Below are 144,179 nucleotides of genomic sequence, written 5' to 3' on the forward strand. Positions count from 1 at the left end.
AGAGAGCAACAACACACAGGAGTGGATGAACGCACCCAGTAACAGAGAGGGGAGAAGCCGCCTCCACCTCTTGGCAAAGTATAGCAGGAAGGTGAGTACTTATCCAAAGAATGAGGTTTTCAGTAGTCACCAGTCCTGAAAAAGGTTTTAACAGTCTTAGCTGATGATGCAATGTATAACTGCAGAGAATACTACCTTGGTCTTAGGCGATATCTCGGCACTGAGGTGGAGACGCCGTCCTCCTGATATACCTCGGTGCTGAGTAGAACAGCTGTGTCTGGTGATGGGTGACAGCTGTCACCCAGGCTACTCCCATGATGCGGCAGCGCCCTCTGGTGCCTGGAGCCCGCACTCCAGGCAGGGCGCCCTCTGGTGGTGGTGGGCCAGCAGTACCTCTTCAGCGGCCCACACAACAGTGTCAACCAAACCACCACCCTCACCAACAACAACGAAAAAAAAATCCTTCTTGCGTGTAAGAAAATAACAGCATGTTTTATTATGTTGGCCATTGATTCTGTAAAGAAGAACATTGACTCTGATTTATAAAAGCAAACAAAGTTTCTCTGAGTGCATTGCAAACATGATTGAACACTTGGTGAAACTGCTAAAATATACACAATCTGGTTAGAGGGCATTTCTGGTCACCAATTAGTCAAATATGCCCCGCGTGTCTTCGAAGAAGAAGCCTCGTTGAGTTTCTGAATTTGATTTATGCTGGAACAGCTGCAGAGGTAGCGTGCGTGTTGGGCAGGCCCAGCACAAATGAGAAGACCACATAAAAGTGGGTGTGTTTTCCGCGAGTGTAACCCAATCTGTTCTCTGGTTAACCGCCCCAGATATTATGATCTATGAAGGTGATTAAGTTCACATCAAAGGGACAGCATGCAGGGATTTGTATCCTATTGGAAGTGACTGAAGCTGATGTAGGTCATGAGCACGTTTGTTGGGTAGCATCACACTGGAATGATCACAGCAGTTAGAACAATGGTCACTGAAATGTGGAGATATGGAAAATCAAACAAGTTATGATACTATTAGAGTAGTCTTCCATTGCCGATTTTTGACACTTGATTGTCTATGTTTTTGCCCCCCCAAAAAATTTGGATACTCAATCAGCCTTAAATCATGTGCAATCTGTGGTCAAAATAGAGTTGTAGAACACTGTGAGCAATCCTGAACATTTGATTTATTTACTTATTTTTTGTGATGTCAGGATACATTGTGACCAAAAAAAGTGAGTACCATATTTTCCAGAGTTTGCAACTGTGAATAAAAGGGAAAAACACATTTAAGTTGCACTGGACTACAAGTCACACCTTTTTCTGTTTCATGATCTCTTTAATTTGGGATTTTTATGCATTGTTGTAGTGTACTTTTCTTTATTTGTCTTTATTCTTTTATATTTGGAGTTTATTTTGTTTACCGCTTTGATTCCTGGGCAAGTCCGATATGAATAGTTATTATAATTACTATTATAAATAACAAACTTGTAATTTTTCTACATATAACTCACACGGGAGTATAAGTTGCAGGGCCTCCAAAACTAGTACAAAAAAAGCACAACTTATACTTCAGAAAATATAGTAATGCATTTAATTGGTGCAGATCACATGTAAACTTGTGTAAAAATAGGTGAAAATGAACTATCAGGTACAGTATGCAGTAATCAGGACCTCCTTTTCTCTGAGCAGAAGCCTTTTTCTGATCCTTCTCTGCAGCATAACGCCCATGAGAAACATGTTACACTCTTCAACAGAAGACAGTTTTGAGATTTTAAGAGAGACATTTTAGCTTGTTGTAAAAGTGCGGGAGAAAACAAAAAAGTAGCATTTTGCGCATTCACTGTTTCATATGCAAAAACAATCATAGTGGGAATCATAGATACTCTGGTGTATTCGGCAAATTGCATGTAAATTATTATAATTTAGTAGGTAATAGAAATTTTACCTACTATTTTCAAAAATTATGGACCTGATTTCCTCAATTTTGAAATCAGGATGGAAACTGAGACTAAAAATCCACAATAAATCCACCTTGACACTTGCACGAATTTGATCCACGCATTGCCACACAATCTTGCATGCTAATGAGTAAACCCGTCGTAAACTATGCATAAACTGTGTGTAACTGTGTGAGGCTTCATGCCAGTCTGCAAAGAAAATTTTGAGATGTTCATAAATTTCATGCCAGTTGCGTGAACTAGTCACAAACATTGTGCAACCTAATGCATGTCATTGCGAGCAGGGGCCTCGCACAGCTTACAATGAGTTTACTCATTAGGGATCATATTTGTGCAAGTGTCAAGGTGGGTCTAGAAAACAACACAGAAACAAATGGGAACATATTTTCAGTTGTTATTTTATTAGGTAGAAACAAAATAAACAGTGTCAAATTTTAACAGGCAACACAGGTGACCACATGATTAACTCTTTGATACCTGTGATTGTTGTGCCATTTTCTCCTCAGTGACATACACAAATTGAAAGCTCGCCAGCATTGCACCATGTCATTTAGGTCCTTCAGACTTTATTTTGAGTAAATGCTTCAGGGGAGCATTAGCATGGCAAAAACCTTTCAGCTTCTGCCCCCCCCACCCCCACCCCCAGACCCCCTACCTTTTTAAGCATTTTCCTTATTTTGCCATGAACATTTTCAAGTCACTGAATATGTCTTAGACTTTATTTACATCAATTATGAAGAAATACAAATGTTTCTTTCACCAAAACATCAAATCTAGGCTTTCATCTCAAATGTACTTTCTGTCAAATTGTAGCTGAACTTTCAGGTCTTCTTTTTAAGAAAATCCTCCTCTACACCAATTTATATCAAGTTGTAGAGATTTGCTTTCAGTTTGAGTTAAGGAAGATAATTTTACAAACAAAATGTATTTGAAATGGAATAAACAAATTAAAATGTGTGAAATACCAAGTGTTCCAATACTTTTGAGGGCAATTGAGAAACACTGAGGAGCAGCATCTTACATCTCATATATAATGCAGCAGATAAGAGAATATTTAGAGTGGAATCCTGGAAACGGTGATACAAGCATCAAATTTGGCACAAATAATCCATAGACATTAACTCTTTTAAAAAACTGATTGGCCACTTGAACTTTCAATAGACAGCCATGAAGGGGTCAACTGAAGAATTACACAGGGGTCAAAATTAAAAGATGCTCCAATCATATAGCAAACTACACCCCATTATTTGTCTGATCATAAAGATTCCAAAAAGGTATAGTTTGGACAATCTGTGACTGAATGTTATGGAGTTATGAGGTAAAAGCAGCATGAATGATGACAAAGGTCAGTTTCAGTTTGCACAGGGGTCAAAAGTTAAAGTTGCTCCATTAATTTTGTTCCAGCTGTATTTGTGCTGAATTTGATGTTTGATTCACCATTTGAAGGATTGTTTCAGTTATCCACTGCACGAATACGCCAACAGAGCATGAACCAGCTGCTATCTGTTAGCTTAAACATGTGTATATAAGGCAACCCGAATTAAAGGAGAAATGCTGCTTTTAACAACCTGGACCTCATTTCTGGCATAAAATACGGTCGTTTAGTCACCAATATAAGTTTGGTGTGATTAGAAGTCCATAGTTCAAATGACATGTTCAGTTCAAATCTGAAGCAAACATTTCTCTTCTACTACTAAGGTGATTTGAATTTTTGTGGTACACAGCACCAACTACTGGACAGGAGGAACCTAGCAGTCAATGTGATTCACTGATTTCAAAATGCAGGTCTTTCAACCAGATGTGTGGTGCCATGACACCAATGATGTGATGCCAATTGAAAGGGTAGTTGTAAAACAGCTAACTGATCATCTGCAGAGGAATGGTCTATTTGAAGAGTTTCAGTCAGGTTTTAGAATTCATCATAGTACAGAAACAGCATTAGTGAAGGTTACAAATGATGTTCTTATGGCCTCAGACAATGGACTCATCTCTGTGCTTGTTCTGTTAGACCTCAGTGCTGCTTTTGATACTGTTGACCATACAATTTTATTACAGAGATTAGAGCATGCCATAGGTATTAAAGGCACTGCGCTGCGGTGGTTTGAATCATATTTATCTAATAGATTACAATTTGTTCATGTAAATGGGGAATCTTCTTCACAGACTAGCATTCTAAGATATGGCATAACCACTTGGTTTGGGAACCTTCCTGTGTCCCTAAGATCAAAATTAAACTACCTTGTTCTCACAGCAATGAAAATCATTGGTTTGAAACAGTATAACAATCCTCAGTCAATTTTTGATCAGTGCGTGATGAAGCAAGCGGACAGAATTCTTTCTGACTCCTCCCATGTTCTGCACACGCAATACGAGTTGCTACCATCGGGCCGGCGTTTCAGAGTCCCCCATTGCAGACTGAATAGATATAGGAACTCTTTTGTTCCTATATCAATCATAGCCCTTAACAAATATCATAATAAACACCGCTAACAATCAGGCACATTAGGAGGTTTTAGTACTTGTATGTTTTTTTATTTATTTTTATTCTTTATTTATGTATTTATTTATTTATTGTTATGAACTGTTTATGTCTTGTTCTGTATCTTTGTATGGGTCATGATTTTTGAGAAGTCCAAGACAAATTTCCCCATGGGGACATTAAAAGTATCTATCTATCTATCTATCTATCTATCTATCTATCTATCTATCTATCTATCTATCTATCTATCTATCTATCTATCTATCTATCTATCTATCTATCTATCTATCTATCTATCTATCTATCTATCTATCTAAGGTTAATTATGGAGTTCCACAAGGTTCTGTGCTAAGACCAATTTTATTCACTTTATACATGCTTCCCTTAGGCAGTATTATTAGACGGCATTGCTTAAATTTTCTTTGTTACGCAGATGATACCCAGCTTTATCTATCCATGAAGCCAGAGGACACACCAATTAGCTAAACTGCAGGATTGTCTTACAGACAGAAAGACATGGATGACCTCTAATTTCCTGCTTTTAAACTCAGATAAAACTGAAGTTATTGTACTTGGCCCCACAAATCTTAGAAACATGGTGTCTAACCAGATCCTTACTCTGGATGGCATTACCCTGACCTCTAGTAATACTGTGAGAAATCTAGGAGTCATTTTTGATCAGGATATGTCATTCAAAGCGCATATTAAACAAATATGTAGGACTGCTTTTTTGCATTTACGCAATATCTCTAAAATTAGAAAGGTCTTGTCTCAGAGTGATGCTGAAAAACCAATTCATGCATTTATTTCCTCTAGGCTGGACTATTGTAATTCATTATTATCAGGTTGTCCTAAACGTTCCCTGAAAAGCCTTCAGTTAATTCAAAATGCTGCAGCTAGAGTACTAACGGGGACTAGAAGGAGAGAGCATATCTCACCCATATTGGCCTCTCTTCATTGGCTTCCTGTTAATTCTAGAATAGAATTTAAAATTCTTCTTCTTACTTATAAGGTTTTGAATAATCAGGTCCCATCTTATCTTAGGGACCTCATAGTACCATATCACCCCAATAGAGCGCTTCGCTCTCAGACTGCAGGCTTACTTGTAGTTCATAGGGTTTGTAAGAGTAGAATGGGAGGCAGAGCCTTCAGCTTTCAGGCTCCTCTCCTGTGGAACCAGCTCCCAATTCAGATCAGGGAGACAGACACCCTCTCTACTTTTAAGATTAGGCTTAAAACTTTCCTTTTTGCTAAAGCTTATAGTTAGGGCTGGATCAGGTGACCCTGAACCATCCCTTAGTTATGCTGCTATAGACTTAGACTGCTGGGGGGTTCCCATGATGCACTGAGTGTTTCTTTCTCTTTTTGCTCTGTATGCACCACTCTGCATTTAATCATTAGTGATTGATCTCTGCTCCCCTCCACAGCATGTCTTTTTCCTGGTTCTCTCCCTCAGCCCCAACCAGTCCCAGCGGAGGACTGCCCCTCCCTGGGCCTGGTTCTGCTGGAGGTTTCTTCCTGTTAAGGGGGAGTTTTTCCTTCCCACTGTCGCCAAGTGCTTGCTCACAGGGGGTCGTTTTGACCGTTGGGGTTTTTATGTAATTATTGTATGGCCTTGCCTTATAATATAAGGCGCCTTGGGGCAACTGTTTGTTGTGATTTGGCGCTATATAAATAAAATTGATTGAAATAAATTGATTGATGACATGTCAATCATCTGTGTCCAATCAGATTCCAGGGAAGTGAAACCCCGGCCTCCGCTCTGGCTCCACCCATGCCAGGAAGTGTTCAACATTTGACATTTCCTGTTTCACTGTGACTGATAATTTGGCACTTCCTGATTGAGTGTGAGCTTGCCACTGAGCTCCCGTGAGATTCCATGGGTGTTATGAAAGTGTAGGAAATTTATAACGTAAGCCACCCGGCTAGATGAGCGAGCACTGCATCAAGAAGTCCGCGCACGTCTCGACACAGCCTCCGTATGGCTCCGGAGGGCTTATGTATGCTTCAGGGGAAGGTGGGGGATTCGTTGAACGACCAGTAGAATGTCTGTTTCTGGCATTCGGTCAGCAGGAGGAGGTGCTGCAGCAGCGCCCTGAGCATGCGCTTCCACCTGGGCGGTGAAAGCCTCCATCATTCGATTGGGAATAATGCTCTGCTCGGTAACTAAGTCCAACCTAGCAGTAAAAGCGGTTAAGATGTGCTGCAGCTCACCTAACACGCCTCCTGCTGGCGCCTGTGCACCTCGCTCTTCCATTGGCTGTTCAAGCGATGGTTGACGCCCCTCGGGATCCATGACGCTGGGCGAGAAATCCTGTTGTGAAAGTGTAGGAACACGGACCCACAACAGGGGGCGTAAATGAACGGGCATTGGATAAGCCAAAACAGTAACAATTTAATGTTATGACGTGCACAACGGAATACAGACAAAACAGGTTTGGAAAAACAGTCAATTATACGTTGTGTGATGTGTGGGCAGGCTAGAGGATAGGAGACGTCCGTCCAGAAACGAGCCGGATCCCACACGGCTTCCACCACCAACGGATCTGAAGAACACCGGAGCCGCCAAGTCCTGGGTCCCCAGGTGGCCACCGTCTCCAGCTGTCAGACCTGGTACTGCTGGCAGACAGAACAGAAAAAAATGCAGGTGAGTGTGAGTTCGCACACTCAGTAATTCTTCAGTCTGTGTCCTGTAAGGAGGGAGAACCTCCACCTCCAATAACACACTCGTACAGCTCCTGAATAACCACTTATCTGGTTGGGGTGTGAGGCGAAGCCGTCGCAGTCCACACCAAACACCAATGCAGCAGATAAGGACACGTCGCAGGAAAATGGCTGTAAATGAGATCAGACTCTTGTTTGTTAAGGATGCAGCAGAGAAGTTACCTTTAGGGTAGCTGATTTCTCGGCGAGGAGGTGGAGTTGCAGTCCGGCCTTTATGGTGATGGTGTTGAGTAGTGGATGAGTGACAGCTGGTACAGATGATGAGTGACAGCTGTCACTCCCGGTCGCTCCGACGCCCTCTCATGCTTGAAGCCCGCACTTCAAGCAGGGCGCCATCTTGTGGTGGTGGGCCAGCAGTACCTCCTCTTCAGCGGCCCACACAACAATGGGATCTTGTCTGTCAATCCAGGAAGTGTTTGACATTTGAACATTTCCTGTTTTACTGTGGGTTTGAAATTTGGCACTTCCTGTTTAGGACGCCCTCTACCATGAGCGAGCTTTACGACGCTTCACTCGTATTATTCTTGAACATCTGACTGAATTGGTGTGAAGGCTTCTTCTCGATGTTCCAGACTTTTCATAGCTGTTCTGTTTCTCTTAATTCCCATTTCTGTTTCACAAATCCCAGGTTAAAATAGCAATCCGCATTTATTTTTCATGCACACAGGTCTTGCGAAGTACTGTTAAGGTAGTAAAAAAGTGCAGAAAAAAGATTAGTACTAAATTAAAGTTCAGAATCTGAGGATTAAAACAATGAAAAAATAAAAAAAATTTTGATGAGGGATTCTCAAGAAATTGCATTTTGAAAATTATGCTTATTTTCATCCAAATAATGTGGTTTTGAGGTTTTCGCAAAGGTACAGTATTGTAAATGTTGGACCAGAATAGCATTTAAGACATGAAAGTGGATGTTTCAAGGACAACTTAGTGTAAATATTCTCGTTTTTGACTGGATTTAGTTCAGAGGAGTTACACACCTCCTTTGCCTATCTACCACATCAAGGTACCAATCACAGACAGGTTTTTTTTTTCATATATGGTATTAATTCTGAAATATGAAAAGAAACAAGAACAAACATCTAACAGCTAATGAAAAATCAGTCATGAGCTTACGGACCCCTGAGTCTTTAAACTTTTCAGAGCAAGCTCCTGCTGCATAGGACCACTTGGTCTTTTGGCTAGCTGGGCTGGACAACTCATCGTCTTGTCTCTCAAGGTTGAGACAAAGCTTGAGGAATGACCCTCCGCCATCAATGCCAACCTTGACAAAATATTTGGTCAGGGGATGGTAACCCCCCTTTGGCGGAGATGGGCAATAAGACCAATAAGGTTGTTACAATAGACAACAGTTCTATTGACCTTTCTGCCTCCAGCCCTCTCTTCCTTTAATGAGGAATCCATTTCACATGTCCCCAAAGTGAAATACTGCTCTAGGGACTTGTCTGCTGCTCTGAGCATGTCCATAGCTCCAGGTTCAAAGAAATCTCACCCTTTCCAAGATCGAATCATCTTCGCAGTTTGCTCAGTTTGCTTCTGTCACATGTTGTTCAAAGTCATCAAACGCTGGAGCTCTGAAGCTGGAACACTTTCATCCTGAAAAAGGGATTTTCTGGCTCAGGACAGACCAGGTATGGGGATATTTGTTGGCAAGGCGCTTGTGGCAAGCTTAATGGAGGAAGAGTCTTTAGGCGCAGCATCTGTTTTTTGCCTAATGAGAGCAGAAGCAGCCATTTCTGCACCTCTCGGATCTTGAAGCATGACATCTTGCAGATTCTCCCTCCTATCAGAAATACCACAAGGTTGTAGATGTTGGATTCCTTTGCCAATCACCTGCCTACAGCGTTTGCAGATTTTGACTGGCTTAGGTGTGGCTAACCTTTTAGGACCTGGCAAAGGTGGCCTTCCAACAGGAAAAGGCCCTTGCTTGATTTTGCCACCAAATTTATGGCCTTCTTGACCAGGATTTGCTCTAGCAATCATGCAAATACTGCATGGACAACCCTGCAAATCTTTCATTTCAGTGACTCCTTCAATCGTTCTTGTCAGGACTGGAAAGTTCAAAGTTGAAAAATCAACTGGATCATCCAGAACAGCAGGTTTTCCCTTGTCTATATCCAAGAGGATGTTTCTGCAGTGGTTACAGATGCTTTTGGCAACTTTTGATCACTTGGATCAAAATCTTCCATGAAATATTTTTGTACTCTGTCAAGAACAATGCCAATGATAGCAGTCATGGATGAGCCTTTCTTAAAGCAGACAAGGCAAACAAAAGATCTATTGACATCATGAGTTTTTGCTGGAGGCATGTTGAGTTCAGCTAAAGTCACTATTTATTTCACCTTCACAAAAAAGAACCAATTGCTTTGGAAAGAGCTGATAACAATTTCTTTTTGGATATACCAAATGCTTTTGAAACAGTTGATCACAGCCCTAAAATCCTAATTTTCTTGCTTTAAATGCTCTTTGATTACAAAATTTGCAATACTGCGCTTTTGCAAAGACCTCAAAATCATGTTATTTAGGTGAAAATAAGCATAATTTTCAAAATGCAATTTCTTGAGAATTCCTCATCAAAAAAATTATTGTTTTACATTTTTTTCATCCTCAGACAATGAACTTTAATTTGGCACATATCTTTTCTTCTGCACTTTTTTACTACCTTAACAGTACTTCGCAAGACCTGTGTGCAGTGACATAAACATTAAACCTGAATTTGTTTTCAAATACGTTCACACGTACAAACTTGAAAAGTTAAAATGAAGACAAGTCATTGAACATTTCTTATTTCAGATTGGAGACAATAACATTTGCATGCTTCCCACCAGCACGTCTTTGTGTAAGTGTGCACGCAGTTTTACAGATTGCAGTAATCCCTCAAAGATGACAAATATGATACTGGTGTTAATGTCACTGTACTGGTTCATGCCTGCAGGACAATGAATCATATGTGCAGTCATTTCCACTGCAGAAATTGGTGAGAATGCAGACGATTATGTTACACACACTACCCCACCCCGTTTAAAAAGGAAAAAAAAGACTGAATATTGTGAAGCCCAGAAGAAGAATGAAAATATCCTGAAGCCAGCTTAGTGTGGGTCAGACTGTGATGTTGGCTGAATGAGAAAAGACAGGAGGGCTACGTGTTCATCTGTTTCCCAGCACAGCGCTGAGAGATTGATCAGCTGAAGAAAACGAATGTGTACCTACTGCTGCTGATGAAACGCTGGTTCCACAGAGCTGACCGTGCAGATGAGATCTTTTATACATGGGGTAAAAAGCTTGTGTTGTAAGCACCTTTCAGCACCCTCTGATTCAGCACATATTTTCAGGAACTCGCTGCAAAGGTATTGTTCTGTATGATGGCTTAAACACATACACACACACATTTTTCTGTTGGCTGTAACATGAGCATGTTCCCACTGCTATCATCCATATTTCCCATGAAAATCATGAGAAATACTGCAGGGGGATTTTTTGTTTTTTTGTGGGGGGGGGGGGGGGGGGGGGTAAATTTTAGGAATAGGCTATCCCAGCTTCAGCCCACAAAGTGCAGGAGTTCCAACCGCGGGACAGAGCAGGCATCAAGTTCTACACTGTAGACCAGAGGTCACCAGCCCTGCTTCTGCAGATCACCTCGCCTACATACTTTCCAATTCTCCCTGCCCCACCCACTGCTAATTAACGAAGCCAGCGGGAAACACAAGCAGACTTGACTAATCAGATGTGGGTGCAGCAGGTAGAAAATGGAAAACATGCAGGAAGGGGGATGTCCAGGAACAGGGCAGGTGACCTTTGCTGTAGATGTACAGTGCTGTGCAAAAGCCTTGTAATGCATTCCGGTATTTTGATTTAAAAAAAAGTAATTCATGGTTGTTTTCTGGTTGGTTGTTTTCTCCATCACTGGTGCATCAACAGATTTCCACATTGAAAATGCCTAAAGATTCCTATACTAAAATAAAATGTGAGATTTTATTATTTATTTATTTACTTATTTGCAGCCGATCTGCTCTGTGTAAGCCTGATCCCGTCAGATCTCAAAAGCTAAACAGTGCGGGATCTGTTTAGTACTTGGATGGGAGACCTCTTTGGAACACCAGCGGCTGTGTGTGTTTCTCCAGGTAAAACTGGAGTTGCGTCAGAAAGGGCATCTGGCGTAAAACTTGTGCCGAATACCTGTGCTGATCTGGCTGTATCTGCTGTGGCGACTCCGAACACCAAACGGGAGCAGCCAAATGGACAACAGCATTTATTTACTTATTTATTACATTAATAAATTACTTGTCAAGTTACCAACATTTTGTTTTCTTAAAATAAAATTAAATAATTCTTTGAAGGTGTAAAATCTTTTTTATCTGTAACTTTATTTGTTTTTGTTTAACAGGTTTAATATAATTTAAATATACATAAAATATCAACAAAATAACAAATTAATGAATAAATTGTATTTACATGTCCATTGTAAAATAATATGGTAAATTCACTGCAGTGATCGTTATTTTCTAGTATTTTAAAGGGTTTTTATGGCACCCCAGCTGCCTGAATATTATTTATTTTCAGTGTACTTCCTGTGACATGACATCACAAAGTCAGTTGCAGAGCCTCACTCGGTAAAGAAGTGATTACAAAAACCTGTATATATATTATGTGATTTTCTTTTAAATTGTGAAATTGTGTTTTCTAAAGGAAAGTGGTCACATATTTTAATTACTCATATTCATATAAAAAAAGTAAATGTCCAAATATTAGAAAAAAAAAACATTTTAAATAGTTTTAGACTGAGAAAATGTAAATGCTTTCAAATCAGCAATAAAATAATAGCAAATAAAATAATAAAATAGCATTAAGATGTTAAACAATATGATCAGTGGCTTTGTAATTTTCAAAATGATAAAGCCAGGGTGGAAAATCAAATGTTGGTTTAAGAACTGCAAATATCTAAACTGTCAGACTTCAGATTCAAATGCATAATGGAGCAGCAACAGTTGATTGCAATGATGGTTATTTCCGCTACGTGACAGGCAATAATAAACTAAGGCTTGGAAATCAGCTAAAATTATGTTTCATCCATATGGTGCCTATGTTAAAGTCATTAAATGGACTTCGATATTCCCACATGTTATCATTATTGCTGCAATCTGTTTGGCAACCAAAATGTTAACAGTGTAACTGCCAGACATTTCTACATAATGTTTAAGGTGCCAAATTATCATATTCCTCTGACCAAACAGGGGTTTTACACTACCAGAACATGTTAGTTTGACTCCTATTTTTAATCATTTCTGATTCTGTATTCCTCAACTCTTTGGTCCCTCAACCTTATATTACATTAAATATTAAAAGGAACATTAATAATATACATCGATAAAAATCTAAATATCTAAGTAGTTGAACCACTTCCAGAGAGAAATACTTCTTTTTCTGGGCAGGACTTTAGTATGAGGCAAACGTTAATATTTTACAATATTTACTCTTCACTCAAAAAAAAAATGCTCAGTGAACATAATAAAAATATGTAAGGTATTACCCAAGTAAAATGTGTTAACTTAGCCAGAAACAATTTTGCTGAGTGAGCTAAGTGTAAATTTGTTGGGTCAACATGATGAATTTGTGTTACTGTTACCTAATTACCATGGTTCAGGCCAACTTGATTTGTAAAGGTAAATGTAAAACTAAATGTAAATTTGTTGGGTCAACATGATGATTTTGTGTTACTGTTACTCAATTACCATGATTCAGGCCAACTCGATTTGTAAGGGTAAATGTAAAATTAAAAAATAGGTCTCTTTAGCTGCTCCCTTGTTTGTGCTCAGAGTCACCACCACAAATCTGAGGTGGATCTGCATGTTGATTTTGCACAGGTTTTACACCAGATGCCCTTCCTTATGTAACTCCACATTATTTACAGAAACGTGGCAGGGGTGGGGATGAACCGGGAACATTCTGTACTGAAACCAACTGCACTATTTCCTTGAGCCATTTCAACTTGTTTGATATGATTATGAGTTACATAATTTATTAGGGTAGTTACAACTGCTTTTAAAATGGTACAGTTACATTTCAACTTAACTTTGCTGTGTTGGATCAGCACAATTTATGCAGATCCACCTTGGATTAGCTGTGGTGACTCCGAATGTAACGCCAAAGGGACTTTTTTTTTACATTTACCCTTACAAATCTGGCCTGAACCATGGTAGTTAAGTAAGAGTAACGCAACTTCATCACATTGACCCAACAAATTAATATTTAGGTCACTCAGCAAAATTGTTTCTGGCTATGTTAACACATTTTAATTGGGTGGAAATGCTTTCCATAATTTTATGTTTACTGGGCAAGTTAGATTTTAAGTTGTTGCATGTTATGTTAAAACTACATGATTTGAATGTGTTTACCCATAAAACTTAATTTTATATCGCAGAAGCTACATGTTAAGCTTAGGTTCATGTAACACAAAAACCAACAACACCCATGTTGCTTTTTTGTGTTAATATTTGGCCAGAAAGCATTTATTTCTGTTATTTCCTAAGATAATCAGTGCACATCTGCTGCCACGGGACTAAAATAAAACTGAAGTTAACTGCATTTAATTTGTGGTGCACAAAGCATTAAGATAAAAATATGTCTGAATAAAGAAAAATATCTGCCACAAACCTGTTTGCAAACAGTGTCAATACAATTCACTAGGTTTTTATATTAAACTATCATACCAGCATGAATATGCATTGGCAGTGGAATCATAAAATAAATAAAAGAAACCTGTAAATCCTACATTGTGAGCGAGGACTGAAAAGGAAATGACTGACTTAGATAATTGCTTTTTATTGCTTTTTTTGACAGGAGGATTAGGCTGCTGCTGCCTTCAGGCTAATGTATAATGCTTCCTCATTATGCATGTTTGAAAGGATCATCCCCACCCCCAACACAATTAGCATAAATACCAGTGTTCCTAAAAGGATATTCTGACTGGTTGAAGGGTCAGTATGAAGAATTGCAGAATATTCACACAGCATCTCTGTGCAGTGCATTGACCTAGAAATGTTTCCCATTTGTTGACGTAGAATTCACTTTGAATTGAGCAATCACGTCCAAATGCCACTTAAGTCTTCTCAGTTGTTCCACTGTGAATCCAATACTGATTGCAGGTTGAGTTAGTGGTGATTCTGCAGGTACACATCTTAACTGTAACTGAGTGGTATATCTCTTTGTAGTGGGATTCAAACAGACTGAAAAAAGGAAACCTGAGATCAAAATGCACCCAAATAAGATAATTTTATTATGTATCTCAATAAGGAATATAAGAATTCTGATCATGTGTAACGATGAACATCCAGACTTCATTTTTTTTTCTTTTTTCAGTGTTCCTCGCACGATGCTCAACCAAGTCAGCCACTAGGCACAATGTGTACAACAAAATATGTTTGCCACCACTGCACCATTTAGACCCTGGGGCCAGATAAGGTCCTTTTTTAAATAACTTTATTACCCCTGCTACTACTACTACTAAAACAGTCAATGGCATCATCAGAGGGTGCTGAGTTACTGGTGCAGCATTTTGAAACACAGTATCTCCTGGAAACAGTACTACCGAGCACAATACTGTAGAAACATCACAACATTGTAGGAACATCAACCCGATCTCACGTCAATATGTGATGGCATCATGAAAAGTGATTTGATCTATTTGTTTGTGATACATCACAAAATGCATCACATTTTTGTGACGGTATCATGAAATTAATTCGCAATGGCGTCACAAAATTTTGGGGTGACACGGGGGGGCATGGGGGTTACGGCTAGGGTTAGGGGTAGGATTAAAAATAGTGAGCTATACGAGGTCTGTTAGAAAAGTATCGTACCTTTTTATTTTTTTCAAAAACTATATGGATTTGATTCATATGTTTTTACGTCAGCCAAGCTTGAACCTTCGTGCGCATGCGTGAGTTTTTCCATGCCTGTAGGTTGCGTCATTCACCTGTGGGCAGGCTTTGAGTGAGCACTGCTCCACCCCTCTCGTCATTGTTTCATTGTGAGGAAATGGCGTAATGATTTGGGCTTTTTTTCCATCAGAATTTTTTCAGAAACTGTTAGAGACAGGCAGCTGGAAACCATTCAAAAAATTGATCTGGCTTTCGGTGAAAATTTTACGGGCTTCACAGAGAATAAGGAGTGTTACTACAGCTTTAAGGATGGCCTACAATGGCGCACGGCGCGCCGCACTCCGAGCCGCCATCGAGAGGCAGAAACCACCACATCATTTCTAAACGGATGGCTGTGTGGAGCCGGGACCGTCATGTGCAATTTCTCTGGTTATCACAAAAGCTGGATATCAGCCATTTTCCGGCAGATTTCACTTTTAACAAGAGATTTTGTCATGGAAAGCCGCGCGGAGGCTTCGCGCGTCACGACGGATTCGCTGATGGAGCGAGACAAAGAACACCTCCGTTTTGGAGTGTTAAAGGACAAGTTGGGACATGCCTATCTCGGCTTTCAGTGCTTACCAGTCGAGTGAGTATAAGAGAAATTGTGGAGAGCTGGACACAACAAGAACTCTGCTATGACACTGTGACATAATGTTGCTCTAATGTTATTATAAGCCCATTTGAATGCACAAAAAAAAAAGAAATTAAAAAATAAAGTCAGTGAATGTGACAAAATTAAAGAAGTAATAAGTAAAAAAATTAAGGAACTGTGATGATCAAAGACTGTAGTCACACGCTAAAGTTCCTGTGCATAATGGTATAGTCATGTGGAACTGGACTATTGCTGTTTTTGCTCCCATCATATTTGTTTTATTATTATTTATGTTATATTTTTGCATATGTTCCATCAATATGCACACAACATTGCAAGCAAATGTTACAACTCTAACCAATTTAATTATAAACACCGAATCACAACATGTCCAGTGAAAACTGCATTGGAAAGGTGCCAGAACTTGAACACAGTGTTGTTGGTTTTGGTGCATCTGAACTGTCTCCTCTCAGCAACTTTGGAAATATTTTGTTTTGGCTGGAAACCATGAATTTCAACTCACTGCGTACAAAGACAAGTATGAGAAGTGGCACCTGTTGTTTTTTTTTTTGTGTTTTTTTTTGGTGCCCTGTCACAAAAAGCGTGACACGGTTTTGTTTATTTTGCTATTTATAACCTTCCCATTCTCCTATAACTATAACTATAGCATGAGTGTGTACCTTCCACAAATATTAACCATGACCAGTATTCTGTCACCCGACATTTTGTTCTCCCCGTCACGAAATGAATCCGTGCCCCATTACAAAAAATGTCCTATTTTCGTACCCCGTCACGAACCCATAGATTAATGTACTTTTCGTAACCCAGTCCCACGAACTGAGACTGCCATGAGACTGGATTGGAAATGGTCAACCTTAAACATTCTAACATTCGCAATTAGTACACACACAGATTCTGATTCTGGTCTTTGTTCAGGATCAAGCATCTTTAATCCCGACCTTCATACCTGCTCACTGGATTAATAACAGGTGCCAATTATTAATCAAAGGAAGACGCAGAGTGAAAAGAAGCTCACCAAGGAAGTTATGTTTTCATTAGCATTTGTGTAACATTCTCTTGAAATCAGGATCCACCCCTTAATCCTGATTGCTGATCTAATTAGCCAACCAGGATATAGAACCAAAGGAGTCAGGATAAAAGATCAAAGGCAAGATCCACCCCTGGATCCATCTGCACTAAGGTTTAATTAACGTGTCGCTGACCCAAGGCCTAGCTAAACAACCATGCCAACTGGATTAAGGAGGTGCTTGATTTTATTAAATGGGAAAAAATGCGGTTGACACTGTGTGGTACTGCCAATACATTCACAAAGGTGTGGTTACTCATAAATTTGTTGGTAGTTTTTAATTCTGTTTTTGTGTGCCTGGAGGGGTCTGTGCAGGGGGTGGGTGGGGGTTGTTTGCTTGTTTGTTGGTCTTAATAACAATAATTACTGACTGCACCATAGTAACTGCTTTTATATGTAAAAATCAATAAACAATGTTAAAAAAAAATCATTTTGTGTATCGAAGATATCTTGTTCAATAACAAACAAACCAGTTGACAAATGGCAGCAAAAACGTAACCTCCTTGGGGGAGGTAATAATTGAGTGTTCAAAGCAAAAGCCAAGCGTCAGAATGACTGATATAAAAAGGTGTTGAAGCATAATGTTTACCCTGATGGCTAAAAGGAATCAGCAGCATAATTAGATTAATCTTTTTAAGTGACAAAACTCTGATAGGCCTCATAAATCTTCGGCAGATTCCACGGGGAGTAACTTATTTTTCAGTGTATTCAAGACAATGCGGTGGAGAATAGTGTTGATAAAATGATATGCATAATTAAGCAAAAATCAATTGTTCATTCACTGACACAACTAATGATATGAGCTTGAAGCAAAATGGGGCAACAGTACAATCACAAAAGAGTGCAAGTCCTCTCTGAGCCGACAGGGCCAGTTCTTATCCCCACAGACTTTAGGGTGAAGTGGTGAGAGTCTACGACTCCCTCTGGATGGGACGCCAGTCCATCGCAGGTTACTTCACCCAACCAAGGCTAGTGATCATTTAGTGTCTTGTCCAAAAACACAGGCAGGCAGTGTGACCAGGAATACTGGAACTCAGTCAGAGTTGGGGAGTGCTGAGACGCACTCAAGGTGCAACACTCATTTCTGAATTCATTTGAATAACCAACAACATTTTACACCAGTTTTATAATACTGAATATTTCACAACACAATGGGCAGCAAACTTTGTGTGTGAAGAAACACCATCTATATATTGAAAGCAAAGTGGCCTCCGTGTACGTGTGTGTACCTTCGATCACAGAGAAAATGGGGAGAGCTGACATTTGTCATTTGGTATGCTTTATGTATTTTGGGTCAAGGATGAACAGTGTGAAAAAGGAAAGTTGATAGGACTAATATTTTTGGAGAAATTAGAGATTTTACGCAACAACAGGGAACAGTGGATGTTGGTAGCTCCATTAATCAGTCCCCGGTGACCAGACAAGCCCTGAACACAGCAAATATCTCAACCTTGCCAGTTATAAAACATCATCAGCAACATCAACTAAATGTGCCAAATAATAAATACAATTATTCACTCATTTTAATTTCCTACACTTTCAGTTAAAATCATTATAGAAACTTTGCATAATTTATTACCACCCTTGAAAAATGTCAGCTACCTATTTTATAAACACTACCCAAATTAGTGCATGAGGATCCCCATGGACAATGCGCTAGTAGTACCATATCCCACCATGGAGTGTTAACATATGGAATACAGGTTTATTCCTACAGTCAGTAAAATACACAACCTGATCTCACATGCCAAGTTTGTGATATCATCACAAAAAGTGATTTAATCCGTAGGTTTGTGATACTGTCACACAATGGAGTAGATTTTTGTGATGGTGTCAAGAAAAAAAATTTGTGATGGTATCACAAAATTTGGGGTGACATGGTGTGGGGGGGATGGGGGTACTATTAGGGTCAAAACTTGTGACTAAGGGTGAGCACATCATGAAAACAATACATTTTGTGATGTATCCTGAAAAATGGTAAATACGAGGTCTATTAGAAAAGAAACTGACCGTTTTATTTTTTAAAAAACTATATGGATTTGATTCATATGTTTTTACGTCAGCCAAGCTTGAACCTTCGTGCGCATGCGTGAGTTTTTACATGCCTGTCGGTGACGTCATTCGCCTGTGAGCACGCCTTGTGGGAGGAGTGGTCCAGCCCCATCGTCGGATTTTCATTGTCTGAAAAGTTGCAAAGAGACTAGCGCTGTGCTTCATCAAAATTTTTTCAAAACTGTGAGGCACATCCGAGTGGATACCATTCGAGAAATTAAGCTGGTTTTCGGTGAAAATTTTAACGGCTGATGAGAGATTTTGGATTGTTTCTATCGCTGTAAGGACTTCCCACGGAGCGGGACATCGCGCAGCGCTCCAAGGCGACGTCGTCATCCTGTTTCAAGCTGAAAACCTACAAATTTAAGCCTCTGTTGACCCAGGACATCGTGAGAGAACAGAGAACTTTCAGAAGAAGTCGGAATCAGCAGTTTATCCGAACATTCCACTGTTAAAGGAGATTTTTTTAATGAAAGACGTGCGGACGGATTGGCGCGTCGGCTCGCAGCCGGCGCCGCGTGCCCGCCACAGGAAAAACACCTCCGTGTTGATAACCATTTGTAAAATCCAGGCGGCTTTTGGTGGTTTTCAGTTGAGTGAGTATCTGAGAAATTGTTTAACAGCAGGGCATGTTCCAACTTGTCCTTAAGGCTTCCAACAGAGGTGTTTTTCCTGTGGCGGGCGCACCGCGCTGGCTGCGAGCCGACGCGCCAATCCGTCCGCACGTCTTTCATTAAAAAAATCTCCTTTAACAGTGGAATGTCCGGATAAACTGCTGATTCCGACCTCTTCTGAAAGTTCTCTGTTCTCTCACGATGTCCTGGGTCAACAGAGGCTTAAATTTGGAGGTTTTCAGCTTGAAACAGGATGACGACGTCGCCTCGGAGCGCTGCACGACATCCTGCTCCGTGGGAAGTCCTTACAGCGATAGAAACAATCCAAAATCTCTCATCAGCCGTTAAAATTTTCACTGAAAACCAGCTTAATTTCTCGAATGGTATCCACTCGGATGTGCCTCACAGTTTTTGAAAAAATTTTGATGAAGCACAGCGCCAGTCTCTCAGCAACTTTTCAGACAAAGGAATTCCGACGAGGGGGCTGGACCACTCCTCCCACAAGGCGTGCTCACAGGCGAATGACGTCACCGACAGGCGTGAAAAAACTCACGCATGCCCACGAGGGTTCAAGCTTGGCTGATGTAATCCCACGTGATTCAAATCCATATGGTTTTTAAAAAAATAATAAGGTCGGATACTTTTCTAATAGACCTCGTAAACTGGATTTATATGGCGCTTTTCCATCTGCATGCTCAAAATGCTTTACAATGATGCCTCACATTCACCCATTCACACAGACACACTCACACACTGATGTCAGGGTGCTGCCATGCAAGGAGCTCACTACATACCAGGAGCAACTAGGGGATTAAGAACCTTGCCCAAGGGTCCTTTGTGATTTCTCAGTCTGGCTGGGTTTTGAACTGAGAACCCTCAGGTCTGAAGCCCAACGTTTAACCACTACACCATCATCTCCCCAAAAAGAGAAAAGAAAATATGAGACTGGGCTGAAAACACACCAAAAAGAAAGCAAATATTATGGCCTACTGCTTTGTTACATTAAAAATAAAAAAATAAAAACTTTTTTGAGAAAAAGTAATAAAGTAATTTGTTTCATAAACTTTTTTTTTTTTTTTTTGCTTTTCTGGTACACACCAATGTTTGCAGCCCCCTCAGCACCCATACATTCAGTGTCCATCCACATAGTAGCATAAGCATGCCTGGAACTGCACCCCATCCGTAGGGGGGGGTTCTCTCCTATACCATAGAGCCACCTGCTCTGAATCAGAAAACTGAAAAAGAACAAACATCAGAATTGTTCAAACCTACTACTTTCTGTCAAAAATTTAGGAAGGCCACCAGTCATTCCTCCATGACAGAACCACAACAGCTTTCCCAAATGTTTTGTGTGGCTATAATGTTCACAGTGATAGGTTCTGCTATAAGCAGTGGTCAAAAATCTTAAATATAAGCTGCACTCTGGAGTATTTCCAGTGCCTGGTGATTGTAAGAACTTTTTTAAGATGATGCTACAGATTTGAAATCAATAACAGCTGTCACTTTTCTACAAAGACATGAAAGCATATGGATGAAAGCACATGGTGAAACAGCTCAGACGTGCATTAGTTTTCTATTAGCTTGTGACCAAATAGTCCTTTTGCTTGCATGGGGTGACCACGACCACATGCTCTGTCTTAAGAGTCGTTTTACACGGAGTAAGTCCTTCATCATTTGTCATGATGACAAAGGAAAGATTTGAGATGACCACACAGTCATCCTAATATATTATACGGTATTTTATAAAATAATCCATATTGTCTGTGGCAGACAGGTTTGAGAAATCTGATGATTCAGAGGCTTTTTTTAACTGAAAGCATAGCTACATTCAAGCTAGAACGTTATGTGTTTGAGTCAATACAGATTTTTAAAATGTCAAAACTAATTTTTCCCACAGGCTTTGGAAAAGCAAATTATTAGTTGGGTGAATACGGTTTTAAAAAGGAATAGTTTGCATCATGTATCATGCTTAGTTATCATGTTACAGGGTAGCATATGTCACATGTCATAGAATCCAATGGATGCTGATATTGTTTAACCTTTACTTTGCAAACCAAGCACGCAACACAGTCAAAACTATTCCATTTATTAATCCTATTAGCTCAACCAGTAATTTGCACCACTTTTTACCAAAATTGGAGCAACTTTAACTTTTGACCCCTGTACAAACTGAAATTGACCTTTCTCAGTGTTCTTGCTGTTTTTACCCCATAACTCCAGACCATTCATTCACAGATAGTCCAAACTATACCTTTTTGGAATCTTTATGATCAGACAAATAATATGGAATACCTTTCAATATGATTGGAGCATTTTTAAATTTTGACCCCTGTGTAATACTTCAATTGACCCCTTCTTGGTCGCCTATTGAAAGTTCACGTTGGTACCCGGCATTTTTAAAAGAGTAATGTCTAAGGAGTATGTGTGCCAAATTTGGTGCTTGCATCACCATTTGAAGCATTTTTTTTCAGTTATCAGCTGCACTATGAGAAAAACCATCAGTTTCTTTTTCCTTCCTGGCAAAAATTAATTCAAAAAATCCTTTTCTTTTTTGCATGGTTAGATTCTAAAACTCAAATAACACAGTCACAATTTCACACCACATGAAGAAAACAATTTAACATGAAATTAGTTGTGAAAGAAAAGGAAAGCAAGGGAGGTGGTCGAGGGAGGTACAGTGTTAATGGGGTCTGTGAAAGAGAGAGACACACACAGACAGACAGACAGACACCATTTCCACACAGAAATGGACTAAATTGGAGGTAAAAAAAAAACAAAACTGTTTTCCAGTTGTTTAACAGCATTTACATTTCAAAATTTGAATACAGCCTACGTGTATTGTGTGCACCAGATTCCGTCAAATGTCAAGCAGTCTGTCCTGATTCGAACTTGGTTGGGAGACCGTTTTCGAACACCCGAGGATACATGTGTTTCTCGGTGTACAAGTGGAGTTGTATCAGGTAGAGCATCCAGCATAAAACTTGTGCCAGATCTCAATGCAGTTCTGTACTTTATCCACCGTGGTGACTGTGGACAATGGGGCTGTCAAAAGGCAGGTTATAAATCAAAACAACCCCAACAAAAGGATTTAGTTTGAATTTAGCTGGAAAACCCTCCATCTCGTCTCTCTGTTTCTCTCAAAATACATGCGGTTTAAGTTCCATACTGCCTGAAAAAAGCTTGTCAGTTTGTTTCATTTCCAAAGCAGAGGTCTGGTAGCCACCAAGGCCACCGCTGCTTGTTGACATCTCATCCAAACCACCACTGAAAGCATTCCAGTTATCACTCTCCTCCCTCTTCCTCACCTGTGTGGACTGACAGCACATCGTGACATCTGAGGACCTTGTTATTCTTCAGTCTGGTCTCCAGACAGGAGCTCCTCCCGCCTGCTGCTCAGAGCTGCCCAGCCGTGATAATTGGCCTCCAAGTCCACCTCTCCTGCCATTCAAGCTCTCCTTACACACAAATGAGATGACAGTGTGGTGACTTTCTACGCTCCGCTTGTCTGCTCATCCCCTCAACATCCTCAACTACTAGCTACACATTCATTTTCATTCAAAGCAACGTCCATCCCAGCTAATGACGACGTCTCTCCCGGTGGGCAGGGCGGTGTCTTTCGGGTCATGGAACTGAATGGAGAAAAATGGAATGAAAACTAGAACACATGAAATAGCCTGAGGTCCCACGTGTGCATCAGTCAAAATGCTGGTCCTGTTTAGAAAGTGCAGGGCACCTTAATCTTAATGTTAGCACAGACGGTTCATGATCTAATGACATATTTCACAGAAAACTGCAATGATGTCTTTTATGCATTACCACTAAGAGCATGCTCACAGAAATGTATGAAACTGAAGCATGTGTTGATCTTTTTGAATCAATATATGCACATTTACTACACATCAAACTCGGTGCTATGTGGTCAACTGGAAATGCATCTATTTTGATAGGACTTGCTACAGACACGTACAGTCACGTCAGCTTCAGATCCCAAGTCACCACAGTTGGTTAGCATAAGAGATGCTGGACCTGCTTGGTCAATTGACTTCATTTATACAGCACCAAATCACAGAATAAACCACACCAAGGCGACAGTGGGAAGGAAAAACGCCTGTATTGCTTTTTGATTCTAGGATAAAACCTCAAGCAGACCAGATTCATCGGGGTGACCATCTGCTTTGGTTGAATTAAAAAATAAAACCACTAGAGCTGTTAATCAATTAAAAAAAAATTGCATGTTTATCTATGTGACTCTGGCACTAGTTTACCAGTTTTCTTTCCTTGGACCACTTTTTTGTAGGTACTGACTACTACACCCCACAAGAGCTGCAGTTTTGGTGATGCTCTGTCTCAGTTGTCTAGCCATCTCAATTTGGTCCTTGTCAAAAGTCACTCAAATCTTCATGCGTCCCCATTTTTCCTGTTTCCAAAGCATCAAATTTCGGCACAAAATGTTAACTTTCTGTCTAATACAGGGTGACCCCCCCCCCCCCCCCCCCCCCCCCCAAAAAAAAACCCAGAAAAATAAATCCTACACTTTAAATTTTGCAGAGTAAAATTTACTCTACTGGGATAACATTTGGTCCCAGTCCAAATAGAGTTAAATGTACTCTATCACAGTGCTAAATCAACTCTTATTGGAGTAGAAACACTTGATTTGACAAGACGGTAGAGCTGATTTCACTCCATAATAGAGTGTATTTTACTCTGTTTAGACTGGGACCAAATGTTATCCTGGCAGAGTATATTTTACTCTGCAAACGTTCCTTTGTACAAAGGTGCTGGACCTTTGTAGGATTTATTACAAGTTTATTACAAGTACTTAAACTTCAGTCTGTGTAAGATCATTCCCCAAAGTTTCAGTTACCTTGGTTGCTTTGCATAAAAGTCATGTTTTTTTTCAAAATTATGCCCCAAATGGTATGATTTGTTGGTGAAATAGGCCTTCAGAGAAAATGTCCTTTCCTTGGTTGACCAAGACATGTTGGGGAAGTTGATTGGAACAGTTACCCTGACAGGTGTCACTGTAGCACCATAATCAGTGTTAGCTGATCAGTGTATATAGTCCAGCGTTCACGACAGATGGCTAAAAGGACAACCAGGAGGTGAAGATACAGTCTCTACCAAACAGATTAGCAAATCAGTGCTTTCATTGATGACAGATCAGTCATTGTATTCAGACATCCCCCAATTATCACCTCAACCGTGATCCATCTCCAGTTCCCACAAAATGTTCCATATTCCACAAGAAATCTCTGGATTTCAAAAGCTCTAATATAAAATGAGTTTCTCCTACATCACTTCAGTCACAAGCACTGAAGCTAGAACTCCATCAGTGCACAGAGGTGTATCACTACTGGCAAACGTTTGCTTGTTGGGCTGCGGAATCCATACAGTCGGCCTGCACAAACTACAAACTTACTCCACACAATAAAGCAAAACTGGTTTCACCGCATGTTGTGACGACTGACAACCAAATAACACGAATCAAAGATTTGAATCTAGCTTAAATGTAATGTTGTATGCAAAAGTTTGGGCACCCCTGATAATTTTTAAGATTTTCCTTCGTAAATCATTGGTTGTCTGGATCAGAAATTTCAGTTAAATATATTATATAGCAGACCAACACACTGATATTCATGAGAAGTGAAATGAAGTTTCTAGTATTTACAGAAAGTGTGCAATAATTATTTAAACAAAATTAGGCAGGTGCATAAATTTGGACACCATTGCCATTTTATTGATTTGAATACATTTAGCACTAATTACTGGAACACAAAATTGGTTTGGTAAGCTCATTGACCCTTGACCTCCTTACATGGGTGAATCCAATCATTAGAAAAAGTATTTAAGGTGGCCATTTGCAAATGTTTCCTCTCTTAGCATCTCTTCTAATGAGTGGCAACATGGGAGCCTCTAAACAACACTCAAATTACCTGAAAACAAAGATTGTTCAACATCATGGTTTAGGGGAAGGATACAAAAAGCTTTCTCAGAGAGTTCAGCTGTCAGTTTCCACTGTGAGGAACATAGTGAGGAGATGGAAGACCTCAGGCACAGTACTAGTTAAAGGCCCGAAGTGGCAGGACAAGAAAAATCTCATAAGCTGAAGCGAAGGATGGTGAGAACAGTCATAGTCAACCCATAGACCTGCTCCAAAGACCTACAACATGAGCTTGCTGCAGATAGTGTCTCTGTGCATCGTTCAACTATACAGCAAACTTTGCACAAAGAGATGCTATATGATGCTGTAATGCAGAGGAAGTCTGTTCGGTGTAAATGCCACAAACAGAGTCACTTGAGGTATGTTAAAGCACATTTGGACAAGCCAGCTTCATTTTGGAATAAGGTGCTGTGGACTGATGAAACTAAATTGAGTTATTTGGACATAACAAGGGGTGGTATGCATGGCTGAAAAAGAACACAGCATTCTTGAGAACAATGTTCATGAATCATTGACAAAGTTGAAGCATGGATCTTTCAACAAGACAACGGCCCTAAACACTGCTCAAAATCTACTAAGGCATTCATGCATAAGAACAAGTACAATGTTCTGGAATAGCCATCTCAGTCCCCAGACCTGAATATTATTGAAAATCTGTGGTGTGATTTTAAGCGGGCTGTCCATGCTCGGAAACCAACAAACCTGAGATGTTTTGTACAGAAAATACCTTCAACCAGAATCCAGAATCTCATTGGTAGCTATAGGAAGCATTTAGAGGCTGTTATTTCTGCAAAAGGTGGATCTACTAAATACTGAAGTATTTTTTCTGTCGGGGTGCCCAAATTTATGCACCTGCCTAATTTTGTTTAAAAAATTATTGCACACTTTCTGTAAATCCTATAAACTTCATTTCACTTCTCAAATATCAGTGTGTTTGTCTGCTATATGATACATTTAACTGAAATTTCTGATCCAGACAACCAATGATTTATAAAGGAAAATCATGGAAATCATCAGGGGGGGCCCAAACTTTTACATACAACTGTAACTATAAAACTTTTACCCAGACCTGGAAGTCCATATATTAATTTCTTAAACCCCCCCCCCCCCCCCTCCCCCGCCACACACACACACGCACAACACACAATCCAAAAACGAGTGAGTGAAATCCGGTCCAAAATGGCTCAAGGATAAATGCACCCTCTTTAAAATGCAGTGGACCACAGGAGAACCAGATGTGGATGCTCTCATTAAAAATCAGCAGAGCAGCAACAGGCCCAACATCGAGTCCAAATCCAAATGGAATCATCAATTTTGGAAGAAGAAGCAGAGGACAGATCAGGATGGAGACAGATTATCTGCTGTGGTGACCCCTAATGGGAGCAATCACAAAAAGTTGAAGAAAAAGCGAAGGATCAAATCGAGCCAGGTCCATAAATATTTGGATAGTGACAATTTGTGTCATTTTGCCTCTGGACACCACAACAATGGACCTGAAAAAAAACATCAACATATGCTGCTTGTATAGAGTTTCAGCTTCAATTCAGGGGGTGTAACAAAAACATTGCACCAACCATTTAGGCATTACATGAATATTTCAAAAATTTTGAATATGTGTTTGTGCCAACCAGCACCATACTCAAAGCATTCCAATGACAGCGTCACAAAACTATTGAATATCACAAAACAATATCCTAAACTTTTCTGTAACAACGTAATATAAAGTGTATCAACGAAATACAACACCAACCACCGTTAAAAAACAGACAATCCGATGGTGGGAGCCCAGGAATTAAATAAATGCAAAATAGTTATTGTAAAGCTATACAGTGTTTCAGATTTCATAAAACAAAATTTAGGTTTCTACTGAAATCCAAGCATGAGAATGTTGGTTTATTTTTTAAATGTGTCTTGACCTAAAATACATAAGCATACCAAACGTCAAATGTCAGCTCTCCCCAGCTGATCGAAGCCATATACGTACTTGCATACACTGGCCACTTGGCTATTATAATATTGAATATAGTTTGCACCATGTGTCATATTTAGTTATCACGTTCCGGGGTAACATATGACACGTCATAGAATTCAGTGGACGGTGAGTCGGCAACATTGTTTGACCTTAACTTTGCAGACCAAACATGCTGCAGTCTCACACACCTCTGCAGAGCCATAAACGATATTACGGCTCTTGTTCACATTTCACAAACCTGGTTTAAAAACTATGCTTTTGAAGCTGCTTTTGTGGATCATTAGTGGCGTCAAACTCGTGAAGGAATGAACAACTTTTGTGTTATCCATCCATACGGAACATGCAGATTAAATTATTGTTCTTACTGCAATCTGGCAGCTATCCAGGTACTCTTACTGTGTTCCACGTACATTTGTACTGCATTTGGAGGCTCATGCGTGCAACATATGTAGGAATCAGTTGGTGGTGGGTCAGAGTGCAGTCCGGGTGTTCAGACGACTGTTCTCCCCAATTCTTATTCCCGACCCGATGTGGCACAAATTGTTTTTTTTGTTGTTGTTTTTTTACTTTCTGCCTGATTTGGCTTGGGCTGTGCTCATTTGTGCTCTAGTGTGACGGGGCCCTTAGAGTTGTCATTGGTGTCTTGGTGGCTTCCCTCACTCATCTCATTCTTGCACAGTTACTGGATATTTGAGAGCTTCCTACTCCACACAGATTTTCCGACCAGTATACTGTTTGCATTTCTCATTGACAGATGTAAATGAAGTTCAACACATACTCAGTGACTTGAAAATTTGGTAACACTTTACTTGAAGGTACCGTCATAATCATGACATGACACTGTCATAACTGTTACATGACACACGTCATGAATGTATCAAAAACATTGTCAATGTCATAAGCATTTATGACTGCTGTGATGAAGTGTCATACATTCAACAGTCAAAACTATTCCATCTATTAATCCTATTAGCTTAAACAATAATTTGCTTCACTTTTTTACCAAAATTGGAGCAAGTTTAACTTTTGACCCCTGTACAAACTGAAATTGACCTTTATCACCATTCTTTCTCTTTTTACCCCATAACATTCAGTCTTAAATAGTCCAAACTATACCTTTTTGGAATATTTATGATTGGACAAATAATGTGGTGTAGTATTCAATATAATTGGAGTATCTTTATTTTGACCCCTGTGTAATTCTTCCACTGACCCCTACCTGACTGCCTGTTGAAAATTCAAGTGGCCAATTTTTTGATTTGTTTTTTTATTTCTTTCTCAAGAGTAATGTCTAAGGAGTATTTGTACCGAATTTGGTGCTTGTTTCACCATTTGAAAATTCCTCTATAAACCTCCTCTGTTGCACCAGGTTACGGTTTCCTGCATGTTCAATGTGTAAATCTGCTGGAACTGCACAGTGCACCCTCTACAAAAACACTGACAGGGAACCCCACATGAATCTGCCATTTACAAGTTTGCCATTGGTGGTCACCACCTCTTTTTAAGCAAAATAATCAGGTGTGCAAACTTACCCATTTTTACAAAGTTTTATACCAGTGTAGTGCTCAGAACAATAGTAGTGCTATGTGACTAAAAAGATTAATCCAGGTTTTGAGTATATTTCTTATTGTTACATGGGAAACAAGGTACCAGTAGATTCAGTAGATTCTCACAAATCCAACAAGACCAAGCATTCATGATATACACACTCTTAAGGCTATGAAATTGGGCTATTAGTAAAAAAAAAAGTAGAAAAGGGGGTGTTCACAATAATAGTAGCATCTGCTGTTGACGCTACAAACTCAAAACTATTATGTTCAAACTGCTTTTTTATCAATCCTGTGAATCACCAAACTAGTATTTAGTTGTATAACCACAGTTTCCCATGATTTCTTCACATCTGCGAGGCATTAATTTTGTTGGTTTGGAAAGATTTTGCTGGTTTACTAGTGTGCTTGGGGTCATTGTCTTGTTGAAACACCCATTTCAAGGGCATGTCCTCTTCAGCATAAGGCAACATGACCTCTTCAAGTATTTTGACATATCCAAACTGATCAATGATACCAGGTATGTGATATATAGGCCCAAGACCATAGTAGGAGAAACATGCCCATATCATGATGCTTGCACCACCATGCTTCACTGTCTTCACTGTGAACTGTGGCTTGAATTCAGTTTGGGGGTCGTCTCACAAACTGTCTGCGGCCCTTGGACCCAAAAAGAACAATTTTACTCTCATCAGTCCACAAAATATTCCTCCATTTCTCTTTAGGCCAGTTGATGTGTTCTTTGGCAAATTGTAACCTCTTCTGCACGTCTTTTATTTAACAGAGGGACTTTGTGGGAGATTCTTGCAAATAAATTTGCTTCACACAGGCGTCTTCTAACTGTCACAGCACTTACAGGTAACTCCAGACTGTATTTGATCATCCTGGAGCTGATCAATGGGTGAGCCTTTGCTATTCTGGTTATTCTTCTATCCATTTTGATGGTTGTTTTCTGTTTTCTTCCACGCGTCTCTGGTTTTTTTTTGTCCATTTTAAAGCATTGGAGATCATTGTAGATGAACAGCCTATAATTTTTTGCACCTGCGTATAGGTTTTCCCCTCTCCAATCAACTTTTTAATCAAACTACGCTGTTCTTCTGAACAATGTCTTGAACGTCCCATTTTCCTCAGGCTTTCAAAGAGAAAAGCATGTTCAACAGGTGCTGGCTTCATCCTTAAATAGGGGACACCTGATTCACACCTGTTTGTTCCACAAAATTGACAAACTCACTGACTGAATGCCACACTATTATTATTGTGAACACCTCCTTTTGTACTTTTAACTAATAGCCCAATTTCATAGCCTTAAGAGTGTGCATATCATGAATGCTTGGTCTTGTTGGATTTGTGAGAATCTACTGGTACCTTGTTTCCTATGTAACAGTAAGAAATATACTCAAAACCTGGATTAATCCTTTTAGTCACATAGCACTATTATTATTCTAAACACTACTGTATCTATATATACACACATGGGCATATTTAAGAGCTGCATATAAATGTAAGATTTATATTCACATTTAAGAATTAGGTTTAAGATACACATTTAGATTTAACATTTACATTCACACTTACAATTTATTTAATATAAATATCTAAATCTAAGAAAACTTTGGTAACAATAAAGCAAACAATTTACTGGTATATGAGATTTTACAAACAGCCCCCCATACTGTACCAGTTGGAAGATAGGGCCCTACATCCCACATGTCCAAAGGGTGGGGCATAAAGTGTGCTATTCGACTCTCACTTTGCGTATTAGACATTTAGAAGAATTAAATCAATTTTATCATCCCAGAAAATAAGAAGCTGGCTTCTTGCTCGCAGCAGGTGTTCCTGCTGTTGTACATCGTGCTTGTAACTCCTCAGGCTGCCTTGTGTTCCTGTTACTGCTCTCAGAGGAGCTAGAATGTCAGCACACCAAGTCCATGAAATCCTCAACATCCACTGAACCAATGCCATAAGCAGCATAAATGCAGCTTCCTTTGCAGCACCAAAGGTCAGAGTGCAGCGCTCGCGTTGATGCCCTGTATTGCACAAGTGGGAATATTAAAGCTGCACATATTGCACTGCAGAGTAGATCTCTGCAAGTCCAGGTTGTTCTGGAAATCATGAGACATGATCCAAACTGCAGAAAAATGGTTGTCACAACACACAATCAGTATTTGTCCATCTGATATTAAATGGTTTCAGATATTCAACAAAGTCTAAAGCCGCAAGTTTTTTGACAAAAAGTTGCCAGACTTATTTCAGTCACCTTCATCAGACTGACCAAACACCACTGCTTAAATCTCAGATAGTATTGAATGTTTGCCTCAATAATCAGAGTGAGACTCTCAGTTTACCAGTTGATTTGTTCTCCTATCTTCACTTACTGAACTGTGGGTAACGACTGAGAACAAGGCTGCAGATACAAAAGGCAGATTTCTTCATCAAATATCTGGGCTTACACTCAGGGATGGGTTGAGAAAGGTGAAAATCCCCGGAGAGACTCGTCACTGCTTCTTCACATCGAAAGGACCAAGCTGAGGTGGTTCGGACATTTGGTGAGGATGTTCCCTGGTTGTCTCCCTAGGGAGGTCTACTAGGCACGTCCAACTAGGAGGTCCTGGTAAAGATCCAGGACTGGCAAGGATTATACTTACCAGCTGGTTTGGGGACACCTCAAGATAGTCCAGGAAGAATTGGAGGAGTTGACCGAAAACGGGTAGGCGTAGGCTTGGTCGACTGCCGTGACCCGGACAAGTGGCAGAAAATGAATGAATGAATAGAAACCCTTTGTGTTTGATTCCATTTTGATTGTCCTCTGCCCAGACTGTCTGCACACTTCTGAGAGATAACCTGAGCTATAAATCTAGCCAGGCTCAAATTCAGAAACTGAGCAAATGGTATCTGTGGGAACAATTATATAGGTCTTCCTACAAGAACAGGATAGATCTTGTCTACACCAGTAATGGGAGCACCATGACCAGCAGTGCTGCTCTGAATGCTCAAACTGAAGTCCAACAAGTTATAGCCCCCTTTTGTGGAAAATTGAGTACTGGGCCATTTTCATCATGGATTCAAGCTTCATCTGGAGCAGGAGGTCACAATCAGCTGTCTGTGCCTGTGGCCACATAAAAGTCACCCATTACCAGCGTCATCTCTGGAGCAGCTGTCAAGAGTAACTACAACCCCTGGCCATAATTATGGAATCACCGGCCTCAGAGGATGTTCATTCAGTTGTTTAATTTTGTAGAAAAAAAAAAGCAAATCACAGACATGACACAAAACTAAAGTCATTTCAAATGGCAACTTTCTGGCTTTAAGAAACACTATAAGAAATCAGGAAAAAAAATTGTGGCAGTCAGTAACGGTTACTTTTTTAGACCAAGCAGAGGGGAAAAAAGTATGGACTCACTCAATTCTGAGGAATAAATTATGGAATGACCCTGTAAATTTTCATCCCCAAAACTAACACCTGCATCAAATCAGATCTGCTCGTTAGTCTGCATCTAAAAAGGAGTGATCACACCTTGGAGAGCTGTTGCACCAAGTGGACTGACATGAATCATGGCTCCAACACGAGAGATGTCAATTGAAACAAAGGAGAGGATTATCAAACTCTTAAAAGAGGGTAAATCATCACCAATGTTGCAAAAGATGTTGGTTGTTCACAGTCAGCTGTGTCTAAACTCTGGACCAAATACAAACAACATGGGAAGGTTGTTAAAGGCAAACATACTGGTAGACAAAGGAAGACATCAAAGCATCAAGACAGAAAACAAAGCAATATGTCTCAAAAATCGAAAATGCACAACAAATGAGGAACGAATGGGAGGAAACTGGAGTCAACGTCTGTGACTGAACTGTAAGAAACCGCCTAAAGGAAATGGGATTTATATACAGAAAAGCTAAACGAAAGCCATCATTAACACCTAAACAAAAAAAACAAGGTTACAAATGGGCTAAGAAAAAGCAAATCGAGGACTGTGATTGACTGGATGAAAGTCATCTTCAGTGATGAATCTCGAATTTGCATTGAGCAAGGTGATGATGCTGGAACTTTTGTTTGGTGCAGTTCCAATGAGATTTATAAAGATGACTGCCTGAAGAAAACATGTAAGTTTCCACAGTCATTGATATGGGGCTGCATGTCAGGTAAAGGCACTGGGGAGATGGCTGTCATTACATCATCAATAAATGCACAAGTTTACGTTGATATTTTGGACACTTTTCTTATCCCATCAATTGAAAGGATGTTTGGGGATGATGAAATCATTTTTCAAGATGATAATACATCTTGCCATAGAGCAAAAACTGTGAAAACATTCCTTGCAGACACATTGGGTCAATGTCATGGCCTGCAAATAGTCCGGATCTTAATCCAATTGAAAATCTTTGGTGGAAGTTGAAGAAAATGGTCCATGACAAGGCTCCAACCTGCAAAGCTGATCTGGCAACAGCAATCAGAGAAAGTTGGAGCCAGATTGATGAAGAGTACTGTTTGTCACTCATTAAGTCCATGCCTCAGAGACTGCAAGCTGTAATAAAAGCCAGAGGTGGTGCAACAAAATACTAGTGATGTGTTGGAGCGTTCTTTTGTTTTTCATGATTCCATAATTTTTTCCTTAGAATTGAGTGATTCCATATTTTTTTTCCCCTCTGCTTGGTCTAAAAAAGTAACCGTTACTGACTGCCACAATTTTTTTCCTGATGTCTTATAGTGTTTCTTAAAGCCAGAAAGTTGCCATTTGAAATGACTTTAGTTTTGTGTCATGTCTGTGATCTGCGTTTTTTATACAAAATTAAACAACTGAATGAACATCCTCCGAGGCCAGTGATTCCATAATTTTTGCCAGGGGTTGTACTGGTAGTCTCCCACCTGAGATATTATTTACCACAGTTAGACCAAACCAAAAATGGGTGTGTCCACCAAGCAAGATGGTCACTAGCAGCAGGTCTGTGGACCTCAGTGTCACAGTCATGACCTAGGTGTCATCCTTCCTGAGATAATGTTCCAGGTGCCAAAGGTCTGGTTCTGAACACCACAGTGCAGTGCATGAGCCCTCAGGACTCCAGCAGCTCCCACCCTCTAGACAGGACCCTGGATGCTCAGTTTTCACACACACACACACACACACACACACACCCCCAACTTAAGAGAATCCAAACTGCTTTTCTCAGTCCCCTTTGTACCACATGCCATCCTTCACCAGAAAGCAGAAACAAGAGATCCTCTCCCACATCAAGCATTGCCTGGTGAGCCAATTCTGCCACCAAATATACAGTAAACATTTTAGGTGCATTAACGGACCACAAAGCTTAAATTATGCCCAATATAACATATTCACAAATAAGTGCAATTTACCTTTAAAAATACATATTAAATTATAAAACTGCATATGGATCATTCTCAGATTTTTTCAACATTTCATCTTTGGGTGATCTGCAACTGTGTGTTGTCATATTGGGCAGTACAGCCAAGTCATTTGTGCTTAAATTCAAAAGGAGGTTTGTACGCTGATAATGATAAACTTCTAATTAAAAATGGAAAATATTTGAGGAGTTGTCAGAATATATATATTTACATTTCAGCGTTTTTTTTTTTTGTTTTCACCTACTGAAGGTCACCGCTGAACTTGAAGCACATCAAGTCCTTTTTTAAGCGCGCGCGCGGGGGGGGGGGGGGGGGGGGTTCACACCATGTCAGATGTGGAGAAAGGAGTAACTCAAATAAAAATAGTTGCTGCCCTCTGGTGGACATAATATATATATATATATATATATATATATATATATATATATATATATATATATATATATATATATATCTCAGTTTGGCAATGCTTTAAAAATAAAAATAAGGTACAGGAGGCGTGACTGTTTGTTTCTTTAAATTAAAAAAAATGTATACAGGTAACAATTCAAATCAGTTAAATGCAAACATCTGTTTCAAAACAAATCTGCCTTTAACAACAGATCATTCCAACAAAAACAACAAAAAACTTTCTGGACAGGCTTCACAATTCTACATTCAAGTCATGTAAATGTAAGATGGACAAAAATCCTCAAAGAAAAAAAACATTATACAGCATCCACCATTTACACAGTTGCTAAACACTGTTGAGTCACATTTCTTTCAGTCCTGTGTACAAAATAATGTGACTGTCAATTACACAGTAGAGAAGCAGGGAAAACCGTCTTGACAGAAAAGGGTTTCATGACGACGTATTAACCTGGAAAAATGAAAACTTTGAAAGAAGTGTTCAGATAAGATCACTCAAGCTCCTTGAACCGTGCAAACATGGCCTTGCGCACTGCCTGTTTGTAGGTGCTGTGGTCCCACACGACATGCTCCTTCTTCTGCGGCGGCGGCTGCTGCTGCTGCTGGAAGAGCAAACAGTGAGTAAAAATTTCTTGAACACCACGTGGTATTTATTTTTAAAGCGTCACACTTACCGTGACAGGCTCAGTCCTGAAATCAGGCCGACTGCAGGCCTTATTCGACTCCCTAAACATGGAAACCAACTGTTATTTGAAATCCTGAGTATTGGTAAAGTGGTTAATAAGACAACTCCACGCTGATGCCTACCCAGAGCTTCCGGCCCATGTCTTTTGGTGCTGTGGATGAGGTTTTCTTCTCTTGTGTTCTGGTGACCTGGATGATTCTTTTGCATTCAGCTGCAAAAGAAGCATTTCAGTTTTAGCTATTAAGCCAAAAACACAATCTTGCAATTGTTCCTAAAGCTGGGCAGACGCTGTATGATATTTTTAGTCGTACTCTGTTCCAGCTCAAACTGTACAACAAAACCACAGGGTGTAAAAGTTTAGAGCGCACGATTTATGTTCTCACACTATACGGCCCGATGCTCTGATGCGATCTGACTACTCACATTGTATGACACGGACTCGTGTTTCCAAAAGCAAAACGTAAACAAGCATTTTTTTTTGTTTGTTTTTTCAAACTTTATTGACATTTCTTATTTCTACAAAAACTCTCGATGGGAGGCATCAAATTTTTAACTAAATAAATACAAGAGTTTACATGAGTTGAAGAATAAGGTGGAAAAAAAGAAACAGAAGCTGCTCTCCCAAAGAGATGATCACTGTTTATGCTCTCTCCAATTCCGCATCGGTGTTTACACATGCACAGTGCGAGGTTGGGGTAAATCGGCTCATAGACGCTTGTAGCGCTGCTTCAAATCAAAATCAAATTTATTAATTTATATAGCGCCAATTCATGATGAAATCGTCTCAAGGCGCTTCACACAACATAATAAAAACAGAAAAAAATGAATTAAAAATTTAAAAACAATAAAAAGACCAAACCATAAAAGAATACAAGAATAAAAACACATCATAACACTAATGATAAAACAAGGAAAACAAATGAGTCTTTAAACGTGATTTAAAATTCTCCACAGTATCCAACTGCCGTATGTGTGCCAGGAGATCGTTCCACAGAGCTGGGGCACAGTAGGAGAAAGCTCTGTGACTTCAACAGCGCGATACTCTCACGACGGACGACCAGAATATCAAACTGGTTTAATTTTCATTGGACCATATGATTGACGATGGGAGGTGGTTGTGAGAGCTTAAACGCAGCTCATTCCTCCATGTATACTACACGATGCAGGACGCACGATTAAGCTGAAACTCGGCGCGATCCAAAACATTCTCGCACGAGTGAAAAATCAGCTCAAAAAGGACCAAAACTTGCACAGTGTAAACCCAGCTTAAGCCATTTATTTGTACTTACTGCTTTTTCCTGGTTCTCCAAAGCTTCTAGCTCCTTCTTTGACCTCTTGATTTTGAGGTGGATCTCCATATTTTGCTGTTACAAAGCAGCAGAAAAAATATGTGATATCTGTGGTTTAAGGACAACCTGTTATTACATATTATTATTGGCAGAAGTTAAGAGGTAGTACTTTGTGGAGATCTGAAAGCTGCTGGTGCCGGATCAGTGCATCCTTGGTGGGAAATTGTCGCCTACACAGCAGGCAGGCCATCTTTTTCCAGTCTGTCAGTCTGTCATTTTTTTCTTCTGACTTGATGACATGACTGCTCTTCGTAACCTCCTCCCTTTCTTCCTCTACTTCTTCATCACTTCCAGCCCCATAGTCTGATGCCAGCAGATCCAGAGAGCCCATTGGACGCTGGACAAACAAAAACAAAACCTTCTCTGAAGCTCAACAGTCCAAAAACAATTTATTAAACCATGTGAGCCAAAAAAATGACAATTATACAGTAACACTCAAATATACGATCGAGGATTTTTACCTTTGCATTTTCATCTTTCTTAGGGGGAGCAAGGGGTTTCTTAAAAACATCATCTCCAGAGATCTGAGGACATGTCCAAAAGGCATCAAATTATCAGAAGTGAAAGTATTTATTTTCACATGTAAAGCATTAAGCAGATGTGTAGTTGGTAAAGGAAAGTACCGAACCTTCCTCTCAAAGACGGCAAACCCTGCATCTGCTGACTTCGACTGCCTCTTGTCTTGCTCCATTCCAGTCTTCAGCACCGGTGACGGGGCGCGGACACTGTCTTTTTGACGGTTCTGGATTTTTGCCCAGCGTTCCATATCTTTCATGATCTGGCAATTAGATAATTAGCTTTACTACTTTCTGTTTACATATGAAGTACTGTGGCAAGGTTTTAGACACCACAGAACTTTGAAAGCTTGGGGGGGGGGCTCAATCAGTGGGTTAAATGAAAACAATCCTTGACTTTACCTCAGAAACAACAAAAATAACTGCATAAACCTGGTATTTAACCTCTTAAACCCTAGAGTCCCCAAATTTGGGGACTTGCCGTGTTTTGGAACATTTGAACACTCATAACTAACCAATGCTGACACCAACATACACTTATTATACATCAAAATGTCAAGCGAAGTCTCCTCTACAAAAGTATCCACTTCAATCACATATCAACTAACCACAGCTGAAACGCCAAGCAAATAAAGACATAAATCGGAACTCATTTTTTTGGGGAAAAAAAAAAACAAACTTCATTTACTCCTACCAAGTATTATTTACTTTCACTTTTTTTGCATCCACAACATCTCCTAGGACCTGTCTTTTAGCTGATCCAAGCTTTTGCATTTTTGACCTTGTACAAGCTGAGGAATAAATCATAATGTATGGGTATGTGATTTTGGTGAAATAGGCTCTAGGGCTTAAGGGGTTAAATATAAAAAATAAACAAAACAAACAAAAAAAACTGCTTTGTTTCATTTATTTGTTACACACTTATGACAAACATGAGAGGTACCTTGACAGCAGCCAGACTTCTTGGTTTCTCATCTTTGTTATCCTTGTCTTTGTCCTTTTTAGGAGACTCTTCGTCCTCTTTCCTTTCAGAGGCTGTTGTAGAAAACTGTCCCAAAGCTGTTGGGTTGTGCAGAGAGTCTGATGGCTTTTTCATTTCCAGAGGCGCATCGGCAGCCGGATTGGACAGAATGGCTCGGTCCTCAGGGGTCATCATCACAGACTGGGTAGCATTCCCTCCTGGGGCTGGGATATAGGTCTTAGTCACAGCATCCCAGTACAGGTACTCCTGAGTTTGAGCATTGTAGAAATACTGCAATGCAGAAAAACAAATGAAAAACCTAGAAATAGAGAAATAACTTTTTATACTGCCAAAGACACTTGAGACACCAAGGACTATTTCTAAACATTTGTGTTGTAACTACAAAGTGTCTGACTCTAGACGTGCTACAGCCACCCTTTCCCCAAAGACCCAACCAAAATGTCACATAACCAAACTTACACCTACTGTCCACATGTCCCCATCAACTTCCAGATATAAATCAGAAAGCAAACAGCATCAGAGGCCACAAAAAAAGGCAGAGATGAAGGTGGCAGGTACCTTGCCACTGGTGACACTTATTCACAGGATGGAATATTTTGCCACCTGTTTGCCACACTGCCTCTGTGAACTTTAGGATACAGGATCGGGTACAGATCTGCATTAGTGTTTGGTACAAATCTAGTAGTGTCAGCTTGCAGCAGGGTTCCCGGGATGCTGCATGAGCTTGCCGGTGACCTGGTCGGGTTCCCGAAGATTTCTATTGATGTCGACATTTTGAACAGTCCAAAATTTTGTTGCTGATCATGCCATTGATCGCGACACTCCAGATGGTGGGCAGTGCGCTGCAGGATGACCATGCTTGCTTGCACATGGATTGTGGTTGAGTTGGTAATTATCCTGTGAGTTGCAATTTTTTTTTTTTTTTTCCTATCGGGAAGCCAACTGCAACCTAACGGACTCGTGAACCGACATTTAGCGGTTAAGCGACAATGTTTCAATAGATAATGTCTAACTTTGTTGTGGATACGTTTGGCATCCTGGCATGGTTTGGCTGCTTGAGTGGGCTAAACAAAAGGCCCTCTCCACAAAATTGTCAAAATGAGTGAGAAGATCATTGGACAGTTCCAGATCACCCTTACAAACATCTTTAAGAAACAAGTCATCATGATAAGTAGACTCATAACGTCAACAAAGATCTGTTATGCTCAGGGAGGAGACTTCAGCCCGTCCCCCAAAATGAAACTGATAAAGAATTAGCCCCCCACAACATACACACTACTGCTACAATTTTTAGCATCTACTTTTATTTTTTACTATTATTGCAACAATTTCTACATTTTTAGTGCACCGAACAACTGACCGACATAATCATCTGACTTGACCAGGGGGTGTGTGTGTTTCTCCAGGTAAAACTGTTGATACGTCAGGAAAGGCATCTGGCATAAAACTTGTGCCAAACACCAATGCAGATCTGACTGAATCTGCTGTGGGGACTCTGTACAAACAGGTGCAACCAAAAGGACAACAACAGCATTCTTGTGTATGGCTTGCAAGTTATAATTGAATGAATGTGTTTCTGCCTAAACAGAAATGAAGCTCCCTCATGGGGAAAACAATAGTTTGTTTGATTTAACGTCATCCACTGGCTGCAATGCTACATATTTTCACATATTAGTTCAATCGTGAACAAGACAATCACTGAAGGCAGATTCTTACCTTGGAGCCTGGGTCATAGTATAGAGCCGTCTCAGGATCGTAATAGAAACCTGACGTGGCATCATACAAGTATTTGGATAGGTCCGGACTGTCAGAACCTGAAAAATGTACAACAAATAAAAAAAAGTGAAAAATAAGAAATGGTTATTCAAATTTGGAAAGGAATATTAGGCTGTGTGTGTGTGTGTGTCTACTTTTTTCTTCCGGGGGGAGGGGGGGTTATGGTATTTCTCTCTGAAAAACTCAGTAAAATTGGTTGTTCCAGATATTGTTCGAGATATTGTTCGGAAGAACAGTGTACGTTGATTAAAAAGTTGACTGAACAGGTGGAAACATAAAGAAGTGCAGAAAATTAAGCTAAAAGGATCTCCAATGCTTTAAAATAGCAACCAAAACCAGAAATATGTGGAAGAAAATGGAAAACCACCATTCAAATGGATTGAAGAAAAGCCAGAAAGACTCAGCCAGTGATCAGCTCCAGGGTGATCAAAGGTCTAAAGTTATATCTGTGAGTACTGCACCAATTAGAGGATGCCTCTGTGGAGCCAAGCTATGGGCAAGAAGCCCCCACAAAGCCCCATTGTTGTAAAAAAAATGACATGCTGAAAAGGTTACAATCTGCCAAAGAGCACACCAACTGGCCTAAAGAGAAATGGTGAAATATTTTGTGGACTGATGAAACCAAGATTGTTCTTTTTGGGTCTAAGGGCCGCAGACAGTTTGTCAGATGAGACCCCCAAAAACTGAATTCAAGCTACAGTATACTGTGAAGAGGGAGCAAGCATGAAGCAAGCATCATGATACGGGGAAGTTTCTTATACTGTGGTGATGGGCCTATTTATCACATACCAGGGATCACGGATAAGTTTGAATACATCTAAATATTTGAAGAGATCATGTTACCTTACACTGAAGAGGAACTGCCCTTGAAATGGGTGTTTCAACAAGACAATGACCCTAAACACACATCAAATGAGCAGCATCTTTGCTCCAGACCAACAAGGATAATGTTATGGAGTGGCCAGCCCAATCCCGAAACCTTAATCCAATGGACAACTTGTGAGGTAACATCAAAAATACTGTTTCTGAGGCAAAACTAAGAAATGCAGAGCAACTGTGAAATGTTGTCCAGTCGCCCTGAGCTCTTCACAGGTGCCAGCCTGGTTAACTCCATGCAACACAGATGTGAAGTTCTCAGAGACAGCAGTTATACAATTACAACCCCTGGCAAAAGTTATGGAATCACCAGCCTCGGAGGATGTTCATTCAGTTGTTTAATTTTGTAGAAAAAAGTAGATCACAGACATGACACAAAACTAAAGTCATTTCAAATGGCAACTTTCTGGCTTTAAGAAACACTATAAGAAATCAGGAAAAATAATTGTGGCAGTCAGTAACGGTTACTTTTTAGACCAAGCAGAGGGAAAAAAATATGGACTCACTCAATTCTGAGGAAAAAATTATGGAATCATGAACAACATAAGAACGCTCCAACACATCACTAGTATTTTGTTACACCACCTCTGGCTTTTATTACAGCTTGCAGTCTCTGAGGCATGGACTTAATGAGTGACAAACAGTACTCTTCATCAATTTGGCTCCAACTTTCTCTGATTGCTGTTGCCAGATCAGCTTTGCAGGTTGGAGCCTTGTCATGGACCATTTTCTTCAACTTCCACCAAAGATTTTCAATTGGATTAAGATCCAGACTATTTGCAGGCCATGACATTGACCCTATGTGTCTTTTTGCAAGGAATGTTTTCACAGTTTTTGCTCTATGGCAAGATGCACTATCATCTTGAAAAATGATTTCATCATCCCCAAACATCCTTTCAATTGATGGGATAAGAAAAGTGTCCAAAATATCAACGTAAACTTGTGCATTTATTGATGATGTAATGACAGCCATCTCCCCAGTGCCTTTACCTGACATGCAGCCCCTTATCATCAATGACTGTGGAAATTTACATGTTCTCTTCAGGCAGTCATCTTTATAAATCTCATTGGAACGGCACCAAACAAACGTTTCAGCATCATCACCTTGACCAATGCAGATTCAAGATTCATCACTGAATATGACTTTCATCCAGTCATCCACAGTCCACGATTGCTTTTCCTTAGCCCACTGTAACCTTGTTTTTTTCTGTTTAGGTGTTAATGATGGCTTTCGTTTAGCTTTTCTGTATATAAATCACATTTCCTTTAGGCGGTTTCTTACAGTTCGGTCACAGACGTTGACTCCAGTTTCCTCCCATTCGTACCTCATTTGTTTTGTTGTAAATTTTCGATTTTTGAGACATATTGCTTTAAGTTTTCCGTCTTGACGCTTTGATGTCTTCCTTGGTCTACCATTATGTTTGGCTTTAACAACCTTCCCATGTTGTTTGTATTTGGTCCAGAGTTTAGACACAGCTGACTGTGAACAACCAACATCTTTTGCAACATTGCATGATGATTTACCCTCTTTTAAGAGTTTGATAATCCTCTCCTTTGTTTCAGTTGACATCTCTCGTGTTGGAGCCATGATTCATGTCAGTCCACTTGGTGCAACAGCTCTCCAAGGTGTGATCACTCCTTTTTAGATGCAGACTAACGAGCAGATCTGATTTGATGCAGGGGTTAGTTTTGGGGATGAAAATTTACAGGGTGATTCCATAATTTATTCCTCAGAATTGAGTGAGTCCATATTTTTTTCCCTCTGCTTGGTCTAAAAAAGTAACTGTTACCGACTGCCACAATTTTTTTTCTTGATTTCTTATAGTGTTTCTTAAAGCCAGAAAGTTGCCATTTGAAATGACTTCAGTTTTGTGTTATGTCTGATCTGCTTTTTTTCTACAAAATTAAACAACTGAATGAACATCCTCCGAGGCCAGTGATTCCATAATTTTTGCCAGGGGTTGTAAATATTAGCTCAGTGATTCACAGGAAAGCTAAATCTTCAAGCATTTTAGAATTCCTTTATTGTGATAGACCAATCTCCAACCTTCCTTTTCTCTCAAAAATTCTTGAAAGGGTAGTTGTAAAACAGCTAACTGATCATCTGCAGAGGAATGGTCTATTTGAAGAGTTTCAGTCAGGTTTTAGAATTCATCATAGTACAGAAACAGCATTAGTGAAGGTTACAAATGATCTTCTTATGGCCTCAGACAGTGGACTCATCTCTGTGCTTGTTCTGTTAGACCTCAGTGCTGCTTTTGATACTGTTGACCATACAATTTTATTACAGAGATTAGAGCATGCCATAGGTATTAAAGGCACTGCGCTGTGGTGGTTTGAATCATATTTATCTAATAGATTACAATTTGTTCATGTAAATGGGGAATCTTCTCCACAGACTAAGGTTAATTATGGAGTTCCACAAGGTTCTGTGCTAGGACCAATTTTATTCACTTTATACATGCTTCCCTTAGGCAGTATTATTAGACGGCATTGCTTAAATTTTCATTGTTACGCAGATGATACCCAGCTTTATCTATCCATGAAGCCAGAGGACACACACCAATTAGCTAAACTGCAGGATTGTCTTACAGACATAAAGACATGGATGACCTCTAATTTCCTGCTTTTAAACTCAGATAAAACTGAAGTTATTGTACTTGGCCCCACAAATCTTAGAAACATGGTGTCTAACCAGATCCTTACTCTGGATGGCATTACCCTGACCTCTAGTAATACTGTGAGAAATCTTGGAATCATTTTTGATCAGGATATGTCATTCAAAGCGCATATTAAACAAATATGTAGGACTGCTTTTTTGCATTTACGTAATATCTCTAAAATTAGAAAGGTCTTGTCTCAGAGTGATGCTGAAAAACTAATTCATGCATTTATTTCCTCTAGGCTGGACTATTGTAATTCATTATTATCAGGTTATCCTAAAAGTTCCCTGAAAAGCCTTCAGTTAATTCAAAATGCTGCAGCTAGAGTACTAACGGGGACTAGACGGAGAGAGCATATCTCACCCATATTGGCCTCTCTTCATTGGCTTCCTGTTAATTCTAGAATAGAATTTAAAATTCTTCTTCTTACTTATAAGGTTTTGAATAATCAGGTCCCATCTTATCCTCATAGTACCATATCACCCCAATAGAGCGCTTCGCTCTCAGACTGCAGGCTTACTTGTAGTTCCTAGGGTTTGTAAGAGTAGAATGGGAGGCAGAGCCTTCAGCTTTCAGGCTCCTCTCCTGTGGAACCAGCTCCCAATTCAGATCAGGGAGACAGACACCCTCTCTACTTTTAAGATTAGGCTTAAAACTTTCCTTTTTGCTAAAGCTTATAGTTAGGGCTGGATCAGGTGACTCTGAACCATCCCTTAGTTATGCTGCTATAGACTTAGACTGCTGGGGGGTTCCCATGATGCACTGAGTGTTTCTTTCTCTTTTTGCTCTGTATGCACCACTCTGCATTTAATCATTAGTGATTGATCTCTGCTCCCCTCCACAGCATGTCTTTTTCCTGGCTCTCTCCCTCAGCCCCAACCAGTCCCAGCAGAAGACTGCCCCTCCCTGAGCCTGGTTCTGCTGGAGGTTTCTTCCTGTTAAAAGGGAGTTTTTCCTTCCCACTGTCGCCAAGTACTTGCTCACAGGGGGTCGTTTTGACCGTTGGGGTTTTTATGTAATTATTGTATGGCCTTGCCTTACAATATAAGGCGCCTTGGGGCAACTGTTTGTTGTGATTTGGCGCTATATAAATAAAATTGATTGAATTGATTGATTGCACAGTGGAGCACAATGAAATTTGGATGCAGCTCTCCTGATAAGTTAAAAAATAAAGAAAGATAACAGTATGTACAAAAGTAATACAGATAAATATAAAAATATTATACAAATATATAAAGGTAATATACAAATACTGTATATGTAGTGCAAATTGGTAGGTTGTGTAAGTATAGCAGATATTGGCAGTAAATTCACATTGCGTGAGTGATTTCACATTGTAGAGTGCAGTTTAAGGTGTGTCTTGCACTTAGGATAAAACTGTCGTTGAGATTTGTGGTTTGAGCACGGAACACTCTGTAGATTTTACAGAGTAGCAGTTCAAATCCACTATGGAATGGGTGTGTGTTGTCATTGCAGATGGTCTGCGCCTTCCAGAGGCAGCGAGTGTCGCAGATATCCTCCAGTTTTGGGAGGTGCGCCCTGGTGGTTCTCTCAGTTCTCACACCACCTGGTGTAGTACAGCTGCAAAACCACATGCAGATGCAGTGTGTTAGGATGATCTCTGTGGTGCAGCAGTAATAGGAGAGCAGGACACGCTGAGAAAGGCCAGATTTCCTCAGCATTCTCAGGAAAAAGAGATGCTATTGGTCCTTCAGCAGCAGAGAGGTGGTGTTGGATGTCTGCGAGAGGTTGTCTGAGATGTGGGTTCCCAGGAACTTGAAGGATGAGACTTGTTCCAAACAGTCTCCATTGATGAAGATTTCACTTTATAGAGTAAATGTTTGAGTTTATAAAGAAAAATGCAGACACTGCTGGTTCTTTTTTAAACAGCCTCATATTCCTTTTTCTCCACTTTCTGTAAAGAAATAACTGATTTTTTCTTCATGTTTTGATTTGGAACACAATGTGCAGTGGTCCCAATGCATTTGCATGTATGGAAGTAAAAGCTATTATAAGGGTTTTGAGCTTTACTGACTTTTTAAAAGACATACTGCTATTATTTTGAACACAACTGTATTTTAAACAGTAAAGTATCAGACAGCTAAAGAGTACACATAATGCCACAGCCAGGCACCGTCATACGCTCAAAACACAAGGGCTCTGCCTTTCCTTTGTGTGAAAGTGGCGTCAATGTTTAACTTGAGAGAAAGAACACAATACGAGTGACGTACAAGAACGGCAATCAGGTAAACCTTCCTGTCCACATTTGCTGTGAGAAAATAACACAGACACAAAGCTGATTTGCTCTCTCAGTCTGTCTTTGCAGTCGGTATTTGCTTGCCAGCCACTTTTAGGGCTGTGTTCTACTACTTTGTGCCTGACAAAAAGTCAACATAAAATACAACAACTCATGATATTTGACAAACACCAACAAGCAAATGTGTTTACAAACTATAGCTTGGAAAAGACAACTGCATCATGAGTTCATGAAACTCGAGCTTTCCAGCATCAACCAATCGGTAACTAAACCTCAGTTTAGTTACAGCTGGACAAGACTGAAAGAAATGGATGAATTTATTTACAACAATGCACTTGCACATACTGAGTAATGTGGATGCACATCTGAGTAGATTACAAATATCATACCTTTGGCTTGGAAAAGTGCCTCATTCACCATTTTCTCATGACACCACTGCAATGCAGTTACGGTGCTGCAGCAGTGTTGCAAGACACCGCCTTGGCCTCATTTACACCTGACATCACAAATAGACGACGATGCCACTATGACATGAAGTCCAGTGATGCTGACAAGTCATCACTCTGCAGCATGGAGGAAAGTGCGCCAACATCTTTACAAACAGGACACCTTTGTGCACTTTCATCATTCTGAAACATGGACAAAGGTTATGAATGATGGATACAGCTGCAGGATGCAGCTGATGAGGAAGACTCTATGCTGTCACTTGATCCTGACATCTTGGTGGTTTCTGTGCGGTATCCCAGGAGCTTCGTGTTGTGTTCAAGACTGTTTGTGGCCAGGCCATGGCCACTCCCCCCGTCACGTATTGCCACGAATGATTTATCATGATTTATCAGAAACACATTAATACTGGATGGAGACAACATTTGCTGCAGTCTTTAAAACTTGCTAATCCCATGTGTTTGACCATGAATCGCCATGTGAAAGCACAACTTATGAGGAGTTTATAGGTAGCTGGCAACTAATGTGCACATTACTGCTACCAATTCTTTGGGGGGAGGAGCTCAGTTTAGTGGAACAGCTGAATGGCATGCCTGCAAATATGTCACATATATTCTGAAATTTTCTTGTGCAACAAATACGCATTACAAAAAAAAAAAAAAAAAAAAAAAAAAAAAAAAAAAAAAAAAAAACAGGATCCCAGAGGGTTAAAGGAGGGAGTTTTGCAGTGGAAACACTGGGGTTAAACGTCTTGTATGGCTGTTTGATACTTAAAATAATAAATACTGAAAATATTAGGGCATGGGTTTCTCACCTTGTATGAAATCCTGTGCTTCCTCTGTGATCGTTGTCCTTCCCTCTGATTCCATGGTATCATGAGCTCCAAGAACCTTGTATGACAGCTCCCTGGTTGGGATCTCACCATATCCAGCTCCCTGTGAGTATTAAATGGAGTTATAAAATAATGTAGCCAACAACTGTAATATCTTTCTGTGTTTTAATTAAAAACATACCTGGACAACACTGGGGTCTGATGAGGAAGGAGGAAGATCAGTTCTTCTGGTCATTAGATCTCCTGCTGACAGAAAAGTGAGACAAACAGTCTGTGTTTAATTTGAGCAATGTGCAGTGCATGTGGATCAAAATACCAGAATAATTGTTTTTTTTTTAACCTCACTGAAAGAAGGGGAATAAAATAAACAAAGAGAAGCTCTTGCATTTAGGGTTCATTTTAGAGTTCAACAGTTTGTAACTAAATCTGGCTTGTACATCTTACAACTGCCCCCCTGAAAACTTTGTTTTCTGAAAAGACCTCCTCTCACAGCTGTAATTGTAATTTCAACTGTAATTTCTAATATGTGTTCCTTGTCCAGGAATCAGTGCTGAATTGGAGGTGGCTGCTCTCATAAAACTCAGTACAATCTGACTTATAGGTTAAATTAAAAACGTGTCTGTGAAGCACGCTGCATCTGTCCATTCTAATGCTTAAATCATTATACACCAAGATAAGTAATACAAGACAAATGTTGGTTCAGCAGGTCATCTGGCAGGTGACGTTCGAGGATTTATCCTCATTCATGAAGAGCTGAGACAGGAGATGCATTTTCAAAGTGTAAGTCTGCAATATGTCATGTTCATTAACTCTCAACTCAAATCAAGCAGAACCATCAGATGTAAAGTCTTTTCAGCACATCTCATACCATATTTCAATGTTACATTTGTATAATGTCCTTTCTTAGTTTTCTTTATTTCAGGATGCATGTACTGAAGGTTTTTTTTTTAAATATGGCTCATCAGTTCCACTTGCTTTTACTGTCTTAATTTTAAAAAGATAAATCTGTTTTTACCAAAGCATCTGAGAGCAATGTCATTTGATGAAGCTCAGCAGGCACACAGATTCAACACCAGGTGGCACTGTTTTCTACAACAGGAGTTCTACTACAGCAATCTAACATGTTTGGAACAAATGATTCGCATGGATCAAACTGGATAGCTGTAAATCTAGTCTTCAAATCTGTGTGCACTCATGCGCATGTGTGTCTATATGCATGTGCATGTATGAACAGTTTAATTTTTAAACGTTTGTGCAATAAACTTCCAAGTTCCTAATTAGACAAATTAGCTTATAAGTTCATTAAAGGTGTATGGCCACTGTTTTGTTTTTGTTTTGTGTTTTAAGATTTGTCATAGAAAATTATTTTCTTTGGAACCACTACAATTTTATTTCATTGGCCTTCAAATAATGTGACATTGCCAATATCATCAAAATGCACTCTTGTGCAGGGAAAAAAAAAAAAAAAAAAAAAAAAAAAAAAAAAAAAAAGAATTATGTCCCCTGAAGGGAAAAATTTCAAACCAACAGATGGCCATGAACTACTTCTGGTTGGATCCATACAGTTCATCATAGAAACCATAGTGAGGTCAGAGATTAAGTGGGAGGCTTCCCCCGACTTGCACAAGGGATGCTGCAAAGGACATGGCAACACTACATGCTATAAATCTACTGTTTCTCATATATTTTGTAGACACTGGCAAGAAACAAACACTTCCAAATCTAAAAATACCATTTTTGAAATCAGACAAGTCCTGTGAAGTGATTTCCAAGATGTCTTACAGATGTCTTACATGCCCTGTGTGTGCACATCATGCAAGGTCAAAAGGTAATTTCTGGTAATCTCAAAACCCCGTGCATGCGTACACACAATTCCTCCTGTAGACTGTGTTTAAAGGAAAATAAAATATTTGTTATGGAATTCCAGGTCAACATGTTATCATCATAAAAAAAAAACCTGCTATAATTTTGCAGCACTGTCTGCGAGATGACCTAAAACAAAAAAAAAAAGAAAAAAAAAAGAAAGGTAAACCTATTATAGAATTTAGGGCTGCAGCATCACTACAATGTACGCATGTACAATGGTCACACCATGGGACTTATGTCAAGCAAGGAAAATTAAAGATGCCACCAAGTAAAATATTTTGCTTTTTTTTTTTTAAGCCTGTTCCCATCTTCTGTGCCTGACAACACACCATTATTTGGTCAAACTCGAGAGTTGCTGCATAGAGGTTTTTTTTGTGTGTTTCTGCTAATAAGATGCAAATCCAATCATTGGATTCAATGATTTGGATTGGATGATCCGATCATCCAATCCAAATCATTATTACACTGTACTGAAAGAGGTACTTGAAAATGTGACATTGTTTTAAATTGTGCCATCTCAGCAAAATGCTCTGAGATGATGTACAGGTCAGCAAACATTTTACGGTGAACTGTCAGAACAGAAAAAACATATTTTCCTTTGCTGTTGTATTAGACTGTGATAGGAGCTCCTTTCCATGGTGGACAGGGAGAGTTTAGCATAGCTTCATTATCTTTGGGCGGAACTGTGATGAAAATGAGTGAAGAGAGAAATTCAGAAATGGCTGCTAAAATAAAAACATTGGTTTTGTGGAATAATTTATGGTACTGCACAGATAACCGGTAACTTGCTCAAAGTTGTGTCGTATTTCAACTTTATACTAGTTTTATTTTTGCGCAGATGCGTGTCACTTTTACTGTGCAGCCTTAATGGAATAGCAAAGAAAAGTACAACTTTTCTCATCAATAAGGTGAACATACCATTACCTTGCATTTCTGCTGCAGTCTTTGTCTGTGGCTCCAGTGCTTGCATGTACTGTGGTGTGTGTGAGAAGTACTGCTGCTGCTGAATTCCAGAAACACACATCACCATATAAAAACTAATACTACAACCATCACTTCATTGTCAGAATTTTTTTACTGAATAAAAACCTACATCCATCATGCTGGCCTCAGGTGGGTAGCCAAGTACAGAACTGCTTGGCTTAGAGTCTTTTCTGTAAGTGAGAAAGAAAAACAACAGTGAACATAAGATTTGTCTAGTAAACATGACTAAACCATTGTGATGAGGACTAACTTTTGATTCTTCAGTGGTTTTGCCACCTCGGCATAAACTCTTACTCCATCAATATAAAGGGGATGGGGTTTAGTGAGGAGATGAACCAGACGTGTAACTTCCTATTAAAAAACAAAAAAGTCAGTGTTGGACAACAACAGATAGACAATGAAAATTATCCCCAAATCTGCTACAATACAAAACTTTATTTTTAAACATCTTTCATCAAAACATCCTTGCAGCTTGCATCTCAGATGTACAGTAGTGTTCAGAATAATAGTAGTGCTATGTGACTAAAAAGATTAATCCAGGTTTTGAGTATATTTCTTATTGTTACATGGGAAACAAGGTACCAGTAGATTCTCACAAATCCAACAAGACCGAGCATTCATTATATGCACACTCTTAAGGCTATGAAATTGGGCTATTACAACCCCTGGCAAAAATTATGGAATCACCGGCCTCGGAGGATGTTCATTCAGTTGTTTAATGTTGTAGAAAAAAAGCAGATCACAGACATGACACAAAGTCATTTCAAATGGCAACTTTCTGGCTTTAAGAAACAGTATAACACTCCCTATTCTCGTTGTACTATGCAGACTGTGTTTGCTGTGTATAATGACAATAAAGGCTTTCTATTCTATTCTATAAGAAATCAGGAAAAGAAATTGTGGCAGTCAGTAACGGTTACTTTTTTAGACCAAGCAGAGGGGAAAAAAAATATGGAATCACTCAATTCTGAGGAAAAAATTATGGAATCATGAAAAACAAAAGAACGCTCCAACACATCACTAGTATTTTGTTGCACTACCTCTGGCTTTTATAACAGCTTGCAGTCTCTGAGGCATGGACTTAATGAGTGACAAACAGTACTCTTCATCAATCTGGCTCCAACTTTCTCTGATTGCTGTTGCCAGATCAGCTTTGCAGGTTGGAGCCTTGTCATGGACCATTTTCTTCAACTTCCACCAAAGATTTTCAATTGGATTAAGATCCAGACTATTTGCAGGCCATGACATTGACCCTATGTGTCTTTTTCAAGGAATGTTTTCACAGTTTTTGCTCTATGGCAAGATGCATTATCATCTTGAAAAATGATATCATCCCCAAACATCCTTTCAATTGATGGGATAAAAAAAGTATCCAAAATATCAACATAAACTTGGGCATTTATTGATGATGTAATGACAGCCATCTCCCCAGTGCCTTTACCTGACATGCAGCCCCTTATCATCAATGACTGCGGAAATTTACATGTTCTCTTGAGTCAATCATCTTTATAAATCTCATTGGAACGGCACCAAACAAAAGTTCCAGCATCATCACCTTGACAAATGCAGATTCGAGATTCATCACTGAATATGACTTTCATCCAGTCATCCACAGTTCACGATTGCTTTTCCTTAGCCCATTGTAACCTTGTTTTTTTCTGTTTAGGTGTTAATGATGGCTTTCGCTTAGCTTTTCTGTATGTAAATCCCATTTCCTTTAGGCGGTTTCTTACAGTTCGGTCACAGACGTTGACTCCAGTTTCCTCCCATTCGTTCCTCATTTGTTTTGTTGTGCATTTTCGATTTTTGAGACATATTGCTTTAAGTTTTCTGTCTTGATGCTTTGATGTCTTCCTTGGAACCAAGATTTTGCTCTTTTACTAGTGTGCTTGGGGTCATCGTCTTGTCGAAACACCCATTTCAAGGGCATGTCCTCTTCAGCATAAGGCAACATGACCTCTTCAAGTATTTTGACATACGTATCCAAACTGATCCATGATACCTGGTATGCGATATATAGGCCCAACACCATAGTAGGAGAAACATGCCCATATCATGAAGCTTGCACCACCATGCTTCACTGTGAACTGTGGCTTGAATTCAGTTTGAGGGTTGTCTCACAAACTGTCTGCGGCCCTTGGACCCAAAAAGAACAATTTTACTCTTATCAGTCCACAAAATATTCCTCCATTTCTCTTTAGGCCAGTTGATGTGTTCTTTGGCAAATTGTAACCTCTTCTGCACGTCCTTTATTTAACAGAGGGACTTTGCGAGGGATTCTTGCAAATAAATTAGCTTCACACAGGCGTCTTCTAACTGTCACAGCACTTACAGGTAACTCCAGACTGTCTTTGATCATCCTGGAGCTGATCAATGGGTGAGCCTTTGCCATTCTGGTTATTCTTCTATCCATTTTGACGGTTGTTTTCCATTTTCTTCTACACGTGTTTTTTTTTTTTCCCCTATTTTAAAATCACCTGACTTGTCTGAAGAAAACTGGCAATAAAACTGATTTACTGTACAGATATTATACTTATGCAACAAATCAAGTTGTAGAGATTTGCTTTGAGTTTAAATTTAAGGAAGTTAATTTGGGAAATTTTTATATTAAGAAGCCTGATTTATTTTTTGTATTTGAAATGGCATAAGCAAATTAAAATGTGTGAAAAATCAAGCGGCCCGATACTTTTGAAGGGCACTGTACCTCATGGGAGTTCATGTCAACAAAGCAGAAGCCCCTAGCACCAGGAGTCTTGCCCTTCACTAGGCGGACATTCCTCTCATCCAGATATGCAAAAGGATCTAAGGCTTTCAAGACAGCCTCTATTGTGATGTTGGGTTTCACATTCTTTAGGATCATGGCTGTAAAATGAGAGACAAAGGGTGTCAAGTCAGGCAATAGCACAAAAGTGAATCACGTACATGAATTTCCAGTAGTTATTGGTTAAGTTAATCCAACACACTTTTGCTATCCTTAAAGACAGGGTCAATTTGCTGCAAATTTTGAGGGACATCATGAGAAAGGTTGCGGCTGCTCCAGGGTCCTGCTTTCTGTTCCGTTTCTTGCTTTTCAAGTTGGTTTTCCAACTTCTGCTTCCAGCCCTCTGGAGTCAGGTCAGAACTATGCTGCAACTGGCTGCGGGAAAAAGGTTCTGTAGGACCTTTGGATTTGGACACATTTAGGTCGACATTCAAATCCTCCAAAGGTTCATCTCGTGTGGGCAAATGAGGTTCCTGGAGTTGAGGTGCTTTACGATCCAATTCCTAATTCAGAGATGAGAAGCATACAGCGGTCAAACAAGAAGATATCAAATGCAGACTGTCATCAATCATTGTACAGATGACAGGCTTGAAAATTTCAAAGTACACTTTGAAAAGGAAAAACAAGTGCAAACCAACTGAGTGCTGAATCACAGCAACTTTTTAAAAAAACAACCCTTCTGTTGCTGCAGGCAGGAACTAAGCTGTGTTGGTAGAATTACATGTCTGCATTTACAGAACAAAGGCCTGTCAGGGTGGACCTGCGACAGACCCCAACTACGAAGGTCCCCGAATGATGGCGAAGCAACCCTCAGACAGGCGCAAAGCTAGCAACTCATTTTGCAGAAATGTGCTTCATAATAAAACAGGGATGGATGACACACTTATACCTCTGACACAATATGCATTACAATATTTGAGTATTAATTTAATGCATACACTAATTAAGAAATGCAGCCTTACAAATATGCAATTCAATGTGTTTGCTTTTTGTAACACCAGACCAAGGGAAAAAAGTTGAATAATACACTTTTAGAGACTATATAGATTAAATATATTATGAATGTTAAAATAACGCATTAATTTAGATTAATTAATTAGAGCACTGATAACACATTCTTTTTTTTCTTTTTTAATCGCACTTTGATCTGTTTAGTTTTGATGTTAGTGATTTGGTGTGTACACTGCTTCAACAACAGCTACACACAAGAAGTTTTTTCTTTTTATATCGGTACTTCCACTTTTAGCTTGGTGTTTTTCTGACGTGAGAAATAAAAGAACCTCATTTGTTTCCTGCTGCTCAGCGACACTTGTAGGTGAAATATCCATTTTCAAACCAAAGTAACTTGCTTAAATAACTGTCACTGTTATGTGGGGGTTTTGTGTGTAAACCAATGGTCAGACTTTAACAATCGTTAACTGAAATATAGAAACAGAGCACCAACAGGTTTAAAACAGTTTAAAAATGGCTGATTCATGATGTTTGTCATCCAGATTTTAATGTTCAATGGGCAGATTTGAAAATGGAACTGTCTTTGATACAATAATTAATTATTAAAGGGGTTATATTGTGCCAAATCAGTTTTATATGTCTTTTACATTTTCAAATGTTTTATATTTAATGTTCAACATCTCTAAAGTCCCACAATTCTGATATTCTCCTGATTTAAGCAGAATTCATGACCGACACAGCTTCAATCAATCAATCAATCAACATTTATTGATATAGCCCTTTACAGCATCCTGACAGTGTCCAAAGTGCTTTATAGTAAACTCAATGATCAAGAATTCACAAAAATAAAAAACAAACATACAATAGAGTTACAATGGCATATAAAATCAAAACATATCACATGTCTGGAAGTGTTTGATAAAAGACGAGCCGCAGCATTTTCTACAAGTTGGAAGCATGCAAGAGACGAGAATCAAGTGCATTACAGTAATCAGGTCTGGAGCTGATGAAAGCATGAATGGCCGTCTCAAGATCACATCTACTGAGATAAGGCTTTACTTTAGCCAGATGATGCAGCTGGGAAAAAAAAAAGACTTGCTTTGAGTTTATCTAGGGGTTGTAAGGGTAGACCTTACTTGTGTAAAGTGCCTTGAGGCAACTTTGTTGTGATTTGAAGCTATATAAATGAAAATATATTAAAAACGATCTGTTGACAGAACCTCAAACAGCTATGAAATATCACTCCCAAATTCTAGACAGCTGGTTTTGAATAATTAGCCAGAACGCCAAAGTTTAACAGTACAGCATTCAGCATGCCAGAACGTGCAAACACAATGGTTCTGTTTTACCATCATTCAGGTATAGGAAATTTTGGGACAGCCACTGCTTTACATTAAAAATACAATTAAATAATGACAGCAAAGCAACACTTCCATTAGCTCTCATAAGCAGATAGATTTACAGATCATCTACATAACAATGAAAGGACAGGTTGCACTCAGCTATAACTAAGCCCAAGAGCAACATGTACAATGAAAACAGAATGGGGCCAAGAATAAAACCTTGTGGAACTCCACAACAAAAGAAGAACAACTGATAATGAGAGGCCATTAATCCTAATGGAAAACTCCTCCCAGCCAAATATGATTTAAACGGCTTAAGTGCAGTACCATGAATGCCAATAAGATGTTCTACCCGGGAAACAAGTACTGTGTGATCCACAGTGTCAAAGTTGCTGTGAGATCTACCAGAACCAGCACAGCAGGATTCCCTGCATTCACAGACAGAATGAGGTCATTATGTACTTTTAAGTGCTGACCCATTGCTGTGTTGTGATCGAACTCCAGATTGGAATTTTTCAAGGATATATTCTAAAAATGACTAACGGTATAAAAGCAACCTTATCTAAAACCTTAGAGAAAAACGGCAGATGTGACAGGTGTAAAATTGGATAAAACTGACAAGTCAAACACCTCTGTGACATATGTAACAAGAATTATTAAAAGTTCCACACCCCCCACACCCCAAACCCAGGGTGTATTGCAAAATCACCAAACAAACACCTGATATAAAAGTGAAAATTGTTACAAACCGAAGCCTAATTGAAGTGATAAAAAAAATGTAAACATATTTTATACTGCATCAATAAATCATGCTCAGTATGTTCATGATGGCACATTTTTGCAAAGTTCATAGATTGCAGTTTATTTTCATACATTAACATATTCATATTCAGAGTGATTTTTTTTTTTTTGCCTTTCTGCCCTGGGATTGACTAGCATCCTGTCCAGAGTGTACCCTGCCTCACGCCCTGTTTGCTGGGATAGGCTCCAGCCCCACTCATAATCCTTGAGTGTGTATATATAGAGAAATAGATAGAGATATAGATAGATAGATAGATAGAGATATAGATAGAGAGAGAGAGACGCGCGCACAGTTGCTTTGGTGTTAATGAAATTAACAGGTGCAGTAGAGGGGCAACAATGAACACGCAAAACAGGAATGGTTTTACAGGTGGAGGCCAGGGAAATTTTCCCCTCATCTTTTATAGCTGCTTTTTCACTAGTTCTGCATTTGAATAGGGTCAGTGTCACTACTGGTAACATGGTGCCATACCTGGACCCTACAGAGGTTGCACAGGTGGTCCAACTCCTTCAGAATTGCACATCAATACGTGCCATTACAAGAAGGTTTGCTGTGTCTCCTAGTACAGTTTCAAGACCATGGAGGAGAGTCCAGGAGCCAGGCAATTACTCTAGGAGAGCTGGACAGGGCTGTAGAAGGGCTTTGCACAAAGGAGCAGATACCGGCCCTACTGATGGGTTAAGGACCTTCTACGGCCACTGGCACCGTGCTTTTTACAGATGAGAGCAGGTTCAACCGGAACACGACTGACATGAAAGGGTCTGGAGATGCTGTGGAGAACATTATGCTGCTTGTAACATCATTCAGCATGGCCGGTTTGGTAGTGGGTCAGGATGTATGATCTGGGGAGGCATATCCCTGCAAGGATGCACAGACCACTACAGGTAAGACAGTGGTACCCTGACTGCTATTAGGTATCAGGATGAAATCCTGGAACACACTGTCAGACCCTATGCTGGTGCAGTGGGTCCTGGGTTCCTCCTGGTGCATGACAATGCCTGGCCTCAAGTGGAGAGAGTATGCAGGCAGTTCCTGGAGGATGAAGTAATTGATACCACTGACTGGGCCCCACGCTTGCCTGACCTAAATCCAACAGAACATCTCTGGGACATTATGTTTCAGTCCATCCGATGCCACCAGGTTGCACCTCAAACTGACCAGGAGCTAAATGATGCTCTGGTCCAGATCTGTGAGGAGATCTCCCAGGACATCATCCATCCACTGTCTCATTAGGAGTTTGCCCCGACATTGTCAGACATGCATACAAGCATGTGGGGGCCATACAAACTACAGCGTAACATTCTGAGTTGCTGCAATGAAATTTTGGAAAAATGGACAAGGCCACCCTATCATTTTTTTCGCTTTGATTTGCAGGGTGTGTTTGAATTCAGCCCTCTGTACATTGACAACTTTCCTTTCCATCAAATGATGTGGCATCCTGTCATTCATAACACGTTACCCAGTCTATATCAGGAAAGACATCAGCATAGTTTTTTTTTTTCCATTGAGATCTGCTATGTTTACAAAGTGTTCCTTTAATTTGCATCTCCACATTACATGGAGAAATGGCAGGGGTGAGCTTTGAACCGGGAACCTTCTGCATCGAAACCAAGAGCACCACTTAGCTACCACCCCTTCTTAGGGAAGCCATTTAGTTAGAAATTCAATATCATATCTCTCCTTCAAGACATTGGACTGGAATTAATTTTGTTTATACATATTTTTTTGTAGTGGAGTAACACTGTGTGAAGTTTCATGTTTCAAGTGTCATGGACAGACAGACAAATGGACAGGGGGATTCCTATATGCCCCACCAAACACTAATTCCATAGGGTATTACAAATATACCAGCCAAAAATGCTTTTGAATGTCAAGTAGCTATTTTGAGTAATGCACTTTATCATTTTGTAGTCCCACATTAAAGATAAACTTGACTAACTGAAACCACAAACAACAAGTAGCATCACATCTGCCAGTTACCTTGTGTAAAAGTAAATGAATGTATGAAAGGAAGAGGGTAGCTTGACAAGATGTCACCTGTTCAACACGTTGACCGTGTTTTAACCAATCATAGTACAAATAAACTCAAACAACGTTGGCAAAATTATTTTCTGCACATGGCGGTGGTTTGGGTTACGTGCAGTTGAAACACTTACATGAACACTTCCTTTCTGCTTGTCTGGCTGAAAGTACTTCATGGAAGCAGTTTCAGTGCCAACCTTCAAAGAACCCTGAAAGGAAAAACAAAAAAACAACAAAAGACCATCAGTTCACACTACACTGGTAATCTAGCTATAACACCAATTACACCCAACATGCACTGTGGAAGGTTTTGTCCCCCTTTTCACTGGTGAGGATAAAGTGGGCAAATGCTTCAGGTGGTGTGCAAAAGTGCATGTTCATGCTTCACACTGGGCATTTGCCCAAACCTACAATTATCAGTATTTAACAAAACTCATGTAGAAAAAACCTAACCGACGGAAAAATATCCAAAAGGACAGAACTTTGGAGCTTCACACTGGGCATTTGCCCAGAGCTGGGATTATCGGTTTTAATGGGACTCCTGCAGAACAACACCTGAATGATGGAAAATGTCCAAAAGTACAGAACTTTGTATCTTCACAGTGGGCATTTGCCCAGAGGTACGATTATCAATTTTAACAAAACTGCACCAATGTATGAATGAATGCTTGTGCCCTTGGAATACTGTCCAAAATGAGAGAACTTTGTAGCCCAAGTAATATCCAGATTCTCAGCAGTTTGAGTGTAGAGATACAGAACACTCTGGATAAATTAAAACCTTAATCTCACAAGAACTATATTGTCAATCAGTTTTCTTTACAAGGAGTACAGTAGTTTTTTTTTATTGCCGTGTAATTTGCAACAAACTTAAAGGGTAAAAACATCCTTAAACATTCAGGTTTTAATAGGTTTCTGTGATATCACTGTGATAGAGTGATAATTATATACTTTATTGGTCACTGTACACACAAGACCAAAACAAACTGGAAGTGGAAACAATTACATACCACGAACTACATGATTAGCATATAACAGAACTAAGCAAACCAAACCGCCACAACCTTTTACTTCTAAGTAGCAGAACCTCTTCATCAACAACGAAGGCCCTTCAAACAGACCATCACAGTAGACCCAGCCCGGTCACTGTCAAATACACCTACTCATTCAAATAAGTCAGCCAAAAAAAGAATTTCACAAGCACATTCTAGAGGAAGAAAAGCGACGACTTCAAGAAAATGACATCAAGAAGGCACGCACTCTTTAGGAAATATGTTAGAGAAATGTAATAAAAAAAGTTCAACTGGAAGAAAAGTCTGGCCAAACACTTAAGATTTTGAATTGGCAAAATTATATGCCACAGAATTTACAGATTGTAGGCAGCTGAAAATAAAACCCTCAGAAACACTGCAAACCTGACTAAACCATGCTAAAGAAAATGCAGGATCCAGTAACAAGGCACGTAATGCAAGTATTCAAAACTGCAATAATTTCTAATATCTCCAAAAACTCTTTTCTGTCTGCAGTATTGCACAAATGAGGATACAAATCCATGAACTTCACAATATTTTACCAAGCTGTAAATGTGATTACAAATATTCCTGTCAAACATTAAAAAGCTCCCCATCAAAGTTGAGGAGTCCAAGTGGTTTAAGTCTGTTTTGCGATTGTCCTGGAAAAAGACCAAGATCCTCATTGATGATATCCTGGACTTCAGCCATCAGAAGTGTAGCTGTACTTGGTGAAAGTGTCAAACTTGAAGACACATTCACCTATCTCGACGTTGACCTTTCATGTCTCTATATCCTTGGCCTTTGAGCTTGAGAGACACATGGGAAAATCTTATAGTCCTGAGGTCTCTGAACAAAGGTGGTTGGCAAGGCTGATACATTGCAGAAGAAGGAAGGTCCAAGTCTTTAAGGTCCTGGTGGATATTGTCTTATTGTATCACTGTGAGTCATGGACACTACTCAGTGACCTAAGGTGACAACTGGATATCTTTGGTACCAAGTCTTTTCGGAGGATCCTTGGGTACCCCTGGAATAATTTTGTATCAAATGAAGTACTTAGGGAGACTGAGATGAGTATCACTTGCACTGTGAAGAAACATCAACTGACGTCTTGGACATGTGGCATGCTTCTCTAGGCTTGATGTAGCACACGTACCCTTGAAAACTTCTACATGTGGAAAGAGCCAAAAGAATGCCTGTGTTTCATCTGGCTGCGGCAGATGACTACTTTCAAGAGAGTGAGATGAACTAGTTGGCTGACTCTGCGGTTACCATCCAAGACCCAAGGTAGTTCCATAGTGTGGTGGCTGCAGCGATGTTCAGCACGTTCCCAGACCTGACTAACTAAACAATCCAAGTGTAATCCCAACTCACTCACTACTTCCTTAAGGTTGAGTAAGGCTGGACTGTCATAGGTCTTCTCATTATGATTCAATTTTCATTCTTCCAAGCTTGCATACATGAATAGAACAAGTTAAGTGAATGATGTTAAACAAAAGCCCGGAAAGGGAGTTGAAAAAGAAAAAAGCCAAGCCTACTGACAACACAGCGTACCCAGTCACTGAATAAATGTGACTCGAGTAGTTGTCAAATCATCAGGTAGAAAGTTAAGGGCTGTTGGATGCATACTCTTTTGTTTTCTTTGTCGAAATGAGGGACGCCATGTCTTTGGCAACGCAAACACATGCTCGAATGAAGATTACAGCCATCTTTAGGAATGTCTTTTTTCTTCCTGATCCTACGAGATTAAATGGAGTGGACAAAGCCAGAGGGTCAAACTGATGTCTCGGAGCCAGAGCAAATCTTTGTCTGTGTTAAAAGGGGGGTTTCTAGTGGAGATAAAGCAGTGTTACTTCACCCTTCTATGAACAATATTCACAGGTATGACTGCCATACACACAGCATTGGTCAGTGGGGATAATAAACTCTGATCTTTGTCTCACATCTCAAAAACATCTCCTGTCATTTTAATCTTTTTCAATCTTTGCACCACCCCTCCCACATCATTTGCTAATTGGCACTAGTCAAGGTTAAATACAGCGTGCAAATGAGTTAATTACTTATGACTGTAGGTTATTAAACAAGCCATGTAATGTAAACACAGTGCTAGATTACCTTAATTGTCAATATGAAGTCATTCAAAAATTGTAAAAAATTAGCTGTTAGATAACCCCACATACAAGCCAATATGTATTTTTTTAACCATCTGTATGGCTAAGAAAACACTTGTCTGGGTCGTCTGCAGTTGGTACTGAAAGCAGCTCCATCACATGGTGGATTCTGCAACATGTCACGGATACATACTCATCGACCCAATCTGCACTGTGTGGTTACTTAAATACATTTTAGCATTAAACATGCACAGTGCTATATGGGTGGTCATTACTACTTTATTTATGAACATGGAGCGGGGCAATGGTTTCACAGGCCAGGACTTGCATGCATTTAATGCACAAACAGTCCTGCTATGAAAACAAGTTATAGAAATGCTCAGATAACACCACACACTCACAGGGGGAGTGTTGCTTCATTCTCTGAGCAGGACGCCATTGCGTTACTACATCTTCACATTGAAAATAATTTTTGGCTGCCATATTAATGCTTAAATTTCCCTTATAAGACCCTTATATGTGAAAAAAGTAAGATAAATTAACACTGCGATTTTCTGGTTAAAAACTTAATTACTGCTCTACCTATGAATAATAACGGTTAACAGTTAAAATAACAGTTTCCGTTATCAAATCACTAAAAATATTAGCAACCCTTTCCCAGGTATAATCATTCCCGCCCCCATCTACTAAATCCACTCTCAATCCCTCGTAATCCTGATGCGTGAGACAGCCTTCGTAGGGTGACGAGGATGGGCCACCTTGTTGGACTCCATGAAGTGGACTGCATCATCGAGGCTTAAAAACTCCACAAAGGCGGAATCGTAGCTGTAACCTGGGGACAGCATTTGAAATACAAATGGGGTTTTGTTAGTTATACCAGCAATGACAATCACCCACTACAACACAAAGACAGCAGTTCGTGAACACTTCGAAATCGGTGAGTATTTCTCTAAGCGAATTTCGTATCTTTACTGATATACATACCTTTTAAAGAATTATGTTTTGTTTGTTTTTAATACAGTCATCTGATGACTCAAGCATTAGTCTTGCTGACAGCCCAGGCTTTAGTAAAACTAAGCCTCAACAGATTCCACACCAGTGGCAGTGAACAACTGCATGTTGTACACCACAGAGATACAATTAGGCAATGGTAGAGCTGGCCTCTTGGGAGTAAAATAATACCTTACATCTCTTCATGTGTTGAAGTCTTGATATGCAGCGATATTAAATGTTCCTGACTTAAAATATGACATGATCAGCTTCACAAAAGGCCTTGGTGTTGCACATAATCATGTGCAAAGCAACCCCCACAGGACTTCATTCAAAAACAGAAATTAAGATCGCTGGGATGAAGAACCTGAAGTTTAAGAAAAGCCCTAACAAAGCACTCACATTTCAGAATTGTTGATAATCTTTGATAAACACCTTCGAATTTAAATGATGTATCAATCATTTGTGTCACAGGTCTTTAGTGAAAGCCATTACAAGTCACTGCAAAAATACAAAGAAGTGAATTCTAAATAAATCTGTCAACCGCCACCTCACATCCTGAGACAAGAAAAAGGATGGCATGATGAAGTGCCCCATCCTTCCTCACTGAGCGAGTTCACACAGCCGGAGAACAAGAACAGCAACCAAGAATCATTTAAAAGAAAGATTGCGGCAAGCCAAATGTCGAAAAAGCGAAATGCGTTGTGGGGCATGTTAGCAATCGTCTGCCCCAATAGTCCCAGAAAGAAAACCATTTCTTACCAGGCACAACACCTTTTATTTTCATCCCCTGCATTGGCACACCATCACGGACTGCAAACGCACCAAGAATCTGCAATGATCAAAACAAACAAACGAAAAAGTCATTACATCACATCATGCGGACTCCTATCAACAAGAAAACCATATCACAGTTTGATTGTACAACCAAACAACAGCTTTGTTTTCATAATTCATTTTTACCTGCTCCATTGTCGCATTCTTTGGAATACCAGTTATGGATATAGTATTGGAAACTTTGTCCTCCACCAATGCATTTCTGTAATCCTGATCCTTTGATGGAAACTGAGTAAAATTCAAGTTTATTGCAATGCCAAAACTGTAAAAAGTTACAATTTGTTGTGTTAAGCAAATACTTAGAACATACATACCTTACAACCCGACTCGCTGGGTTTTGAAACTGGGACTGGTTTAGACTCTTTGACAAACTTCTCCGGGGCTTGAAAGTTCTCATGTCTGTAATCAAATACTGTTACAGACCCAGTTCTGTAATCAATATCTCTGTAGTCCTGATCCCTAAGCTGTGCAGTGCTGTTGCTTTGGAAATCATCTTCTGCCCCCATCTTACTCCTGCCTAGTACTTCACTGTGTGGGATATCCTTCTGCCCCTTAAAACCACTATGTGCCTCCAGAAGTTTACCTGTGGATAAATTCATCTCCTGGAGGTAAGTGGTCCTTTCAGGAAGATTTAATTTTTCCTGTTCACGTTTGGGGTCACTTTCTCCAAGCCAACGTTTACCCTCATTCTCTCTGCTAAGAGGGCCAGCAAGCGGATTTAATTCTGGAAGGTGATGTTCTTGTGAAGCTTTGCTTCCAGCTGATGGATCAGCAAAGTGTCCCCTGTGAGCAAAGCTGACATCTGGCTGATCCCTTTCCTGAAATGGTGGTTGATCTCGAGTTTTAATGCCTCTGCCAAAATCTGAAGGCATCTTAAGAGCAATATTCCCTTCCACAATATCACTCTTGCTTAGGGAAGAGTTCTTGTCTTTGCAACGGTTTTTCCATTCTTCTGCAAGAGTCATCTCTTCACCACTTCTGTAATCAGCAATAGGACTGTCTCGTGAATCTTCATACTCCTGCTTTCTCAAAGAATGTTCTACATCCACCTTCTGCTGTCTTGGTGGAACACTAACTTCTGAAGGTATTCCTGATCTTGTTCTATCCACTTGAGTAACATCACTGGTTCCTAATCTTAAGGGAGATCTCTCTCTAAATTCAGCTGATGATCCCGGACGATTTCTGAAATCCGTATCAGAGTCAAATCTACCTCTTGGATTGAAAGGTGGCCGTTCGCGTCTGTCAGTGTCCATCATTCTTCTTTCGTGCTGAGGTATGTCCATTTGAAAGGGACCTCTATCACCCATATTCACTGGAGGTGTGTCATGGGTAGCCCCAAATCCATCACGACATTCCATTCGGTCAAAGGAAACCCCTCTTCTCCGATCACAATCAGGATTATTTTGCCATGACATATTGTAATTAACTCTCTCTCTATCTCCCATATCCATAAATCTGTTTGGTTCCCGTGGTGGCACACCTCTTGCTCCCATGCCTGGTCCCATAAATTCAGAAGAATGCCTCAGTTTTTCTCTAATGGACACTTCATATTGCCTCCTCAGACTGAAGTCTGTTTCATTTTCAGGTGTGAAGAAATCTCTACTTGGGTCTCTGCCTCGCATTTCACGTGGGTCCATGTCACACCCCCTCATAGGTGGAATGTCCATCCTTCTCATGTCCATCGGTGGTGGGTTGAGGGGTCTTGGGTCCATATGACCCATGGGCCCCATGTACATCCCATCATGCTCTCTACCTTCATGCATATACCAATCCCTGCCCCCAAACATTTCTCCATGATGGCCACCACTGTAATATAAAATTTGGAATAATGGAAATTAAATTAAGCATTGTCACATGATGAAAGCTAAAGCATAATCAATATCACAAAATAAGCTCATCAAAATTTAACTTATCCAACAAAGTTATCCAACCAATAAAGTATATAATCAAGCAAGGCTACAAACAATTACGTTTACACTTTGTCTTTCAGTTGTCAATAAATGCAGCCTGCTTACTGAAAGCTTGGCCCTCCACGTGGTCCCTGCCCTGGTCCATGCCACATTTTTGGAGACAGTACGTTATCTGTAAACAAAGATAGAAGTTTGTGTAAAACTGGTGCAAAGTCAATGATAAAAGTACCAAATCAATTACTAGGATCTAAAAGTGCAGACTTTCAGCTTTGGCTTTAGTATTTTTATACAAATTGTGTGAATGATGTGGAAATGACCCAATGCCTGATAAATAAATTGAAAATAAATGTACAAATGACTATTTAGCCGCTGGACTCCAAATAATGATGTGCATTACAGATTGATTAATTAGTTAACCGATTAGTTGTTAGATCAAGACAGTGGATCAACGGTTAGCATTTTTGCCTCACAGGAACAGGTCCTGTGTTCGATTACACCCATGCCTGTTTCCTTTCTGTGGGGAGTTAGTTTGCATGTTCTCCCCATGTCTGCAGAAGGTTTTCTCTGGGCACTTCAGTTTTCTCCCTCTCTAAAAAACATGCAAATTATGATACGCTAATTTCAGCCCCTGACTAAGGCAGCATTTTCTCAATCTGGAGTTGGACCCCGAACACTGGACCATGGCTGCGCCCAGTGGTTGGACTGTGTCTAACTGTCGTTAGGCTGGGTTAAACGTATGGGTCAAATTTCTTTTTATGTTTTCATGTATGTACATGTATGACTCCAAGCTGTCATTGATGTTAAAAGGAGCAATACACAGGATTAAGAACAGGGGTACGTAAACTTTTGATCAGATTCATTTGGGTAGTTCTCTTGTCGTTTTGAATTAAAAAGAAGAAACAGTTGGTTGACAATAAATGGCTTCACCCAACCACTAACCATGCATCAAAAAAGTTTTTGTGTTGTCATTCATATTCTCTTAAAAATGGCCAAAAAAGCAAAAATTCTGCAAGGGTATGTAAATTTTTGAGCACAACTGTAGGATCGTTTAAATATGCACTAATTTTGAGATTTTTTTTTCTTCCAGGAGATGCTGAAAATGTATCATTAGATTAAAAAAAAGATTTGGTTTCTGGGGCCGCACAGGGCCCTAGACCTCGGCTCCAGGGGGTGCTATGCACCCCAGACCGCCTGCAAATTTTCCTCTGATTTCACAATTTTCATTTCACAGCCCTGTATATTTGGAGTCAGTCTGGGTAAATCGTCGCACCCTTCCGGCCAGCTCATTTCGTCTTTTTTTGTCCCAGCTAAAATCCTCATGCTCTTGAATGTGGCGCTTTTTCAAATGTTTGATTAAGTTCGCTGTATTGTAGGTCGCGATGGAGCTTCTGCTACTCGGTACAATGGCTTTGCAAACATTGCACGTTGCTATCTTGCTTTGCGGTGTTTTCAATGTAAAATACAGCGGATATGTTGGGATGAAGTTTGTCAGCCACAGGACAGCAAATGCTCGCCTGCTAGCTGGCTACAAACTGTGGAAGGAATTTCCTGAAAGGAGGCGTGTCTCATTCATTACTCCCTGTTTCATTGAGACACACCTCCGTTCAGGAAATCCCTTCCGCAGCTTGCAGCCTGCAGGGAATCCCATTTGGAGATGTTTCAACAGAAGACACACACAGAGAGAGACATGGCTCTTGGATTGGAAATGTCCGCAGGTTGGATCAGAATTTTCCAATCCGTGAATTACATTGGTATCAGAACCCAATACCAACACTGGATCAGATCGGTCCCATCCATAATATACATACATACTAGGCATGTGGAGATGAATCGATATGAAACAGTATCTAGATACAAATGCGATGCGAGTGTATCGATTCATTCAGTGTGCATCAATTCAAATGACAGATGAAATCATGTTGCATCGCTTACCACCTGTTTCCATCAATTTTTTTTCCGATGCACACTGAATGCACCACGGACAGAAGCCAGAAAGCACATTTCTATCACAACAAACATGATGATATCAACAGCCTTTTTGCTTAATGATTCCCTTTTCGGTCCTTCAGTTCTGGACACTGGACCGGCCTTTGTTTTTGAGGGCGTTTATGGGAAAAATGATCATTTCTCTATGTTAACTGCAGATTGCAGCGGGTCTGCTTGAAGCAACGAAACAGCGCTTCGACCCGCTGTTCACTGGTTCTCTGCTTCACTGGTTTTCAGAAGCAGAAAGTCTGCAATTTCTTCATTAACCTTAGTCTTTACATTTAAATACTTCATCTACACTCAACAAAAATATAAATGCAACACTTTTGGTTTTGCTCCCATTTTGTATGAGATGAACTCAAAGATCTAAAACTTTTTCCACATACACAATATCACCATTTCCCTCAAATATTGTTCACAAACCAGTCTAAATCTGTGATAGTGAGCACTTCTCCTTTGCTGAGATAATCCATCCCACCTCACAGGTGTGCCATATCAAGATGCTGATTAGACACCATGATTAGTGCACAGGTGTGCCTTAGACTGTCCACAATAAAAGGCCACTCTGAAAGGTGCAGTTCTGTTTTATTGGGGGGGGGATACCAGTCAGTATCTGGTGTGACCACCATTTGCCTCATGCAGTGCAACACATCTCCTTCGCATAGAGTTGATCAGGTTGTCAATTGTGGCCTGTGGAATGTTGGTCCACTCCTCTTCAATGGCTGTGCGAAGTTGCTGGATACTGGCAGGAACTGATACACGCTGTCGTATACGCCGGTCCAGAGCATCCCAAACATGCTCATTGGGTGACATGTCCCGTGAGTATGCCGGCCATGCAAGAACTGGGACATTTTCAGCTTCCAAGAATTGTGTACAGATCCTTGCAACATGGGGCCGTGCATTATCCTGCTGCAACATGAGGTGATGTTCTTGGATGTATGGCACAACAATGGGCCTCAGGATCTCGTCACGGTATCTCTGTGCATTCAAAACACCATCAATAAAATGCACCTGTGTTCTTCGTCCATAACAGACGCCTGCCCATACCATAATCCCACTGCCACCATGGGCCACTCGATCCACAACATTGACATCAGAAAACCGCTCACCCACACGACGCCACACACGCTGTCTGCCATCTGCCCTGAACAGTGTGAACCGGGATTCATCCGTGAAGAGAACACCTCTCCAACGTGCCAAACGCCAGCGAATGTGTGCATTTGCCCACTCAAGTCGGTTACGACGACGAACTGGAGTCAGGTCGAGACCCCGATGAGGACGACGAACATGCAGATGAGCTTCCCTGAGACGGTTTCTGACAGTTTGTGCAGAAATTCTTTGGTTATGCAAACCGATTGTTTCAGCAGCTGTCCGAGTGGCTGGTCTCAGACGATCTTGGATGTGAACATGATGGATGTGGAGGTCCTGAGCTGGTGTGGTTACATGTGGTCTGCGGTTGTGAGGCTGGTTGGATGTACTGCCAAATTCTCTGAAACGCCTTTGGAGACAGCTTATGGTAGAGAAATGAACATTCAATACACGAGCAACAGCTCTGGTTAACATTCCTGCTGTCAGCATGCCAATTGCATGCTCCCTCAAATCTTGCGACATCTATGGCATTGTGCTGTGTGATAAAACTGCACCTTTCAGAGTGGCCTTTTATTGTGGACAGTCTAAGGCACACCTGTGCACTAATCATGGTGTCTAATCAGCATCTTGATATGGCACACCTGTGAGGTGGGATGGATTATCTCAGCAAAGGAGAAGTGCTCACTATCACAGATTTAGACTGGTTTGTGAACAATATTTGAGGGAAATGGTGATATTGTGTATGTGGAAAAAGTCTTAGATCTTTGAATTCATCTCATACAAAATGGGAGCAAAACCAAAAGTGTTGCGTTTATATTTTTGTTGAGTGTAGTTCTTTTTTACTGAAGTGCATTTTATTTGGGGGAAAAAATTTAGTCATGCACAGATTGTTGTACTGAATGTGTCACACTGAGTTTAATACATTTATTTACAAATGCTGAGCTTCTTTTTCAGTTGCAACTTGTAAGAAACGTCCGATCAGTCTCATCACAGCAAAAGTGGTGGACATTCATTTTCTGCAGTTTTAAGTATTTCTCATGTGCAGGTAAAACATGGTGCAGTGCAGTATGTGATAACTGTGTGGGGGTCTGAGCAGTAATGTAATCAGTCCCCCTGCATGATATGCGCCTGTGTCATGCATGCTGATGTGGACAGAATACGATTTGTCCCCCTGGTGCTCACTTCTAGATTCACTGTTGAAATACCCTGTTTACCTAAATACTGAAACTGAGCATAGTGCTGTAAATGGATGTAATTTTGAAATGATTATAGCAGTATTTTTGTTAAAGCCCTTTAACTAAATAGAAATGGGCCAATTCACATTTTTTTCAGTTCCGATATAAGTGCTCTTTTAGAACTTGTTTAAACCTATGTGCCTTCTCATGCCTTGTGATCACATCTGCCAAGCAGTGTGATGTATTTATCCTTTAAGTGTTTGATGAATGAAGTTATTTCTGTCTCATGAGAAAATGTAGACCTCATCTTTTTTTTTAAAAATAACAATGATAATTACAAGTTATAAATTTAGGTCTGCGTTTTCTTTTTTAATTACGTCATTGACTTTGACAAAGGCTGCAGGGGTGGTGACCAAGTGGTTAGTGCGCTTGATTTCAATGTGGAAGGTTCTGTATTAAAAACCCACCCCTGCCACATTTCTCCACGTAATGTGGTGCCAACATGCAGATCCACCTTGAATATGCTGTGTCGACCTCAAGTGAAAACAAAGGAGCAGCTGAAGGGACTTACTTTTTTACTCTGACAAAGGCTATTTATATTCACTAATACTTTTGATATTGCAATTCGTTGTAAAAGTTAATTATTTAATTGTGATATACTCGTATTATTGGATACCTTGTTTTCCTTCAGGTCCAGAAGCAGATGTTTGTTTTCATTGTTCTTTAAGTTTTTGTTTTTTGTTTTTTTTAATGAAAACATGCTGCTCGTATTTCTGCCTTCCAATTACTTGAACATTTTTTTCTTCTTTTGCACAACTGTCAACTACACAGGTCACTTTTACTATTGCACCTTGCACCGTTCTTTTAAACTCTTACATATAATATATTTTGAGATATTTATATCTGCCAAGGATGTTAATAAAATCATTGGCGTTTATTTGTATGTCTGTCTATCGGTTAGCAGGATTAAGTCAAAACTACTGAACGAATTTGCCAAAATTTTCACGACAGATAGATATTAGGCCACGGAAGACTGCATTAAATTCTGGAGGTGAACTCGATCCAGATCTGGATTCTGGCTCAATAATTCACTTTATATAGGCGTTGAAGAATTACGTAAACAAACAAACAAAAAAAACGTACTTTACGGATTTTCACCAAATGTGCACCACAGATAGTAGGTACATGACAAAAAAAAATTAAAGTTAAAGGAACTCTAACAGAAATGGTGGTTACAAAAGAGCTTATAGCGTAGGGCTGCAACAAACGATTATTTGGATCATCGATGAATCTGATGGGATTTGACACGATTAATCGGATTAGCGGGGAATTTTTTTAAAAATGTGTCAGGGAAACAATTTTTCTCTCCTTCCACCACTTTATTTAATAACAGAACATTATTTGAAAACTTAAAATACTTGAAAAATCAACAAATCGTCAAATGTCCCTTGGCTGTTGAAATATGAAATAATAAAGAATAAAACAGTTTATAATAAAGAACAAAAATAATTATTTCAAATGACATTGCTTTATCAAAGTGCTGAGTTGCCATAAAACAACACTCAAACATATGTTATAAAATATATGGTGAAAAGATATTTTTGTTGCTGCAAATGAGCAATTAGCATAACCAGTTAACCAGAAAACCTAAATTAAAAACTGTAGCCTGACTCATTATATGGGCAACATTCTCTGTATAACTTGTAAACTATGTGGTCATAGTCATCAGGACATGGTCATGTGACTCATGTCCCTTTCTCTAAAATTGTATTGTAGCATTAGTTATTATTACTATTATTATTGTTGCTATTATTATTAATATATAAATAAAAATAAATAAAAAAATATTATAATTTGTAATACATTTGACTCTTTTACGACAACAAATGCCGAACCATTAATTATTATACAGAAAACAAATGCACAAACATGCTGAAATGCCAGTAGCTTAATGCTAACTTTAACACTGAAAACGCCATAGACATGCTAACGTATTAGCATCGGCATTTGCATAAAATACATCTATCAACTGTTTCAGAAGACCATAACAGGTCAGTTTAACATAAAAAAAGGTAAATATTCCTCACAGACATATGCTCTTTAGGGTTTTAGTGGAGAAAAAATAAGATAAAGCGAAATAAAATAAATGAAACCAATGAAGCAGCAGCTCGAAGCACTCCTTCATTGGTTCAAGATTCAAAGCAAAGCTCGGTTGATTATATGTAAAAAACAAAACATTTGCGATAAAACAAAGTTATTTAGCAACTAATCGATGACTAAATTAGTTGACAACTATTTTAATAATCAATTTTAATTGAGTAACTCGATTTGTTGTTTCAGCTCTGTTATAGAGACCTTCAAAATGATGGTACTCTGTCAAACCTAATTATTATCTCATTTAAATGTGTGATTTGCAACAATCCACCATATAAAACACTGTTTTTCTGACAGTACTTTCCAAGGTTTAAAAAACGTCAATTTCGCCATGTCCGCCATCTTACTGACTCGACATCGGTTTTGTGTATCATAAAAAATATGCATGCGAAGGCTTCGATCACCACCAAACTTTGCAGAAAGGTATGTAATTACATGAATTAACTGTTCAATATGATCTGAAAACAGATCTTACTCGCCTTCAAGGCAAATTTCTTCTACTTTTTCAATCACAGAATTTCCTAACCTACTCATCAAAGTAATGCTGTTCGAAAATAAGGTTGCAGGGGGATTTCAACTATGTCATCAAATAGGGGGATTCCCGATTGTCAAAAAAATAAACATTCCATGAAACTCAAACTCAGCACTACTGCCTGGAAAGTCTCTCAGGCCATGTACAGCTGATACATCCACAGCAGCGGACGCCATATTTAGGTCATACACGTATACCTACAGAGAGATATTAGGGCATGGAGGACTCCACTGAATTTTGGACGTGATCTGGATTGGTGCATGTCAGAAATCTCAGCTTGCTCTTGCTTAATCCTGTCCTGAGCCCACTGCAACGAAATTTCGTTCTGTGCACACGTGTTGACTGAATGACAATAAAATCTGTCTAACTATAAGAAAGAATTGTTTGCAATCTCAGTGTGACGACCAGGGCATGACGGCTACAATCTGAGTACACTGCTGCGAATCAAACGGTGACAATCTCAGAATTTCTCACCTTTGAATACTGTCCATATTATTTGTACAAACAGCTCCGAGATTTTCCCCCAGTTCAACACATTCCATCAGATAGATTTCATTAAAGATCTTTAAATCGTCAATGTCTTGCGCATTTACAAGCGAAAATGTCCTACACCGACTTCTTTCAGCCTTGTCATCAAAAGCTGCAGGACACTGCAGCTGTCTGTAGGCGGCGCCACTGTTGGCCCACATAAATCAGCGCTAATTATAGCTATACTACACAAACAAGTTAATGGCCTATAGCAAATAATTGCAACAAACGCGAGAAAACAACAGAAATTACAGCGTTCACACATGAGAAAAGACAAAGGTTAAAAAAGAAAGCTGGGGCCTCATAATGGCAGAGGACGAGCTAGCGTTAGCTAAACCTAACAAAAGCCTTTTTCTATCTTCACTCTTCAGCTGCACAACAAGGCACACCACCCATCAAAATACAAATATTAGACATGACTGTAGTTTAGAAATGACTTTTAAGGACATACCGTATTTACTGTCGAGATGAATATAATATCGTTTGTCGCTCTCACGCAGGTCTTCGCTTACAGAAATGGCGGACATGAATGCCCTTTGTTGCCAGATCTAATGAGTCAACAAAAGCAAAACTGTTTTCATCCCCCCACCACCACCAAAAGAGGCAAACTAAATCTTAATATCAAGATTTACACGTAATAAATTGGATATACAAATATGAATACTCCTGTTCATAAATAAATAGTTGTGGAGTTTTATCATTCACATGGAGCTGTCTACAAATACTTAAAAAACCTCATTCTTAGAAGGATGAGGTTGTTATGCAACTTGGGTATGTTCAAATGCTTCAAGGGTCATATTGTGCAAAATCATTTGTTAATCTGCTTTTATAGTTATATATGGTGTTAAACATCATAAGAATAGGAAAATGAGAACATGCACACTAATTTCCAAAAATACTGTGTTGTTTTGATTTGGTTTTTTACCCAGTGAGGTCTTTTTTGAGAAACAGCAAGTTAAAATTACTATTGAAAGAGCTTAGTGTGAGCGTGTGTAATATATATATATATATATATATTACACACATATCAGTCAGATGTCCTGTGGTGCCCCAAAAGGGAGAAGCCGAAAGAAACGGTGTAATTAGTGATGGCATTTGTAATTTCATGTATTTTTTAGTTATATTTTAATTTTTATTATTATTTTTTTTGGGGGGGGGGGGGGTAGACTCGCTTGAATTTGAAAGATCAAAAAAATATAGGGTGCCATTTTTTTCTTCACATTCTAAGGGTCTGAAATCCAACAGGAAATACACTCAACAAAAATATAAACGCAACACTTTTGGTTTTGCTCCCATTTTGTATGAGATGAACTCAAAGATCTAAAACTTTTTCTACATACACAATATCACCATTTCCCGTGCAATTGGCATGCTGACAGCAGGAATGTCAACCAGAGCTGTTGCTCGTGTATTGAATGTTCATTTCTCTACCATAAGCCTTCTCCAAAGGCGTTTCAGAGAATTTGGCAGTACATCCAACCAGCCTCACAACCGCAGACCACGTGTAACCACACCAGCCCAGGACCTCCACATCCATCATGTTCACATCCAAGATCGTCTGAGACCAGCCACTCGGACAGCTGCTGAAACAATCGGTTTGCATAACCAAAGAATTTCTGCACAAACTGTCAGAAACCGTCTCAGGGAAGCTCATCTGCATGCTCGTCGTCCTCATCGGGGTCTTGACCTGACTCCAGTTCGTCGTCGTAACCGACTTGAGTGGGCAAATGCTCACATTCGCTGGCGTTTGCCACGTTGGAGAGGTGTTCTCTTCACGGATGAATCCCGGTTCACACTGTTCAGGGCAGATGGCAGACAGCGTGTGTGGCGTCGTGTTGGTGAGCGGTTTTCTGATGTCAATGTTGTGTATCGAGTGGCCCATGGTGGCGGTGGGGTTATGGTATGGGCAGGCGTCTGTTATGGACGAAGAACACAGGTGCATTTTATTGATGGCATTTTGAATGCACAGAAATACCGTGACGAGATCCTGAGGCCCATTGTTGTGCCATACATCCAAGAACATCACCTCATGTTGCAGCAGGATAATGCACGGCCCCACGTTGCAAGGATCTGTACACAATTCTTGGAAGTTGAAAATGTCTCAGTTCTTGCATGGCCGGCATACTCACCGGACATGTCACCCATTGAGCATGTTTGGGATGCTCTGGACCGGCGTATACGACAGCGTGTACCAGTTCCTGCCAATATCCAGCAACTTCGCACAGCCATTGAAGAGGAGTGGACCAACATTCCACAGGCCACAACTGACAACCTGATCAACTCTATGCGAAGGACATGTGTTGCACTACATGAGGCAAATGGTGGTCACACCAGATACTGACTGGTATCCCCCCCCCCCCCCAATAAAACTGCACCTTTCAGAGTGGCCTTTTATTGTGGGCAGTCTAAGGCACACCTGTGCACTAATCATGGTGTCTAATCAGCATCTTGATATGGCACACCTGTGAGGTGGGATGGGTTATCTCAGCAAAGAAGTGCTCACTATCACAGATTTAGAATGGTTTGTGAACAATATTTGAGGGAAATGGTGATATTGTGTATGTGGAAAAAGTTTTAGATCTTTGAGTTCATCTCATACAAAATGGGAGCAAAACCAAAAGTGTTACATTTATATTTTTGTTGAGTGTAAAATAATCAGAATAGCTTTTATTCGACAAGTATTCACATAATACAAGGAATTTGACTTCAGTTTGAGCTGTACTCTCTCTATACAGCATGTATAAATATACATTAAATACTGAATAATCCACAGTAATAAAATGTGCAAGTAAGATGTGCAATAAAACAAAAGAAAAGGATGTGTGAAATAGACAACAGATTGAAGTTAAGTTATGGGTGATTCTTTAACTACGGGTACTATTGGCCTTGTAAATGTAATTTCCACCACACCATTGCCTTACAATATAAAGTGCCTTGGGGCAACTGTTTGTTGTGATTTGGCGCTATATACATGTGCTCTGATGTTACTGTTTATCTCCATAGAAACTACTCACACAATCTTTCATACAAACTTTTTAAAGGGACATTATTGTTGTGGTGGAAATTACGGCAATAGTGTGGGACAACTACATTTTGTTTAAAAAAAAAATCACAACAGTTGTATGACATTTAATACCCCATTTATGTTTTGATTATTTTACTGATATTTTATTCAGAGATATTTTAAAACATTAGAAAAAATGTTTGTTTACTATTCATTTTTATCATTGAAGATCATAAGTCTGGGTGTGGGACAAGCACAAAACGGCAATATTTGCATATAATGATGCTGAAAAAAGGTGAAAAAGTCATCATAGACTACTAGGACAAATTTCTTCAAACACTTTCATTGTAAAGATAACTAAAAGTGTGAAATTTCCCCTTTTTTCATAAAATATGATCAAGGGACATAAAACTGCCCGTAGTCTAAGAATCACCCTTATACATGAATTAGTGAGTTTTTTTGGCAGGTTAAGTGCGATGGTCTGTGGAAAGAAACTGTTCCTGTGTCTGGTTGTTTTGGCGTACAGAGCTCTGTATCATCGACCAGAGGGGAGGAGTTTAAACAGTGTGTCCAGGGTGTTAGGGGTCTGCAGAGATGTTACCAGCTCTTTTCCTGGACCAGTATAAATATTGGATGGAGTTCAGGTCGGCTCTGCTGACTTTTTTCTGCAGACTTGACAGTTCGTTAATTTGTCTATTAGTTTGCATACAGGATGCCTAAAGTAGTACTTGAGCCTTTCTCACAGAGTGGTCCCACTAGTACCAACCTTTTGTACTGACCCTGAGTATTTTGGAAAATTATCACAATTTTAATTAAAACATTTGACTTCAAAACTGTTGCCTGTAATTGTTTAAATACAACTCCAAAGTCAACATGAAATGTTTTAATTTGATTTTAAGACTGCTCCATATGGATTTTGATGACATACTGTATGGAGATGGTCGTTCAGTCAGGAAATCTTGCCAGCCAAAAAAAAAAGAAAAAAAAAAAAGAAAAAGGGAATCAATTCCTTTGAGATCGATTGTCCATAATCCAGCAGACAGACTACAGGGATCACGTTTAGTGTGGTTACAGAGTCAGTTCGCACTTCCTCAGAGCACAGAATTCTGACATGGCAACACAGCGACATTCTTCTTCTGGTCCTGCTGATATGCAGCAAGTCTGGCATCAGTGATGTTGCACTACTGCCAACTTTTGGCTTTAAGAATCGTCAACAAGTTAAGCAGATAAATCCTGCCTTTCCAGAAAGCCAGGTGAACTTTAACAGCAGTGTTTCCGAGTCCTGGTCCCTGACCTCAGTCAGGTCTTTTCATCTCATCAACAGTCAACTGAGCCGAGGGCCGTGAGCAAGCACACGTCGATGTCATCCTGTTGAACAGAAAAGCAGCACAGATTTGATCCTCTGTGGGTCTCTAAAGTCTCTGTGTTCAGATGGTGTTTGTCCTGCTGCACATCTTACAGCACATTTTAAGTGTCACAGTGCTCACACTCTGTTTGGGGAATGATCATGACCCCTCATCTGACCTCCCTCCTTTCTAAGTCTGTCCAGTGAGTGGGTGAAGTTAAGTGGTAAGTCTTTTTTTCCCTCAGAACCACAGCACACCATCAGACAGCGACTAATGGGAGTCTGATGTCCACATTAAATGCTGTACCTTGACTTTCAGCCGCAGCTCAATGGTGTTTTCTGCATCTGAACGAGCATGTTGACCATCTGCTGCACAGAAAAAAAAGATGGGGGAGAGAAAACAGAGTAAAACAAAATTTCAGTAATAATTCCATGGGAGGAGATCAGATTCTCTCCATTGCTGCTCAGCATATTGTACCTGGTGTTGTAAAGGTGTAGAAACATGGACCCACAGCAGGGGGCGTTAAATGAATGGAAAATGGATAAGCCAAACTAACAATTTAATGTTGTGAAGTGCACAATGGAATACAGACAAATACAGTTTTTGGTATCACAGACATTTAAATGTTGAGTGACGTGTGGGCAGGCTTGAGGATAGGAGATGTCCGTCCTGAACCGAGCCGGTTCCCACACGGCCCTCACTGCCAACGGATCTGAAGAACACCGGAGCCGCCAAGTCCTGGAGCCCCAGGTGGCCACCGTCTCCAGCTGTCAGACCTGGCACTGCTGGCAGAGAACAGAAACAGTTTTAATGTGTGAGTTCGCACACTCCGTAAATCCACCGTCTGTGTTCTTTTGGGAGGGAGCACCTCCAATCACACACTCGTGCAGCTCCTGTCTAACCACTTATCTGGTTGGGGTGTGAAGCGAAGCCGTCGCTGATCACACCAAATGCCAATCCCACAGATAAGGCAAACACCACAGGAAAACAGCTGCAAAAGAAGTTCAGACTATTACTCAATGCTTTGTTCAGCAGAGAAAATTACCTCCAAGGTAGCTGGAGTTTGCAGTCCGGCCTTTATGGTGGTGGTGGTATGATGTGGATGAGTGACAGCTGGTGCTGATGACGGGTGACAGCTGTCACTCCCGGTTGCTATGACGCCCTCTCGCTTGAAGCCCGCACTTCAAGCAGGGCACCATCTGGTGGTGGTGGGCCAGCAGTACCTCTTCAGCGGCCCACACAACACCTGGATGTTTACTTTCACACAAGATTATCCAAATCTGCACCAATTAAACATGACTGTTCACATTTTATCAATCAAAATTTATGCCAATGTAATTAATTTTTTCAACATGCTTAAAACTTTCCTGATTGATCACAATGTTCTGTAATGCTACATTTACTTTAACCAGTGATTACACCTGATATCTGACTTTTTTTTGGGGGGGGGGGGGGCAAGAACACAGACAATCGCAGATCAAAAATTGTCAATGGGAATTCACACAAAGAGTGAAAATCAACTCCTAACAGATGAGGATGAAGTGGGTCAGAGTTTGTCATCAGTACCTGGAGGAACCACGTGTGCTCCTCCTGGTTGAGCGTCTCCTTCACAGTGTCAGCACAGGAGGGGATGATGGAGGTTTTGTTCTGCTTCCTGAAAACACAATAAAATTAATCTCTTAGCTTTTGTTAATGGAAAGCTAAAAACGTGCAGCAAATTTAAATTAGATAACTAACACATGATGTTACAGTCTAAAAAAATAAACAGCTTTTTGTGGTCTGTCAAAAATAGGGATGTAATTTTCCATTTGCAAATGAAAACTGAAATCAATTCAATTTCAGTTCAATTTATAAAAACGCCAAATCACGACAGCGCCACCCCAAGGCACTTCACACAAAACAGTTCAAGAACATTTTAAAATAAATTAAAAACATCAAATTTAAAAAGCACAATTAGAAGATCAAAAAATAGAAAAGAAAAAAAAAGGATGCAACCCACTATGCTAACCATAGCACTGATAAAAGAAATATGTCTTGACTTGAATGTCTTCACAGTATTAGACTGTCTTATCGCCACTGGGAGACCATTCCATAAGACTGGGGCATGATATGAGAATGCTCTTTGACCCATAGACTTTTTATTCGCCCTTGGAACACAAAGCAGTCCTGCATTCTGTGAGCGCAAAGCCCGGGTCGGTACATGCGGTTTAACCAAATCAGCTAAGTAGGTCGGTGTCAATCCATAAACAATTTTATAGGCTGATAAAAGAACCTTAAAATCTGATTTTACAGAGACAGGTAGCCAATGGAGGGATGCCAGAACAGGTGTGATGTGATCAAACTTCTGCTCCATGTCAAAAGTCTGGCAGCAGCATTCTGAACTAATTGGAGACCCCTAATACTGGACTGCGGTCACCCTAAAAATAGGACATTACAATAATCCGATCTGGAAGAAACAAAAGCATGGATCAGGGTCTCAGCATTAGCCATGGACAAAATGGGATGAATCCTCGCTATATTTCACAAATGGAAGAATACACCTCTGTTTACAACCCTAATATAAAGGCCAAAGGACAATGCAGGATCAAAAATCACCCCAGGGTTCCTCACCTTGTCCATATGATGTATGGCATATGAATCTTGTTGGACCAAGAACCATCATTTCAGTCTTACTAGTATTTAAAATTAGGAAGTTACTAGACATCCAGCCTCTCACTGATGCAAGGCAATCCTCTAGTGTTTTTAGAGAAATGAGATTACCATTACAATTATCAGCATATACAATTGAGTATCATCAGCATAGCAATGAAAGGCAATCCCAAAATGCTGTAGTATATGCCCAAGGGGAGCTATATAAAGGGAGAAAAGCAGGGGGCCCAAGACAGATCCCTGTGGAACCCCAAATTTCACATCACTAAGGTTAGCAGTAGTGTTAATGTATAAAACAGTGAGAACGACTAGAAAGGTATGACATCAAGCACACAAGGCCACTTCCAATAATCCCAAAGTAATGCTTCAGCCTATTGAGTAAAACATGATGATCCACGGTATCATATGGAGCACTAAGATCGAACAGCACCAAAACCGAAGTGGTGTCTGAAATGCATTATTTTTCTGTGAAATGAAAGAACAGTTCTAATAAAAACAATCCATCTATTTTCTATACTCACGTTCTCAAGTAATAATAATAGACTCGGGCTGTGACTGGGAATGAAACTGGAAGAATGACGAATGAAGAATTTTGAGTTGGAAAGACAAATCACAAAGAATAAAATTAAAATTTGTATGTACTCACCTCACTGGCGGCCCCTGGTGGATCCCTGCAGAGTTGATGTCGTCCTGTTGAACAGAAAAGCAGGACCGATTTGATCCTCTGTGTGTCTCTGAAGTCTGTGTTCAGATGGTGTTTGTCCTGCTGCACATTTTAAATGTCACAGTGCTCACACTCTGTTTGGGGAATGATCATGACCCCTCATCTGACCTCCCTCCTTTCTAAGTCTGTCCAAAGAGTGGGTGAAGTTAAACGGTGAGTCTGTTTTTACCCTCAGAACCACAGCACACCATCAAACAGGGACTAATGGGAGTCTGATGTCCACATTAAATGCTGTACCTTGACTTTCAGTCGCAGCTCATCGATGGTGTTCTCTGCATCTGAACACTGAATGAGCATGTCAGCCATCTGCTGCACAGAGAAAAAGACGAGGGAGAGAAAACAGTAAAACAAAAGAGGAAACGTTCAGTCATATTTATGTCTCATTTCTGAACGTGTAAAAAGATGGTAGACTGTCACGTGGTGAGTTTGTCAGTGTGACAACTTTGCTCTCTGCTGTGATCTGTGCACAGATCCAGGTTTAGAGGACGTGTCGTCTGCTGCTCAGACTGGAAGTCAAGTCCTGACAGATGAGGACGAGTGAAGCTGCTGAAGCAGCTCAGAGTTTGTCTTCGGTACCTGTAGGAGCAGCGTGTCCTCCTCCTGGCAGACTGTCTCCTCCTTCACAGGACGGGAGGCTGGACTCCTTCTCATCAAACACACTCTTTGGTGTTGTGTCGTTATAATTCATCTTTTACTCTGTCTTGATCAAAAACTACAAACCTGCAACAAAGTGAAAAAGTAAAAGTTAAACAGAAATATTTAAAAAAAAATAGATAACAATGCAAATATTAATGTGAATTTATTTTGAAATGCACCTCAGTTCCTTCCCACCATCTGCAGAGGAGCCGATATAAAACACAATATTGTTGTGAAAGTGTCGTGACACGGACCCACAACAGGGGGCGGTAATGAACGGCCAATGGATAAGCCAAAAAGTAACAATTTAATGTTGTGAATCGCACAACGAAGTACAGACAATAACAATATGGTGGAATGTCAATTATACACAAGGTGACGTGTGGGCAGGCTCGACGATAGAAGACGTCTGGCGAGAGAAGAGCCGGATCCCACACAGCTTCCACCACCAACGTATCTGAAGAACACTGGAGCCGCCAAGCCCTGCGCCCCAGGTGGCCGCTGTCTTCAGCAGTCAGACCCGGTACTGCTGGCAGAGAACAGAGACAGTACTGATGAGTGTGAGTTCGCACATTCAGTAATCCCACAGTCAGTGTTTAGTTAGGAGGGAGCACCTCCACCTCCAATCACACACTCGTGCAGCTCCTGTTTAACCACTTATCTGGTTTGGGGTGTGAGGCGAAGCCGTCGCTGATCACACCAAACGCCAATCCCACAGATAAGGACACACCACAGGAAAACGGCTGCAAAGAAGTTTTGATTATTACTTTGTAAGTCAGCAGAGAAGTTACCTGATTGGTAGCTGATTTCTCAGCGGGAGGTGGAGTTGCAGTCCGGCCTTTATGGTGGTGGTGATGTGTAGTGGATGAGTGACAGCTGTCACTCCTGGTCGCTCCGACGCCCTCTCCTGCTTGAAGCCCGCACTTCAAGCAGGGCGCCATCTTGTGGTGGTGGGCCAGCAGTACCTCCTCTTCAGCGGCCCACACAACAAATATAAGAACGATCAATGGCAAAGTCTTGATCTTATGATTTTGGTCAAACGCCAATCATAAGATCAAGACTCAACTCACCGGCAAAACGTCTGACCAATCATGTGGTTGCCATGGAAACGCAGGGTGCTCACTGGCCACAAAGAAACTTTGTTGGTGAAAGAATTCATCTGCTCTTCGTTCACTGAAGTCAGTCGACATCTAGAGAAGTAGCGAAATTTACTCTCATTTGTCAGAGATTTTTAATTGAACTGAACTTGGATCAAACGTAGCGTGTTTTTTTTTTGTTTTTTTTTGTTTTGTTTTTAAAGTATTAATATAACTGAGCCCTGAAGTCAGTTTGTCGATCTGCCCGCCGAAACACAGGTATGTGAGTAAAGATTACTCTTAAATTTTATTTTTCTGCTCCATCCACTGACTTTAAAATAAAATAATTTGACTGTGTTATTTATTTGTGTATTTCTTTCTCTGCTGTGTTGTTTCGGTCTAGTTGTTCTTGCGGTTGAGTCTTTTTTGAGTTCATCCTGAAAGATTGCTGAAGTTGAACAGTGTGCTTTAACGTTGTTTAACTGATATATTTACATAAAACACAGCTGAAATGAATGGTTTTAATCCACACACACACACACACACACACACACACACACACACACACACACACACACACACACACACACACACACACACACACACACACACACACACACACACACACACACACACACACACACACACACACACACACACACACACACACACACACACACACACACAAAATCCCCATAAACATTTACTCTTCTATGTTATAACATAAACAGAACTCTGAAATGGCTAATTTATACTTCCCAACAAACATTTGTGAAAGAGAGATGGAAGAGTTGAGACAGGAGTTTATACAGAAATACAGGGCACCTGGAATTCACAGTGTGAAAGTATTCACTTTTCTCACATTTTTTTATGTTACAGTCTTATTCCAAAATGGAGTAAATTCATTTTTGCCTCAAAATTGTACTCACAACACCCTACAATGACAACATGAATTATTATTATTATTATTATTATTATTATTATTATTATTATTATTATTATTATTATTATTATTATTATTATTAATTTAATCTTAAACTAGAGCATCGGGCTCATAGACAGCACACCTCTTTTGATTTAGATGTAATGCAAAATGTACACCAAATGGGGTTTTCAATATTAAATTCAAATGTCTAAAAAATCCACAATCCAGATCTGATCCAGATCAAACTTTTGTCAGGACACAGTGTGTCCCAGTCTGCATCCCACTTTCAAATGTGAGAGTGATTGGGGCATGTTTGATTAAGATATAATGTAAAATATACATTAAATAGGGTTTTCAGTGTTAAATTTAAATGGCCACAAGATCTGTAATCTGGAACAGATCTGATGTAAAGGTATATCTTCCCCTCTGGATATCTTTCCCCTCCACCCTTGCTGCAGTACTATCACACATTTCATCCTCCATTCTGAAGTGTCTGACCCCCTTTTTGTGTGTAAATTCTCTCAATTCACATCTATAATTTCTTCCCTGCTCATGTATTATTTGACTGCTCCGCTTATAATTGGGTAGGGGGTAAGATTTTCTGACCTGGATATCCTCCCCCACCCCTGCAAAGGAAGTCTGAAGAGGGATTTAAAGTTACTTCAGAATACATATATTTATAGAGTATATTTGGAAGGGGGGGTTTAAAGATACTTCATAATAGTAAATTATACTGTTACAGGTCACAATATCGTACAGCCCACCCTATCATGGACAGATGTTATGTCATATTTCAGGTTGTCAATCAGGTCCATATATTTGTAGAGTATATTTGGAAGGGGTATTTAAAAATACTTCAGAATAGGAAATATTACTATTGTGGATAGCTATACATACAGAAAGACTACCATTATCGTTCAATCAAACTGTGCTGCATCTGGGACCATAAAACGTCCATGAAATATAGTTTAAAGGTTCCTGTATCCTGATTGGGCCTTATCAATGTTTGGGCAAGCTTTAATCAGTGCTGCCCAGTAGGAATCTTACCTTTCAGGGGTTGGGGGGGATTTCCAGTGTGGGAAGAAGATATGCTAGGATATTTTCCCTCACAGTGGAGGGGGGGTGGGGGAGATATACTGTTACACCAGATCAAACTTTGTCAGTCGATAAAGGATATTATATAACGGCTGAGTGGATCCTTGTCATTTGATTGGTGCTTTGTATGTCACATGACATGGATTAATTCATCATCCCATTTGTGCTGCATTGCATTCAGAGTGCAGCTTGGTTCCATTTAGAGTGCAAATTTGGTTCCATACGTTTGGTACTATTGCACTCTCACGTGCATGCGCACACACATGCAAGTGCGCATGTCCTTGTGCACGCATACTTGTGCATGTGCATGTCGCGCATACACATGCTTGTGCACGAGTACATGCACACCCACGCTAATAGCTAATAGCTGCTTGGGACTCCGACGAGGGCGGTCGCATCTCCTCCACTTTTCCTTATCTCTGTTCTCTGCCTTTAACCTTCAAGTCCTGACTTCACCAGACTGTGAATTCCTCAAATTATATTGGATTCTGGATCTATTGGACTACTATTGGATTAACCATGGACTTGATCAGCTGGTCTCTGAACGCTATTGACACAATTTTTTCTACAAGAAGGTCAGGACCAGGGGATCCTACCTGCCCAGATGGAACATATCCTGTGAGCTATGTCCTCGACTCCTGGTGATCTTGGCATGTTGCATGCTTGGCACCTTTCTCCAATGAGGACGTCGAGGATTTATTCATTTTTGGTCTGTCGCAGGGCTGGTACTTTTTGGCTTATGTGCTGCCCTGATCTACCGGAAAATTGGCAAGACGGCGGCATCAAGAACCACGGCCCCTCGCTTGTCCGTCATGATTAACAAGGTTGGCAAGGCAGTGCATTCTCAGACTGCGTTGACTCTTGAACTCAGACGCAATTTGGATGACACCTTGGAGCTAATGCGTGCCTTGCAGTTGAAGCTGAAGGTTTCGGAGGTCGGTGAATATTCTTAATTCATAATTGGGATTTGGTTGTTCAAGTGGAACTGTTAAAAGTGTTTTTCACTGTTCAACCACAACACTCCAGGCTTATCTAGCCTCAAGGACAAATTGCCCAATGTTTACCTCCAGAGGAATGTCTTCAGGCTCTGATGAGATTATTCGGCTCCTTCTTATCTCAACCCACAAAGACAATAAACTGACAGACTTACACATGGACAAGACTGAAGCATGCTCCATATTTTTTTCCCTTTACCTCCTTTCCTGCTCCCCCATCACTTTACCCCATCCTGGCTACCGCTCACGCCACTTCTCCCCCCTCCGGGGGCTGCGCGGTTTTTAAGCTGCGGCAGGTCCCCATTCCCCCCAAGCTAGCGGCGGCGCAACTCCAGTTGCAGCAGCCTTCACCCACTTACCTCAATTCGGATGATGGACTTCTTCAAGTTTAGTACACATAAACAATGTCAAATGTAGATGTGTTGTCTTTAATTTTGATGTGTGCCATTATTACAGTAAACAAGTAATAATTGTGGATTAATTGCTGTATCTTGTCTGAGGTAATTGGAGTGTAAACGTAATTGCCCTTTTTTGGGATCAATAAAGTTGTCTGAAAGTTGTCTGAAGATCTTCAAAATTCTGAAGCTCATTAGGAACTTTTGCTTTTCTCTGATGGATCTAGATTGATGGATACTAATTTTTGCCCCACAGTATTTTTCTGTTTGAGATCACTTTAGAAGAGCTTTTTATCATCCTCTCATCACCCTAATCTAACCAAAGTGTGCAAAGCAAAGACACAAGGCTGATATCATCTCTCTTGTTGTTGGGGAGGTGATGGTCTAGTGGTTAAGCATTGGGTTTGAGACCAGAGGATCCTCGGTTCAAACCCCAGCCTGACCAGAAAATCACTAAGGGCCCTTGGGCAAAGTCCTTAATCCCCTAGTTGCTCCCGGTGTGTAGTGAGTACTTTGTATGGCAGCACCCTGACATCTGTGTGTTTGGGTGAATGTGAGGCATCATTGTGAAGCACTTTGAGCGTCTGATGCCAATGAATAAGCGCTATATAAAATGCAGTCCATTTACCATTTGTGTTTCACTCTGAAAGCAAATAGAAAGGCATATTTCCCAAAATGTTGAACTATTCCTTTAACTCTAGACAAGGGTTTTAGACTGTTGTCAGAACCAGAAGCTGTTTCTTCTTGTTTATTGATCACTGACTTGTTTTTTGCAGATGCTGGAGCAGTACCTCTTCCAGTTTTTCACTCCTGAGGAGTTTGAGAATGCTAAAGGCATTCTGTCGGAAACATCATCCATCCTGGAAAGTCTTTCTGACAGTGACATGTCCAACTCAGTCCACAGGTATGAGTTCAGTCTCAGTCCTTCTCCTGTTTCTGAACCACAAGAATCATTTTTTGATGTGCTGCTTTCTGATTGTTACAGTGACGTCAAACAGTCACCAAAAGGATCAGGAACACATTCTGGTGACAAACAGACCACTCCTTCACACGGGAGGTGAGAATCATTCTTCTGAACCAGTGCTTCTTTACATTTAGAGATTAAAAAGAAGGGGAGGGGGTGAGAGTAAAAGGTATTTTTTTTAATCAGAGTTTACTTCAATTTTCATAAAGCAGGTTTATAGTTTTTCAAGAAAGATGAATTTTACTGTGTTTACAGTAAGTTACCAGTGAGATGCAAAACACCGAACTGCTCCAACCTGAAGCCCAGAGTCAGCTTTGGCAAAAACAGTGAGAGCCAAAAAAGTGGTGCCAAGAAGGAGTCTGACCTCCCCTCCTCCAACAACAACATGAAGGAACTGAAGTGCATTTCACCACAAATTAACATCAGTGTCACTCGCTTTGCTTCTATTTCTTTATTTATTTGGTGTCATTTCTGCTGCTTTATCCCTGGTTGGTTGGTATGACCTCAGTCTGTTATTTCATTTCAGTTCACAGAAAGAAATGAAAACATAGTTCAGTATTTGAGATTTTATTTGCAAATGGAAAATCAAATCCCTTTTGACGTTTGTAACGATAATTTTAATAACAGAGTAAAATGCTGTTCTTGCACTGTAATAGACGGCGGCTTGTCCAATCACCGCTGGGATCCCCCCGTGACCCTTAATTAGAATAAGTGGGTTCAAGGAAGGAATGAATGTTTGTTTTTTCCTCTATTCCTTCAAAAAAAAGAGAAAAAAAATTGTAGTAAAATCAAATATGACTCACCCAGTCATAGTTTATTTAAATTTTCATGTAGCATGTTTGTAGTTTTTCATTAGAATATACTAAGAGATTTTTTTTTTTTTTTTGGTATGTTCAGGAAGCAACCTGTGTCTTACAAAACTCCAGACTACTCACAGGTGATGCCAAAAGTCTGCGTTTCCAGAAACAAAGACATGAAGAAAAGCAGATTTGGTGCCAAAACGGAGTCTGACTTCTCCTCCTCTGCTGATGATGGGAAGCAACAAAGGTGCATTTCAAAATAAATTAACATCAATTTCAGCAAGATTACTTATATTTGTATATTTACCTACTGTCATTTGTGCCGTCTGCTTTATCTCAGTTACTGTGTTCACATAATTGATTGATGTGACCTCAACAAACATGTTCTTCTTCTCATTATTATTATTATTATTACGAGGTCTATTAGAAAAGAAACCGACCTTGTTATTTTTTCAAAAATTTTTTGGGATTTGAATTAAGTGTGATTGCGTCAGTCAAGCTTGAACCCTCATGCGCATGCGTGAGTTTTTTCACGCCTGTTGCGTCATTCGCCTGTGGGCAGGCTTTGAGTGAGCACTGGTCCCCCCCCCCTCATCGGAATTCCTTTGTCTGACTTCTTCCTGAGAGACTGGCGCTTTGCTTGATCAAAATTTTTTCTGAAACTGTAAGGCACATCCAAGTGGACACCATTTGAGAAATTCAGAAGGTTTTCGGTGAAAATTTTAACGGCTGATGAGAGATTATGGAGTGTTACTGTCGCTTTAAGGACTGCCCATGGAGCCGGACGGCGCGCCGCGCCCCGAGCCACCGTCGTCAGCCTGTTTCGAGCTGAAAACTTCCAAATTTAAGCCTCTGTTGACCCAGGACATCGTGAGAGAACAGAGAAGTTTCAGAAGAAGTCGGGATCAGCAGTTTATCCGGACATTCCACTGTTAAAGGAGATTTTGTAATGAAAGACGTGTGGACGGATTCGCGCGTTGCCACCCAGCCGCTCATTGCGCGGCGCCACAGCAAAACACCTCCGTTGGAAGCATTACAGGACAAGTTTGAACATGCCCAGCTGTTAAAGAATTTCTTGGATACTCACTCGACTGAAAGCCATCGAAAACCGCCTGAATCTTACCAATGGTTATCAACATGGAGGTGTTTTTCTGTGGCGCCGCACCATGAGCGGCTGGGTGCCGACGCGTGAATCCGTCCACGCGTCTTTCATTACAAAATCTCCTTTAACAGTGGAATGTCCGGATGAACTGCTGATCCCGACCTCTTCTGAAACTTCTCTGTTCTCTCACGACATCCTGGGTCAACAGAGGCTTAAATTTGGAAGTTTTCAGCTTGAAACAGGCTGACGACGGCGGCTCGGGGTGCAGCGCACTGTCCCGCTCCGTGGGCAGTCCTTAAAGCAACAGTAACACTCCATAATCTCTCATCAGCCATTACATTTTTCACCGAAAACCGTCTGAATTTCTCGAATGGTGTCCACTTGGATCATGTGCCTTACAGTTTCAGAAAAAATTTTGATCAAGCAAAGCACCAGTCTCTCAGGAAGAAGTCAGACAAAGGAATTCCGACGAAGGGGGTGGACCAGTGCTCACTCAAAGCCTGCCCACAGGCGAATGATGCAACCGACAGGCGTGAAAAAACTCATGCATGCCCACGAGGGCTCAAGCTTGTCTGATGTAATCGCACGTGATTCAAATCCATACAGTTTTTAAAAAAAATAAAAAGGTCATTTTCTTTTCTAATAGACCTCGTATTTCAAAGAAGGAAGATTATCTTGAAAAAAAATTAAAACATGTTTTTGTATTTATAAATAAAAAATCAAGTACATATTCAATGATGAAATCTTATTTTGTAACAGAGCAAAATGCTGTGATGTTGTTTTTCAGAAAGATTAAATATTAATGTTATTGTATTTACAGGAAACGGCCTCTGACTTACAAAACACCTGATTACTCCAAAGTCAAGCCAAAAATCTCCTTTGGCAAAAAGAGCAACCCGGTGATCAGCTCCTGTGCAGATGGTGGGAAGGAACTGAGGTGCATTTCAAAATAAATTCACATTAATATTAGTTGCATTGTTTTTATCTATTTTTTATATTTCTTTTTAACTTTTACTTTTTCACTTTGTTGCAGGTTTGTAGTTTTTGATCAAGACAGAGTAAAAAATGAATTTTATTGTATTTGCAGGACGCAGCCTTTGCATTATAAAACACCAGAAGATTCAAAGGTGAAGCCCAAAGTCTGCTTCCCCCAAAATAACGACACAACACCAAAGAGTGTGTTTGATGAGAAGAAGGAGTCCAGCCTCCCCTCCTGTGGTCCTGTGAAGGAGGAGACAGTCTGCCAGGAGGAGGACACGCTGCTCCTACAGGTACCAAAGACAAACTCTGAGCTGCTTCAGCAGCTTCACTCGTCCTCATCTGTCAGGACTTCCAGTCTGAGCAGCAGACGACACGTCCTGGTCTTCCTCTAAACCTGGATCTGTGCACAGATCACAGCAGAGAGCAACGCTGTCACACTGACAAACTCACCATGTGACAGTCTACCATCTTTTTACACGTTCAGAAATGAGACATAAATATGACTGAACGTTTCCTCTTTTGTTTTACTGTTTTCTCTCCCTCGTCTTTTTCTCTGTGCAGCAGATGGTTGACATGCTCATTCAGTGTTCAGATGCAGAGAACACCATCGATGAGCTGCGACTGAAAGTCAAGGTACAGCATTTAATGTGGACATCAGACTCCCATTAGTCCCTGTTTGATGGTGTGCTGTGGTTCTGAGGGTAAAAACACAGACTCACCGTTTAACTTCACCCACTCTTTGGACAGACTTAGAAAGGAGGGAGGTCAGATGAGGGGTCATGATCATTCCCCAAACAGAGTGTGAGCACTGTGACATTTAAAATGTGCAGCAGGACAAACACCATCTGAACACAGAGACTTCAGAGACACACAGAGGATCAAATCTGTCCTGCTTTTCTGTTCAACAGGACGACATCAACTCTGCAGGGATCCACCAGGGGCCGCCAGTGAGGTGAGTACATACAAATTTTAATTTTATTCTTTGTGATTTGTCTTTCCAACTCAAAATTCTTCATTCGTCATTCTTCCAGTTTCATTTCCAGTCACAGCCCGAGCCTATTATTATTACTATTATTATTATTATTTGAGTAAGCGATTATAGAAAATAGATTATTATAACTGTTGTTTCATTTCACAGAAAAATAATGTACAACTCCAATTCCAATGAAGTTGGGACGTTGTGTAAAATGTAAATAAAAACAGAATACAATGATTTGCAAATCCTCTTCAACCTATATTCAATTGAATACACCACAAAGACAAGATATTTAATGTTCAAACTGATAAACGTTTTTGTTTTTGTGCAAATATTTGCTCAAACACGTTTCAAAAAAGCTGCGTCAGTGGTATGTTTACCACTGTGTTACATCACTTTTCCTTCTAACAACACTCAATAAGCATTTGGGAACTGAGGACACTAATTGTGAGTGTCATGATTGGGTATAAAAGGAGCATCCCCAAAAGGTTCAGCCATTCACAAGCAACGATGGGGCGAGGATCACCACGTTGTGAACAACTGCATGAAAAACAAAGTACAACAGTTTAAGAACAATGTTTCTCATCGTTCAATTGCAAGGAATTTAGGGATTCCAGCATCTACAGTCCGTAATATAATCAGATGATTCAGAGATTCTGGAGAACTTTCTGCACGTAAGCGGCAAGGCTGAAAACCAACATTGAATGACCTTCAATCCCTCAGACAGCACTGCATTAAAAACCGACATCATTGTGTAAAGGATCTTACCGCGTGGGCTCAGGAACACTCCAGAAAACCATTGTCAGTTAATACAGTTCATCGCTACATCTACAAGTGCAAGTTAAAACTCTACCATGCAAAGTGAAAGCCATACATCAACAACATCCAGAAACTCTGCCGCCTTCTCTGGCCCTAGCTCATTTGAAATGGACAGACGCAAAGTGGAAAAGTGTGCTGTGGTCTGATGAGTCCACATTTCAAATTGTTTTTGGAAATCATGGATGTTATGGCCTCCGGACAAAAGAAGAGATTCACCATCCAGACTGTTACCAGCACAAAGTTCAAAAGCCAGCATCTGTGATGGTATGGGGGTGTGTTAGTGCCCATGGCATGGGCAACTTACACATCTGTGATGGCACCATCAGTGCTGAAAGGTACATCCAGGTTTTGGAGCAACAAGTGCTGCCATCCAAGCAACGTCTTTTTCAGGGATGTCCCTGCTTATTTCAGCAAGACAGTGCCAAGCCACATTCTGCACGTGTTACAACAGCGTGGCTTCGTAGTAAAAGAGCGCAGGTACAAGACTGGTCTGCCTGCAGTCCAGACCTGTCGCCCATTGAAGATGTGTGGCGCATTATGAAGCACAAAATACAACAACAGAGACCCTGGACTGTTGAACAACTGAAGTCATACATCAAGCAAGAATGGGAAAGAATTCCACCTACAAAGCTTCAACAATTAGTGTCCTCAGTTCCCAAACGCTTATTGAGTGTTGTTAGAAGGAAAGGTGATGTAACACAGTGGTAAATATACTACTGTCCCAGCTTTTTTGAAACGTGTTGCATGCATCCATTTCAAAATGAGCAAATATTTGCACAAAAACAATAAAGTTTATCAGTTTGAACATTAAATATCTTGTAAAGCAAAAACAAAGAGTTCACCGCGCTTCTGCACAGCACAAACAAATCTGGTGCAACCAGGCAGGACCAATTTGTAAAAAAGAAATAACTCGTGCAACACAGAAATAAGTGCCAAAAAATTTTAATAAGGTGCTGAAAGAAAAAAAAAATGTTCAACGGGACTGACGTTTCGATGTGAAAGTCACATCTTCCTCAGAGTCCTGCACAAACAAACATGGTACAGCTTAAATACTGATAGAAAGCAGGTGCTTTCAAAAGGGGCATGACCATACGTCAGGCACAACACTCACTCAGTTAGTAATCAATTCATGATTAGAAACACACTGTCCCAAAACACACAAAACTAAAACCAGACTAAAAAACAATTATTAAAGAAAACAAGTAAATTTTAGATCTTAGAGACTCACTAATGTTAGAATCCAGATCCCTTTTATTATTAAACTCATTGTTAGATTTGGAAAAAAAATATTTCAAATGCAGCTGTCTAAAGAATTTGAAAGAATCAACTATAAGAGAGAAAGAGTCAAGATGGTTAGAAGGGGCAAAGGAGGGTCCTTTCTGTAGAACCGCTGTCTCAGTATCTGTGAGGACAGAATCAGAGATGTTAATCACAGTCTCCTCTGATGCATCCGCATGGACCAGTGAGTGGGCAGCGGGGGTTCTCTTCTTCCCCCTTGAGCCCTGCCGCGTTTTATTCCTCGACGAGTGGGGCCTTGATCTAAAAAAGAGGAACTGCTGGATTGAGAGGCACCACGACCTCCAACGTCACTCAGTTCATCAGAAGAATCTCTCTCACTCGCCGTAAAGAGGCGTGTCCCTGTTTGTCTTAAGGAGCGAGCGTTTATTCACAAAAAAGTTCCTCTTTTTACCATGCCAGTCATAAACTGATCCATCCACATAGTTCCTTATCTTATATGCCTGTAGATCTTTTACAAAGGACGACAAGGAGATGGAGGATTTCTCTATAACCTCAGCAAACACATCAGCATTGACCTTGGTCCTCATTTCTTCTTCCACCCGCAGCACATATTGTAGGTTGTTTATGAGGCCTTCCACATTGATGAAGATAAGGTCAAGCATGCTGGGTGGTTTCCCTCGATGGAATTGCTTTTGAGCTATAGGACGTGTTGGTCAAAGAAACACTTCTGAGTGGTCTGCAGAAAGGCATGAGTGTGGTGAATTGGCATGGTAGTAGATGTGACTGTGTTCCTGTTAATCACTTTCATGTTAATTGTCCAACAATGATAAGGTATGAATTGTTTAGTCTGGACCACTTTTGTTAACATCTTGTTTAACTCATAATTATTTGTGGAAGAATAAGCAGGACTCCTCCAAATGCTCTCAAGGATGAAGTTTTCAGATTCCTTCAACTTGATCTTTCTGCCTGACTTTCTGCAAAGTCCTGGTCCTGGATATCCGTCATGGATACTATGAGAACACTTTTGATGTATACCCTTATCCCTCGCTGTTAGCCTGTGTGTCCTGGTATATTCAAAGATTACTGATCAAGCTGATAAATTGGTGTCTTCATGTGGTATATAACACAATTTCCTCAACACCCACAAAATGTTTTAGTTTTATCTCAGATTATTCAAACAGTTGATACAAGAAAACAGAAAAAGAATAACAGTCCAAATTCTTTATGAGTTCTGAATTCTTAGCTGAACTTTCAGACACAGGTTTTCAGACTATCTCAGTGTGATACCTCAGTGTTCCTTTCTCAAACAAATAATCTTAGTTGTCTGCCCTATCCGTGATGCACATTTTTAAAATAATTTTTTTTATTTTTATTATTTTTATGGTCTCCACCATTTGACATTGACATTTAAGTTGTACAATATCGTCTTATACTCGTATATTAGCCATCAGTTCAATTATGGTCTTTTATCACAAAGTAAAAAGAAATCTTTAAAATGGGAAAATTCAATAAAATTAATTAAAAATACTGCCCCTTGCTGTTTTTAATTTATATGGTATGTTTACCAAAAACAGGTTGTAAAAGGGATTGTTCAATTGTGTTATTGTAAAAAGATTTTTGAAATTCTGCAATCCAGTATTTTGATTTTAATATTTACTTAACTAACTTAATGTAGATATTTTTGTTCACTTTGACATTCTACAGCATTTCTTCAAATATTGTTGTAATAAAAACTATGCATATAATTGGGAAAATGTATTCAAATATTAAATTATTAATAATTCATAATTATTAATTAAAGATTAGGGTGTTTTTAATTATGCTATTCCACTGGATCCCATTAGCTACTGTGTGTTTTATCATCAGATATGAAGAATGTAGTTTCAGTCATGATAACAAATACAATCATTTGTCATCAATTTTTTTTTAACTTTAAATTTTGGTACATTTTAAAAACTATAGAATTCTATATTTCTATTATACATATACAAAAGATTTTCTCAGATTGTAAAAGTGTGATGGTGGAACAATAAATTGCTTTTAAAGAGTCCAGTGCTTGTTACATGTTAATAAGAAACATGAAAAGAGAAGAATTCACTGTTGCAATATTAGTATTGCTCCGTTTATTCATTCACAAGCATTCTAACAACCCCTTAGCTCAGCTAAATGTTACTAGATACATGTAAATAAAAAAGAAATACACTACATTGAAAATGTACGTCGCAGTACAGTATGTGGACTCATAAACTCTGAATTTACCAAATACAAGTGAAAACACAACAGCAACAGCTAAAACATCACTCCAACAATATTCTTTATCTATTTTTCAAAATAGTTTTCTGTGTCTTAATTGAAGTGCATAAAAGGACAGAACACAAATATCAATTACAGCAGAGCGAGACTGTATGAGCACAAAGGAAAACAGCTAATAAGATAAGCTAGGCTAATAAGTAAGCAACACTAATAGAGCGGTGTTTCTCTTGAAACACTTTAGTACATTACTGCAACAAATATTAAGGCACTTCAACTTAAAAACATGTTGTAGGAATGACTTAAAATTGAAAGTTGAATTAAACTGAACTGAACCGAAGAAAATGTAAAGTCTTGCTAACATATTAGATTAAATTGTCTAGTGTTATACAGTTTAATTTAGGGACAAATACTGTGATATTTATATCACTTTGATATTTAAATTGATTGATTTTTTAATCAATAATTGATACATGATTAAGAATTCATGCTATATACATGACAAGTCCTGAAACTTTATAACAGCTTTATTGTTTGAAGCGTTAATGGGATCATACATTTTTTAATCACTTTTGTTTTTACCTATGGTTGAGATTCAATGTTAAACATCTCAAAAATCCCACAATTCTATGACTGTGTATAGAAATAATTCTCAAATAAGCAAAATCTAAGCCTAAAATGACTCATTTTACATGCATGTGACTTAAGTAACGGATGCTCGAAAATAGCTGAAATGCTGTTCTCTTAATTTTAAAATAAAAAAATACATTTATTGCTGCAGCTCCTCACAGTCTATGCATAATTTCTGACTGCAAATATTAAAATCTGTTTTTAAAACACCTTGTAGCCTATATAGACTTGTTAAACAGTTGTTCAGTATGACCCCTAAAATAAATAAATACATTTATCTTCTATGGGATCATTTCTGACTGCAAATATTAAAATTAGTTTTTAAAACACCTTGTAGCCTATATAAACTTGTTAAAACACTTGTTAAACCTCAAACCCTGAATTCAAATACAATGTGTCCACAAATTCTCACATTCTGATCAATGCAGTTTGTCTTCTGGATCCACTGTAAATATCCTTGAAAGAAGTTCCTTCAACTCATAATTTTAAGTCACAAAACTTGAAGTTCACATTGTGCACGCTTAAGCTGATAACTAACACTATGTTAAAAGAGACAAAATCATCTCTATACACTGGGTTGATGAGTTGAGATGAGCTAATTTCACTAGATTACACCAATGCAGTTTTTACATTTTTCGGGAAAGGACAGAAGAGCTACCTTTCAACTAGCTTTAAAGGGACTCGTACGCAAGGACAGTGAAGCTTTTGAAGGGAAAAGTTGTGAAATGCAGAGTTATCTGAGATCATTTTGCACTGGAGATACAAACTGAAAGACGGCAAAACGACTGGATCATATGCGCTGGCTGTGCTGCAGCCGTGCAGGTTGGATGATAAGATCCTTTATTTCTTTAAGATGCTGGATCTTCCTTTCTTTGCTGCAACATTTGCAGAACATTGCCGTTGCATCGTGGCTGTGGCTGTTCTTCTCTGGCTGCGCTGGGCAGGGTGAGTGAGGGGTTGTTCGCAGTTTGTGTGTCAGAAACCTTTTCGCTGTTTGCAGGAACACTTTGACTGCTGCCAGATGGAGGAGCTGGAGCACTGCTGGGTGTGCTGGAGTCAGCCGAAGCCCCTGCAGCAACACCAGAGGCAGCAGAATCACTCTGCTCAGAGGCACGGAGTCTCTTCATGAGGGTCGTCACTCTTACAGCTTTCTGTGATTAAATCAAGTAAAAACACACAAAAGGTTTGCTGAATTCCAAAAATAAAAAAAGACTTTTTCACATTGCACTTAAGAGAGAAATCTATATTTCAAGTTTATGTCCATAGAATGCATTACCATTTATTGGTTTTTATCAAAAACATGTTTTAGGGTTTTTTAATATTCACAATACTTTCCAAAATTTTTGAGATATTTTATATGATTTTAAAAATCCAAAAGTAAATATTTTATATGCACAAATAAGTAAAATGTTTACACTTTTGAATCTTTAAAAATACATAATGTATTTTGGGTACTCTCCTGCAATTTGTGGAAAAAAATCAAGTTGTATTGAATCAGATTTTTGCAATCATTTTATTGTTGTGTGATCTGTGTGTTTTCAGGTACCAGGTAGCACATCGACATAGAATGCATCCAATAACATGTTGTAGAACAATTCAGGAGAGCCGCTGTGCCAAGTCTAGATATGAACTGTAATATATTCTGTCAGATAGATAGTAAAAATGTATAAATACACAATCAAAATATATTTTAAAATGTAACACCTTCCATTTTGCTCTGGCAAAGTTCTTTTCTATTTGGGCACAAACTCCATCCTTGATGTTCTTGTCTGAGGCAGCATTTCCAGAAATCCTGTTGAGACAAGGAACAAGGAAACAGCTTTTAAAATCACATTCAATGTTTCTGGCAGCAACTTCCTGAACCCTGCATGTTGTTGGTAAGACAAAAAGTTATCTTTAATTCACTTCATATTAAAATTAACAATCTCACCATGGAAGTTATGCTTTTGGATGTACTGTATCTATATGTAATTTAGTAAGATAATGAAAAAGATGGTAGTATTCCTATTGTGTGCAGTAATATTATTTTTAATTTACCATTCATGGGCTATGGCCTCCTGTGCAGTCAGTCGCTGATCTTGGTCAACATCCATCAAAGATGCCACTAAAGTTTTGGCTATTGACAAAATAAATATGTCATAATCTTTTGTGAAGTTAGGGATACATTTCATATTCTTCAAATCTTGAATACAATTCAGTGACATTAACATAATTACACTAACATGCATGTAATGATCGTATTAGATATTACCAGAGTCTGAAATGTCATCCCAGTATGGTGAGTCAAACTCATAGTCCCCCGACAAAATCTTGAGGAAAAGGTTCTTATCACGATTATCAGGATCGTCATCATCGTCATAGAAAGGAGGGTTCCCAGATAATCTGTTAATGTTGAAAAACAACATGTTTATTTGTTTAGTGTATCACTAAAACAGGCCAGACGAGTGATTTTGTGGATACTTACAGTATGTACATGATGACTCCAATGGCCCAGCAGTCCACAGGCCGTCCGTATCGCTGCCTCCCAACCACCTCGGGAGCTGAGAGCAAAAGTTAGAAAACCTTGAAGCATTACAATGTTGCTGTTTTGTTTTTCAATTCACTGGACAGTATTTTTTTCCACTGCACAATTGATGTCAATCTAATTAGGCCAAAGTCAGTTTAATTTATTTCCAGTCATGTGTTTCGCTGCCTACCGAGATACTCTGGAGTCCCACTTGGATCTTTAATGAGCCCATTTTCCAGTTTTGCCAACTGGAAATCGCTGATAACAATTTTGGAGTGCTTCAAACGATTATAGTACACCAGGTTCTCCAGCTATAAGGGCAAACAAAGCAAAAAACAACTGAATTTAGAAACACATGAATGGGTGTTTGTGTCTGAAAGTAGTAAAATGATATTGTTTTTCACTAGGTGTCAGCAGTGACATACTTTCAGGTTTCTGTGGACAATTTTCAGAGAGTGCAGATAGGCCACAGCTTCCAACACCTGCCTCATAACGTTACTGGTGTCCCTCTCAGAGTAGTATCCTTGGTCTAAGATCCAGTCAAACACCTCTCTGCCTGTAGCACTGCAGTGATTGTACATCCAAATTAAATACATCATCACTTGTTCATGACAAGAACATGAAGACAAATAAAGAATATCCACATTTTGGATACAAGTTTGATTTAGAGAGAAATACAGAGAGTCCAGGAAGTACAATGCTGACAAATCTGTGCCAACAATCTTCTCAAGTAGTTCCACTAATACTCACAGCTCCAGAAAAAGGAAGTACTCCTTCTTAGTTTCAAAAGCGTCCACCAGCTGGAGGATGTTATGATGCTTCACCCTTTGGAAAAGGAAAGATTGGCAAGAAAAGGGAGTGAAGGAGGAACAGCAAGTGGAGACCAGAGGGGTATAAAGAAAGAACTGTAGCTTTACGTAATAAATAGTTCAAGACAGCTTGTGTTTTATTTTTCTCAGATCATTTGGAAACTGTTAATATTACAGCAGTACAATATAAAATGAGAAAGATTTGAATACAGAATGAAAACACCAGTTTACCAATGCTTCCTTTGGACAGTTATGCATAAATATCATAATATCAAGGTATTTAAGCTTAATGGTGTAGTCCCTTTGGGTTTGTTTTATACTTAAAGTAAAAAAAAAAAAAAAATTACACCACTATAATGTTGTTCCTTCATATTCAAACAAAGGATTCATAATCTTATATTGGCAATATGCTCAAAATGTGCCTTGTCTGGAAATAAATAAGGATTTTGACCCATGTGGATTAAAATACAGAGACAAGACTCCACAACACATTGGGAAACTCGGTTTCACAGAATGAAGCTATGCTACTTATGCTATGTGGTGTAGCTTTAGTTGTTAGTGAAGGTGTCAAAATATGATGTTAAATGAAAACAGCTAATCAACACAGGCCACCAGAGGTGGTCCCCATTTACAATTGGACAATGCAAATTAACTGTCTTGACCAAGCACACAAACAGGAAGCATGAGCTGGCCTTGAACCCAGGTTCACATATTAGCAGGCTAGCACCTTATCCACCGAGCTGTGCAGAGATACTGTGAGCAAAATACATGGAATAATTGTATAAGAGAACTTTACCGATATACAGTGAGGAAAATAAGAATTTGAACACCCTGTGATTTTGCAAGTTCTCCCACTTAGAAATCATGGAGGGGTCTGAAATTTTCATCTTTGGTGCATGTCCACTGTGAGAGACATAATCCCAAAAAAAAAGAAAAAAAAAGCGGAAGTCACAATGTATGATTTTTTAATAATTTATTTGCATGTTACTGCTGCAAATAAGTATTTCAACACCTGCCAATCAGCAAAAATTCTGGCCCTCAAAGACCTGTTAGTCCGCCTCAAAAAGTCCACCTCCACTCCACTTGTTATTCCAAATTAGAAGCACCTATTTGAGGTCGTTAGCTGCATAAAGACACCTGTCCACCCCACACAATCAGTAAGACTCCAACTACTAACATGGCTAAGACCAAAGAGCTGTCCAAAGACACCAGAGACAAAATTGTAGACTTCCATAAGGCTGGAAAGGTCTACGGGGCAATTGCCAAGCAGCTTGGTGAAAAAAGATCAACTGTTGGAGCAATTATTAGAAAAATTATTAGAAGCTAAACATCAAGCAATCAATCAATTTTATTTATATTTATATAGCGCCAAATCACAACAAACAGTTGCCCCAAGGCGCTTTATATTGTAAGGCAAAAGCCATACAATAGTTACGTATAAACCCCAACGGTCAAAACGACCCCTGTGAGCAAGCACTTGGCGACAGTGGGAAGGAAAAACTCCCTTTTAACAGGAAGAAACCTCCAGCAGAACCAGGCTCAGGGAGGGGCAGTCTTCTGCTGGGACTGGTTGGGGCTGAGGGAGAGAACCAGGAAAAAGACATGCTGTGGAGGGGAGCAGAGATCAATCACTAATGATTAAATGCAGAGTGGTGCATACAGAGCAAAAAGAGAAAGAAACACTCAGTGCATCATGAGAACCCCCCAGCAGTCTAAGTCTATAGCAGCATAACTAAGGGATGGTTCAGGGTCACCTGATCCAGCCCTAACTATAAGCTTTAGCAAAAAGGAAAGTTTTAAGCCTAATCTTAAAAGTAGAGAGGGTGTCTGTCTCCCTGATCTGAATTGGGAGCTGGTTCCACAGGAGAGGAGCCTGAAAGCTGAAGGCTCTGCCTCCCATTCTACTCTTACAAACCCTAGGAACTACAAGTAAGCCTGCAGTCTGAGAGCAAAGCGCTCTATTGGGGTGATATGGTACTATGAGGTCCCTAAGATAAGATGGGACCTGATTATTCAAAACCTTATAAGTAAGAAGAAGAATTTTAAATTCTATTCTAGAATTAACAGGAAGCCAATGAAGAGAGGCCAATATGGGTGAGATATGCTCTCTCCTTCTAGTCCCCGTTAGTACTCTAGCTGCAGCATTTTGAATTAACTGAAGGCTTTTCAGGGAACTTTTAGGACAACCTGATAATAATGAATTACAATAGTCCAGCCTAGAGGAAATAAATGCATGAAACATAACTGTCAATCTCCCTCGGACTGGGGCTCCATGCAAAATCCTACCTCGTGGCGTATCAGTGATCCTAAAAAAGGTGAGGAATCAGCCCACAACTGCACGGGAGGAGCTGGTCAATGACCTGAAGAGAGCTGGCACCACTGTTTCCAAGGTCACTGTGGGTAATACACTAAGACGTCATGGGTTAAAATCATGCATGGCACGGAAGGTTCCCCTGCTTAAATCAGCACACGTCCAGGCCTGTCTTCAGTTTGCCCATGACCATTTGGATGATCCAGAGGAGACATGGGAGAAAGTTATGTGGTAATATGAGACCAAAATAGAACTTTTTGGTCTTAATTCCACTCGCCGTGTTTGGAGGAAGAAGCATGCTGAGTACCGTCCCAAAAACACCGTCCCTACTGTGAAGCATGGGGGTGGAAGCATCATGCTTTGGGGGTGTTTTTCTGCACATGGGACAGGACGACTGCACTGTATTAAGGAGAGGATGACAGGGGCCATGTATTGTGAGATTTTGGTGAACAACCTCCTTCCCTCAGTTAGAGCATTGAAGATGGGTCGTGGATGGGTCTTCCAACATGACAATGACCCGAATCACACAGCCAGGATAACCACGAGTGACTCCGTAAGAAGCATATACATCTACATTTACACATCCACATACCTCCTACATACAGCATCTCCAACATGCAGTCAGGTAGATTTGGACAGTGACACAGTTTTTGTTATTTTGTATCTGTACACCACCACAGTGAAGTTTTAGCTTTAGAACAAGGGTTAAACAAACTACTACATTAATCATTAAAGAAATATAAATATATTTATACACATAGCCTTGATTTCAAAACCCATAAATACTTGGATAATCTAATTGTTACATCTATTCTGTATACAAATCACTACAATTACTTTTGCAGTCAGTTTTCTTTAAATATCGGGATGGATATGTGAACATTATACCTTCTACACAGTTGTTTGTCCCTCTATGGCAGCATTATTTAAGGTATATTTTATGCACATCAAGGCATGCCTGCTGCCATGACTAAATAAAAACTGATAGTGTAAATGACCTATCAATTAAATTTTCTGCTTGTCTACAGTAGAATCAAAGAGAAGGACTTTAAAATGTAAAGTTCTCTCACAAGGATTAAACTTTGCTTTTCCCCACAGGCTACTTTGCTCTTTTGTTGGATTTATTTTGAGATTGTGTAATCATAAAATTTTGTAGTTTGTCTTATTTTGTTCCACAGAAGCGACAAGTCAGGGTGTGAGTGTAAAAATGACAACTGGATTGTTTCGAAAATGGTAAAGATACTTGCACAGCTCTGCATGGTACTTTGCACTTCTTTGTGCCCCAGTATAAAGATGTGACCCTTTTTGTTGTTTTGTCACTGAAAAATGTATTCTTAGAATGCATCACATCGCTGTCTGTGGGATATTTTTTTAGATAAAAACATTATCTTTTTCATCTGTGGACATATATTAATTTACTGAATAGATGCTTTAAAGGAAAACTAAACAGCATTCGGAAAAAAATAGTGATCTTGGTCTCCAAATCTAGCATAATTAAGAATAGAAAAAATTTACTAAGGCCGACTCGACTATTGTGTATTAGCAACAGTGTGACATGGGATACAGCTACAGCCAATGGAGCTGGATTTGGATGTTCTTGTGTTTTTTAGCATACTTTGTGTCTTTTGTTAAAAAAAAATCCGACCATGCCACCATGCCAGTGACTCAGATATGACAGAATGAGATGCTTAAAAATTTCACTTACATTTTCAAGATCATTATCTCATTCTTGGCAGCTTTCCTCACTTTCCTTCCATCTCTTTTGTGAAACTTTTTACAGGTGTACATTCTCAAGGTGTTCCTGTCCTTTGCCCGGAAGATCTCACAGAACTCCTCGCTGATAAAGGCATGACAGAGGAAAATATGCATCACCTTTTGAGTCAGAGTCATCAAGCGTGCCCAATATCTTGTCAGAGTGTACTCACGATTTAACAACTTGTCCCAGGTCATATTTGTCTGCCACCTCAGAGGGATTATTGTAATCCTTCTTCTCCCTGAGTGTCAAACAGCCAAACGGCATGGCAGCTCCAGCCCTCGCCAGGCGACGTCCAGCAGCAGCCGACCTGCCGACAGCACGCAACGTCAGATTTACCTGATGACTACACCAGCCTACATGAGTAGGCCTGCAGAAAAAAACTGCTCTGACATCAGTGTGCATGTGCGTGGGTGAATGTGATGCTTTGTGCAAGATCAGGCTTTGTCTGTTTTTAGACTGTTTTTTAACCATAGTTTCAGTGAATGAGGTCAATCTGAAATAAGTCAATACTAATTCCACATGAATAACATTTATTATGACATAACTTAATTCATCTCATAATGTCTGACATAAATAACTGAAGATAAGTTTGTATTTTTCAATAATATGAATATTTTATAATCACATCATCTTCACGGCCAGACTGGTTGTTCTTTCCACTCAGCTGTGTACAGCAGCAGCAGCATTATTCATTCATCTTCAGCTTTCAAATTTTTGTTGGATGTAAATCACTGCTGTTATTTTCAGCTATTTAGATTTTTACCCAAGGCCATCAAACACAGCCATCGGGTATTGTGAAGGTTTTGTGTCTGTCTGTCCATCTGTCTGTCTATCAATTTATGTCCCTCAGTGAATCAATACAGGACGTAATAATTCATTGTTAAATAAAGGACTATTCTATATTTTAAGGGATGGTTGGCTCCCCCTCTAGCTGCCACCTTATCGTGGTGGGGGAGTTTGCGTACCCGGATGATCCTAAGAGCTATGTTGTCGGGGGCTTTGTGCTCCCTGTAGGGTCTCCCAAGGCAAACAGGTCCTAGGTGATGGGTCAGACTAAGGGCAGCTCAGAACCTCCATGACCAGTGAAAGATCAAGGACCGAGACGTCGCCCAGTATGGCGGAGCCGGGGTCCCACCCTGGAGCCAGGCCTGGGGTTAGGGCTCGCGCGCAAGCGCCTGGTGGTCAGGCCTTAGCCCATGGGGCCCGGCCAGGCTCAGCCCGAAGGAGCAACGTGGGCCCGCCCTCCTGTGGGTTCACCACCTGCAGAGGGGGCCATGGGGGTCGGGTGCAGAGAGGATTGGGTGGCGGTCGAGGGCGGGTGGCCCGGCGGCCCGGTCCATGCTCACAGCCCCTGGCTGTTGGGACATGGAATGTCACCTCACTGGGGGGCAAGGTGCCTGAGCTTGTGCGGGAGGTTGAGAGATACTGACTAGAGATAGTCGGGCTCACCTCCACGCACAGCATGGGCTCTGGTACCCAACTCCTGGAGAGGGGCTGGACGCTTCATTTTTCTGGCGTTGCCCACTGGGAGAGGCGGAGAGCTGGGGTTGCATTGCTTATTGCTCTCCAGCTCAGTCGCCATGTGTTGGAGTTCACTCCGATGAACGAGAGGGTCGCGTCCCTATGCCTTCGGGTCGGGGACAGGTCTCTCACCGTTGTCTCGGCCTACGGGCCGAGCGGCAGTGTAGAGTACCCAACCTTCCTGGAGTCCCTGGGAGGAGTACTAGATAGCGCTCCGACTGGGGACTCCATTGTTCTCCTGGGGGATTTCAACGCCCACCTGGGCGGCGACAGTGAGACCTGGAGGGGGGTGATCGGGAAGCACGGCCTCCCCGATCTGAACCCGAGTGGTGTTCAGTTGTTGGACTTCTGTGCTAGTCACAGTTTGTCCATCACGAACACCATGTTCCAGCACAAGGGTGTCCATAAGTGCACGTGGCACCAGGACACCCTGAGCCGGAGGTCGATGATCGACTTTGTAGTCGTATCATCTGACCTTCGGCCACGTGTCTTGGACACTCGAGTAAAGAGAGGGGCAGAGCTGTCGACCGATCACCACCTGGTGGTGAGTTGGATCCGCTGGGAGGGGAGGAAGCCGGTCAGACCTGGCAGGCCCAAACGTATTGTGAGGGTCTGCTGGGAACAACTGGCGGAACCCTCTGTCAGGGAGGTCTTCAACTCCCACCTCCGGGAGAGCTTCTCCCAGATCCTGGGGGAGGTTGGAGACATGGAGTCTGAGTGGACCATGTTCTCCACCTCCATTGTTGATGCGGCCGCTCGTAGCTGTGGTCGCAAGGTCTCTGATGCCTGTCGCGGCGGCAATCCCCGAACCCAGTGGTGGACACCGGAAGTAAGGGATGCCGTCAAGCTGAAGAAGGAGTCCTACTTATCTTTGTTGGTATTTGGGACCCCAGAGGCAGCTGACAGGTACCGGCAGGCCAAGCGTGCCGCAGCCCGTGCGGTCGCAGAGGCAAAAACTCGGGTCTACGCCTCAGGAGGCGGAAGCAGCTCTCCACCGGCACTGTTTATGGTGCGGGTGGGGAGCTGTTGACCTTGACTGGTGATGTTGTTGGGCGGTGGAAGGAGTACTTCGAGGATCTCCTCAATCCCATCGTCACGTCTTCCGAAGAGGAAGCAGAGACTGGGGACCCAGAGGCGGACTCATCCATTACCCAGGCAGAAGTCACCGAGGTGGTTAGAAAGCTCCTCAGGGGCAAGGCTCCTGGGGTGGATGAAGTCCGTCCTGAGTACCTTAAGTCTCTGGATGTTGTGGGACTGTCTTGGCTGACACGCCTCTGCAAGATCGCGTGGCAATCGGGGACAGTGCCTCTGGATTGGCAGACCGGGGTGGTGGTCCCTCTGTTTAAGAAGGGGGACTGAAGGGTGTGTTCCAACTATAGGGGGATCACACTCCTCAGCCTCCCCGGTAAGGTCTATTCCAGAGTACTGGAGAGGAGAATTCGACTGATGGTCGAACCTCGGATTCAGGAGGAGCAGTATGGTTTTCATCCTGGTCGCACCACACTGGACCAGCTCTACACGCTCCATCAGGTGCTCGAGGGTTCATGGGAGTTTGCCCAACCAGTCCACATGTGTTTTGTGGATCTGGAGAAGGCGTTCGACCGTGTCCCTCGGGGCACCCTGTGGGGAGTGCTCCGGGAGTACGGGGTCCGGGGTCCTTTGCTAAGGGCTATCCGGTCCCTGTACGACCGCAGCAGGAGCTTGGTTCGCATTGCCGGTAGTAAGTCAAACCTGTTTCCAGTACACGTTGGCCTCCGCCAGGGCTGCCCTTTGTCACCGGTTCTGTTCATTATTTTTTATGGACAGAATTTCTAGGCACAGCCAGGGTGTAGAGGGGGGTCTGGTTTGGGAACCACAGCATCTCATCTCTGCTGTTTGTGGACGATGTGGTTCTGTTGGCTTCGTCAAATCAGGACCTTCAGCGTGCACTGGGGCGGTTTGCAGCCGAGTGTGAGGCGTCCGGGATGAAGATCAGCACCTCCAAATCCGAGGCCATGGTTCTCGACCGGAAAAAGGTGCTTTTCCCTCTTCAGGTCGGTGGAGTGTCCTTGCCTCAAGTGGAGGAGTTTAAGTATCTTGGGGTCTTGTTCACGAGTGAGGGACGGATGGAGCCTGAGATCGATAGACGGATCGGTGCAGCGTCTGCAGTGATGCGGTTGCTGTATCGGACCGTCGTGGTGAAGAGAGAGCTGAGTAGGGGGGCAAAGCTCTCGATTTACCGATCGATCTACGTTCCGATCCTCACCTATGGTCATGAGATTTGGCTCATGACCGAAAGAACGAGATCGCGGGTACAAGCGGCCGAGATGAGTTTCCTCCGCAAGGTGGCTGGGTGCTCTCTTAGAGATAGGGTGAGGAGCTCGGTCACTCGGGAGGAGCTCGGAGTCGAGACGCTGCTCCTCCACGTCGAAAGGAGTCAGTTGAGGTGGCTCGGGCATCTTTTCCGGATGCCCCCTGGACGCCTCGCTGGAGAGGTGTTCCGGGCACGTCCCATTGGGAGGAGGCCCCGGGGAAGACCCAGGACACGCTGGAAGGATTACATCTCTTGGCTGGCTTGGGAACGCCTTGGGGTTCCACCGGAGGAGCTGGGGGAGGTGTGTGTGGATCGGGAGGTCTGGGCGGCTTTGCTTGAGCTGCTGCCCCCGCGACCCGACTCCGGATAAAGCGGAAGAAAATGGATGGATGGATGGATGTTTGGCAACCCTACACTTGAAAACATTGCAGCTGCGTTTATTTATGTTCACTTGCTACCTGTCTTTAACATAAAGCACTCTTACAAGTTTTGGACGTTGAACTCAAGTTTACATATTACAAGGTCTCTCCAAAATCGCTTCATTTTGTGTGTTTACATACATGTTTCTCATATATTATGTAAAAGGTAGTGAAAAATAAACATTTCTAAAACTGAAAACACTGTTTTTGGAACCTAACAACACCTCTAAACTTATTTACAAGACATTTTGCAGATGTTAGTGTGGTGACATCACAGGATGGTAGCTAGCTGCAAAATTCTGTTTTGTTTGTGTGTAAATATATCCTCCGTCATATATTATGTAAAAGCTAGCAAGAAATAAACACTTCTAAAACTGAAAATGCTGTTTTTGTAACATGATAACATCTCTGGAGTCATTTACAAAACATTTTGCAGACATTAGTGTGCATGCTAACTCAAAGCTAACTTCCTATCGAGTTCAATTTGTCTCATAATACCTGCAAATGGGGGGTGATCTACAATACTCCTTGACTTGCACAACATCTGCTCTTAAAATGTAAATATTGATTGATTGATTGATTGATAGATAGATAGATGGGCTTTATTGAACATTTACAAATTGTACATAAGACAATAGGATCTTAATAATTAATTTGACAACTGCAAATTATGAAGAACACAATGCACATACAGCCAAAGGTATTTTAGCATTGCTTTATATTTATTTTTATTTTCATTGCTAATAAAACTATATTTGGTAGAAGACTGCACAATACTGACCGTCATAACTTACCATAAATTATGCTGGAAACCACATAAAAATTATGTAAACAAAAATGGCTAAAACTTGCAAAATTACACACAACAAACTATATATTGAATCAGCAATCACTGTATGTACTTCATTGTTCTTTCATAGTTCCATTTATTACTTAACCCCTGCTGCTGTGCAAAGCTTATAATACAAACACAAATCCAATCTTAATGTTACAGAAGTGAGCATATGAATTGTAAATCATTCGGATTATTATGCACCAACACGTGCCTTATTTATAAAATTACATGCTGTAAGATTTGGGGATCTTGTTGAATTTGCAATGTATAAAGCACATGATCATTTATTTCCTAGCTGTATCCAGAGGTGTTTCAAATGACAGAGAGTGAGTGTGATCTGATGGGGCTATGCATGTTATGGGGTTATGTTAACTGTTGAATAACTGTGATAAATATTTAAAATTGTGTAATTTATTTATTGTGTTTGGCATGTTTCAACCCTAGCAATGTTACTGCCTTGTTTTATTTTGTTATGGCTAATTTAAAATTAAATGAGTTACCAAATTCAATATACTATGTAAAAAGATATAGATACATTAAGCTGCAGCTTCAGTCTACACCTTTTCAATAAATAATTGATTTATTGTTATTATCATCAGTATTCCATTGCAGGGGTGGTGGCCAAGTGGTTAATGCGCTTGGTTTCAGTTCAGAAGGTTCCGGGTTCAAATCCCAACCCTGCCACAGGTGGGATTGCATCAGGAAGGGCATCCGGTGTAAAACTTGTGCCAATTCAACATGTGGATCCACCTTGGATTTGCTGTGGCGACCCAGAGTGCAAACAAGGGAGCAGCCGAAGGGACTTACGTCATCAGTATTCCATTACTTTCTTTTGTGGTATGTGCTATAAATAAAGTGTCAATAGTGTTTTACAACCCCAATTCCAATAAAGTTGGGACATTGTGTAAAATGTAAATAAAAATAGAATACAATGATTTGCCTCTTCAACCTACACTCAACAAAAATATAAACGCAACACTTTCGGGTTTGCTCCGATTTTGTATGAGATGAACTCAAAGATATAAAACGTTTTCCACATACACAATATCACCATTTCCCTCAAATATTGTTCACAAACCAGTCTAAATCTGTGATAGTGAGCACTTCTCCTTTACTGAGATAATCCATCCCACCTCACAGGTGTGCCATATCAAGATGCTGATTAGACACGATTAGTGCACAGGTGTGTCTTAGACTGTCCACAATAAAAGGCCACTCTGAAAGGTGCAGTTTTATCACACAGCACAATGCCACAGATGTCGCAAGATTCGAGGGAGCGTGCAGTTGGCATGCTGACAGCAGGAATGTCAACCAGAGCTGTTGCTCGTGTATTGAATGTTCATTTCTCTACCATAAGCCGTCTCCAAAGGCGTTTCAGAGAATTTGGCAGTACATCCAACCAGCCTCATAACTGCAGACCACGTGTAACCACACCAGCCCAGGACCTCCACATCCAGCATGTTCACCTCCAAGATCGTCTGAGACCAGCCACTCGGACAGCTGCTGGAACAATCGGTTTGCATAACCAAAGAATTTCTGCACAAACTGTCAGAAACCGTCTCAGGGAAGCTCATCTGCATGCTCGTCGTCCTCATCGGGGTCTCGCCTGACTCCAGCTCATCGTCGTAACTCACATTCGCTGGCGTTTGGCACATTGGAGAGGTGTTCTCTTCACGGATGAATCCCGGTTCACACTGTTCAGGGCAGATGGCAGACAGCGTGTGTGGCGTCGTGTGGGTGAGCAGTTTTCTGATGTCAATGTTGTGGATCGAGTGGCCCATGGTGGCGGTGGGGTTATGGTATGGGCAGGCGTCTGTTATGGATGAAGAACACAGGTGCATTTTATTGATGGCATTTTGAATGCACAGAGATAACGTGACGAGATCCTGAGGCCCATTGTTGTGCCATACATCCAAGAACATCACCTCATGTTGCAGCAGGATAATGCACGGCCCCATGTTGCAAGGATCTGTACACAATTCTTGGAAGCTGAAAATGTCCCAGTTCTTGCATGGCCGGCACACTCACCGGACATGTCACCCATTGAGCATGTTTGGGATGCTCTGGACCGGCGTATACGACAGCGTGTACCAGTTCCTGCCAATATCCAGCAACTTCGCACAGCCATTGAAGAGGAGTGGACCAACATTCCACAGGCCACAATTGACAACCTGATCAACTCTATGCGAAGGAGATGTGTTGCACTGCATGAGGCAAATGGTGGTCACACCAGATACTGACTGGTATCCCCCCCCAATAAAACAAAACTGCACCTTTCAGAGTGGCCTTTTATTGTGGACTGTCTAAGGCACACCTGTGCACTAATCATGGTGTCTAATCAGCATCTTGATATGGCACACCTGTGAGGTGGGATGGATTATCTCAGCAAAGGAGAAGTGCTCACTATCACAGATTTAGACTGGTTTGTGAACAATATTTGAGGGAAATGGTGATATTGTGTATGTGGAAAAAGTTTTAGATCTTTGAGTTCATCTCATACAAAATGAGAGCAAAACCAAAAGTGTTGCGTTTATATTTTTGTTGAGTGTATATTCAAATGAATACACCACAAAGACAAGATATTTAATGTTCAAACTGATAAACGATATTGTTTTGTGCAAATATTTGCTCATTTTGAAATGGATGCCTGCCACACGTTTCAAAAAAGCTGGGACAGTGGTATGTTTCTCACTGTGTTACATCACCTTTCCTTCTAACAACACTCAATAAGCATTTGGGAACAGAGGACACTAATTGTTGAAGCTTTGTAGGTGGAATTCTTTCCCATTCTTGCTTGTTGTACGACTTCAGTTGTTCAACAGTCTGGGGTCTCCCTTGTCATATTTTGTGCTTCATAATGCGCCATACATTTTCAATGGGCAACAGGTCTGGACTGCAGGCAGGCCAGTCTAGTACATGCACTCTTTTACTGTGAAGCCATGCTGTTGTAATACGTGCAGAATGTGGCTTGGCAATGTCTTGCTGAAATAAGCAGGGGTGAGGATCACCACTTTTTCACAAAGTGGTGATCCTCACCCCATCTTTGCTTGTGAATGGCTGAGCCTTTTGGGGATGCTCCTTTTATACCCAAACATGACACTCACCTGTTTCCAATTAACCTCTTTACCTGTGGAATGTTCCAAAACAGGTGTTCTTTGAGCATTCATCAACCTTCTCAGTCTTTTGTTACCACTGTCCCAGCTTTTTTGAAATGTGTTGCAGGCGTCCATTTTAAAATGAGCAAATATTTGCACAAAAACAAAAAAGTGAATCAGTCTGAACATTAAATATCTTGTCTTTGTGGTGTATTCAATTGAATATGGTTGAAGATTTGCAAATCATTGTATTCTGTTCTTATTTACATTTCGCACAACATCCCAACTTCATTGGAATTGGGGTTGTATTTTGTGTATTATATGGGCAATGGCGAGCTGGTGAACTGAAATAAACTGAACTGAACTGATATAATGATGTTTTATTAAATTATATGTCACTATATGTGACATCTGTAACATTGTGTTGCATGATAAAACTGCACATTTTTGTGTGGGCTTTTATTGTGATCAGGCCAAGGCGGTGCAGTAATCATGCTGTTTAATCAGCATATGGATATGTCACATCTGCCAGATGAATAGATTATTCTGGGAAAAGCAAAAAGCTCACTGACATCTGCAATTAGATCTGCAATTTTTCTTTAAAATTCAAGAGAAATAAGCCTTCTGTGTATACAAAAGACATCTTTCACTTCAATGTGTGAAAAGTGGGAATGAAACCAAAAGTGTATTTATACAGTGGTATGTAAAAGTTTGGGCGTCCCTGATCATTTTCATGATTTTCCTTTATAAATCACTGGTTGTTTGGATCACCAATTTCAGTTAAATATATAACAGACAAACAGTGATATTTGAGAAGTGAAATGAAGTTTATAGGATTTACAGAAAGTGTGCAATAATTCTTTAAGCAAAATTAGGTAGGTGCATAAATTTGGGCACCACAACAGAAAAAAAATACATCAATATTTAGTAGATCTTCCTTCTGCAGAAATAACAGCCTCTAAATGCTTCCTATAGCTTCCAATTTTGGACCATTCTTCTTTACAAAACATCTCACGTTTGTTGATTTCTGAGCATGGACAGCCTGCTTAAAATCACACCACAGATTTTCAATAATATTCAGGTCTGGGGACTGAGATGGCCATTCCAGAATGTTGTACTTGTTCCTCTACATGAATGCCTTAGTAGATTTTGAGCAGTGTTTAGGATCGTTGTCTTGTTGAAAGATCCAGTCCCGGTGCAACTTCAACTTTGTCACTGATTCATGAACATTGTTCTCAAGAATCTGCGGATATTGACTGGAATCCATGTGACCCTCAACTTTAACAAGATTCCCACTACCTGCACTGGCCACACAGCCAGAGAGCATGATGGAACCACCTCCAAATTTTACTGTAGGTAACAAATGTTTTTCTTGGAATGCTGTGTTCTTTTTCACCCATGTATACCGCCCCTTGTTATGTCCAAATAACTCAATTTTACTTTCATCAGTCCACAGCACCTTATTCCAAAATGAAGCTGGCTTGTCTAAATGTGCTTTACCATACCAGAAAACAATTGGTGTATTATAATGGATGTTTTTCCAAATGTTTTAACTGTGAAACATGGTGTGCCACAGGGCAGTTGTCTTGGTCCACTTTTATATTCTATCTTCACAAATGATCTACCATTAGTGCTTGATACTGCAAGCATTTCAATGTTTGCAGATGACACAACAGTCTATATGGCTGGGAAATCAATTGAGGAACTTAAAACAAAACTTGAGCAGGAAATTAAAAAGATTGAAAACTGGACTGAAGACAACAAACTCATTCTGAATGTAGGAAAAACAGTAAGCATTGTTATTGGAACTAAACATTCCTTAAGAGCTGAACCACAACTAAATCTTGTAATGAAAAATACAGTTGTTAAACAAGTGGAAGAAGTCAAACGCCGTGGAGTCTGTATTGACAGCCAACTGTCCTGGGACAAACAAATAAATAATGTAGTCTCTAAAATGGGACGGACTTTGGCAGTGATAAGATGTTCAAGATATTTAACTAAACCAGTGATACCATATGTCATTCAAAGTTTGGTGTTGTCTCAGTTGGATTATTGTGCAGTTGTCTGGTCAAATACTTCAGTAAATAATGTAAAAAAATTACAGCTTGTGCAAAATAAAGCTGCACGTGTGGTGTTAAAATGTGGCTTTAGGATTGTGTTGATACAATGCTTAAGCGCCTCTCTTGGCTTTTGGTGAGGGACAGGTGGCTATATGCAAAAGCAAACTTTTTAAGAAATATTATTACAACTCAGATACCGTCTGTCCTTTACCAACAACTGCCTTTTAGTAAGGATACTCATTTTTATCCAACCAGGCATGCCAAAGGACTGTGTTTCATTTTGCCTAAATGTAAAACAAACCAGAGTCAACAAACAGTGATGTTTCGAGCCATGAGAGAATGGAATCATTTACCACTAAAGTTAAGGGAATTGAGCAATGAACTGGGTTTTAAAAAGGAACTTAAAAAGTATTATCTGAGGCAAATGGTTGAAGTATTGTGATGTATTATGAATTGATTATGAATGAATTTATTCTGAATGTATTATGAATTTTCATTATGATTTACAGGCCTTAATGGAAATCTATTATGTTATTGTACTGAAACTGTGATTAAAACATGAATGGACCCGAGGAAGAGTAGCTGATGCTGTTATACTACAGATGCTAATGGGGATCCAAATAAATAAACAAATAAACAAATACCTCAAGTGACTCTGTTTGTGGTGTGTACACAGAAAAGGCTTCCTCTGCATTACTGTCTCATCCAGCATCTCCTTGTACAAAGTGTGCTGTATAGTTGAATGATGCACAGAGACAATGTCTGCAGCAAGATCATGTTGTAGGTCTTTGGAGCAGGTCGGTGGGTTGACTATGACTGTTCTCACCATCCTTCGCTTCAGCTAATCTGAGATTTTTCTTGGCCTGCCACTTCGGGCCTTAACTAGTACTGTGCCTGTGGTCTTCCATTTCTTCACTATGTTTCTCACAGTGGAAACTGACAGCTCAAATCTCTGAGATAGCTTTTTGTATCCTTCCCTTAAACCATGATGTTTAACAATCTTTGTTTTCAGGTCATTTGAGAGTTGTTTAGAGGCTCCCATGTTGCCACTCATTAGAAGAGATACGAAGAGGAGAAACATTTGTAAATGGCCACCTTAAATACCTTTTCTCATGATTGGATTCACCTGTGTAAAGAGGTCAAGGGTCAATGAGCTTACCAAACCAATTTTGTGTTCCAATAATTAGTGCTAAATGTATTCAAATGAATAAAATGACAAGGGTGCCCAAATTAAATTGAAATAATTATTGCACACTTTCTGTAAATACTAGAAATGTCATTTCGCTTCTCAAATATCAGTGTGTTTGTCTGCTATATGATATATTTAACTGACATTTCTGATCCAGACAACCAATGATTTATAAAGGAAAATCATGAAAATGATCAGGGGTGCCCAAACTTTTGCATACAACTGTATTTTGTTGCGTGTACGTACACTTCTTCAGGATACATTTCACAAAATGCACAATTTAGTGTTCTTGTTTTTGAATATTGCTCATTGATCAACTGTTTGTAACATGATGAATAGATATCCAGGATATTGTCCATATTAAATACCAGTTTACAAACAAATTCTACTAAACACAAAGTTAAGTCCCAATGAAAGAGAGCGAACAATTGTCAAGCTTGTTGAGAGAACACAGATACAATGTTTGTGTTTTGAAATTTTAGTTCAGTGATTAATTTATATTTTGTATTTGTTATGATGGGTATATGTTTTTATATGCATATGTATACATTTTTATTTATTTATTTATTTTATTTTTTTTATGGTTAAAGGGATGGGTGTTTATAAGCTTTTACTTCTGTCTACATGAGAGGTGGGTGGATCAATCCTAATATCGATAATATTGATACCAACGCTGGTATTGATATTGAACGATCCTGGTGTAAAAAGATCGATACTCAAGCTTTTTTTTTTTCTCCCACACGCACTGACTGCTGCGCATGCAGATTCATTAAAGTCTACTCTCTGTCTGTAAGAGCAGCGCTGTGCTGTGCCACACAACATGGAGCAGTGCACCCTTGTATTGTGGTTTGTCAGCCCTCTACCTCAGGAGATTTTGTTTTAAGTTGAGTTGAGTGATATTTTTTTAAACAAAAATGTTGATTGTGATAATAAAGTATTTTGTTGTCAGGTACAATGTTTGGTGAAATTCTATCCTAGGTCTTTTGGATCCTTTGGATCTATGAAGCTTAAATATGAAAAAGTATCTGTATCGATTTCGGCGATATTGGGCCTGTATTTACTTGGTATCGGATCAATACCAAAATTCCCAGTATCGCCCACCTCTAGTCTACACCCTTTCAGGCACATTGGTACGTTGTTAAATTGTTTTCTTTATGAGTTTTCTTTACTATTTTGAGTCTGTGTGTGCTGAATACATTCATTCATTCTCATATCAACATATACAGGCTACCAATTAAACTACTGCAGTTTAAGTGCTGCAGCTGTTCTCCTGCACAAGCTCAGCACTGGTGTCATGGACGGCTGTATTAAAACCAGACTCCATTTTTTTTGGCAAGTCTTATGTTGAAATGGCAGCCAGCAGAAAGAGTGGGAGTATAGAGAAAACTGACTGAGGAACTGTCTGCAGCCACATCAGACTTCTCCAGGCTATAAAATCCACCATCTGTAGTTAAACAAAGACAGAGCCTTGAAACAAAGTTTCAAATTTGACATATAAAGACTATAGCGGATAAAGCTATGGGATTAAGTCTCAGTTGAATACAGTGACTTCATCATGGATTTCAGGCCAGAAGTCCAGAAGTCACCTCTGAATTCTCTGTGGTAAAATGTCACAGCAGCTGTCACATGTATATCTGCCCACCACAGCTTTTGATCTGAGTCGTTTGGACCTTACACCTTTTGTGTTTCAGCCTTAGGCACCTCAATGGAAATCAGAGTCACAGTAGCAAACACAGGTTTAAAAATGTGAGGAAATGTTTTCTGATCCACGTTGTTTTGATTTTGGAGATGGCCTGACTCATGGTGACACTAATACTTTTGTAAATATGAGCGTTTTGGGTCCTATCTTCCACCTAGTGCAAAGGAGTGCACAATGCATTGCAAGCATCATTGGAAGTTTCCACCTGTCACTGGTAATAATCACACACACAGCTCCAAGGTTGTCTAAATACCTCTTTAACTCAAGCAAGTTGGGGTCCACAAAATCGAACTGCAGTTATCTGAAACTGTGAGTTAAGGAGTTTGAGCAAAAACATATAGTCTTTATACAGTCGACTAAATTTTTGGGGTCCACAAATCGACTGTGAGTAAAGTCGAAACATGAGTTATGCATACTCGAGTTAGGGCCCTTCACACATAGTACGAATGTGGCCAAATTGCACATGAAGCAGCAATCATATGCAAAACTTGTAAAATCGTAGCTGCCTCCAACGCCTTGTACACTTGTTGCTACAACTATCTACGCACACCGGCGGCTGAAAGACAGAGTGCGCTGTGAGACAGACCGTCAGTTCATGTGGACACGCAGCAGGGGATGTGAATGTCACACCTGTAACTTGAGCGGTGCGCCGCAGGACTATATGACAAGCCAACAATGTGACAAATATGCCACTTTCAGTCACGTATCAGCAGAAATATGCCATAACATACGCCATTTGTTCAGTTATTGTGGCGCTTTTATGTCCTTGTTGATTTTAGTCATTTCACGCTCCTGTTATAAGACAGTGATTTTAGCGCAGTGGTAAAGTTTCCATCTGGTAATCAGAGCTTTTGTAAATTGCAGGTTCGAATCCCATGAGTGGCATCTATTTCTTTTATTTAAGCTGGGTTATTTAACCGCGGGGTTCTGTGTCCCCTTTATTTATTATTTATATCAACCCAGTGATATTCACTAATTATACAGCTGGTTTTTATTTTATTTTTCTCCACATCAGCGATGCGATGTGGTGAAACACGTCCCAGCTCCTTGCACTGTGTTCCCGCTGTGACAATTTTGTGCACACTCGTGCATGACACCATCGTGCCCGTTGGCCCGATGTTTTGGTGGTTCGCTCATACGAGCTGTTCCGCTGTGATTCACCCTGATTTGTACTTATTCATACTACGTGTGAAGGGGCCCATAACAGTGTTCACCTGTACTAGGGTTGGAAGAAGCAGTTGGTTGCAGTTAATAAGTGGCCGGGTAGTCATCTAATTTTCTTCTTGTCAAGAAGTCGGGTAATTCAAATTTTCCTGCACAGCTATCAAAGAGAGAGACAGGATGCCCTTGCAGAGACTGTTTCATTCAGGACAGAACTCAGACAGTAACCAACAGAGACCAACATCAACCAGCAGCCAGCACTCCCTTCTCTTCAGGGTTCTGAATAAATATCTTGTAGTTCTATTATTTTATTTAAAGTAAATTTGATGTTTCACTGCATAGATTTGACCTCATTAATTTATGGTTAAATTTAGTCATTGACTATTCGACTATATATATATATATATATATATATATATATATATATATATATATATATATATATATATATATATATATATATATATATATATACGTACGAGGGCTGTCAATAAAGTATAGGTCCTTTTTATTTTTTTCAAAAACTATATGGATTTCATTCATATGTTTTTACGTCAGACATGCTTATCTGGATATTCCACTGTTAAAGGAGATTTTTTGAATGAAAGACGTGCGGACGGGTCCGCGCGTTGGGACGCAGCCGGCGCGGTGCGGCGGCACAGGAAAAACACCTCCGTGTTGATAACCATTTGTAAAATCCAGGCGACTTTTGATGGCTTTCAGTGGAGTGAGTATATGAGAAATTGTTTAACAGCTGGACATGTTCCAACTTGTCCTTAAGGCTTCCAAGAGAGGTGTTTTTCCTGTGGCGGAGCACCGCGGCGGCTGCGAGCCGACACTGCAATCCATCCGCACGTCTTTCATTTAAAAAAAATCTCCTTTAACAGTGGAATATCCGGAAAAAAATGCTGAAACTGACTTCTTCTGAAACTTCTCTGTTCTCTCACGACGTCCTGGATCAATAGAGCCTGAAATGTGGAGGTTTTCAGCTTGAAACAGGCTGACGACGGTGCCTGAGAGCGCTGCGCGACGTCTCGCACCGTGGGAAGTCCTTAAGGCGACAGTATCACCTCAAAATCTCTCATCAGCCATTAAATTTTTTTTTACCGAAAACCAGCTTAATTTTTCGAACCGTGTCCACTTCGATGTGTCTCACAGGTTTAGAAAAAATTTTGATCAAACAAAGCGCCAGTCTCTCAGCAACTTCTCAGACAAAGGAATTCCGACGAGGAGCTGGACGACTCCTCCCACAAGGAGTGCTCACAGGCGAATGACGTCACCGACAGGCGTGGAAAAACTCACGCATGCGCACGAGGGTTCAAGCATGTCTGATGTAAAAACATATGAATGAAATCCATATAGTTTTTGAAAAAAATACAACCCCTGGCAAAAATTATGGAATCACCGGCCTCGGAGGATGTTCATTCAGTTGTTTAATTTTGTAGAAAAAAAGCAGATCACAGACATGACACAAAACTAAAGTCATTTCAAATGGCAACTTTCTGGCTTTAAGAAACACTATAAGAAATAAAAAAAAAAGATTGTGGCAGTCAGTAACAGTTACTTTTTTAGACCAAGCAGAGGAAAAAAAATATGGAATCACTCAATTCTGAGGAAAAATTATGGAATCACCCTGTAAATTTTCATCCCCAAAACTAACACCTGCATCATATCAGATCTGCTCGTTAGTCTGCATCTAAAAAGGAGTGATCACACCTTGGAGAGCTGTTGCACCAAGTGGACTGACATGAATCATGGCTCCAACACGAGAGATGTCAATTGAAACAAAGGAGAGGATTATCAAACTCTTAAAAGAGAGTAAATCATCACGCAATGTTGCAAAGATGTTGGTTGTTCACAGTCAGCTGTGTCTAAACTCTGGACCAAATACAAACAACATGGGAAGGTTGTTAAAGGCAAACATACTGGTAGACCAAGGAAGACATCAAAGCGTCAAGACAGAAAACTTAAAGCAATATGTCTCAAAAATCGAAAAATGTACAACAAAACAAATGAGGAACGAATGGGAGGAAACTGGAGTCAACGTCTGTGACCGAACTGTAAGAAACCGCCTAAAGGAAATGGGATTTACATACAGAAAAGCTAAATGAAAGGCATCATTAACACCTAAACAGAAAAAAACAAGGTTACAATGGGCTAAGGAAAAGCAATCGTGGACTGTGGATGACTGGATGAAAGTCATATTCAGTGATGAATCTCAAATCTGCATTGGGCAAGGTGATGATGCTGGAACTTTTGTTTGGTGCCTTTCCAATGAGATTTATAAAGATGACTGCCTGAAGAGAACATGTAAATTTCCACAGTCATTGATGATATGGGGCTACATGTCAGGTAAAGCCACTGGGGAGATGGCTGTCATTACATCATCAATAAATGCACAAGTTTATGTTGATATTTTGGACAATTGAAAGGATGTTTGGGGATGATGAAATCATTTTTCAAGATGATAATGCATCTTGCCATAGAGTAAAAACTGCAAAAACATTCCTTGCAAAAAGACACATAGGGTCAATGTCATGGCATAGGGTCAGTGTCAATGAGCAGATCTGATTTGATGCAGGTGTTAATTTGGGGGATGAAAATTTACAGGGTGATTCCATAATTTTTTCCTCAGAATTGAGTGATTCCATATTTTTTTCCTCTGCTTGGTCTAAAAAAGTAACCGTTACTGACTGCCACAATCTTTTTTTCTTGATTTCTTATAGTGTTTCTTAAAGCCAGAACGTTGCCATTTGAAATGACTTTAGTTTTGTGTCATGTCTGTGATCTGCTTTTTTCCACAAAATTAAACAACTGAATGAACATCCTCCGAGGCCGGTGATTCCATAATTTTTGCCAGGGGTTGTAAAAAGGACCTATACTTTATTGACAGACCTCGTATATATACATATACACTCCACTCCCAACATACTCGACACCTACCTATTCAAGATCTGGTGGCACAGAGACAAGATGGACTGCTTTTTAATTTCAATTAGGGACTCTGTTTTTGTCACTCTTCTGTTTTTTTCTGTTTCTGTTTCTTCTGCTTGTGATGAAAATCTTGTAAAATTTGTAAAAACCTTAAAGCCAATCTGAAATCCAATTCAGGTCACTGCAGCCGGTGAGGTAAACGTAGCCTTTGGCACACCAGTAACAGACTAAGTGCAGTTTGTTTCTGTTGATCACATTACCTCAAACAGTCAAGATGGTTTTATACTTTGGACTTTAACTTTGTAAAGTGCAACAGGAGCTGAACTTGTATAGCTAAAGGGATCATGTCTGTTCTGTCCAGCCATTATTTTAATTGTTTTAAAATCCATCCCGGTGGATGATTATGTAACACGGAGTTTTAGCGTTTACTTCCAGAAATATGTACATGGAAAGAACATCTTTCTCTGGGGTGAATGAATAATGGAAGGAGGATGTCCGAACATACTGTAGCAGATATTTCTTCATATTTTGTCAGTTTGTTTCTTTCAATGTCAAAATGCACGGCAAAACTGCATTACTGTGGAGAAAGATGAACATTTGGGAGATATTATGCACTCTGATAGCTGAGTCATGACCCTGTGCATGGATCGAGCAAGACTAGTACTCACCATTAGTGTTATTTATTTCTCTGGATAACAAACATATCAATCCTGTGCCATTAGACTCACACGAAACATGATGGACATAAGCACACCCACACGTGCACTCCTCCATTTCCTTCTTATTCAATGCAGTTGAAAAGATTATAATTACTTCTGCCGATCCAACAGACAAGGATGGAGGTTTTGCTGCTGCTTCTGTCTGTGTGTCTGTGTTTCTCTCTCTGTTTGCAGTTGTGTTAATTCACAATGTAATAGATGGGTTATGGTTCCAGAATCAAATAGGATCAGACATTTTCTATGATTTCTTCAGCATCTTGAATACTTCATGAAAGGTTTTCCTTTTATCTGACTCTTGAATATACTCACCTTATGACATCATAAAGATCTGAACAGCGAGCTGTTTCTTTCAAGATATCTTAAAAAGCGATGCACACATTTGAGTGAAATTTTGAGGAAAGACGGTCCTAGTTTAGATGTTGAGGTACATTCAGATGTGCCTGAAAAATTTTCTTGTTATTGGAAGAAAAAGAAGAGGGTGGAAGTAGAGATGGATGGATATAGAGTGGAAACCGTTTTCACTTTATTAAGGTCTTGTGCTTCTTGAACTACACTAATCTAATCTTTACTGGCCAACACACCTCCATTATTTACCAACAACTATACTACCTTTGCATCCATTGCTCAATGCTGTTAGCATTAGCCATTTGACACCATTAGCTGCTCTTACATCAGACTTCAAAATATTTTATAACCAACCTGATAGTTGTGTATGAAAGCTAGCAATGACAATGCAAGTCATACTTCTCATCCTAGTCTCCATAAGTAACTGTTCATTTATCATAAGGTCCTTCCAGTGATGCCCAAAGACCCTCTGCACTGGCCTCGTACCAAAGACATCTAGTTGTTGCCTTGGGTAACTGTTTAAACTCTCACAACCATGCAGTGAGACAGCACACACCACAACCCCACAAAGTAAAAATCCGCCAGTTGGGGTTGCCAACATAATTCTGTAAAACATACACTAAAAATATATAAATACATTGACAGAATAACTTGAAAATTTTACAGTATAAAGCTGTTGTAACGTAAAAATGTACATTTTAAACAAATAAATACAGTAGCATTTTTTTCTAAATTAACATTATAATCAGATTATTTCCTCTATAACTTAAAGCAGTTGTTACTTATTGTATGTGTTGTGAAAGTGTAGGTACACGGACCCACAACAGGGGGCGCAATGAACGGACAATGGAGAAAAGTAAAGAACAAGTTTTACTGTTGTGAAAAGAGCACAACTAATACAACAATTAATAATTTGGAGGTGTAAGCCGAAATCTGCTGGTGTCGTGTGGGCAGGCTCGAAGGTAGGAGATGTCCGTCCTAGTCGAACCGGAACCACCCAGATCTCCTCTGCCACCGAAACCCAGAAGTACTGGAACCGCCAAGTCCCGAATTCCCAGGTGGCCACTGCCTTCGCTCGTCGGATCCGGTACTTAAACTCAAGGCGATATCTCGGCACTGAGGTGGAGACGCCGTCCTACTGATATACCTCCGTGCTGAGTGGAACAGCTGTGTCCAGTGATGGGTGACAGCTGTCACCCAGGCTGCTCCCATAAGGTGGCAGCGCCCTCTGGTGCCTGGAGCCCGCACTCCAGGCAGGGCGCCCTCTGGTGGTGGTGGGCCAGCAGTACCTCCTCTTCAGCGGCCCACACAACAGGACCCCCCCCTCAACGGGCGCCTCCTGGCGCACGACCGGGCTTGTCCGGATGGCGACGATAGAAGTCGGCCAGGAGGGCCGGGTCCAGGATGAAGCCCTTCTTCACCCAGGAGCGCTCCTCGGGACCGTACCCCTCCCAGTCCACCAGATACTGAAAACCCCGGCCCATCCGACGGACGTCAAGGAGCCGGCGCACAGTCCAAGCCGGTTCCCCGTCGATGATCCGGGCAGGAGGTGGTGCCTCACCCGGGGTGCAGAAGGGTGAGGTGTGATGGGGTTTTATCCGGGAAACATGAAAAACTGGATGGATCCGCAGTGAGGCCGGAAGCTGGAGCCTCACTGCGGCGGGGTTGATGACCTTGAGGATCTTGAAAGGTCCGATGTACCGTTTCTGAAGTTTTGGAGAGTCCACCTGCAGAGGAATGTCCTTGGTGGACAACCAGACCTCCTGCCCAGGACGATACTTGGGGGCCGGGGCCCGCCGCCGGTCTGCATGTTTCTTCGCCCTCGTCCGGGCCTTCAACAAAGCAGAGCGGGCGGCACGCCACACCCGACGGCACTTCCGTAGGTGGGCCTGGACCGAGGGCACACCGACCTCTCCCTCAACCACCGGAAACAAGGGGGGCTGATACCCCAAGCACACCTCAAACGGGGAGAGGCCGGTGGCTGATGACACTTGGCTGTTGTGGGCGTACTCGATCCAGGCCAGGTGGGTACTCCAGGCCGTCGGGTGCGCGGCTGTCACACAGCGAAGTGTCTGCTCCAGTTCCTGATTTGCCCGCTCTGCCTGCCCGTTGGTCTGGGGGTGGTACCCAGACGAGAGGCTGACCGTGGCCCCCAGTTCCCGGCAGAAGCTCCTCCAGACGTGCGAGGTGAACTGGGGACCGCGATCGGAGACAATGTCTGATGGTATCCCATGCAGACGGACGACGTGGTGGACCAGGAGGTCCGCGGTCTCCTGGGCCGTTGGTAGCTTCGGGAGGGCCACGAAGTGGGCCGCCTTGGAGAAACGGTCCACTACCGTGAAGACGACGGTGTTTCCCTGGGACGGCGGGAGGCCCGTGACAAAGTCCAGGCCGATGTGGGACCAGGGGCGATGTGGGACGGGCAGCGGCTGTAGCAACCCTGAGGTCTTTTGGTGGTTGGCCTTGCCCCTGGCGCAGGTGGTACAGGCCTGGACGTAGTCCCGGACGTCGGCCTCTAGGGACGCCCACCAGAAGCGCTGCCGGACGACTGCCACGGTCCTTTGCACCCCAGGGTGACAGGAGAGCTTAGAACCGTGACAGAAGTCCAGTACTGCAGCCCTAGCTTCTGGTGGGACATATAGTCTGTTCTTTGGTCCGATTCCGGGGTCCGGGTCACGGGTCAGGGCCTCCCGGACGGTCTTCTCCACTTCCCAGGTGAGGGCGGCCACGATAGCGGACTCCGGGATGATGGGATCCAGGGGATCCGACGGTTCCGTTTTGACTTCGTCTTCGTGTACCCGGGACAATGCATCCGATCTTTGATTCTTGGTCCCGGGACGGTAGGTAATCCGGAAGTCAAAACGGCCAAAGAACAGTGACCAGCGGGCTTGCCTGGGGTTCAGCCGCTTGGCGGTCCTGATGTACTCCAGGTTCCGATGGTCAGTGAAAACCGTGAATGGCACGGCTGTTCCCTCCAACAGATGTCTCCACTCTTCGAGGGCCTCTTCACAGCAAGGAGTTCCCGATTGCCGACGTCATAGTTCCGTTCAGCGGGGGGTCAACCTGCGGGAAAAATAGGCACACGGGTGAAGGACCTTATCGGTCTTCCCGCTCTGGGGAGAGCACCGCTCCTATCCCCGAGTCCGAGGCATCCACTTCAACCACTAACTGGCGGCTAGGATCGGGCTGCACCAGAACTGGTGCAGACGAAAAGCGCCGTTTCAACTCCTTGAACGCGGCTTCGCACCGATCCGACCAGGTGAAGGGGATTTTTGGTGAGGTCAGGGCTGTCAGGGGGCTAACTACCTGACTGTAGCCCTTAATGAACCTCCTGTAGAAATTAGCAAAGCCGAGGAACTGTTGCAGCTTCCTACGGCTTGTGGGTTGGGGCCAATCTCTCACCGCCGCAACCTTGGCCGGATCAGGGGCGACGGAGTTAGAGGAGATGAATAACCCCAAGAAGGACAAAGAAGTGCGGTGGAACTCACACTTCTCGCCCTTCACAAACAGGGCGGTTCTCCAACAACCGCTGTAGGACCTGACGGACATGCCGGACATGAGTCTCAGGATCCGGGGAAAGATGAGTATGTCGTCTAGGTACACGAAGACGAACCGGTGCAGGAAGTCCCGCAAGACATCGTTTACCAATGCTTGGAAAGTCGCGGGAGCATTAGTGAGACCGAACGGCATGACCAGGTACTCGAAATGACCTAACGGGGTGTTAAATGCCGTCTTCCATTCGTCCTCCCTTCCGGATCCGAACCAAATGATACGCATTCCTAAGATCAAGCTTGGTGAAGATTTGGCTCCATGCAAGGGGGTGAATACTGAATCCAACAAGGGCAACGGGTATCGGTTGCGAACCGTGATTTCGTTCAACCCCCTGTAATCAATGCATGGACGAAGCCCGCCATCTTTTTTACCCACAAAAAAGAAACCAGCACCCATCGGGGAGGTGGAATTCCAGATCAACCCGGCAGCTAATGAGTCCCGGATGTAGGTCTCCATTGATTCGCGTTCCGGCCGTGAGAGGTTGTACAGCCTACTGGACGGGAACTCACTACCTGGAACCAAATCAATGGCACAATCATACGGGCGGTGGGGAGAAAGCGTGAGAGCCAGATCCTTGCTGAACACGTCAGCGAGGTCATGGTACTCTGCCGGCACCGCCTTCAGATTGGGCGGGACTCGGACCTCCTCCTTAGCGTGGGAGCCGGGAGGAACCGAGGAACCTAGACACTCCCGATGGCAGGTCTCGCTCCACTGTACCACTACCCCGGACGGCCAATCGATCCGGGGATTGTGCTTTAGCATCCAGGGAAAACCCAGAACCACACGGGAGGTGGCCTGAGTCACAAAGAACTCGATCACCTCCCGGTGGTTACCTGACACCACCAGAGTTACTGGAGGTGTCCTTAGGTTGATCGGTGGGAGTAGGGAGCCATCTAATGCCCGAACCTGTACAGGGCGAGGTAAGAGCCACCAGAGGGAGCCCTATCTCCCTGGCCCATCTGCTGTCTAGCAGATTCCCTTCAGAGCCCGTGTCCACCATGCTGGGGCCTTCAGGGTAGAATCCTCATACAGGATCGTGACTGGGAGTTGTGTGGCATGTGGGTGTGTCCCACGTGAGATGTTTGGCCCACCTCTCTGCCCAGTCTCTAGGGGCGGGCGTTGGAGTTTAACTGCTCGGGCAGTCGTTTGCAAGATGCCACTCGAGCCGCAAACAAAACAAGCTCCATAGGCCCCCTCCTTTGTGCTCCAGGTGCCCTAAATGTTGCCCTGCTCGTGTCCATAGCTTCGTCCAGGGGGGAGCCGTAGGCGCACGGAGCGCAGGAACCAGAGGAGCATGGGGAGGGCGGAGCTCGGTCGGAACCGGAAGGGAGAGGGACGACGCGTGCCTGGCCACGCCCTTCGCCTCGTTCCTGACGCGTTCTATCTAGCCGTTGTCGAGTCGTATGACCAGATCGATGAGCCCATCTAAGTCCTTGCGGTTTCGTCCTTCGCCACCAGGTGCTCTTTTAGGACCAGTGACAGTCCGTTTACAAAGGCGGCGCGGGAGGGCAGTGCTATTCCAGCCGAGATCTCGCCGCCGCGATGCGGAAGGCGACTGCATAGGGCAGCTGCGCTCCGACGCCCCTGTCTCATGGACAGTAGCGCGGTTGAAGCGGTCTCATCCTCTGTTGGGATGGTCGAACAACCGTTCTGAGCTCCCGTACAAACCCATCGTATGTATGAGGAGCCGTGAGTTCTGCTCCCAGAGCGCTGTAGCCCAAGCGCGTGCCTCCCCGCGAAGCAGATTTATTACATAAAGCTACTTTGCTAGCGTCAGTCGCGTACATCACGGGACGCTGTGCGAAGAGCGAGCGAACACTGCATCAGAAAATCCACGCACGTCTCCACACAGCCTCCGTACGGTTCTGGAGGGCTTATGTATGCTTCTGGGGACGGAGGAAGGGACCGTTGAACGACCAGTGGAACGTCACTTTCACGCGCAGGGTCCTCGGGAGGGAGAGCCGCAGCGGCGCCCGGAGGGCGCGCCTCCACTTGTGCGGCGAGAGCCTCCACCCTGCGGTTTAGGAGAACGTGCTGCTCGGTCATTAAATCGATCCGAGAGGTGAAAGCGGTGAGGATCCGCTGCAACTCACCGATTACCCCTCCCGAAGCCGCCGACGCACCTTGTTCTTCCATTGGCCGTTCAACAGCCGGTTGACGCCCCTCGGGGTCCATGACGCTGGCCGAGATATCCTGTTGTGAAAGTGTAGGTACACGGACCCACAACAGGGGGCGCAATGAACGAACAATGGAGAAAAGTAAAGAACAAGTTTTACTGTTGTGAAAAGAGCACAACTAATACAACAATTAATAATTTGGAGGTGTAAGCCGAATCTGCTGGTGTCGTGTGGGCGGCTCGAAGGTAGGAGACGTCTGTCCTAGTCGAACCGGAACCACCCAGATCTCCTCTGCCACCGAAACCCAGAAGTAGCTGGAACCGCCAAGTCCCGAATTCCCAGGTGGCCACTGCCTTCGCATCGTCGGATCCCGGTACTAAAACTCAAGCGATATCTCGGCACTGAGGTGGAGACGCCGTCCTACTGATATACCTCCGTGCTGAGTGGAACAGCTGTGTCCAGTGATGGGTGACAGCTGTCACCCAGGCTGCTCCCTAAGGTGGCAGCGCCTCTGGTGCCTGGCGCCCGCACTCCAGTCAGGGCGCCCTCTGGTGGTGGTGGGCCAGCAGTCCCCTCCTCTTCAGCGGCCCACACAACAGTATGCCATTCCACTCCAGGCCACCACAGTGGGTTGGGATCCACTTACTGATCTGTTTTTTTCTTGCACAACTCCAGGTATATAAGTTGAATCGCCTCTGGCAGCCTTGAAGTGGGATATATCACTTGGGAAATAAACGTGTTTTACTGTTTGCACCACTGTGCTGTCAGAGAATAGGACGTACTCTGAAATATAATGAATAGTATATTATTTGCCATATTCTTATACTTTCATGTATTTGTACAAAGTATATAATTATGAGGACTTCTGAAAACATAATGTGTGTTAGGAATTGAGTAACATACATATCAATAGGAGAAAAGGGATTCTCTGAGGTTCATTACTTTCCAGACTAATTAACACCACAGGCCGTGACCCGGGTCCTGATAAGTGGTTGAAGATGAGTGAGTGAGTAACACCATGTGATAGATGGTGGTGCAAGCAGTTATTGTACTTGTTTCTACACACACATTATCATTGATTGAAGACTGACTTTCTTCCATTCTCCTTTCATTGATTTTTTTTTTTTTTGTTTTTGGCAATTACAACAGGTTGTATTGTAGAATTTACAGTATTTTCACTAAATATGTGTACACATTGCTACAAATGTAAAATCTCAAGACTATTCAATGTAATAAATTGTTTGTACTGAAACCATGCTATTTATATGGGACAGAGACAGTATCACTTCACTTCAGCATTGGTTGTGCATTATTAACTGTTAGACAGTCAAAAGTAAAATTTATGCACATCTGACTGCATATCTGTTGTAATAAAATGTCAAATTGGACAACAAGGTGGTATTTGCTGGGGAGGGAGGCAGAGGCTGTTTATTTTGTTTTTCAGTTATTTTAGATTAGATTAGATTAGATTAGATTAAATTAGATAGAACTTTAGTAACCCCTTGGGAGACTCTCTTGCATTGTATAGCAGCACACAGGGTAAGCGGCCACACAGAGTACAAAGGTAAAGAGTTAAAAAACAAAACAAAAAGAGTTTGCAAATATAAATATAATACACAAATACAAATACCAGATATACTGGATCAATACTGGTTTTACTGCTATTTCAATTCAGTTTAATTTATTTAATTTATATCACGCCAAATCGCAGCAAAGTTGCCTCGAGGTGCTTCACACAAAAAAGTCTAACCTTACCAACCCCCAGAGCAAGCACAGAGGAGACAGTGTTTAAGCAAAAACTCCTCTGATGATAGAGGAAGAAACCTCAAGCAGACCAGACTCAAAGGGTGACCCTCTACTTGGGCCATGCTACCAACACAATTTGACAATACGATATATAGGAAATTTTGGGAAATTTTTGGAGTCTGTGCTGGTGCACAGGATGGGAGGGTTACAGAAACGACAACCACACCCCTCTCTGGTGGAACTGCACCTCAAACAGAGAGAAAAAACAGAATAAGGCACCAGAAAGACAGCTCCTGTTCCTCTCCTTCCCGTCCTCTGTCTTCCTGTTACTCCTCCTCCCCCTGGTGAGGAGTTGTACAGTCTGATGGCCTGAGGGACAAAGGAGTTTTTCAGTCTGTTGGTCCTGTACTTGGGAAGGAGCAGTCTGGTTGCTGATGACGGTGTGCAGAGGGTGACTGGCATCGTCCATAATGTCCAGCAGTTTGTCCAGTGTTCTCTTGTGAAAAATGTGAGGATTGCTCAGCTTCATGGGAACATTTGAATTCCTACGCTGATCATTTAGTTATCACTCCTGAATTTCTGAATTGAATGTTGAAATTTTATTTATTTTAAATTTCAAAATAAACTTTGGGAAAAAACCTAAACAGAAACAAAAACCCCTTTCTGGTCCTTCATAGTAACTGTACCACCCTTAGATACAAAACAACACACAGTACAGATTCAGAGGTCAACGCCAGTGATGCCACTTAATGCAATTATAACAAATAACAATGTGCCCAGAAACCTGACTCACAGGCGGAGTGCACCAAACCCAACATCAAGTGCTTTAAGTCAGACACTATTTTGTGCTCACGTTGTTTTTCTCTTCTGTCAGAGCAGTCCATGAGATAACAAGCTGTTCTCTTCACAAAGAAGAAAGCAGGAAGGCGTTCGACTATTGCTGAACCAGAGATGCTTTATCTTTGCCGTTTGGAAGATCCGAATGAAGTGTTTTTCAGTAATGGGAATGTAAATTCTCCTTCAGATTCTGACTGTCAGAGCTCGAGATAACACAGCTGAGTGCATCCTCGGCAATTCTTATATTTGATAACCAGGTTTCACATCTGTGCCCAATTTATTTTCAATTCCAGTAATATCTACTGTAATCTGTAAACTCTTTAGCCCTGCTGCAGGACTGAATAAGTTAGTTGCTGTCATTTATCTGATGTCACCAATATTCTCAAAAGAATTGCTCAGTGTGTGATTTAAAGCCACAGTATGTGGAATTGTGGGATGTTTATTAGCATAAATGGAGTATAGCATCCATAACCATCTATGAATTATTGTGTAATTACCTGCAACAATGAATTTAAGTGTTTTCATAAACACTGGATGACCCGTTTGTATCTACATGGGAGTGGACTTGTTCTTGGTGCATTGGATGAACTCAACTGAATTATGTGCAGGATTTCCATCTAATAAATATATGTAGCCCCAACTCAAATAAAGAACATCCATGCAAGATAATTTATTATATAACGGCTGAGTGGATTCTTGTCATTTGATTGGTGCTTTGTATGTCACATGACATAGATTAATTCATCCCATTTGTGTTGCATTGCATTTAGAGTGCGGCTCGGTTCCATTTAGATTGCAAATTTGGTTCCATACGTTTGTTACCATTGCACAATCACGTGCACGCGCACATGCACGGCCTCGCGCACACACGCACATGTGATCACGCATACACAAGTGCGCACGAGTATACGTGCACGCGCGAGCATGCTCGTACACGCGCATACGTGCTTGTGCACGCGCACACATGCCCGTGCATGCATGCGTACGTCGCGAAACACGCACGCCCACACATGCTCGTGCACGTGCACCCACACGTGAGTGCGAGCGCACGCACACACAAAACCAATCCACTGTGCTGCCTGGAGGTTGTTAGCAGGAAGAGAGAACAAAAGCTGGACTCATTTTTGACATGATATTTTATTTATTTATTATTTATTTTGCTGCACTGAGGACGTATACAGTCTTATTTTTGTTGTTCACACATGGACAAGCGCCGACCAGGTTGCGTGTGTGCGCGCGCGGGGGACACGACTATCCTGAGACATACAGGGATGGATCCAAAGTGAAAATCTGACAGATGCATTTTTGCCCAATGATAAAATAAAATCATACGCGTCTTGGTTATTCATAATCTTCATTATTTTATTTGTCTGCAACATACACTGTCACACTTCTTTTACTATATTATTATACTTCATGGACCATAGTGAACACTTCTTATTTGTATAAATATGTCCTAAAAAAAACAACCTACAACAAAAATTGATTGTAAACAGGATCAAATTTATTGTCAAAATCTTTCAATTATACCTGAATCTATATGATTTTTTTTTTCAATTGATAAAATCAATAAAAAATATGACTGCATATATTCTTAATAATAATCATTCATTATTTGTATAATGTAATTGAGTTGGGACTACATAATGTTTATTAGATGGAAACCCTGCACATAATTGAATTGAGTTCATCCAACAAGTTATTTGTTTGTGTGATACACTCATAAACTGACTCATTGGATTGTATTCCATCTAATAAACATTATGTAGTCCCAACTCAATTAGATCTTTGAGTTCATCTCATACAAAATGGGAGCAAAACCAAAAGTGTTGCGTTATATTTTTGTTGAGTGTTAATTACATTATCTTGCATGCATATGTTTAATTTGAGTTGGGGTGAAATATACTTTATTAGATGGAAATCCTGAACATAACTGAATTGAGTTCATCCAAAGAGCCATTTTTTGAGTGCATACACTGTTGACTTGTTGCTAGTGCAGGTAAACAAGATTGACAACCCTCATTTTTGTGAAATGGTAAATCATACATTTGCTATCACATGAGAAAACAAGGTGCCAGTGTTTAACTGCCTTGTTTCCAGTGCGGAAGGTTGCTGGTTCAATGCCACCACCGCCCATTCTCCACGTAATGTAGTGAAGTTGCATTGGGAAGGGCATCTGGTGTAAAACTTGTGCCAAATCAACATGTAGCTCCACCTTGGATCTGCTTCAGTGACCTCAAGTACAAAAACAAGGGAGAAGCTGAAGGGTCTTACTTACATGAGAAGGCAAGGGAGCGTGAATCACCAAAGAAGAAGCAAAAATGTCAAGTGAAACAAAAGCGTGACTGGTGACAACACTCTGCACTCTCATCACCAGAGGACACTAAATCCTATACAGTGTAGTTTTAATTTAATAACTAGCATGTTAAATTAACACAAAAGCCTGGGAGAGGGCGTGTGTAAAAGCACCATCACAAACAATCAACACACATCTTTGGCTTATGCGTACGTATATCACTCCAGAAAAACGTAATAAATACAATAGTGCTATACCCGATACATGTATTAAATGTGGAAAAGACAAAGGTACACTTTTTCACTGTATTTGGCAGTGTACTGAAATAAAAAAGTTGTGGGAAGTGGTAAGAAAGTGCATTCGGATTTAATACCATTCAAATGCATTTAGATCCAAAATACTACATACTGGGTATAGAGCTATAAGATCACAATGGGACAACAAATTGCTTTAGATATAGCTTTTTACTAGCGAAAAGAGTGATTGCATTGTCATGGGAAAATGTGATTGGGACGAGTGCAGGTAAATGGATTTCGGAATTATTTTAACTCTGCTCTTAGAAAAAATTACTTTTTCTCTTAAGGGTAAACAATTCCTCTTTGAGGATGTCTGGGGTCCCTTTTTAAGTTATGTAGAGAGGACAGATCAAACAATTTTGATGGAAACATATGGTGATACATAAGTGGCCCTTTTTCTCATATGTATAATTCTTAAATATTAGGAATATGTAAAGACTGGAATATAATAACCTCAATCAAATCATGTACGGTATATGGATCTGTTCGTAGGGGGTGGTGGGTTGTTCTATATGTGGTTTTGCTAAGTGTTTGTTGTTGTTATTAAAATAAATAAAGATAATGTTGGGAAAAAAATAACTAACGTGTTGCATGTGAGGATCCATGGGCTCTAGATTAGGTAGGCACCCTGACATTGGGGTGAATGTGAAGCATTATTGTAAAGCGCTTTGAGCGTCTGATGCAGATGAAAAGTGCTTTATAAATGCAGTCCTTACCATTTTTAGTCTTTTTTTTTTTTTTAAATAGGTAGCTGACATTTGTTAAGGGTGTTAATAAATTATGCAAGTTTCTATCATGAGTTGGAATACTGTGTGAGTCCAGAATGTAATTATCAGAATCAGAAATCAGAATCGCCTTTATTGTCATTGTAATTTGCATTGCAACGAGATTTGAGTGCAACTCCAAAAAGGTGCTTTCCGTGGTGCGAGTAATTTTTAGCCAAATAAAAGATAATAAAACTTAACAATAAATTGTTCAGAGTATATGTACAGCTAAATAAACATAAGATAAGGTAAAATAAAATGTGGACCATCTAAAATGTAAAAACGAGAATTATGTACAACTGTGGACTGTCCCTTGTCCACTGTTGTTAGCTAATATCCCTAATTTCTTTAAAAATGTTAATCCTACCAACTTTCCATTTTATCGTTAATCGTTGACCCCAAAATACATAAGCATACCAAACGGCAAATGTCAGCTCTCCCCAGTTTGTGTTGGGAAAGTGTCAGTACACGGACCCACAACAGGGGGCGCAAATGAACGGACAATGGAGAAAGTCAAATAACAAGGCTTTACTGTTGTGAACGTGCACAACGAATACAACCAATCACGAAATGGACAACAGTCAATTCACAAAAGTGTCGTGTGGGCAGGCTCGAAGATAGGAGACGCCTCTCCAAGGTAAGACCCGAACCACACGGCTTCCTCCGCCACAGGACCCCGGAAATACTGGAGCCGCCAAGTCCCGAACTCCCAGGTGGCCACTGCTTCCGCGTGTCGGACCTGGTACTGCTGGCGAGGAACAAAGAACAGTTAGATGGGGGCGCGTTTGCACCCAAGACTCCGAACAGCAGGGAAGTTACCTCCACCTCTCGTTGGAACAGTACTCCACAAGCTATACACTAATCCAAAAGGATACACTCCGTCAGCTTTGATACGTTACCTCGTAGGTAAGAAACGATATCTCGGCAATGAGGTGGAGGTGCCGTCCTGCTGATATACCCCACAGATGATTGCCGTCAGCTGTCTCAGGTGATGGGTGACAGCTGTCACTGTAGCTGCTCACGTGAGGCGGCGGCGCCCTCATGGTGCCTGGAGCCCGCACTCCAGGCAGGGCGCCCTCTGGTGGTGGTGGGCCAGCATGTACCTTCCTCTTCAGCGGCGCCCCACAACAGGACCCCCCCCCTCAACGGGCGCCTCCTGCGCGCCGACCGGGCTTGTCCGGGTGGCGACGGTAGAAGTCGGCCAGGAGGGCCGGGTCCAGGATGAAGCTCTTCTTCACCCAGGAGCGTTCTTCGGGACCGTACCCCTCCCAGTCCACCAGATATTGAAAAGCCCCGGCCCATCCGTCGGACGTCCAACAACCGGCGCACTGTCCAAGACCGGCTCGCCATCGATGATCCGGGCAGGAGGTGGTGCCGGACCGGGTGTACAGAGGTGCGAGGTGTGATGGGGGCTTGAGCTTTGACACATGAAATACTGGATGGATCCGCCAGTGAGGCTGGAAGCCGAAGCCTCACTGCGGCGGGATTGATGACCTTGAGAATTTTAAACGGTCCTATGTATCTGTCCTGCAGTTTGGGGAGGCCACCTTTAGCGGATGTCCTTCGTGGACAACCACACTTCCTGCCCGGGGCGATACGTAGGGGGCCGGGGTCCGCCGCCGGTCTGCATGGGTCCCTTCGCCCTCTCCGGGCCCTTCAACAAAGCAGAACGGCGGCACGCCACACCCGACGGCACTTCCGCAGGTGGGCCTGGACCGAGGCACACCGACCTCATCCTCAACCACCGGGAACAAATGGGGCTGATACCCCAAAACACACCTCAAAGGGGGAGAGGCCGGTGGCTGATGACACTTGACTGTTGTGGGCGTACTCGATCCAGGCCAGATGAGTACTCCAGGCCGCCGGGTGCGCGGCTGTCACACACGCAGTGTTTGCTCCATTTCTTGATTGGCCCGCTCTGCTTGCCCGTTGGTCTGGGGGTGATACCCGACGAGAGACTGACCGTGGCCCCCAGTTCCCGGCAAAAGCTCCTCCAGACATGCGAGGAGAACTGGGGACCGCGATCGGAGACGTGTCTGATGGTATCCCATGCAGGCGGACGACATGGTGGCCAGGAGGTCCGCTGTCTCCTGGGCCGTTGGGAGCTTCGGGAGGGCCACGAAGTGGGCCGCCTTGGAGAATCGGTCCCACTATCGTGAGGATCACGGTGTTTCCCTGGGACGGCGGGAGGCCCGTGACAAAATCCAGGCCGATGTGGGACCAGGGGCGATGAGGCACGGGCAGCGGCTGTAGCAGTCCCGGAGCCTTGCGATGGTCGCCTTGCCCCTGGCCAGGTGTACAGGCCTGGACATAGTCCCGGACGTCGGCCTCCAGGGACGCCCACCAGAAGCGCTGCCGGACAACTGCCACGGTTTTTCGCACCCCTGGATGACAGGAGAGCTTAGAGCCGTGACAGAAGTCCAGGACTGCAGCTCTTGCCTCTGGTGGGGCGTAAAGTCTGTTCTTTGGTCCAGTCCCGGGGTCCGGGCTTCGTGCCAGGGCCTCCCGGACAATTCTCTCTACGTCCCAGGTGAGGGTGGCCACGATAGTGGACTCCGGGATGATAGGTTCTGGTGGATCCGACAACTCCGCTTTGACCTCGTCTTCGTGTACCCGGGACAAGGCATCCGATTTCTGGTTCTTGGTCCCGGGCCGGTAGGTGATGCGGAAGTCAAAACGGCCGAAGAACAGTGACCAGCGGGCTTGCCTGGGATTCAGCGCTTGGCGGTCTGATATATTCCAGGTTCCGGTGGTCAGTGAAAACCGTGAATGGCACGGACGTCCCCTCCAACAGGTGTCTCCACTCTTCAAGAGCCTCTTTCACCGCAAGGAGTTCTCGGTTGCCGACGTCATAGTTCCGTTCAGCCGGGTCAACCTGCGGGAAAAATAGGCACACGGATGAAGGACCTTATCGGTCTTCCCACTCTGGACAGCACAGCTCCTATCCCTGAGTCCGAGGCGTCCACTTCAACCACTAACTGGCGACTAGGATCGGGCTGCACAAGAAGGGTGCAGACGAGAAGCGCCGTTTCAACTCCTTGAACGCGGCCTCGCAACGATCCGACCAGGTGAAGGGGACTTTTGGTGAGTCAGGGCTGTCAGGGGGCTAACAACCTGACTGTAGCCTTTAATGAACCTCCTGTAGAAATTCGCAAAGCCGAAACGTTGCAGCTTCCTACGGCTTGTGGGTTGGGGCCAGTCTCTCACGCAGCAACCTTGGCCGGATCAGGTGCGACGGAGTTGGGGGAGATGATGAACCCCAGGGAGGACAAAGAGGTGCGGTAAAACTCACACTTCTCGCCCTTAACAAACCCGGTTCTCCAATAACCGCTGCAGGACCTGACGTACATGCCGGACATGAGTCTCAGGATCCGGAGAAAAGATGAGTATATCGTCTAGATATACGAAGACGAACCGGTGCAGGAAGTCCCGCAATACGTCGTTAACCAAGGCTTGGAACGTCGCGGGGGCGTTTGTGAGGCCGAACGGCATGACCAGGTACTCAAAGTGACCTAAGGGGGTGTTGAATGCCGTCTTCCACTCGTCTCCCTTCCGGATCCGAACCAGATGATACGCGTTTCTAAGATCAAGCTTGGTAAAAATCTTGGCTCCATGCAGGGGCGTGAACACCGAATCCAACAGGGGTAACGGGTATCGGTTGCGAACCGTGATTTCGTTCAGCCCCCTATAATCAATGCATGGACGAAGTCCGCCATCTTTTTTACCCACGAAAAAAGAAACCTGCGCCCATCGGGGAGGTGGAATTTCGGATCAACCCGGCAGCTAACGAGTCCCGGATGTAGGTCTCATTGATTCGCGCTCAGGCCGTGAGAGGTTGTACAGTCTACTGGACGGGAACCCACTGCCTGGAACCAAATCGATGGCACAATCGTACGGACGGTGGGGGGGGGAGTGTGAGCGCCAGATCCTTGCTGAACACGTCGACAAGGTCGTGGTACTCCACCGGCACCGTCCCCAGATTGGGCGGGACTCTGACCTCCTCCTTAGCTTGGGAGCCGGGAGGAACCGAGGAACCTAGACACACCCGATGGCAGGTCTCGCTCCACTGAACCACTACCCCGGACGGCCAATCAATCCGGGGATTGTGCTTCAACATCCAGGAAAGCCTAAAACCACACGGGAAGTGGCCTGAGTCACAAAAAACTCGATCACCTCCCGGTGGTTTCCTGACACCACCAGCGTTACAGGTGGTGTCTTATGTGTGATCGAGGGAGCAGGGAGCCATCTAGCGCTCGAACCTGCACAGGCGAGGTAAGCCCACCAGAGAGCCCTATCTCCCTGGCCCATCTGCAGTCCAACAGATTCCCCTCAGAGCCCGGTCCACCATGCTGGGGCCTTCAGGGTTAAATCCTCATACAGGATCGTGACTGGGTCGTGTAGCAATGTGGGTGTGTCCCACTGAATGTCTCGGCCCACCCCTAGCCCAGTCTCTAGGGGCGGGCGTTGGTGTTGTAACCGCTCGGGGCAGTCTCTCACATGGTGCTCTATGCACCACAAACAAAACAAGCTCCATGGGCCCGTCTCCTCTGTGCAGCTGGTGCCCTAAATGTTGCCCTACTCGTGTCCATAGCTTCGTCAGTAGGGGAGCTGTGGCCCCACGGAGCGCAGGGGCCGTGGAGCGTGGGGAAGGCGGAGCGCGGTCGGAACCGGAAGGGAGAGGGACGGCGCGTGCCCGGCCACGCCCTTCGTCTCGTTCCCGCCGACGTTCTTCTAACCGGTTGTCCAACGTATGACAAGACGATAAGCCCGTCTAAATCCCGCGGTTCGTCCTTAGCCACCAGGTGCTCCTTGAGAACCAAAGAAGTCCGTTTACAAAGGCGGCGCGGAGGGCAGCGTTATTCCAGCCGGATCTCGCAGCCGCGATGCGGAAGTCGACTGCATAAACAGCTGCGCTCCGGCGCCCCTGTCTCATTGACAGTAGCACGGTTTGAAGCGGTCTCCAGCCCTATTAGGGTGATCGAACACGGTTCTGAGCCCCCTCACAAACCTCGTATGTCAGAAGGAGCCGTGAATTCTGCTCCCAGAGCGCTGTAGCCCAAGCGCGTGCCTCACCGCGAAGCAGGTTTATGACATAAGCTACTTTACTAGCATCGGTCGCGTACATAACGGGACGCTGTGCGAAGACGAGCGAACACTGCATCAGAAAATCCGCGCACGTCTCCACACAGCCTCCGTACGGCTCTGGAGGGCTTATGTATGCTTCCGGGGAAGGAGGGAGAGGTCGTTGAACAACCATGAACGTCAACGTTACGCACAGGATCTACGGGAGGGAGAGAAGCAGCGGCGCTTCCACCTGCGCGGCGAGAGCCTCCACCCTGCGGTTCAGGAGGACGTTCTGCTCGGTCATGAAATCCAACCGAGTCGTGAAAGCGGTGAGGATCCGCTGCAACTCACCGATTACCCCTCCCGCGGACGCCTGCGCTCCTGTTCTTCCATTGGCCGTTCAACAGCCGGTTGACGCCCCTCGGATCCATGACGTTGGCCGAGATATCCTGTTGGGAAAGTGTCAGTACACGGACCCACAACAGGGGCGCAAATGAACGGACAATGGAGAAAGTCAAATAACAAGGCTTTACTGTTGTGAACGTGCACAACGAATACAACCAATCACGAAATGGACAACATCAATTCACAAAAGTGTCGTGTGGGCAGGCTCGAAGATAGGAGACGCCTCTCCAAGGTAAGACCCGAACCACACGGCTTCCTCCGCCACAGGACCCCAAATACTGGAGCCGCCAAGTCCCGAACTCCCAGGTGGCCACTGCCTCCGCGTGTCGGACCTGGTACTACTGGCGAGGAACAAAGAACAGTTAGATGGGGGCGCGTTTGCACCCAAGACTCCGAACAGCAGGGAAGTTACCTCCACCTCTCGTTGGAACAGTACTCCACAAGCTATACACTAATCCAAAAGGATACACTCCGTCAGCTTTGATACGTTACCTCGTAGGTAGAAACGATATCTCGGCAATGAGGTGGAGGTGCCGTCCTGCTGATATACCCCCAGATGATTGCCGTCAGCTGTCTCAGGTGATGGGTGACAGCTGTCACCGTAGCTGCTCACGTGAGGCGGCGGCGCCCTCTGGTGCCTGGAGCCCGCACTCCAGGCAGGGCGCCCTCTGGTGGTGGTGGGCCAGCAGTACCTCCTCTTCAGCGGCCCACACAACAGTTTGTTCCATGATTGAAGCCATACACACACATGCATGAACACTACATGGCTTTTAATATATACGGGTAGATAAATTAATGAGAAGAAATTGTTTATTTATGACCATTAGGGAGGAGTCAATAAAAATGGAAATTAAACTAACTAAATAAATAACAAGCCCAGACTAACTTGTGATGTGGTGGTTACAGAATAAAACTAGTATGAGTAAAATATCACAGCACAGTAAAGGAACCAGTCACACAGTCTGGAAATCTGCATCAATCTCAATCAGGGTGAAAGTCAGAGAGAAATGAAAAAAGAGACAGAAATAGGAAGAATAAACTGATGCCAACAAATACTGGCAAAAACCATAAGGTTTGGATCCATCCACTGATTCATTTTCTTCCACTTACTCGTGTAGGAGAAAACCTTCAGCTTTTCATTTGATTCCATCTCTGTGCTGCATGAGCTGAAACTTATTGAACAGAGTGAGAATCTAAAGTGCAGCTTTTGTCATGTTTTTGTGGATTTTTACCATGATGTCATTCTCACAGTACAAGCAGTGAAAAAGTAGTTTGTAGAAAGCTTCAGCCTGGTACTACATGGAATGATTTTTCACTCAATTTGACACATGCAAGAACTGCAGAATTATGCCTGAAACAACTGGTATTAGACTTCTGTGACATATGTCACTGAAATCAGTATCTGAAGTGTTGCTTGCTTTGTGCCACACACCCCCATGGTCTGCAGGAGGAAGGGGACTAATGAAGGACACCTTGTTACAACACCACTTCTTTACACATCTTTAGCACAGACATCATGTCTGAAATTTCGTCCCACTAAAGGTGATAATCTCCTGTGATTTAGAAGTGCAGGGATCGGTAGCTAGATCAAGGATTAAATACTGTGGTTTTAATTCTTGATGACACCTTAATCTGTTGTTCTTTGGTATTTGCCTCCAAACAAAACACACGATTCAAGCTGATGACAAATTCTTTTTTTTTTCTGAATAAATCAGTAGCAAGAACCAGTTAAGATGCAATTTTCTGGAGGTTAAGGTTATTGACATTAAGTTTGCATAAGGTCAGGATTATGTTAGGTTAGATTTAGGATTAGGTTAGGTTAGGTTAGGTTAAGATGAGGGCAGGTTAGGGTAAGTGTAATCAAAAGGACTAGATTAACTTAACCCAGTGGTGTCCAAAGTGTTCCAGAAAGGGTCGAGAGGGTGCAGGTTTTCTTTAACCACTGATTTCTGCAGGTGATTTTGCTGATTACATCACTTTGAACAGGTGGGATGAGTTCATCAGTGAAATCATATGCTGGAGTCAGTGGTTGCAAAGAAAACCTGCACCCTCTCGACCCTTTCTGGAATACTTTGGACACCACTGGCTTAACCTCTGGGGCCCAAGGGCATTTTCTCAATTTTGCCATACCTTCAGTAATTTCCCTTTTAAGGTACTTGCACATAGTATAATACCCATACAGTGGGCAATAAGTATTTGACCCCTGTCAGTTTTGCAGGTTTTCCCACCTACAAAGAATGGAGACGTTTGTAATTTTTATCATAGGTACACTTCAACTGTGAGAGACAGAATCTAAAAAAAAAAAAAAAAAATCCAGAAAATCACATTGTATGATTTTAAATAATTTCTTTGCATTTTATTGCATAAAATAAGTATTTGATCCCCTACCAACCAGCAAGAATTTTGACTCTCACAGACCTGTTAATTTTTCTTTAAGAAGCCCTCTTATTCTGTGTTGTGAAAGTGTAGGAACACGGACCCACAACAGGGGGCGTAAAAGAACGGGCAATGGATAAGCCAAACAGTAACAATTTAATGTTGTATTGTGCACAACGGAATACAGACAACAACAAGTTTGGAACTACAGTCAATTACACGTTGGGTGACGTGTGGGCAGGCTTGAGGATAGGAGACGCCCATCCAGAACCGAGCCGGATCCCACACGGCCCTCACCACCAACGGATCTGAAGAACACCGAACGCCGCCAAGTCCTGAGTCCCCAGGTGGTCACCGTCTCCAGCTGTCAGACCGGGTACTGCTGGCAGAGAACAGAAACAGAACAGGTGAGTGTGAGTTCGCACACTCAGTAATCCCACAGTCTGTGTTCTTTTGGGAGGGAGCACCTCCACCTCCAGTCACACACTTGTGCAGCTCGTGTCTAACCACTTATCTGGTTGGGGTGTGAAGCGAAGCCGTCGCTGATCACACCAAACGCCAATCCCACAGATAAGGCAACACCACAGGAAAACGGCTGCAAAGAAGTTCAGACTATTACTCAATGTTTTACTTCAGCAGAGAAAATACCTCCAAGGTAGCTGATTTCTCGGCGGGGAGGTGGAGTTGCAGTCGGCCTTTAAGGTGGGTGGTGATGTGGATGAGTGACAGCTGTCACTCCCGGTTACTATGACGTCCTCCTGCTTGAAGCCCGCACTTCAAGCAGGCGCCATCTGGTGGTGGTGGGCCAGCAGTACCTCCTCTTCAGCGGCCCACACAACATTCTGCACTCTTTACCTGTATTAATTGCACCTGTTTGAACTTGTTACCTGTATAAAAGACACCTGTTCACACACTCAATCAATCACACTCCAACCTGTCCACCATAGCCAAGACCAAAAAGCTGTCTAAGGACACCAGGGACAAAACTGTAGACCTGCAGAAGGCTGGGATGGACTACAGGACAACAGGCAAGCAGCTTGGTGAGAAAACAACTGTTATGATTATTTATTTGAAAGTGGAAGAAGCACTGGGATTCCATGCAAGATCTCACTTTGTGGGGTAAGGATGATTCTGAGAAAGCTCAGAACTACACAGGAGGACCTGGTCAGTGACCTGAAGAGAGCTGGGACCACAGTCACAAAGATTACATTAGTAACACATGATGCTGTCATGGTTTAAAATCCTGCAGGGCAGCAAGGTCCCCCTGCTCAAGCCAACATGTCCAGGCCCGTTTGAAGTTCACCAGTGACCATCTGGATGATCCAGAGGAGGCATGGGAGAAGGTCATGTGGTCAGATGAGACCAGAATAGAGTTTTTTGGTATCACTTCCACTTACCATGTTTAGAGGATGAGAACAACCCCAAGAAAACCATCCCAACCATGAAGCATGGGGGTGGAAACATCATACTCTGGGGGTGCTCTTCTGCAAAGGGGACAGGACGACTGCACCGTATTGAAGGGAGGATGGATGTGGTCATGTATTGCGAGATTTTGGCAAACAACCTCCTTCCCTCAGTAAGAGCATTGAAGATGGGTCATGGCTGGATCTTCTAGCATGACAATGACCCCAAACACACAGCCAGGGCAACTAAGGAGGGGCTCCGTAAGAAGCATTTCAAGGTCCTGAGTGGCCTGGCCAGTCTCCAGACCTGAACTCAATAGAAAATCTTTGGAGGAAGCTGGAACTCCAAACCTGAAAGATTTGGAGAAGATCTGTATGGAGGAGTGGACCAAAATACCTGTTGCAGTGTGTGAAAACTTGGTCAAGAACTACAGGAAGTGTTTGACCTCTGTAATGGCAGACAAATGTTTCTGTACCAATTGTTAAGCTCTGTTTTTCTAGGGGGTCAAATACTTATTTTATGTAATAAAATGCAAATTAATTATTTAAAAATCATACAGTGTGATTTACTGGATTTTTTTTTATTTTTTTTTTTTAGATTCTGTCTCTCACAGTTGAAGTGTAGCTACAATAAAAATTACAGACTCTCCATTCTTTGTAGGTGGGAAAACCTGCAAAACTGACAGGGGGTCAAATCCTTATTTTCCCACTGTATATCAATATGTTCAGAACAATCTCAGCTCTCTGAATGTGAGATATGTATTTGCCATTAACACTGTGGAAAGAATTATTTGAAATTTGAAATTTAATTTCAGAAGTTCTTCAAATCTTACTGAATATACTGTTGTGGGCTGGGGGTTTGGCTGGCTTGGTTTTGTTTTCTGTTTCTCCCACCAGGTGGTATGCATTCAGGACTGAGTGGCTGAGCATTAGGACCTCACCTGAACACCTGAGGCTTGTTTTCACATGCAGGTCATCAGGACTCACAGCTGTGGTGTATTTGTCTTAATCAGAGATGCTGCATTTAAACCTTGAATGCACAGTGTGATTGCCAGAGACACGACCTTGTGAGCAGACGTGTGAGATCGACGTCAGGAGAACAATCTCACCATCACGGACACAGAGGACGCTCCAGGTTTGACGCCACAGTCTGTGAAGGAGGATTGAGTGAGGTCTCGCGCTCTTCAGCACACTTCCTTAGGTAATTTGGTTTTGGTGACTTTTGTGAAGTGGTGACAGTGGATTGGTGTCCCTCACACCTTGTGTTGTTGAGCTGTCACGTTGTGCTAGTTGTCTGGTCGGCTTCTGCTGCAGTGGAGATTTGAACTGAGTTGTTCCATGCCTGCAGGGTGAGAGGAACATTGTCTCAAGAATCTGCGGATATTGACTGGAATCCATGTGACCCTCAACTTTAACAAGATTCCCACTACCTGCACTGGCCACACAGCCAGAGAGCATGATGGAACCACCTCCAAATTTTACTGTAGGTAACAAATGTTTTTCTTGGAATGCTGTTTTTTTTCACCCATGTATACCGCCCCTTGTTATGTCCAAATAACTCAATTTTACTTTCATCAGTCCACAGCACCTTATTCCAAATGAAGCTGGCTTGTCTAAATGTGCTTTACCATACCAGAAAACAATTGGTGTATTATAATGGATGTTTTTCAAATGTTTTAACTGTGAAACATGGTGTGCCACAGGGCAGTTGTCTTGGTCCACTTTTATATTCTATCTTCACAAATGATCTACCATTAGTGCTTGATACAGCAAGCATTTCAATGTTTGCAGATGACACAACAGTCTATATGGCTGGGAAATCAATTGAGGAAGTTAAAACAAAACTTGAGCAGGAAATTAAAAAGATTGAAAATTGGATTGAAGACAACAAACTCATTCTGAATGTAGGAAAAACAGTAAGCATTGTTATTGGAACTAAACATTCCTTAAGAGCCGAACCACAACTAAATCTTGTAATGAAAAATACAGTTGTTAAACAAGTGGAAGAAGTCAAACCTTGGAGTCTGTATTGACAGCCAACTGTCCTGGGACAAACAAATAAATAATGTAGTCTCTAAAATGGGACGGACTTTGGCAGTGATAAGATGTTCAAGATATTTAACTAAACCAGTGATACCATATGTCATTCAAAGTTTGGTGTTGTCTCAGTTGGATTATTGTGCAGTTGTCTGGTCAAATACTTCAGTAAATAATGTAAAAAAATTACAGCTTGTGCAAAATAAAGCTGCACGTGTGGTGTTAAAATGTGGCTTTAGGAGTGTGTTGATACAATGCATAAGCGCCTCTCTTGGCTTTTGGTGAGGGACAGGTGGCTATATGCAAAAGCAAACTTTTTAAGAAATATTATTACAACTCAGATACCGTCTGTCCTTTACCAACAACTGCCTTTTAGTAAGGATACTCATTTTTATCCAACCAGGCATGCCAAAGGACTGTGTTTCATTTTGCCTAAATGTAAAACAAACCAGAGTCAACGGACAGTGATGTTTCGAGCCATGAGAGAATGGAATCATTTACCACTAAAGTTAAGGGAATTGAGCAGTGGACTGGGTTTTAAAAAGGAACTTAAAAAGTATTATCTGAGGCAAATGGTTGAAGTATTGTGATGTATGAATTGATTATGAATGAATTTATTCTGAATGTATTATGAATTTTCATTATGATTTACAGGCCTTAATGGAAATCTATTATGTTATTGTACTGAAACTGTGATTAAAACATGAATGGACCCAGGAAGAGTAGCTGATGCTGTTATACTACAGATGCTAATGGGGATCCAAATAAATAAACAAATAAACAAATACCTCAAGTGACTCTGTTTGTGGTGTGTACACAGAAAAGGCTTCCTCTGCATTACTGTCTCATCCAGCATCTCCTTGTACAAAGTGTGCTGTATAGTTGAATGATGCACAGAGACAATGTCTGCAGCAAGATCATGTTGTAGGTCTTTGGAGCAGGTCGGTGGG

The 144,179-nt window shown here is 41.6% G+C and overlaps 2 protein-coding genes and 1 long non-coding RNA gene across 8 annotated transcripts; 1 reads left to right on the top strand and 2 right to left on the bottom strand.

Annotated features, from left to right (window-relative positions):
* Positions 1-34,743: 34,743 nt before the first annotated feature.
* Positions 34,744-72,664, bottom strand: LOC117506754 (RNA-binding protein 10). 6 transcript variants are annotated; one of them, XM_034166341.1, is made up of 23 exons: positions 72,530-72,664; positions 64,720-64,786; positions 63,019-64,510; positions 62,831-62,920; positions 62,630-62,699; positions 61,636-61,709; positions 57,894-57,968; positions 52,844-53,144; positions 52,585-52,742; positions 50,131-50,231; positions 49,990-50,050; positions 49,821-49,899; positions 47,212-47,276; positions 47,013-47,133; positions 39,899-39,996; positions 38,144-38,452; positions 37,314-37,463; positions 37,147-37,209; positions 36,795-37,022; positions 36,626-36,700; positions 35,459-35,547; positions 35,326-35,377; positions 34,744-35,253 (listed from the first exon to the last, which is right to left on the bottom strand). In XM_034166341.1, exons 1-23 carry the CDS (start codon positions 72,603-72,605, stop codon positions 35,143-35,145), a joined length of 4,005 nt encoding a protein of 1,334 aa, XP_034022232.1. In that variant the 5' UTR covers positions 72,606-72,664; the 3' UTR covers positions 34,744-35,142. The 6 variants fall into 6 exon arrangements, with proteins under 6 accessions (XP_034022232.1, XP_034022231.1, XP_034022230.1 ...); XM_034166340.1 differs by having other exon boundaries at positions 47,212-47,273; positions 49,821-49,896; positions 62,831-62,932; XM_034166339.1 differs by having other exon boundaries at positions 49,821-49,896; positions 62,831-62,932.
* Positions 58,248-74,195, top strand: LOC117506755. Its single transcript, XR_004559543.1, has 3 exons — positions 58,248-58,568; positions 60,351-60,352; positions 74,184-74,195. It is a non-coding gene; the product is annotated as an uncharacterized LOC117506755 (long non-coding RNA).
* Positions 74,196-95,321: 21,126 nt separating this feature from the next.
* Positions 95,322-102,477, bottom strand: LOC117506756 (caM kinase-like vesicle-associated protein). The gene is made up of 10 exons (XM_034166342.1): positions 102,236-102,477; positions 102,016-102,147; positions 97,941-98,015; positions 97,616-97,754; positions 97,381-97,501; positions 97,149-97,224; positions 96,936-97,066; positions 96,722-96,800; positions 96,389-96,476; positions 95,322-95,835 (listed from the first exon to the last, which is right to left on the bottom strand). Exons 1-10 carry the CDS (start codon positions 102,466-102,468, stop codon positions 95,533-95,535), a joined length of 1,377 nt encoding a protein of 458 aa, XP_034022233.1. The 5' UTR covers positions 102,469-102,477; the 3' UTR covers positions 95,322-95,532.
* Positions 102,478-144,179: the final 41,702 nt, after the last annotated feature.

This window comes from Thalassophryne amazonica, chromosome 3 (assembly GCF_902500255.1).
Source record: "Thalassophryne amazonica chromosome 3, fThaAma1.1, whole genome shotgun sequence".
Taxonomy (NCBI): Eukaryota; Metazoa; Chordata; class Actinopteri; order Batrachoidiformes; family Batrachoididae; genus Thalassophryne; species Thalassophryne amazonica.

Coding starts and splice junctions, on each gene's coding strand:
- LOC117506754 (XM_034166335.1), bottom strand. CDS start 72,605: ATGTCCGCCATTTCTGTAAGCGAAGACCTGCGTGAGAGCGACAAACGA. Junction 47,277..49,820: donor GACTGCAGCAGAAATGCAAG/GTAATGGTATGT, acceptor CTTTTCTGTCAG/CAGGAGATCTAATGACCAGA. Junction 47,134..47,211: donor CAGACCCCAGTGTTGTCCAG/GTATGTTTTTAA, acceptor TAATACTCACAG/GGAGCTGGATATGGTGAGAT.
- LOC117506756 (XM_034166342.1), bottom strand. CDS start 102,468: ATGCACACTGATGTCAGAGCAGTTTTTTTCTGCAGGCCTACTCATGTA. Junction 102,148..102,235: donor CTGGGACAAGTTGTTAAATC/GTGAGTACACTC, acceptor TGCCTTTATCAG/CGAGGAGTTCTGTGAGATCT. Junction 97,502..97,615: donor TTGTCCACAGAAACCTGAAA/GTATGTCACTGC, acceptor TTGCCCTTATAG/CTGGAGAACCTGGTGTACTA.